Below are 135,816 nucleotides of genomic sequence, written 5' to 3'. Positions count from 1 at the left end.
CGACATGGAAGACGTGTTGGGTGAGTGGAACACTGCAAGGCTCAAACTGCAGATCGACGGAGTGCCTAAGAAGAAGGTATGTTCCTTCTTTCCTACTGCATCTTGCTTTGCCTGCAAACCACTTGTCTTACGTCGTGACATTGCTCTGAAGATAAAAGAAATCAACGAAACTCTTGATGATATTGCCAAACAGAAAGACATGTTTGGTTTTGTTGTGAATGTTACTAATGAGAGAGCGGATCAACGAGTACCAAGTATCTCCTCAATTGATGAGTCCGAGATATTTGGTAGAGAAAAAGAGAAGAACGAACTCGTTGATAGGTTGTTATGTGAGGGTAGTAAAGAACAGAAAGGCCCCTCTATCATCTCACTTGTTGGGATGGGGGGAATAGGCAAAACTACTCTTGCTCAATTTGCCTACAACAACGGTGATGTTGAAAGAAATTTTGAGAAAAGAACATGGGTCTGTGTGTCAGAGCCATTTGATGAGTTCAGGATCGCCAGAGCAATCATTGAGTCTCTGAAGCCAGGTTCTGCCAAAGACCTTGTAGAGTTTCAATCTCTCATGCAACATATTCAAGAATGTGTTGCCGGGAAGAAATTTCTTCTTGTCTTAGACGACGTGTGGAATGAAGATTACTATAAGTGGGAACCATTCTACAAATGTTTAAAGAATAGTCTCCATGGAAGTAAAATTTTAATTACCACACGTAAAGAAACAGTTGCCCGTATTATGGGATCAACTCATGTTATCTCTGTCAATGTATTGTCTGAAATGGAATGCTGGTCGGTGTTTCAGTCGTTGGCAATTTCTGGTAAGACCATAGGAAAACGTGAAAATTTAGAAAAAATTGGTAGAGAAATTGTAAAAAAGTGCAAGGGCTTACCTTTAGCTGCAAAGACAATTGCTAGTCTCTTGCGGTCTAAAAACACTGAAAAAGAATGGCAAAATATCTTAGAGAGTGAGATATGGGAACTAGAAGCAATTGAGAAAGGCCTTTTAGCCCCTCTATTGTTGAGTTACAAAGAATTACCCTCCAAGGTAAAGCGTTGTTTCTCATATTGTGCCGTCTTTCCGAAAGACTATGAAATACAGAAGCATAAGTTAATTGAACTATGGATGGCACAAGGTTATCTTAGTGAGAAAGGAGCCAAAGAGATGGAGGATATTGGTGAAGAGTATTTCAACATCTTAGCTAGCCATTCATTCTTTCAGGATTTTGACAAAGGTGATGATGGTGAAATCTCTAATTGCAAAATGCACGATATCGTGCACGACTTTGCCCAATATTTATGTAGTAATGAATGTTTAACAGTAGAAATTCATAGTGGTGAAGAGTTAGCTATTAGCTCTTTCGGGGAGAAAAAAATCCATTTACTGTTAACTCTACGTAGGGGGGCTTCGGTTCCGATCTCCATTTGGGGTAATGTTACAGGATTGCGAGGATTGCGTAGCCTCTTAGTTAAAAGTGATGAATATTCATGGTCTAGTGAAGTTTTACCTCAATTATTTGATAAATTAACTTGTTTAAGGACATTAAAATTAAAGGTATGTGAACCGTGGTTGTGTAAGAATTTCATCAAGGAAATTCCAACAAATATAGAAAAATTGTTACATTTGAAATACCTTAATTTGAAAGGTCAAAAGAAGATAGAAAAATTACCCGAGACGTTGTGTGAGTTATATAATTTAGAACGTTTAAACGTTGATGATTGTGAAAATCTTAGAGAATTACCTCGAGGGATTGGGAAGTTAAGAAAGCTGATGTATTTACACAATGAGGGGACTGATTCTTTAAGATACTTGCCGGCAGGGATTGGGGAATTAATCAGGCTTCGGAGGGTGAGAGAGTTTGTTGTGGGCGGAGGGTATGACAGAGCATGTAGCCTTGGGTCTCTTAAAAAGCTTAACTTCCTTCAACAATGTGGTATACGTGGGCTGGGTGGTGTGTCAGAAGCGGGTGAGGCTGCGAGGGCTGAACTTGAGAAAAAGAAATATCTCTTACATTTGGGACTTCATTTTGATCATTTAAGAGATGGGGATGAAGAACAAGCTGGTAGGAGGGAGAATGAGGAGGATGAAGATGAACGGCTTCTTGAAGCCTTGGGACCACCTCCTAATTTAAAGGAATTAGAGATTTCTGAATACAGAGGCAGGAGGAATGTTGTCCCCAAAAATTGGATCACGTCATTAACCAATTTAAGGGTCTTATATCTCTACAATTGCAGAAATTGTGAGCATTTGCCTCCTTTGGGAAAATTGCCATCCCTTGAATCTCTTCATATTGAAGGAATGAAAAGTGTGAAAAGAGTGGGTAATGAATTTCTGGGAGTAGAAAGTGATACGGATGGCTCCTCAGTTATTGCCTTTCCCAAATTGAAACATCTGGAATTTGAATATATGGAAGAACTGGAAGAGTGGGATTGCGGGACTGCAATAAAGGGAGAAATCATAATCATGCCACGTCTTTCTTACTTGGAAATTGTGTCATGCCCTAAATTAAAAGCACTGCCCGATCACCTGCTTCAGAAGACAACACTGCAGGAATTGTTGATTGGGGGATGTCATATTTTAGGAGAACGTTGCAGCGAGGAGACAGGAGAGGACTGGCCTAAGATACGCCACATTCCCAAAATCATCAATACCTACCGCGACGGGTAATTGCTTTCTAGATCTCCTGCATGCATTGCGTGTCTCACTCTATTTTAATTAAAATTAATTAGTGGTTATTTTTTTAATCCATTTTAGAAACGAATGGTGAACAGAGGAGGGGATTCAGCAGGGATATATATATATATATCTAATGGTGCTAATAACTCTGGTTAGTAATTATAATTTGCATACGCTTTCCTTCTCGTTTGCTCTCTGCTCTTCTTCATTAATTTAACAATGTCCATTAAAATTAGATATATTTGTGTAACTGATTCATTTGTCGCAGAGCAGGAATTGGGGGACGGGCGCGGCGCGTGCTTTTTTGATCTGTTATGTATGTTTTCAGTAATTCGTTTTGTTTGTTTTTTTTTTTTTGCAAGCCTTTGTATTTGTAAAGAGAATGAATGAGGGAAAGCACAACACAGAGAGAGCTCTTGTGAGGCCAAACTGCTGGGGATTGATTGATTTTGAGTGTTGAGATTGGTGTTTCTTTTTTTTTTCTTTCTTTTTTTTTTTGTGCTCATCTGAGAGCTTATTGTCATTTGTACACTTTTTCATTTTTTTGCCTTTGTATGTGTTTATTCCATTATTTGATTATCATAATCAAATCCTATAAAAGATGGTGAAATTTAAATTTTGATTTCACATGGAGTCATAATTAAAATATAACATGCCTAAATGATCATAACATAAAAAAAAAAAGGTGAATCGGTGGGTCTATAAATTTTACATAAAAATGAGTCAAATTTCAAATTATAGTCATAGCTAAACGTTTTTAATATGATGTCGTGAAGCTTAGAATACACATGCATCATGATAAGGTTCTGAGGACCGTACGTCGTATTGAGAAAATCACTGAAGTAAAACTCTGGTGGCTGATCAAATTATTTTCATTTTTTTTAATAAAATGACTGACGGTATACATAATTCCAAAACTAGCTAGTGTGCATCTTCTATCAAACTTTCCCTCCACAATTCCTTTCTCCATTAAAATTTTTTTTTTTTCAAAAATTGTTTCCAATGCCAAATTTTTATTATTTTGAATGGTAATATGTATTTGTATAAGTAACGTTTATAAATTTTATTTTATATGTTTAATTTTATGAATGAAGTGAACTTATATTACAAATGGATTTGATTTTACTTTGAATTTTCTGTTAAATATCAAATACAGAAAATACGTATTTTTATGTTAACAAAAAAAAAAACACTCAATTATTTTCTCATGTTTCATTTCCAGTACTTTATAACCAAACAATAAATGGAATCTCATCCCTCTCTCTAATTATTCCATTTGTGTCTCCTTTTATGTGTTAATGCGAAAATGGAATGCGAAATGCGTGAAAGAGAAGGCGAGAGGCGTGAAATTCGTTCCAAGCTTTCAATTACAGAATGTTTTTGGGTTAATTTTATTTCAGTGGTACATAAAAAAAATTTCCCTCTAAAATAAAAAAAAAAAAGGGATTGAAGAGATAAATTTTGAATAATTTTAATTTGCCGCACTTTTTGGGCGCTCATTTTGCCACTATTTGATATTTTAATTGTAAAACCTCATATTTATACTTTAATTTTTTAAAACATTTTTCTTTTTTTTTTTAAAACCTTTTTCATTGTATTTCATAAATTTATAATTTATAAACTTGCTTATTAGATTAGACCTGAAATACTCAAGCTCAGACTCAAGTCAGGCTTTTTGAAAGACCCATTAAACTTTTTAGATGGCAAATTCTTATTGGTTGAGCAGGCCTTTGTTTATCTGATAAGGTGATGAATTTAGCCTACATAAGTTTTTCTTTTTTGAGCGTATGAAATGTCATCATTTTAATTTATTGATGTGGCAACATAAAATAAATAAAATAGTAAATTTTATTTGATAGAATTTTGTCGTTGACTTATTAAAGATATATTCACATCAGTTAAGTCATTGAAATCTTTTAAAACTATGTCATTTTCAATGCCTAAGTGGAATTAAAAATTTAAAAAGAAAGTTCATTGATAGAATTATGTCAAAAAAATGAAAATATTTAAAACACATTTTTGTAAAATATTAAAATGTGAGATTTTATATAAATGTTTTGATAGTATTCTATCAAGAATCACTTAACTTACTATTAGTGACAGAATTTTGTAACTATTCTCTTATAGATAATCAAAATTTCAAGGCCTCTAAAGATTTTGAAAGGATTGTGTTTGCGACATCAGCAAAATAATATATTTGTCACAAAACTTTGACACATACATGATCATGTGAAAAAGCATTCTGTCAAAGAAATTCAGTTTTGTAGTAGTGGGATTGGCTTAATCTTCAGCGTAATACATAATGTTGGAATATTTATCGGTTGCCATTTATTTCTTTCCATATTAATTTTGTTGGATTAGAAAGCAACTAATCAATTGCGGGTGATGTGAAATGCCAACTAGAGTTGTGATTTAATGAAAATCATATGTAATCGAAAAAAAATTAGAAGAGGTCATAAACTAGAACAACAATATAATCATATCCAAGTAAACTTAATAGAGAAATCCTAAGTTCATGCACAAGAGTTGAACTCTATGAATTCTATGCATACAAAATACATACGAGTTTAATGAGTGACGTATGGATACTAAAAGAGTTAAGTAATAAGTAAATAAAGTAAACCAAGTGACATGACATTGATGCAATATTATTAATGTATCAATATTTATGAAAGAAATTGTATTAAAAATAAATTGTATGTTGAGTATTGATCTTGTCGTCTCATTATGTTTAGATATCTTAATATTAAATCGATATATGTTGTATCGTTGGTTGATTAAATGTCATATCATTTAAAGTATATCCTTAACTAACTGAATTAATAGCATAAATAATTTATGTCAAGAAGTCTTTGACCAGGTAATGTAAATGAGATTTGCAGCTTTGAGAAGAAACATAATATTTCAAACGTAGAATATTAAAACGTAACTATCATATTATCATTCTTGTTTTTTAAATCTGAATAATTGAGAATGCAATTTTAGAAGTCAACTTTAATGAGATCGCATACCAATTCCAATATTTAATCAAATCTTGACCGTCCCTCAATCAATCAACGGTGCGAAACAATTAGTGGATCCACATATGAGCCATGACTAAGTGCAATAATGGCAATAGTTTAATTAAATATTATATTAAAATAGAAAAATTGATATTATTCTTAGTTAGGTTACATTATAATTTTTAATAGACTTCTAAGCATTCCAATTAAAATTAAAAGTTGTGGCGTGGCTACATGTTATGTCTATTGATGAAGTCACAAAAGATTGACCAAGACAACAGAGATAATTTCCCTAATCTGATTTGGTTTCTACTGAGCAGGTTGCACATATTTTGATGATACCATGAGTTACGTTATATTTGTTAGACTGACCAAGTTCATGACAGTGACTCCCGAAGCCACACACTAACTCAACGATAATTTTAGAATATTATCAAAATACTTGGGGTATTTATTATATCTATTAAAAATCCACAATTCCAAATCGATTAATTCCATATGATAAAAAAGAAATTGATTTTGTATAGAAATATTTCATTTGATAGAACCATTGTACTGACTGTGATTACGGAACTTTAAGAACACCATTAGATGATCATATTTAATTGAAAACTTTTAACTATTTATCAGTGTCTAAATTATGCCCTCAATGATTTAGTCAAATAATTTTCAAGTACTTTTATTTAACTAGCTAATAGATTTTGAATTTTAAGGGAGGTAAAGGCTAAAAAAAATCGATTTATATTTAATCCACTCTCCAATTTTTAAAAAATGAACTTAAAAAAAATACCTAGATTGTAGAGGGGAAAGAGAGAGAGTAGTATATAAAAGGAACTTTTTATGTAGCGTTTAGTTTAGATAAGTATATTTTATTGCACTTTTTGTTATTATTCAAAAAATCTCATTCGTATGTACCACTTAGCTCACATGGGTAGGTGAAAATTAAGTTACCATTCAATTATACTATAATTAACTTTTTTTTAAAAAAATCTCATTATTGACTTATGTATGATACATAATTTTCTTATTGTTGGTCACGAATAATTTGCTTATATGATCATAATGTTGGTACGAATTTCTTTGCTTCACTAAGGAAAGACTTTGAGTTTGGACATAATTTTTTTTCGAACTGAAGATGGATCTCAAATTTCTTACCTTACCATATACAAAGAGTAAGAATTTATAAGAATTTATAAGTTTTAGATAGTTGCGTATAATTTATTTTACTTTGTTAATTTTTACAATTATATTATTTCATTTCCATCAAGTTATGTATATCTAATCTTATACAAATAACTTTTCTCTTACGTGCACTAAATAATTTTTTTGTGTAGCGTAAAAGATTTTATTCATAATTTGACGGGTTTTGTTACCTTGCAAAATAAGGTAACAAATATAAGTAAATAACAATTGTTTGATAAAAATCTAATGGCTACGGAAATATAAGATAAAAATAATAAAATTTGTGGAGGGTTGGAAATGGATAACAAGTGTATTATGTTTGTTGCCTTGTTATATAAGATAACAGAAGCCTAATTCAACAACTTAGAAGTACATTTTAATCTTAATAATAATAAAAAAGGAAATACATTTAGTAAACCTACCCACGCGCATCAAATGCGTGTGAAAATAAAATACCTACACATAAGAAGACAATTTGACAACGCTCAACGTGCTGCAATGCAATCTTTTCATTCCAATTCGATGCGTTGGATATAACTTAAAACACAATGTCGACTCAAAACAAATCTTTCAACTTTCAACAAAGACGTGAAGCAAAATTCAATCAAATGGCTGCAGCTTCATCATCATCTTCTTCTAACAAACCCACAAATTTCAGTCAAAAGCTCTTCATAATCTCTCTTCTTCTCCTCTCCTTCTCGCTTTTCCTTGTAGTTTTGTCGTTCAAACCTAAACAACAACCCCATTTGGCTTACGAGCCAAATGATAAATATAATACTAACCACTTATTACACAGACCCAAATGGCTCGATATTGTCGAAAAACACATCAACGGTCACAAAATTAAAGTTGGTTTAGTAAATATAAACGACGACGACGATGATGATTATAATAGCGTACGTGGTGACTTGCATGTTGAAACTGTTCACGTACGTTTCGACCATGTGGGTGAGGATAAAAAGTGGGAAGACTTTTTCCCGGAGTGGATTGATGAAGATCACAAGTGGGCCCCACCGGCGTGCCCGGAGATACCCATGCCGGCGCAGGATTACCCGTACCTCGACGTGATAGTGGCTAGGGTTCCCTGCCGAGGAGATGGAGATGCAGGTGGTGGGATGAGGGATGTGTTTAGGTTGCAAGTGAATCTCGTGGTGGCGAATCTAGCGGTGGAGAGTGGGTGGTTGAAACCTGATGTTGATCGGCCGGTGTACGTTGTCTTTGTGGGTTCTTGTGGGGCCATGGTGGAGATGTTCAGGTGTGATGATCTTGTGGAGCATGCAGGGGATTATTGGGTTTATAAGCCTGACTTGAGGAGATTGAAACATAAAGTATTGATGCCTGTTGGGTCATGCCAAATTGCTTCTGCTTTTGCTCAAACTGGTGAGTTTTGCTTCTTCTTCTTCTTTTTTCCCTGGTTTCTCGAAAACATTTTGGTTGTGTTTTAGATAGCGAGTAGTTTGGAAACTGAAGAAAATTTGGTCATCACTTGAAGAAGAAAATCCCCTGTACAATTTTCTAACCAAATGCTAACTTACTGTTTGTACTCAGTTCCAAGAATTTTACAATGTTATATGCATTAAAATGTGACTTAAAATTTCGTAAAAATCTTTATGAATTTGTAGTTGTTGTTCTTGTTGCTTGTCATATTTCTTGATTATTTACGAAGTAGTATTTAAGCTCTTATTGTTATTTTTTTTTCCTACTTTAATGGTCGCTTATATAGGCGAATCTATATTGAGAACGAAAATATTATGATTTTAATCGATATGTTTTGGAGTTTATTCTAGAGGATAGAGTCTTAAATTTTAATGAAAGCTTGTTGCATAAAAAAATATAAAATGTTCACAAGAAATGGATGCAGGAGATTTTATTTATTTTTTCTTCGGAAATTTGAGGTGTTCTGAGGAAAAAAAAAAAAAAAAAGGTTAGTGGGTGATTTATCTGGTCATGGTGGGTCATTAATTTACTGCTTTCTTTAGTTTCAAATTTTAGTAAATTATTCGTTGAGCATTAATAAATGAGACAAATCCAAATTAAATATGCACAACTCATGCACAGGTGTAATTGGTTTAAATCTGACCGGTTCTTCAATTTTGATATCCTTAAAGAGTTGTAATAATCTACAGACACAGAATGTATACAGGCAGCAGTCATGATTCTGATTGTGTGAAAATTTGCCAAGGCATCAAAATTTGGTAACTCAGCCAACATAAATCAATTTCCTAATTAAGACTTATGTGGCATTAGAGAATTGTACTTTCAATTTCCGTGAAAGTATAACCTAATCCGGACGCCACGACTTCTTCAAAACCTTCATATGTAATTCATTTTTCTTAATTTTGCAAAATTAACCTGAAATTAATATTTGAGTGTTTTTATTTTGATTTACAGGCAAAGAAATATGGAGATATTTTATGTCACAAGCGAGACTAGCAAAACTGAACTACACAACGTACCATCAAAGAGAAGCTTATGTAACAGTTCTACATTCATCAGAAGCTTATGTATGTGGTGCAATAGCTTTAGCGCAAAGCATAATCCAAAAAAACTCGACTAGAGATCTCGTTCTCCTTCATGATAAATCAATAAGTGGCAAGTCTCTCCGTGGCCTGAGAGCTGCCGGATGGAAAACCAAGTGGATTTCGCGCATACGTAGCCCATTTGCCAAGAAAGATTCATACAATGAGTGGAATTACAGCAAGCTTAGAGTATGGCAACTCATTGAATATGATAAAATTATCTTTATTGATTCTGATCTTTTAGTACTCAAAAACATCGATGAATTCTTCTTTTACCCTGAATTATCAGCAGCAGGTAATGACAAAGTGTTGTTCAATTCTGGGGTGATGGTGATTGAGCCATCATTGTGCAAGTTTGAAGATATGATGCTCAAAAGCTTTAAGGTTTCGTCATACAATGGAGGTGACCAGGGATTTCTTAACGAAGTGTTCACATGGTGGCATAGGTTGCCTAAGAAAATAAACCATTTGAAGGTGTTTTCAAAGCAAGACGATAAGGAACATCAAGTGGGTGATGGTCTTTATGCAATTCATTATCTGGGGTTAAAGCCATGGATGTGTTACAAGGACTATGATTGCAATTGGGACATGGTGAGTCGCCATATATTTGCCAGTGATTCAGCTCATAATGAATGGTGGCAAGTTTATGATGCAATGCCTAAGAAATTGCAACAGTACTGTGCATTAACAAAGCATATAGATAAAAGGATTAAGAAATGGAGAAGAATAGCTGAGAATGCAAATCTGGCTAATGGGCACTGGAAGATCAAGCCGAAAGATCCCAGGCAATATCATATTGTTGATAACAAATGAAGGGCGAGTGAAATTTTTAATTTTTTTTTTTAATATAGCATCATTTATTTATGCTGTTTGTTCTGATCAAGAAAACTGAAAGCAAAGAAGTACAACAACACAAGATTGAGTAGCAAAATTTCATAATTGTATGGTTAAGCAACAAATCCTGACACGTCATAACTTGAAAAGTTCAAGACGTGGACAACAAAATCAGGCTGTCAAATTTCTTGAAAATGCATTACACAATAATTTGAGGATCGGTTTCGTATTTGTTTCCACTAAATCTTTGATTTCACAAATCTAAAAGCTAGATCCCACTAGTTCTGCAACTGGTTTCTGGGGATTTAATAGATGAACTAAACTAAGCCTTGGATTTCTTCCCTTTGGCTTCAGGAGCTGGCTTGGCCTTGAAAGGCAGGAAAGTCTTTCCACCCATGAAAGGTTGTAGAACTTCTGGTACTTCGACACCATCTTCCTTCTGGTAGTTCTCAAGGATACAGCAAATGGTCCTCTCGGTTGCTGTGAGGGTTGAGTTCAACAAGTGAACATATTGTTTTGTCTGCTCATTGCTCTGCAACAGTGCAAAATACAGGAGACAAATCATGAATTTGATAACATAACAAATCTATTTCATACCAGCAGAGTTAAGTTTCCATCTTCTATAACATACAACATTCTAATTCACATCATTTGAAGAATGCTGTTTCATTAAAATTATATGTGTTATAGATAGTTTATTTTTGTTTCATACATTGTGTTATAGATAGTTTATTTTGTTTCATACATTAACCCTTTATTTCACAACTGATGGGCCATCGAAACTCATTGGCAATCACTTTGCTTGTATTGCATAGGAAGAAATAAAGAGAACCTACCTTTTTCTGCCCATATCGAATCTCTAATCTTCTTGACTGGTAATCCGTACAGTTTGAACATGACACCAGCTCTCTGTAGGTTTGCGATGCAGGAAACCAGGCTTCCAAATCTAACTTCTTCGCAGCTGCATCATTTAAAGCACCAGAGACAATAGCCACGACTTGATAGGGAATTTTTAGCTGCATTTGAGAAAATTCAATGAGAACCAAAACCTTAAACATGGTTCTCAATTACTTTATAATTGCTAAAAGGGAGAAAGTGAAAGAACATGCATACCATCTGATAAAATTCTTCAGAGTTTTTTATCATTTCTTCATGCATGTCCCATGAGTCATTGCCATTCGGGCTGGTGATGCAAAATTGCTCCACTTTCTCAAACTGATGGACGCGGAATATTCCAAGAGTATCTCGACCATGTGAGCCAGCTTCCTTACGGAAGCATGACGAATACCCAGCATATCTGGTTTATAAAAAAAATAAAAAAAAAATGCAATGTCTATGAAAAACACCAACAGGAACTCTTTTTATAGCAGCCATGACAGATCAACAAGATAATTACCTAATGGGTAGCTCAGACGGATGGATCCAATCATCTATATGATATGCACAAAGTGGCTGTTCAGCTGTAGCAATAAGATACTTGTCATCTCCCTCACCAGTGACCTATTAGAACAGCCAATTAGCCATACCCACATTAAAGGTAAAGGCATCCTTGCTAAGCATTAATATGTAACTTTCTACAAATTAGTAACGCTTAAGGAAACCAGCTTTATAGGAAGGACTTAATTACTCACTTAAAAGCTAAATCTAAAAGACAAAGTAGTAAGAAATTATCTACAAAAATATAATACAATGCTTTAACATAGAAATTCAAAAATGTTACCTTGTACAGTTCTTCATCAAATTGAGCTAATTGAGCACACTTGGCCATAACTTCTTTTCTCATGAAGAATGGAGTATGTAACAATGTATAACTCTTTTTCTCCAAAAAATCAAGACCAAAATTAATCAAAGCTTGATTAAGCCGTACACCATCTCCTTTCAGATAGAAACCTCTTCCTCCTGCTATATCAGCACCTAATTGAAAGCAAATTAAGGTCAGTAGGGAAGTGAAGATCAGCAGCCACAAAAAAAAAAAAAGACTAAAGTTTATGCATGAGCAATTGCCTACAAAAACTAGTCAGCTGTAATTAAAACACTGCAGTACCTTTCTTCAGATCCGCAATGCCAAGAAGCTCAACAAGCTCAACATGATTCTTCAGTTTTGGCTCCGTCCTTTTCTCACCCCATGTTCTAACTATAGCATTATTTGCCTACATAAATCACCCACATTATAACTCATCCTTGTCATCAGGAAACATCACAGAAATAAACTTACAGTGCCAAATTACATACTTCATCATTGCTGACTGGTACTGAATCATGCACAAGGTTTCCAACTACTTCCAGCTTTGCTTTTACTGCAGCCCAAGCCTCACGGACCTCAACTTCTTTATCTGCCGATTGTTGCTTGATCTCATTTGTCTTTGTAACCATCTCAGAGAAATCCTTACCCGACTACTCCCACCCCAGTACACACAAATCAGTTCACAACCAACAATGACCAAACAAGACAAGTTCATTCACACATAAATAGACAAAAGGATAATTATCATTCCAGTCCTTGTTTAATTAAAAGTTAAATAAACCATTAGTTTTCCAGATCAATTAATCAAATCCTACTGATTTAAAAGCCTCAGTAATGTCCCCTGACTGTCTAACAGTCAGCATATCAAAAGCAAAAATACAATGGATTTAATAAGACAAAAAATAAAAATAAAAATAAAATATTTAAAGAACTCACAAGTTTGAGCTGAGAGATTTGCTTATTGATTTTGTTCAACTCTTTGCGGTAATTTTCAACATCAAATTGAACTGCACACACAAAAAGCAGCAGATCAATAAAACTAACAAAACTTTCAAAAGAAACAATTTTAATTAAACAAACAGGAATGAAGTTGCCGCTAATTACGCTGGCGCCACTTCTTGTCGAGGCTGATGATTTCGTCGACGAGATCGACGCTGGCGAAACGGCGCCGTTGCGACTCGCGTATTTTCTCCGGGATTCCTCCCTTCTCTTCTCTGAACAGATTAATGTCCAACATTCTTTTATATTTTCTTTCTTTCTCTCACGAATCGAATGCGAATGAAAGAAAGAAAGAAAGAATCTAAAGATATATTATTGGAATTGCTCGCACAGTCGCAATTATGCCATAACCCTACTTAGCTTTTTGAAATCCGCGGTGAAGTAAAATTAAGAGTTATATGCTTGTTTGGTCACGGGGTTTGAACTTTCCTGGATGGGGGACTTGCATATGAAAGGGTTTGTTTGGTCATTTGGTGGTAAAATAAAAAATATTTTGGATTTAGAAAAATTTGCCTGCGTCATTTAAACCATTTTCCTTTTAACTTTGAGAAAAGCAATGCCCATTTACCGGTATTGGAGTTGTTTTAAAAAACTATTGACCTAAGAATCAGCTAAAACAAAAAAAATTATATGTTTCTTTCAATTTTCTTGGAGAGGAAGAAAAGACGGCTTGACTGCCTTCATGCACAAGTCATGACTAATTGAAACTTGAAAATATAGAGGAATCAAATTACATGTTTAGGAATGGATCCTTTGACTAGCATAAAAATTATGGATGACAAAAATTTCCACGGGAACATGTATTTTTGGAGATTTTTCCTATTCATGAATGGTATAAGGATAATTTTATATCTAATTTATTATTCAGGGAAGGGACATGAAAAATTTTTTACCCAATTTCTTATTCGAGGAAGAGACGCGGATGAGGTGAAATCCCGATCCCCTCCCCATTTGCCCCATTTTAATTTTTAATTTTTAAAATTATTGGTAAATAAATAATAAATTTTGAATTATATTATAAAATTATAAACATTGATAAAAATAATAAATATCAAAATATTTATATTATTAAATTTTTAGGTCTAATTAACTAATTAAAGTCTTAAATTTTTATTTAGAACATTAAAAAGGCCAGGTAGATTCTATTAGCCTAAAAATTTTATTTTATTAAAAATATTAATTAAGTATCTATATTTATTTCATTTATTTATTGTCGATATAAAAGTAAATTATTTTTTTTATTGTAGAATTATAAAGATTGACAAAGATAATTATTTTGATAATTTATATTTTGCATGTGACTTTTGTAATGGATTAATGTAAGATATATTTCAAACTTTACTTTTATTTAAATTTTTTATTTTAATATAATTAACTCAAAATCGAAAAAAAAAAAATTATCCAGGAATCCCCTATTATTATTCAGGGAGAAAATAAGAATTCTCTTAAGCAATTCTGACAGGGACATAGAGAGGACGGGGACATACACAAAATATCAGGGATGGGTACGGAGAGATTGGTCCCCTCCCCTCCCCTCCCCTCCCCTCCCCATTGCCATCCCTAATAAAAATACCAAAATTTCATTTGTTCACTTATCATGAGTCTCTCAACTCAGCAATACAGTATCGAAAAGGAAGATACATTATATTTCTTTGTATATGGGTGCGTGTTTATTGAAAGCACCCATTCACAACTAAATAACACAATAATACAGCTTTTCTTTTTCTACATTTGCTACATTTTCCACAAAAAGAATGGCAATCAATCCACTGATTGAGTGAAAAATAAATATGGAATTTGATACTTATCCTCATCAAACCAAGTACTCTTGTGTGCTCAACAGATTCTTGGAATCCAGACGTTTTTTACTTTTTCCAGCACAGTCCCTGGAGCAAAGGCCCTGTGGGTAATGCCCAAGAAGCAACACCTTCCCAGCTCCAGCAGTTTCAGCCATGGAGATTCTAACAAAACGTTCAAACTTCTCATATCCTCATGACCCAACATGAACGTGCGGTAAATTTGGAGGGTTGATGCTTATCAAATTCCCCCACAAGTTTGCAAGTGTAAGAAAATAGTGCTCTCCATTCCAGACCACCATTTTCATACCTGATACATGCAGACCAACAGAAACATGAGACAAGGAACTTGTAGGATATGGCAGCAGATTCTAAAACACATTTGATAATACATATGTGTGTGTGTGTGTTTGGGGGGGGTGTGTGGGGTGCTTGGTAATATGTTATACCTTGCACCGTTCCTGCAGGTAGGAGTGTCAGCCGACAAGTAGGCTCTTGCCCAGAGAAAACTTGGTTATGAAGTGCCAATACATCAATATCGTGAATATACTTCACAGATTCTAGTAACTCCTTGGGAGTTGCATTATATTCAAAACCTATTGGATCAGATATACTCAGGAATGCTTCTTCGAGCCCTGAACTTGACCATAAGTTAGAACACTCCCTTAGAAGAGAGAATATTCCTGTGGGGTCTGCATAACTTAACAGCCATGGCTTGTAAAATTTGGCTGAGGATCCAAGGACTTCAACTGATCTGTAAATTTCTCCAAGGGCAAGGACATACAGCTTGCCTGTTTTTGACAAAGTACAGCCTTTAGGATACAAACAGTAAAAAGATACTAAGATTTATATAGAACGCTTAATGCAGTACCTCGAGGGTCAGATATTGTTTGACTGTGGACGTTCTTTTCTAATGACTGCTTCCAAATTGAGGCACCATGTCTCAGCTCCTGAGCACAAGCGGACAACACTTTAAACCATGTGGAAACATAATTACACTGTTCCTCCTTTGATCCCAATGTTAGAATCTTTGATGTTGATGCCGCATGTTTTAGGAGTTCAACTGCTGACCTCCAATCCTTCTCTGCCTATTTAAGACAAGAAGTAGAAATGACACTTTTTATCACCAGAAATTTTAGAATTTATTTTGAAATATAGCTTCTATCTAACAAGAAAAACCAAGGCACTTACTAATGACAATCTCTTTGATAAGTGATATTCTGACTCAAGTGCATGAAACTTTGGTTCCTGCAGAACTTCAACGAATTCATTGAGGGAAATATTACTAGTCAGATGATTCTCTGATTGAGGTTCTTTGGCAATAATACAATCTTTGTGGAATTCATTGGACAAATCCTACAACGTGAAGAACAACACGATTAGTAAGCTGTAGTTTTCTATTCAATAGCAATAAAAGGCATTGTTGCTTAGGTAGATTAACATGAGAAGTAGACAACAAGACCAAATACAAACAGGACAACAATAACCCATAACAATGCAAAAGAAGCTAGATGCTCCAATAAAATAAGAACTAAAAAGATTTCTGATTAATAGCACCTAGAAAAATGTATTATGCACAGAAACTAGCAACAGCCACATTCCCGCATGGGAAGTTCCACCCTGATCTACTCAGGATATTGAGAAAGCAGAGAATTGAAAGACGAAATACATTTCATATTTTTTTGAAAAGATTTTGATAAAATGTATGTAACATATGAAGGCTATCACAAAAAGCTATTTATTGACCCAAGAACCAGACCAAATAAAGCCACCAACCTGAATTTCCTTATCAAGAGCTTTAGCATTGACATCTTCGCCACAAAGAGAAGCTTCACCTCGAGCTTTCTAGCACAACGCATATTTAAAAGTTCAACCCCTTAAACAACTTGACAAATTGAGGGGGAAAAATAAATATCTTAACAAATCTACCAACCTTTAGATTGTCAAGATGGCATCGTGCAACAACATACAACTCATCCTTCAGTCTGGAATAAAAATCTGCATATTCTTTTTGCTCCATATCAGTAGAATATTTTATATGTGAATCTCCATCAGCAGGAGTTGAGGTCTGACTTTCACCTATAGATCTAGAAAAGGAACCTTTAAATTCCCATGAATCATCATCAAAATCACCATCATCATCTACTAGCACAGCTTTTTGTGTGGAACCCAAATGATCCTCATTTGGACTTTGGATGGGGTTAACAAAAGTATTCTGCTCAGCTTGACTGTACAAACTTGATATGAGATCGTTGATAGAAATATTTGAACGAGGACTCTTCTTAGCACTATCACTAGCAGTAGGAGCAGGATTGGCAGTTAAAGCATCTTGAGAAATCAAGGAATTGTCAGTTTCATGTTCCCCATCACCAAAAAGGGACAATGGCAGGGCTCCCTTGTGGTTTTCCAGCTTCACCTCATTTCCCTGCGTTAGCAATGAAACATAACATGACTAGAAGAAAAATCTTGCCAGAAAAGAATGAATGAAGGTAACCTCCATTCATGAAAGAATTCAAAACCGAGCCAAAAGATAAGAGCCTAACCAATATGTAAGTATAAACCAAATTTAAGATAAGTTATGTATCTCCGTAATACTATAATTCCCTATACATTAGCTCTTCAACGCAAAAAATTTTGGATTCACAAAATGCAGAAAAACTAATAGTTAAATACAAAAAGTGGGATTTTTAATTCAATTTACCATCTTATCCTTAGATCCAGTTTCTGAAAACGCATCCTTGAATTCCCAGAGATTTGCTCCATTATCAACATTCCCATTAACCAGCATAGAAGTCAAACCATTTTTATTATCATCCTTCTGCTTGCTGTCTGAGAATGAATTGAAATTAATACCATTTGGAGTCGCGGAACTTTTGCTGAAATCTCCAAAATTCAATTCATCAGACTTCTCAGAGATCCCATCTGATGCAGCAAATAGATCAGTGGGAAGAACTACATCATTGCCAAACCCAAATGTGTTTTTGACTCCCTCAGGACTATGCGGCCCCTTGCTATCAACCTTAAAATTAAAGGAGGTCAGTCTTTCATAAACCAGATGAAATTATCTTCCACACTGGCACACACATGTTTAATGGTGTTTATCAAACTGAGAGTATAAATTCAATGGAAAATTATGTAAGCAAAAATTTAACAATGAAAATGAAGTCCTCTTCAAGTGCAGAGAAGAGTGAAGTAATGTCAAAGTTTTACCCAACAACTGAGATAAAATTCTTCAAGTCTATTTAATTCACAATGCCTTTGTTCTTAGACATTTTATTTCACCAGCATGGTAACTGGTGAGCAAAAGATAAAATGCAAAATAATGCCACATTAATGTAAACTAATTTTATTTTTTTGATGGGAGCAAGTATAGGCAGGGTAACTTAAAAATTCTACTTGCATGACTGAGAAACAAGAGGACTACACATATTTCCCTTGAGCACTCAACCAAAAAGTCCAACATCAAAGCACTAATGATTTGAAACTTAAATTTCTTATATTTCACAATTTCATAACAAATTTGACTTGCAGTAACAAAGATTTTTTAAAATCACTGTTAGATCAAAAGAATTATTGCGTTACCTTACTATTGCTTCCTGATTCAGCAACCTTGAACTCCCACCCATCATCCTCCTCAAAATCATCAGTTTCATCAACTAAAAAGCTCAACTTATTTGCATCTAGATTTCCATTTGAGTTTGAACTCAAGCCATTTAAATCGGAATTGAACAAATTCCAACTTGAATTAAACCCATTAAGATCTGATATTGCTCCATTTTCAGCTTTCAATATTGGTGGTCCATTTTCACTCTGCTTGAACAGGTTTGCAACCATATTATCATTAAACAGCGTCATGAAAGAAAGAAGGAAAGAAATATATTAAAAAATAGCTACACTCAACTGCTCATAATACAAATATTTAATTTTTTTTTTATGATTCAGAAGACAAATCCAAATTAAAGAATATCATGAAGATCATTAATTTCTCTCAATTTTCTCAGCAACCAACTAAATTAATTTAACATGCTACAATCAACTGCTGCTAAAAGGAAAAAAAAAAAAAAACCTCAATTTTATCAGGAATCTATCTAATTACCTTAATAGTCAAATCTCCAGCTGGTAGTTTCGGTTCTGCCTCCTTGAAGTCCCATTCATCATCCTCATCTAATCCCCAATTCAATCCTTTTGCATCCAAATTCGATACAGTCCTCTTAAAATCTAACCCATTTGAATCCAAATTCAATACACCGCCATTCAAATCTAATCCATTTGGATTCAAATTCGACACGCTTCTCTTCAAATCAAATCCATTTGATTCCGAATTCAATCCATGTGGACTCGAATTACCAAAATTTAAATCAAATTCTTTTGAATCCAGCTTTGGACTATTAGACCCCTTGCTCTGATCGCTCTGGTTATATAAATTCGAAATCAAATCACTGACATTCAAATGCGATCCTATTTTCTTATCATTTGTTTTTAACTCAGTTGCACCATTAAACAATAAGCCCGCAGCACTGGCTCCCTCCTCCTTGTCATCTTCATTTTCCACCACTCCAAATAACGATAACGGCAACGCGCCCTTCGGTTTCACGAATTGACTCCGAATCCGACTAGGCGCCGAGTCAGGCTCCGTGGCGGGAACCGAATTGTTATTTTGTGATGTCTGATTCTGTTGATCGGCGAAGAAACCGAACGGATCTGCTGGCTTATCACTGGCGAACGATATGGTGGGAAGCGATTCGCTGCGGGAGAGCGCAGCGGATTTGACGAAATCGCCCCAATCATCGTCGTTTTTGCCGTTGCTGTTGGTGAAGGAGAGATCTGAGCCGTTGGCTTTGGGAATTGAATTTACGACGGATGGCGCGAACGTAAAGTCGCCGAAACTTTCCTCGTCGTCCTCTTCTGTTGTTGCCATCATAGCTCAGCGCTGTTCGAGCTCGAAGAGCTGGCAATGACGAGCGAAATAATTTTCGCCTTTTGATAGTTGGTGCGCAGGTTAAGTTTGTGTACACCCTATTCATTTTAGCATGTAGAGCTCTGTGTTCAAAGCAATAATACGACGTAGTATCGGTTTAAGGTAAAGAATTGAAAGGAATCTCTCATGATTCAACGGCTCAACCTCTTGTAAAAATTATTTACATTATTTAAAATCTTTTAAAGATTGTTAGTATTTCCATTTTATTTTTTTTGTGATAAAGCAATAACAGAAATAAAAATCAATGTTAAATGATAAATTAATCGTTTCTCATATAAATTTTTTTCTCTATGACACTCTATAAATTAAAAATAATTCATTTATTTATTATTCACTATAATAATAAAAACAATTTGTAAACAAAATGACCTTAGGTGTTAACAAAATCCCTTCTCTGATATTCTTCTTTTTTTTTTCCTTTAATAGATCCGTTCTTTGAATTTGACTCTTGAATCTTTATGCAGATTCTTATGTTTCATTTCTCTGTTAAACTTGATGGTGAAACTAACCGTTCCTTTAACTAACTTTAGTGATCTCTTAGTTTTAACCATTTATATGAACTTATTTTGATAAACAAGCTCCCCTATGAAAAAACTTACATGGGATAGGCCATATTCGAAATTGTCATGAACCCCTATTATAACAAGCTACCCTTGATTTTAATTATATAAAGACTTGTATAAGACGTGATGTATTCAAATTATTTCTCTGTATTATAGTTAATTAATTTCGAAATTATATGTACCTACCAAAATACATTTGGGAAGCTTTTAGCATCTTCAATTTTGAATGAACATACAGATTAGGATTGGGGATACCCAATGTAAGTGATATATAATAAAAATAATCTCATTCTACCACACACATGATGAAATAAAATGAAGTAAAAGTGGATTTTCACTAGTACAAAGTGAATGAAGACACCCCCCATTTGGTCCATTAATTATTATACACCCCCCATTTGGTCCATTAATTATTATACACTACTAATTATCCACTAAAAGGTAGCCCAAATCTCCCAACACATGCTCACAAGAAATCCAAAACACTTGGTAAAGAACAGCACCATGCAAGATGAAGTGGTCAAAGCACTCCAATTTACACCAAATAAACAAGAGATCCTAACAACAAGCACACCACATAACGTTTCCACCCAATCTCGGAAACCACAGATTGATGAGCTCCGCTCGCAAAGATCCCAGCAGCCGTGTTCGTAGTCAGCACCACGACCATCCAATCATCCTCCGACCCGACGCCGGCTCCGGCGAACTTCGAGTTGTTCAAGTACTGTGCGTACGAAGAGTGCGTGTAGTTGGTCAGCACGAGGGTGGGTACCAAATCGTGCACGCAGACGGGTAAGACGACGCCGTCTCTGGTGGTGTTGATGTCAATGTCGCATTTCTTGACGAGCCTGTTGAAGTTGGAAAGCGGCGGGGACTTGACGCCGATGTTGATGCTGGTGCACGGCTGGTTCTCTAGGTCCTCGGCGACTTCGTCGGCGAGGCACGCTGCCTTTTTGTGCTTTGTGAGGACTGGAATGCCCAGCGATGTTCTGAAGCTGTTTATGCCCTGAAGAAGATTGTCCTCATCATCTGTGAGCATGAGAATATTTCGAAGAACTCAATCCAAAAAGTAAACAAGGTAAATAAGTTGGAAAGTTAACCAATATTGTGTTTAATGAATCTTGGGGTTGGCGTGCTTTCAATTAGTTAATACAATATAATGATACCCCAAAAATATCTTACATACACGAAGCTTAAATAAAATTTAAAAAATAATAAATTAAGTTACTGCTAAATATTTTTCTCGGATTTTAATTCCTTATCTCTTGTCTCTCAGAAGGAGGCTAAATTATTTCCCTTTTAGTCTTTGCTCTATTCTCCCCTACTTTGAGGACCAATTAACGAGTCATTTAGCTCAAACCAGAGACAAAAAAAGAAACTAAACCTCTAACAAAAACATGAAATTGTGTGTTGGAGGCTATTGAAATTAATTATCGAAAGCTTTTCCAATAACATTTAATTTTTTTTCCTTTTTGGAATTTAATTTTATGAAATGCTATAAGCTAGACAGAAAAATTCCACTCCATTTGCAAGCATTTCTGTTTTCCTACTTTCTAGCAACTTTTAGAAGTACAAAACACTAAAAAATATAAACTTGACTCCATGTTACTTTAATTACAAACTTCTAATAATCTTAATTGAAGGCTATTACTTTGAATGAACCCTAACAAAAATGTAAAAACAATTATGAACAAACAATAGATCCCAATTTCAACTATATACACATATTACAGTAAATATTATTAATTCTCACGCAGGCATAAAAAATTCAGCCCCATTAACTCTTTGTGAATCAGAGGGAGATGGAGGGAAGAACATACCATTTTTACAGTTCACCAAATGGGGAAGCAAAAAAGCTGCATGAAAGAAAACGGAGAGGAAAACGAAGCAAAGTTTGAGAGCTGCCATTGTTAGATACAAAGAGTTTGTTTGTTAGAAAGATCAAGAATATATGCACTAGAATGAATATGCTTTAAATGAGTTTTTGCAGGTGATTATTTAAACTAAAAACAGAGAAAGAGCATATTTTGATTTGAAATATCCTTTGAAAATCTTACAGGTGCCGCTTTGTGGATTCCTTGCAAATGGTGAAGCAGATTACATATCGACAGGTATAAGTCGATAAAACTTGCACGTGGCCGACATGCGAAGCATATCCATTTAACTCTGAGTCTCTCCTAATTATCTCTTTTATTTAACTCTTAACTCTAACAAATATTAAGCAAATTTGAAGTATAAAGTGAAAAATGTTATTTTCGAGTTTAATGAGGATGTGGAGTTAATATAAATAAATAAATATTATGTAAATTTAGATGATCTTTTTAAGACTTTGAATTATTTTATGTGATATTTGTGAGAAAAAAAATTAAAGAGACAAAGTAAAGTGCTGATAGATCGATTTACCTTTTTCTTAATTGAAGAATTAATATTAAAAATTATTTAAATTTATCAAATTTTTTAGATAGAATACTGATAAATATCTCAAATTTTTTTATTTTAAAGTTTACTCTAAATGATTGATAATTCTTAATATCCATAAAATAAACTACATTATTTTATGAATCAATTGATAAATATCATGTTATTAAAAAAAATTTAAAATAAAAAATTTGAAATATATAACACTGATTGTTAATAAAATAATAAAAAATAAATTTTATCTATTTATTACTACTAAAAAATATATAATAGAAAATCTTTCAAAGGTAGAATTAGGAGAGGTTAGTATTCCGTTAAGCACTACTCTTATGAGAAATCGTACATTATTTTTTTATTACGTAATAACATTAACTTCTGAAAATTTTTAAAGATAGACTGTACACTTTCGAGCAATATCAGAGGCAGAACTTGCTGGAAACCAATGATTTTGAACTCTCCCATATCTCACATGCGCCCCTATCTCATAAAATCCGGCCACCTCCACAGATGTGTCAGCAGCATGCCACCGGCACGACACATCTGCCCCTAGTTCTCATGCCACGTACTTCCACGGGTCGACGTCAAAATTCATATAAATTGCTCACCGATTTGATACAATCTTTATGCTTTACATGCTAAACATCAAAAGCCTACACTGTATATATAGATGTTTTCTCGCTTGTGTTCTTCCACAAAAGTATTAGCGAGTAGAGCTAGCTCTTGGTATATAGACGAAACCCACCAGAGATATCACCGGAGATTTAGAATTCCGGCGACATTAGCCGAGAGTCGGAGACCGACCAGAGTGATTATGAGAAATATGGCTTCTGGTAACCAGCAGTTTCCTCCGCAGAAGCAGGAGGCTCAGCCTGGAAAAGAGCATGTCATGGAACCCACCCCTCAGTTCACTAGCCACGATTACAAGCCCTCAAACAAGCTTCGAGTATGGTTTACTGTGCACATTTCTGTTTAATTCCTGACGTCTGGATTTTATACGATGGAGTAGAATAATTTCACGTACTCATAATTTTATAATTTCTAATTTATACTTTGATCAGTTTTTATGTGTACGATCATTCTTCTCAGCACAATACTAATAGTACGTGCTACAATCATGTGATTCTGTCCAATTAATGCACAATTTTTATCTTAATTTGCAGGGAAAGGTGGCACTAGTGACCGGTGGTGACTCCGGGATCGGGCGAGCGGTGGCCCACTGCTACGCTCTAGAGGGAGCAACCGTGGCCTTCACCTACGTGAAGTCTCAAGAGGAGAAAGATGCACAGGAGACTCTTGAGATCTTGAGGGAGGCCAAGACCTCGGATGCCAAGGACCCCATGGCGATATCAGCTGATTTAGGGTTCGATGAGAACTGCAAAAGGGTTGTTGATGAAGTGGTGAATGCGTATGGCAAGATCGATATTTTGGTGAACAATGCGGCTGTGCAATACAAGGCGGGCTCGGTTGAGGAGATTGATGAAGAAAGGCTCGAGAGGGTTTTTAGAACCAACATTTTCTCGCACTTCTTCATGACAAGGTAAGAAAAAAAATAAATAAATTGAGAGGTTGCAAATTATGTCGTCTTAACTTGTAAATTTGTCACGAATGTTTATAGTGATTTACAGGCATTCATTGAGGCATATGAATGAAGGGAGCGCCATAATCAACACAACATCAGTGGTTGCATACAAGGGAAACCCTAAGCTGCTTGACTACGCGGCAACAAAAGGAGCCATTGTGGCATTCACCAGAGGCCAGAGGGCTTGCATTGCAACTTGTTGAAAGAGGAATACGCGTTAACGGCGTGGCCCCAGGACCCATTTGGACTCCGTTGATTCCGTCATCATTCAGCGAAGAAGAGTCTGCTCAGTTCGGATCAGAAGTGCCCATGAAGAGAGCTGGCCAGCCCATTGAAGTAGCTCCTTGCTATGTGTTTCTTGCCTGTAACCATTGCTCCTCTTATATAACTGGCCAAGTGCTTCATCCTAACGGTAAGTTTTTGTTTTTTAATTAATTATCTGTGCATGTGCATTAATTTTTGCTCTTAAATTTGATTTTGATGATCAATTTCTTGCTTCGATATATATTTTTGGTTTTGCAGGTGGCGTTATTGTGAATTCTTAATGGTCCTATTTCTCAATACTATCTCGAGCACTGGTGGTTGATGGGTTTTGATCAAAGCTGTGGTGTCTTCTTGAGTTTAATTACCGTCCATGTGAATGTGGCATATGAACCCTTATGTGTGTAAGAGAGATCTTTTGTTGTAAGTGAAGATATCAAATGCTCCCCTGTCTCTGTGTATGTTTAAATATGTAGCCAAGCAAACGCGTACGACATGCTTGGGGTGTTAATGTACTGATGTAATATGAACTATGGTAATATATATATATATATATATATAGATTAATAGAAAGAATAAGTTGGGCAGAATTATATTTATTTATGTTTTATGCTTCTTCTTTTTTAATTCCCAATCTAAGTATAAAGCTTGACAAGACTTGTGTTAAACAACAAATAGTTATGGGTGCTATAGATTAATATCTCATTCGTACTGCTAGTGGAGGCGAGTTATGGATTATTGTGGTTGTGATTGGCAGAATCAGCTTGTCATTTGTGCATGGTTCAAAAATAAACATGTGGGTAATTAATTGGATATCAAACTGTAAAATGGCTTCAATAACCCCCTTTTTTTTTTCAGTTAAACGGAAAAATGAGGATTACTCCTCTTATTTAGAGAAATTAATTAAAATTTTTTCTGTTTTGTTAAAAAATCTCTTTTATAATTATAATGTTTTTTTTTAATAACTAGCTCTCATATTTTGTAGATAAGTCTAAATTTTTGTTATTTTTATAGTTATAAAGGTGTTATTTTTATATAGTATTTTACGATGTCATCTTGATGCTAGTCATTAGGCTTAAATATTTTGAGAATATCTTTAACTAAATTTAAGTAGTAGAAATATAGAAATGTTTGAGAATAATTTTTAACTAAATTTACAAATCGGAGAAATGTATAAATATGTCAATAAACCAGTTTAATCTATTAAAATGTGCGTGTATGAAATCCCTATATAAATGAGTAACATAATAAATTAAAGAGGGAAAAAATCCCATATAAAATGGATGAAGTAATTATTGTTAAAATAATAAATTACATATATTTACTACTATTCGATATTGAGAGATGATTAATTAAAAATTTTAGTTAGTATAAGAACATAAGCAAACAGCGGTGAACAATAAAATTCTAAAAAAATAAAAGATTGAGTGTTGAATTAAAAAAAAAAGTAGAATATAATAGATCCAATTTCTTATATTCGTTTAATCTTCTGCTTTTTGCATATCCTAAGATTTCTCTAAATTAATTTAATTATTGAGAATTATTCTGTTTAAAAAATATCTTAAATATTTAAAAAAAAAATTACTAATATAAGCTACTGGTAAAATAATAAATACATTCAGTAACTGTAAAAGAATTTGAATCTATTTTAAAACATAAAGAAAATTTTTCTCAGATTATGTTTGGTTTCAGAAAAATTAGAAAATGAGAAGAGAGGAAAATGGAGAAAAGGAGAGGAGAGTGAAATATTATTCTAATATTTGGGTTGTTATAAAATTACATAAAGAAAGGGAATTTTTAATTTTTAATCTAGATAATTTTAGTCTTAAGTGTTAACTTACAATATTTATTATAAATATAATTTAAAAAATTAAATAGTAAATTTGTTTAATATACTTACATGAATAACTGAAAGAATATTTTGAATAATATACTTTTATTTAAAATTAAAATTTATTTAAAAAATATATTAACATAATTTAATTTTATAAATAATTTAAGTAAATTGTAATTAATTTAATTTTTTTTAAAATTATAATATAATTTCTTAATTAGTATATTATAATTTTAAAGTTGCAGTTAGAAACAAAGAGCCAACGGCCGCCATGGCAAAGTCGTTGTTGGTTGCCATTGCGCCATTTCATAAAAGCTCGTGCATGATATGAAAATGATCAAAGATTGACGATCTCTTTAATGAATTAACTCATTTAGTCAAAAAAAATTATTTTTTTGTCTCTATAAGTTAAAAAGTTCTTAAACTTTTTGATTGAGATTTGAACAAACGTCATCTATTATTCTTTGATCTCAACAACGACGTAGTAATGTTGCTTTGGCCGGCGAGTCGAATGGTAGTGGCAGTGAGATAGCACGCGCCATTGACAATAGCGGCGACAACGGTCGTCCGATGGTCCAGTGACTATTAAGTTAATATTCTTATATTTCTAGATTAGTTAATTAACTAAATTTATTTTATTAAGCTCTTTAAATCATTACTTAAATTTAATTAATATAAAATTATCTATAACGTTAAATGGATAAAATAAAATTATAAATGATAATTATTTAATTAGATTAAACATGTTAAAAAATTGAATGGGTATTTTTAGAAGTTTTAGTTTCCAACAATAATGAAATTTGAATTATTCACTCCTCGGTGTGGAATTCAAATTCTACGTTATAATGAATATTAAATTATAATAGAAATTAAAATCTTATATATTATGTCAAACCAAACAAAGGAAATAAAAATGAAATTCAAATTACAACACAACCTTAGTTTCTTTAAACAACAAAAGGTAATTCTCATTTTCCTTTTCAATAACATAATATTCACTTTATTACGTATGTGTATGAATTACTCTATTCTAAAAACCTATTACGAGTAAACATCACTTTGATTGATATTCACTAAATTGGGTACTCGGTAACGAAAATGGTAGCAACTCTTTGCTTTCCCTTGTATATAAGCTCATTATTTACTCAAAACAAACGTTGAATAGTCGATGTCAAATTTACTCGTGTTATTCGCTCGGAACAAATAATATTCACATTCCATTTCTATTGTTCACAGAAACAGTAGAAGAAGCTGCTATTAGCATATTTTTATTTATGATCTCTTTTTAAAAAATAATTTTTTTTTAATTTTATGTTAATTAACTTAACTAATAACTATAACTTAACATCACATAATATATAAATAGTTCACGTTTTGAATAATCAGCAGCAGAGATCAGAAACGAGCGTTTCTACTGACGTCCCCGCTGCATGCGGCCAACACGACGCGTGGACATCCATCTTCCCGCCACGCACTCCTACGTGTCCGCATGCAAACTCATTAAATCAGCACTTTTGAATTTCATACAACGCAATACGTATATAGATGTTCGCTTGCTTCGTATTTTCCTCAACGGCATTAACACCACCGAGTGTTTCTTGGTATCAGAACAAACCCCACCTCAGAGCTTGTCAAACAAGTCATTTTCCAGTGAGTCCGAGACCCAGTAGAAGAGCGTTGAGTGTGACGAACATGGCTTCTAATAACCAGCCTCCTCAGAAGCAGGACACTCAGCCTGGCAAAGAGCATGTTATGAATCCCATTCCTCAATTCACCAGCCCTGATTACACCCCTTCTAATAAACTTCGTGTATGGCAGCTCTGGTTAATCCACATTTTTTTAATTAGTATCATTCACGATATATAGTAAACTAATTTGAGAGTGAAATTTTTCAGGGGATGGTAGCCCTGGTGACCGGAGGCGACTCCGGGATCGGGAGAGCAGTGTGCCACTGCTTTGCACAAGAAGGGGCGACCGTGGCTTTCACCTACGTGAAACCTCAAGAGGACAAAGATGCAAAGGAGACACTTGAGATGTTGAGGAAGGCTAAGACCCCGGATGCCAAAGACCCCATGGCAATATCAGCAGATTTAGGATTTGATGAGAATTGCAAGAGGGTTGTCGACGAAGTTGTGAATGCTTATGGCAAGATTGATATTCTTGTCAACAATGCAGCAGAGCAGTATGAATGTGGGTCGGTTGAGGATATTGATGAATCAAGACTTGAGAGAGTGTTTAGGACTAATATCTTCTCTTACTTCTTCATGGCTAGGTGAACCAAAAGAAAAAAAAAAAAAAAGAATTGAAAATTTTGTGTCATCAAAATTGATTTAAGATATTGTTTCTTGTTTGTAATGATTATTATGATTGTAATGGTTTGATTAGGCATGCGCTGAAGCATATGAAGGCAGGGAGTTCAATAATCAACACAACATCAGTGAATGCATACAAGGGGAACGCGAAGCTGCTTGATTACACATCAACAAAAGGAGCCATTGTGGCATTCACGAGAGGGCTTGCTCTGCAACAAGTTGAAAGAGGGATACGAGTCAATGGCGTGGCGCCTGGACCCATTTGGACTCCATTGATCCCTGCATCGTTCACTGAAGAAGAGACTGCCCAGTTTGGAAACCAAGTGCCTATGAAGAGAGCCGGCCAGCCTATTGAGGTTGCTCCTTGCTTTGTGTTCCTCGCTTGTAACCATTGCTCTTCTTACATAACCGGCCAAGTCCTCCACCCTAATGGTAATTTAATTAATCGCAATTTTATCCTGTTCAACAAATATTGTACTTTTGGAGGATTGATTCTGATGATTTTTTTAACGCTTGCAGGTGGCACTATTGTGAATGGTTAATGGGTTTTTTTGAAGGCAGCCGGTGTTTTCTTTTTTTTTTTCAACCCCCTCTTCCCTTTCGTATTTATTGGGGCATCTGTTTAGCCTTTTTGTATGTATAAGTAGCCGCTAAGCTAACTGAATGCTTGGTGTTAAAAATGTTATGCCATGTCATGTACTTGCAAGAAATAACATCACGGTTTATGTGAGCTGAAAAGAGTTGGGCATTGCCTCGTATTGTTCCGTAGGAATAGCGAATACACCAATAAAAACCAGTTAAGGAGCAATTCTTGGTAGTAATGATCACGATAGTAATTTGAAAGTCCAAGCACTCGACAGGTTTAACGAAATTTACAGGAACCTGATTAAGTACACTCTGCTCAAAGGGAGCCGAAGTATTCCAAGAGTTGTGACATCGTTTTCTCAATCTTCGGTCACAATCCATATAGGTGGAAGAAATCTGTTCTACCTATGAAGGAAATTGGTACTGAACATAAGACTTCTGAAATTCTTCGTCCGTAGTTAATATCCGATGTCTGTATATCAGAAGTCACTTACTATGCAAAAACTACCATTTCTGAATATAATGTAAATGAGTACACACGAATCAATAGACACAGCTCTTACGTTACGTGCTTGCCAGAGTAATTACTCGTGTGAGTTATAGCCAAGAGAAAATGATAAATAGAAAGCGTATCTTATAACACATAAGGAAACAATGGATCAGATAAAGCTTCGTTATTGAACCATGCCCGCAAAGCAGAAACTAAATACTACCCAGGAAATGGAATGCGATGAAACCCACGTTGGAAAAAAATAAGAAAGTAAGAAAATTAATATACAACAAGGATAGATAGAGAAATCAATAACATGAGATCGTACTTATGTTATTTGTCTGACAATGATGATTAGATGTCTCTACAATCCGTCGTTCTTGGAAAATCATGATAATCCTCCAAAGCAAACCTCAACACCTTCCCACCAATTCCTGCAATCAAACACTGGAATCCACACGTCTCCAACTCTGTAGTTACTTTTTCAACTACTGTTGCGGACAGCACTGATCAGCATGGTCAAGGTAACAAAATGAACACAGCAGTGGGGAGCAGAGGTAATGTAAACAAAGTGAATTCCAGTGCTAATTCTTGGCTTATGTCTTCTTGCTGGTAATTCAAATGCAAACTGAAAATGTATTAACCTATAATACATAATTCTTTTTTTTTTTTTAATATTCTGAGTTCTAATAGTTTTGTAGAATTGAAGCACAGGTAACCTGTTTCTGGAATCTTCAACAAGGTAAATGTGTTTTCCAGGCTACACATTGGAGCCCCCACTTTGGCCAAGTCCACACACCATTAGCCTTGGGCAGCACAACAAACAAAAGAGAAAAAGCTAGATCTTGCTAAATTGTCTCCTCTGTTCTCTCCATTCCCTTGACAATAACACTACAACAATCAAACATCATGCAGATGTGACCTGCATTTGTAGCAAGTTATATGATGAGACATTATTTTCCTTTCTAGTGTTGGACAACTTATCTAAATGCAGATGAAGAAAGCTTGTCGCAAGCACATCAACATTTTCTTAAAATGCATCCAAGCTGTAATATAATGGCAGGCATGGTAAAAGCAAGCAACAAGAGATCATAGAAAAAGAGAGAATAAATGCAAGACCATTGCAAGTAAATAGAACAGAAGGATACATGTTGGCAATAACGTGAGTGCACATCCACCGCCCCCAGCTCCTGTCAACTTGGAAGCTAGTTTGAACTTCAATGTTGTGCGAAGAACAGTTTCTATAGAGGAGTGGCTGACCCCCATACATTGAAGCAGACCTTGATTCATTTCCATCAACTCTTCTAATCTCTCTTCTTTTTCAGTAATGGAGAGGTCATCTGGAGTAGGTGACTCAATAATGGTAGATAATTCCTTGCTTATAGAATCAACAGCATTAAACACAGAACTCATGGCATCAGGATGCCTCATGCTCCTCTCTGAAACTCCAGCAACCAAAGCCCTTGTGTTTCTCCCGACTTTCGTATTAGTAATGAGCATTTTCAGTGGCATATTTGACTTGATACACGTCATATTACCTGACCTGAACTTGATAATGTTACCTGTCGTGTAAATCAAGTATTACAAACATGTCCAAACACCAATCTCTTGTACTAGCAAGATACGAAAGTCTATACATCATTGAATTCAAAATACATCTTCATGTAATGTTAAATGCTGATATTTTCTAATCTTATTCTGTTAAATGCATGAACCTGCATGTACTTTGTGGTAAAAATTGATGAAATTATTCTACTTTTGAAGAAATCCACTTTTCACAAGAATTGTATCTGTATATCTAAATTGTTTTCAAATCCATTCAGATAACCACCAACAAATTCCAAATAAATTAGACTTGCAGACTTAGTCATTCACTAAAAACAGGAAATCCATGCATACGTACTCTTGTTTTTTTCCAACTACTATTCCACAGGTAGCCACTTAAATTTATTTCTAAGGCTTGCCCATTGACATGGCATCATAAATATCAAGAAGAAATAATAGAATAAATAATGGGTACCAGAATAACTTATCAAGTCTCACATAAGGCTTGCAGAGTAGGAGCCTTTACCATTACCTTCGGAATTCTTTCATACTATTCTACAAAATCTAATAAATTATCAATTATTAGTTGGTTCCAAGACCTAAACGTCAAAATTTAAACAACGAATATGCAAAAGCTGAGTGCCAAAACCTAGAGGTCAACATAACCACAAACTTATTCAGAGAAGAATCACAAAGATTACATACCATATGTGCTAACTGTGTTGTCAAGTCCAGATGGCTTTCCATGAATTATCTTCTCACCTTCGAAAGCCCATTTATTCAACAAATCAAGATCGCTCTCCCCATATGTTAACCATCCTTGGTGGTTCTTATCCAAATGTACAGAATTTAAGGAACCAAGCAGAGCAGCTGTGAGTGAGACACAAAATGCAGCAGATGAACCAAGGCCTGCACCTAGTGGAAGGTCAGAAGTAACAACGACTGTGGCAGGCTTAAACCTGAAAGAGAAGAGAAGTACTATTGGAGACCAAATTATGAAGAGAATATAATCGATAATAAAGAATGATTATGGAGGCATACCCAATGATAGAGGTGTATAACCAGAGAAAAGCTGTCGCTCCGGAAGAAAGTCCAATTTTTGCCTCTGGAATATTTTGCTCGTCAACGAGAACTGCAATAGATTTGATGACTTCCATTGAGCATGTGGTGGGTGTTGAGGGAAATGGACTACCCAAGTGAGATAGTGTTGCTTTTATTCTTGTAACTGACCAGGAAAAATTTAGCTCCATATCCTTGAGGACGAGTTTCAATGTATCGTCATCATCTACGTACAGTTAAAAGGTAAGAAAAAAAAAAAAACCATTATAACCAGCTAAGAGAAGAAATGGATCTAACACAAATGTCATGGAATCAGTTGATATTTCTGCATTTGAGATAGAACTGATCATCTAATTCAAATTTTGGTATCCATGAACCTAATCAGGCTATTAGTAAAGGCATTTTGTCTTTTTACAAACTGCAAATCCATAAATCAAGCCGAAGGACAGAATAATTCTAATTAGTATCTCATCTTCTAAAGCATAGACTTGCAGTTAAATCAGTAGATTTGAAAGTACGAAGATGATTCTTTCAAGATTTTTCCCAAAATTGAAATCGAACTCTAAATTCGAAAGCGCATGCATAATACTCCAGGGAAAATTTTCAATGTAGATTAACACCATTCAAATCCATTTCATGTATACCAGATCTCCAAGTTATTGAAGATGAAACTTACTTTTGGGCAAATTTCACTTGTTCTAACTGATTTCATTTCCAGTTTAGATCTCAAAAGGAATTTACATCAATACCACAAAGGGAAAAAAGAACCACAAGAACAAGCTACAAATTGACTCCAAATATAGAAATCGGAAGAAAGTAATATAGAAAAAAGCTAACAGAGAAATCTTCGCCGATACAATGATGCAATCAATGATAAAAAAGGAAAACAAGCTCAGTGTCTCAATATTCCCCTCTAACCACTCATCAAAAGTCCAAAACTTTTGTATCCTTCGTCATATGACCAGTTCAGGAAAAACCATCAAAATCCAAAGTAAATATCTCTCTCTATGAAAATTTTGTTTCCAATAATGAAAATGTAGAAAAACTGCATGAACCAGTACAAAGAAAAAATTAGCATAATATCTCCCAAAGTTTCTTTGGATCAACATATAAAGCAGTTCCAAAACAATCCAATCTCATAAAGTTCATTCTTCCCACTGATTCCAGCTCCAATGTAAGCCAACACAAAATTACAAAAACAAAACAGTTAAAGCAATAAATCACAAAACATACCACATAGTCACAAAATAACAAAAGGGTATCTCCCAATCTGCACTTCAATGAATCCCAAATCAACCCAATGCTCATAAACCTCACATCTAAGCATTCAGCTAAGAAAAATCATTAAAAAAAAAAAAATCACCCAGATACATAACTAAATAAATAAATAATGTGCTTATACTCATGTACCAGAATCAGCGGGAAAACGTAGAGAGACATAAGTGTAAAGATCAATGCAGGCTGCCACCGCCGTTGATCCATGAACCACGGCGTGTTCTCCGGCGAGTATAATCTTCCCGGGAGCTCTGGCTTTAACCTCCATTTGTTTCTAAAAAAAATAGAGTTTAATTTTGCAAAAAAAAAAAAGAAATTGTAAAGAAAATCGCGGTTTGTCACTCACTGTTTCTGAAGCCTGAACTACTTAACGATCAGTATCAGTCCGCGCAACGGAAAGTTGGCGGAGATAAACAAACAACAAAGATTTTTTATTTTGTTTGTTGTTGGTGGCGCGTGGCGAGTGGGTGTTAATGTACTGCTTGTAAAGTTTAGACTACAATTTTTAAGTACGAAAAATATTGTTGGCCAAAGATGAATTTTCCGTCATCAACATGAGCGAATTTCGAATTTAAACCTCTGGCTTTTAATATTTATATATATTTCATATTTTTTTAAATTAAAAATAAATTTATCTACTACCTATAATAGTTTTTTTTTCTTTCTATAGGTTGTAAAGGGGATATTAAAACTTAAATTAACTTTAATTTCTATTTCATCAGCATTCAAACTCAAATGACCAACCAAAGAATATTGCTTGTAAATTATTAAATACAAAGATCAATTATATAATAAAAATTATGTTATAATAAACTTAATTGCTAGACAAAATCTCAATAAAGTATGTCGATTCAAAATTTCTAAATTGGTTTGTTATTAAAAAATAAAATTTTATATAAAAATATTGACTTGCTTTAATATTTAAGTAGTATTTTTACGGTAATAAGTGAGTTAAATAATAATTTTATACATTCTAAATTTTTTTTAAAAAATTATCTTAAATAATATAATATTTATCAATTAATTAATAAAATAATATATTTAATTTAATTAGATCTCGTAGAAAATTATTACCTATTTAATGAATGGCGCATCATTAAATAAATAAAAAAATTTAAGATGTCTTCAATTGTGTGATAGGGCTTGGGAACTTATGTTGCATTTGATTAGAGCGTGTTCAACAAGCTTTCAAGAAGCGCGTGCAGTCTGAAAGTCGCTTTATGAATACTTTCCTTTTACCATAATGTTTTTATTTGTTATTTAATGTCTTAACGCTCAACCACCCCCCTACATTTGTTCTCCCTCTTGGCCTTCAACTATTAAAGTGATTAATTTATATATATATATTTTTTTATTACACGAGATTAATGCTTAAATTACAACACATATTACATAAGAATATAACTGATATTTACAAATCAGATTATAACTGAGATCAACATATATCAATGCTAATGGAGCGCTGTCCAAATTTAAACCCTCTCAAATATTCGAGGGATGTCTACTCCTTGCACTGGGGCAAGGGAGCAAACTGCCTTCACTCAAATTTAATTGAGGAAGAAAATACCCCCACATACTTTGTGGGGGTTCGAACTGCTGCTCTCCAATTTAAGTGGCTGTGATTAATTTATATATGATCATCATATTTTAAATAATTTTCTCGTCTCATTCATGAAGTCAATCAACTAACACCCACTAATAATTAATAACAATAATATATGGAGTTCATTACAAAGAGTATAGTTCATTCTGAAGAATCAACTATTACCAATAATCCCATAATCTTTTCTAGTATATATCATATATTAGAATTGGAAACTAGTTTTTCAATTCTACATCATCAACAGGAGCACATACTGCTCATATGTTGCATTTTTCAACTATTTTTCTCATAGAAGAAGTAAATATATTTAATCATACACACCCCCCCCATATTTCATCATCAGAATTTCCAACAATGGCACCTGAAGAAGAAGAAGCAAGTGTTAGGGGGCATGAAGTGCATACACAATAGGCTTTTATGCTCAGTTTTTCTCTCTAATATTTTATTTTATTTACTTATTTTTTTGGTTAGGTTGGAGAATGACATAGAACTTACAGAGAGATTGTTGGAAATCCCAGTTTAGTAACTCCTTAACTCATTCTTTGAAGCTCTTCTTTAAGGGTGTTGTGAAGAGTCTCGACAAGGTTGAGCAAGAACCCATCTGAACCATGCTTAGCCAACAAGGAAATTGCCACAGGTAGATTATCATGCAGTCCTAGTGGTATGCTTACCTGTATATATATGTAGAAATTAGAACATGATTCGCAAGGGAAAAAAAATATTAGAAGAATTTTATTATAGAAACCAAAGAAGAAAGAGACCTGGCAGAATCCTGATACTCCAGCAATGGACAGCAAGCTAAAAGCCCGGGCACGAAAAACTTCCAATGCCGATGGATCCATCTGTAGCTTTGGTGGAGGACCAGGAACTGTAGGGATAACAAGGATACCGTGGTCCTGGAAGAATATAATTTGTAAATGAGCGATGCCTTTCTTTTGTAAATAGGATTACAACATTTCTTTTAGCTAGTAATAGCACATCCAATGAAGTTATTAAGAGATTTCTTGCAAAGGAAGTTATAAGCTTTGAAGAACAGATTTTTTGCTTCGAAAAATTGAGACAGGAAGAGAAAGAGAGGGTACCCCAAGAAGTGCACTGAGAGCAGCACGTAGTTCAGTCTTTACAGATTGACATACATCAATCTTTTGCGCAGAAGTTCTAACAGCTTCCCACACTCTTTCTGATATTCCTGGGCCTAAATCAGGTTTGACTGTAGTCACCCAATCGCCATGGTTATTCTTGAATTCATACCTATGCTCCAAATTATAACAAAATTCAACATTCAATGAACAATAAAACAAGATTTTGAGTTAGCAGAATATGTTAAGAAGTTTAAGTTCTGTTCACACAAGCACCTTTGTAGCAACCTCATGGCACTTGAAAGGGCTGCCAAGGATGGTATGCTATACTCCTGCTCTTTGTTTCCTTCGCTTAAGAAATGCTGCAAACTGGGAACTTTGTCCTTCACATAGTCTCCAAGAATCACATTCTCTATAATGTGACCTGCACACAACAAATCAAATATTACTACCATTCTGTGTCTGACGTGGTGAATGAATTCCAAATTTTCTACAGGACTTGACTGGTATTAGCTGGAAAATCTACCCACCACCAAATAATTTCTCCACTGATTTAACTAGACCTTGAGTTACTCGATCACTTGGAATGCTTGAAAGTTGCAAGCAATCTTCGGCAAAGATCACCTGACTTGGTCTGACCAGATTTACATCATCAGCGAGCTGGAGTAGAACACGTCCAACCCGATTCAAAATTTTAGGATCCCAAGCAAACCATCCTAGATGAGAATTCAGTGTAAAACAAGGAAACCATACTGAAGACATGCTGCAAATTATGAAGTTTCATATATAAAATAACCAGGGAATAATATGTGTGACTGAAGTGCGCATCAATAAAATAGCATCAGTTCCTTACCTACAGTGTCGAAACTCTGTGCCATAGGAATAACTCCAGCAGTAGAAACAGCACTGTGTGAAGGCCGAAACCCGAAAATCCCACAATACGAGGCAGGGACCCTTACACTTCCACCAGTATCAGTTCCTGAGATGGACAGAACATTTTCCTTGTAGTCTAGCTACCGAAGCAAAAATCACAACACATAGGAATTGTTAAAGAAAGAGATACTGACCCAAGGAAAAGTCCACAAGCTTAGCACCAACTGCGACAGCAGATCCACTAGAAGATCCTCCAGGTACCCGGTCTGGTGCACATGGATTTGTGGGTGTTCCATAATGCTTATTTTCTCCATTTATACTGAAATAATATGATCATCCAGAGTTTATGTAACGTAACAAATGAATTATGCATAAAAGAGCCGCAGAATTGACATCATCTATGTAACCAAGAATATAGAATAAACTAATCCAGTATTTTTTTCATCAAGCATAATGTCTTCACCAGAGTCAACTCAGAAGAGCAAGCGAACAATATTTCACTAAAATCACTAGAAAACATAGTTAAATTGAATTCCTATACAGCTGAAACAATGAATTGGTTTGAACTCTAACCTGTATGCCATTTCATCCATGATAGTTTTACCAATAGATGTGGCACCTCCACTTAACACAGCCAAAACAGCAGGCGCAGTTGATGTGGCAGCAGAATGAGTCCTTGCCCAATCAGGATTTCCAAATCCAGTAACATGTCCATCCACATCAAATCTGCTTCCAAAAATTCAAGATAAAATATCAACAGCCAACTGCACAGAGTATATGAGCTTGCAAAAACACACACATTGAGCATTAAGATAATATAAATACACTGCAATTGATGCAATAGTTAGCATAGACACTTCTCCAAGAGTTGAAATTGGTAAGTACATTACCAAAGACACAATCCTACAAGAAATTAAAAGGAATTTAAGAGCTTGTAAACAATTTTAGCATACCCAAAAGGTGAAACGATTACAATATTGTATGAAATTAAATGCACATGAGAACAAGAATGGTTCTACAAAATATTATGTACCCATCATGAAAAAGAGTGATTTAATGAGAAAGAATCAAAATAAATTCATTTATGTTATGTGTTCAAGTTATCTGAAGACTTACATGTCTTTAATTGCAAAAGTGAGGCCACTTAAAGGAAGTTGATGAGCCGAAGAGCTTGGTTGAAGAACAAATTTCTCCATGAAAGCTCCATAATCCGAGTCTCTTGAAGCCATTTTAGCTACTGTCAAAAGTGTCTACCAGGCTCTCAACGTTCATGGTTGGCAAATGGCTAAGGCAGAGACTTCTCCTAGTTACAAGGTAAAACAGCGTCGTTTCGTATCCGCGAGCAGTAAGAAACAGTTATTCTATTTGTCTTTTTGGCGGTATCTGAAGGGTCAAAGGTGGTATTTCAGCTGAGACTTTTTGCTTATTACAAATGTACCCTTTGACGCCTTTGCCATGTTTAGCTGTAAAAAGTATCTCTTTCAATTAAATAATTTGTGAAATTCATTTTAGCCAATATATACATGATTCCAACAAACACCAGCAAAAGAACAGCTTCGTAAATTGCAGCTTCATAATGTGTCTGCATTTGTTTCTATCTTGATTTTCTCTTTTTTTTTTTCCTTTTTCTCATTTCACATCACATCCTCTTGATTTCCCTTTCTTGTCGAATTATTACTATTATTAAAATTCCCTAAAATCAATATGTCTACCATCTATAATAGTTAATTTTTTTTCTTTCTCTAGGTTGTGAAGGGGTTATTAAAACTTTAATTAACTTTAATTGCTATTTCATCAACGTCCAAACTCAAATGACCAACTAAAAAATATTGCTTGAAAATCATTCCATACAAAAATTAATTACATTATAAAAGTTATGTTATAACAAATTTGATTGCTAGACAGAATCTCAATAAAGCACGTTGATTCAAAAATTCTAAATTGGTATGTTATATATAGTATTACTATTTTTTTAATTACTTAAAATATTAAATATTTTAAAAATAAAATTTTATATATAAACATTGACTTGCTTTAATGCTTAAGTGATACTTCCACTACAACGAGTGATTTAAATAATAGTATTACAAAATTTTTTTAATTTAAAAAAATTATCTCAAATAATGTAGTACTCATTAATTAATTAGTAAGATACCACATTTAATTCAGTTAGATCTCGTAGAGAATTATTAACTATTTAATTAATAACACATTATTATTCATTTGAGATAAAAAAAATTTGAGATGTTCATTGTTACTAATTATTACTACTTACTCAAAAAGTAAAGTCATTTTACACTTTAGTCCCTTCAAATTTCAAAACGGTTTCTTATACAGAATTCTCTTATTCGAAGGGCTTCTTCACACTACGGGTGTGTTTCAATCACTCAACAGGAGTGCTTTTCATTCTTCTTTTTCTCCATCCACACTTTTCAACCTCGTCTCTCCAACTTAGTGCTCTCTAATTACTCACTTCATTCACATGGATTCTAACGAATTAACTCGGTTCTGTGAAGCACTAACTCTCTGATGAGGACGGTGAGGTGATTACTATTGAGGGCGTGCAAACGATGCGGGAGTACAGAAACTAGAACAATGCTTGGTAGGGAAAGTTTTAACCAACGAGTCCATTTGCTGCGAAGGTTTCAAATCAGCCATTCAGCAATTTTGGCGTACCATTCACGAGGTGAAAACGAAAAGGCTTACAATACTTTTATTTTTCAGTTTCAATCAGCAGCAAAAAGGAAACGAGTCTTAACTGGTGGGCCGTGGCTTTTTGACAGAGCTCTCTTAATCTTAACAGAACCTCAAGGGACGGGAGAGCTCTCAAAGTTGAATTTTAGCAGAGCCCCTTTTTGGGTGCAAATTCACAACATTCCAATAGTTTGTATGACTGTAGAGACTGGAGAAATTTTGGGTAAAAGGATTGGGAAAGTTTTAGAAGTGGACTCAGGGTCGACTGGGACATGCCTTAGTAATTGTACACAAGTTAGAATATTGATGGATGTAAGTGTAACGAAACCGCTGAAACGAGGAATTAGAGCTAAATTGGGAGGATGTAATGAAGTTATGCAGTTTGCAATATTCTATGAACGCTTGCTTGATTTTTGCTTCAAGTGTGGCTACATATATAGGACATCTCTATCGAGAATGTCATATCCCTCCTACTAGTGGATCACCAGCTGATCAAGATCTCAAGTATAACCATTTGCTTAAGTTACGTAATTCATCAGTGAAGCCAAGAGATGCCCGGAGCAAAGAGAAGCGATCTGCTACAGTGTAGAACACGAGCACAACGGCGACCGCCTCACCGAATAATGTAGAAGGGATGACGTCAGCAATAACTAGTCGTGAAGATAAAAAAAAAACATATGTACTGCTAGCAGGATGCTCTAGAGATATGGACACGCGGCAGAAAAATCAAGCCGCGGATCCAGCTGCATTAATTTCAACATCATCACTCTCTGAACATTATCGGGATGCATCTCACGAATTCTTAGCCGCACACCCAACAATGGAGCCCTCACCAAACAAGCCTAACACTAGAGAGAAGCAAAATGAAAATACCTCACAGGCTTCTCAATCCAGCCGATCACACCTTACCAAAGAGCCTAGTACCAAGCCATCTAAAGAGACAAGCCCAGCAAGAAAGTGGAAGTGTATGGCCCAAAATTCTGGGTTCAAAGTAACCTCCTCATTCGGTCCAAATCCCAAATTTAAACGGCAAAGGGTCAGTGACAAATCAGTGGATTTGGAACTCGAGCTTAAGCGATTAATCGCAGATCACGTTTCTACCGGCATTGAGCAGGAGCCTAGTAATACTTTTATTGTCCATTCCTCACACTCATTATTTAAGCCCTCTTCAATTAAGCAGGAAACGGCAGGTGCTGGCCTCTAGCCCTCCAGCCCCGCCGAGAACAATGAATATCATATGTTGGAACGTTCGGGGACTAGGGAACCCTCGAACGGTCCGAGCACTCAAGGAAGTACTCCACATATATGAGCTTCATGTAGTATTTTTAAGCGAGACTAAGCTGATAGTGAAGCAATCGGACGTCCTAAAATATAAGTTTCACTTCTCTCACATTTTCTTAGTAAAATGGGTTCGGAGGTAATCTAACTGTTTTATAGAATGAAGATATTGATCTGAAGATCCTCTCATATTTCAAGCACCATATAGATACTGTTATTACTAATGGGGATGAATTATTACGGTTCACAGGCATATATGGCCATCCTGAGCATGTAGAAAAGCAACATACATGGACCTTGTTGCGTCGATTAGCCCAACTCTCCTCAGCTCCCTGGATATGTGGCGGGGTTTTTAATCAAATCTTGCATATGAACGAAAAATAGGGTGGTCCAATTCAGTACACTGACACAATGTTGGAGTTCAAAGAAACTCTTAGGGTGTGTGATCTCTCAGATTTGGGCTACATAGGATAATATAAGAGAAAACATGTTGGTACAACAACGACTTGATAGATTTGTGGGTTCATCTTCTTGGCAGGACACTTACAGAGCAGTATCAATGATAAACATTGACCATTGGGGCTCTGATCACTCTCCAATTCTAGTAGAGTTTTGGAAGCGCAACACCTCTCTTTCTACAAAAAGACGTCATTGTGGAAGAATGTTTATTTTCGAAGACTATTGGAACAATTATGATGAATGTCGCCATATAGTAGAGCGTGAATGGCTTTCTAGCCACAGTGAAGGCCATTGTAATTTAGTCTCTATGTTTCTACAGAATGCCAATGTTGTGTGAGCCAAACTACAAGAGTAGAGTCGAAAGAAATTCGAGGATAAAAAGTGTATATTGCAAGTTTTGACCACAAAGCTTACTTGCTTAAAATCTTATCCCTACTAGAATTATCATGGAATTCTAGCAGTGGAAACGCAACTTGATGATTTCCTAAGGGATGAGAAAATATATTGGAGGCAACGCTCTAAAGCCGTTTGGCTTAAGGAAGGGGATCGCAACACTAGATATTTTCATGCCAAAGCTTCTAGCAAGAAGCGAAAAAATACTATCGATAGCCTCTTGGACATTAATAATCAGTGGCGGGAAGACATATTAGACATAGAAAATGAGTTCTCCAATTATTTTACGACATTGTTTACATCATCTACTCCTTCCCAGTTGAACGTGGAATTGGCTCTTCAATCTCTTGAGCCTAAAGTTACTGCTGAGATGAATTCCGAGTTAGATAAGGAGTTTTCACCAGAGGAAATCAAATCAGCCCTATTTCAAATGCATCCGTCAAAGGCTCCAGGCCTTGATGGACTATCAGCAACATTCTTTCAGCGCCACTGGAATGTAATGTGCCATTTTGTAACTACAGCTTGCTTGGAGATTTTGAATGGAGATGAAGATTTATCTATAATAAACCATACATATGTGGTCTTGATTTCGAAAGTGAAAGAGCCAAAGAGAGTCCATGAATACATGCCAATAAGTTTGTGTAATATCATTTATAAAATCATATCTAAATGCATTGCAAATCGGCTAAAAGTTTTCTTAGAACACTTGATTTCCCCTTTCCAATCAGCCTTCATTCCACAACGACACATCACTGACAATGTTATAATTGGCTACGAGTGTCTCCACAAAATCAGATGCGAGAGACAAGGCAAAGAAGGATTGGTTGCTCTTAAATTATATATAAGTAAAGCATATGACAGAATAGAATGGTGTTTTTTGGAAGGCATCATGTTCAAGCTCGGGCTCTCAACAAGATAGGTTTGTCTCATGATGAAATGCATCACGTCCACTACATTCTCTTTCTTGATTAATAGTGAAGTTAGAGGCTTCGTCCAACCTCAGAGAGGACTAAGACAGGGATGTCCGCTTTCCCCTTACTTATTTTATCCTTTGTGCATAATCTTAATCTTCTTTATTAATTAAAGCTGAAAATACCAAGTTAATTCAGGGCATTAAGTTCGATCCTAAAGGCTCTACTATTTCCCACTTATTTTTTACAGATGATAGCTTGGTATTTTCCAAAGCTTCAGTTGCAGCATGTTATCATCTTAAAGAGTTGTTTGACACGTACAGTAAAGCCTCAGGACAGGTAATCAATTATGAAAAATCATCTGTATGTTTCTTTCCAAACACTCCAGAGAATATTAGGGAGGCAATTAACGGAATACTCAACCTCGAGGTTGTCTCTCATTATGAAAAGTATCTATTCCTTTTGTCAATGTTGGGTTGAAGTAAAAAGAGTTCTTTTAATACTTTGAAGGCTAGGATTCTGCACAAGATTACTGATTGGAAAGCCAAACTCTTCTCCAGTGGAGGTAAGGAAGTACTAATTAAAGCTGTTGCTTAGGCTATCCCCACCTATGCAATGAGTGTCTTCAAGCTCCCTCTTAGTTTTTGTGAAGAACTACAAAAAATAATTACACGATTCTGGTGGAGTCATAATTCATCCTCAAGGAGTCTTCATTGGTTGCCATGGTTGAAACTTTGCCTTTAAAAAACAAATGGGAGCCTTGGCTTTCGAGAGCTGAGCTTTTTCAATTGAGCCTTCATAGCGAAACAATGTTGGCGATTAATTTCCTTTCCCAATTCTCTAGTCTCTAAAATTCTTAAAGCACAATATCATTCAAAATGTGGGTTCATTGAGAGTAACCTGGGCAGTAACCCATCCTATATATGGAGAAGCATGTTGTGGGGACGCGAAGTTATTGAAGTTCGATCGCGATGGAGAATTGGAGATTACAAACAAGTATCTATTTATCATCACAGGTGGCTTCCATGTCCGACTACATTTAACCCATTATCCCTACAGCGTCTGCCTTCACAATCTTCAGTATCAACTTTAATTAAGGACGAAGGCTGCTGGAAAGAACAAATGATAAGGAATCATTTTCTTGATGAAGACGCAAACCGAGTTCTCACAATCCCGTTGCCTAGAAGACCATTGAAAGACCAGCTGGTGTGGACACACGACAAGCGGGGTCAGTATAAAGTCAACAGTGGTTATTATGTGGCATTTCATATGAAAGTTACAGATATGTCATCTGCTTCTAGTAATCATATAGGGTAGTAGAAGTATTTTTGGAAATTATCTCTCCCAACAAAGATCAAAATTTTTTATTGGCGAGCTTTTTCCAACATTCTGCCCACCAATTTAAATTTACATAACAGGAAGCTTCCAATTGCTCTTACATGCCCTTGTTGTGGTTTTGATTATGACGATACATATTATGCCTTGGTGGGGGTGTAAACAAGTGAAAAAAGTTTGGAAGTTGACGAGGTTCTATTCTAGCCTCAATAGTACAATGCCAATGGAATTTTCTAACCTTTCCATCATATTGCATCACTTTTAACAAAAGATGAATTTGAGGAATATGTGGTTTTTTGCTGGTCGATTTGGTTAGCGAGAAATTATCTAACCCATGGTAATATTGTTCGTGAGCCGCAAGACGTTATCACTCGAGTTGAGAATGTAGTGGCTTCACTTAGAGCAGGTATAACGCAAGGTCAAGTCGATACGAGGTCTAAGACAAATAACCCAAGTCAGACTTGGCAAAGTCCGCCCCAGCCATGGTATAAAGTGAACGTTGATGCAGGAGTCAGTTCCAAGGCTGACCATGCTGGAATTAGAGTCCTAGTTCGCAATTCAGCAGGTGACGTTATGGCAGCCTCCATTTACCAAGTACCTTTTTTGGGAGATGTAGTGTTTGAGGGAAATACATCGAGGCGATCAAACATGATGAGCAGGTGGTTGGTGGCAGGGTCCTGCGAGCAGGGGTATCCTGCAAGAGCCAAGTAGCAGGGGAATACGAGCAGGAGTATTCTGCTCGTCCACGAATATGCCATTCGTGAGGCCGAACTCCTGTTAGAGGCATAAGGTCATTCCTGCTAGGCATCGAGGCGAGGAGACCCAGCCAACGATAGTTGGCAGGACGTGCATTCCTATCCGAGAATTAAGGCACGAGGTCCATCTCCATTCGCCGACAATGGCGGTAATGGGGCGTCCACACCCGAGAGTGGGGAGAACGACGGGCGTGGACTGCGGAAGATCCGGATTCAGAGGAAGCCTATAAAAAGGTAGCCAACGAAGGTAAAAGGGTTAGCATTTTTTATTTTTGAACTAAGAAAAGAGAACTCTAAGAACTGAGATTATAGACAAGCCATAAGATCTGTGGCAAGCGTTCCCAGAGCCTTCACATCTGACTTGAGCGTCGGAGGGTTTACGCCGGGAAAACAACCGGCGTGCTCTGACTCGTTTCTGTGAACGCAGGGATACTTGGAGAAGAAAGCATACGAGGAGAGATCCTGATCGAGGTGAGGTTGATCGAGCAGATATCCTGGTCGTAGAACGAGCATAACCAGAATCTCGCATCAACATTTTGGCGCCGTCTGTGGGGAGCTGAGCAAAAAGCTTCTGTTGATAGCAAGAAGAGGAGTGAAGCAAGTGAAAAGCAATGGAGACAGGAGAAAGTAGTGCACAAGGGAGTGATATGAGGCTTAACGATTCCGTGACTCTGAGGGAGATAGCCAGTGAAGCACGGGAAAAAGCCATGTTCGACCGGATGGAACGGATGGAAAAGTAGATGGAGACCCTGACAACCATCCTGCATGAGTTGCAGAGTGAACGAAGGGTAACCCAGGAGGAAAGGATGAGAGTTGGGGGAGTGGCTCCAGGTCCCGATAGTACGAGGAGAAGTCAAACCACCGGGAGATTTGGTGGTGAGAGAGGTAACATACCTCTGCAGGGAGAATTCCGTAGAGAGGAAGAGCAATCCCCGGCAAGACAGATTTTTGACGAGGACGACGGGGTGGCAAATGCAGAGGAAACAGAGTTGAGGCAACACTTGCTTGATGTAGAGCAAGAGCGGGATCAAGCTGCAGCACGTGACCCTGGTCGCGCAGTGCAGCTGGAGGAGGAAGTGCGCAGACTAGCGCAGATAATTGACGACATGCAAGGAAGGAGCAGAGCTCCTGGTTGGAGGATAATGCTGGACGGAGAATCACCGCTCGCAGCAGAGATCATGAGGGCAGTTATTCCGAGAGATTTCCGCCTCCCAGACCTTAGGTATTCGGGACGAACGGATCCGCTGGTGCACATAGAGCGTTTCAACGACATAACTGGGGTACAAGGATTATCTCAATCCCAAAGGTGCAGGGTGTTCCCACTATCCCTTGAGGGACGTGCACGAGAGTGGTACATGAAACTTCCTCGGGGGAGCATTAAAACCTTCGAGCAGATGTGCCAGGAGTTTGCAGAGCAGTTTCGTGGGGCAATGGCACCAGAAGATGACATGATGGAGCTGAAAAGCATGAAGCAAGGGGAGCAAGAAACCCTTCGGGAATTCATCAAGAGGTTTCATCGTGCTGTCCTCGATTTGGGAGCCTTCGACCATCCTCAGGCACTAAGGGGATTGAAAGAGGGAGTGAAGATATGAAGGCTGTGGTACAACTTGAGAAGCCCAGCTATTCAGACGTATGCAGCCGCATACGAGCAGGCTAAAAGAGACATAGAGATCGAGGAAGAAAAGGCAGCTCGGATTAAGACAGACCAGCTGGAGGGGCTGGAAAAGAAAGAGAAGAGGGCATTACCGGGAAATGGGCCGATCAGGAGGAGGGACCTCCAGGCCTCAGGTAGTGGAACAGGAGGTCGGATAACAGCTCACCAGCCTCATCAGAGGCCACCACAGTATCAGCGCAGCAGGGCGCACCCTCCTCGTTCCCCAGCTAGGGAGCCTTGGAGAAGGCATGATTCGACATATGGTGGTCTTCATCAACACTCCCACAGTAGTAGAGGGAGCAGACCAGAAATGCTGCCATCGCCTCCAACTCAGAACGGAGCAAATAGAGAAAGGGATGTGCACCTGATTGACCAGAACCAGGAGTATGGGCGATACACCTCCTTGAAGATGTCCCTGGACGAAGTGTACGAGGCCATAAAGGACCGAGGATTGCTGTACCTCCCTGCCCCAATAACAAAGCTACCCGGCATGAGGGATAGGGGACGCCATTGTAAGTTCCATGGCACTCATGGCCATACCACCGCCGAATGCAAAGATCTCAAGACCCAGGTTGAAGATTTGGTGAGAAATCGGTACCTGGACGAGTTTGTAGATGGAACTTTCCCGATGGTGGCCTCGAGATGTGAAGGGGAGCAGAGTGGCAGAAATTTGAGGCACGAGTAGCCTACAGTAAGGGTGATTGCTGGGGGCCCGACATTGGCTGGAGATTCCAACAGATCTAGGAAGAACTATGCTAGATACGCCATGACTAGTAAAGAGGTATTCTTCAACACCCCAGCAGCCAAACGAGCAAGGGTCAGGCAAGTACCAATCATGTGGACGGATGAAGATGAGGAAGGAATTCTATACCCCCACGAGGATGCTTTAGTCATCAAGGCTACTGTCGCTAGCAAGAAGTGTGACCGGATACTGGTTGATACAGGGAGTTCAGTTGATGTGTTATTTAAGTCAACCTTGGAGGAGATGGGAATAGCAGACCGGAAGTTGGAATACACCAATACCTCCTTGAAGGGGTTTGGAGGAGGAAAGCTGGTTCCTCTGGGCGTGGTCGAGCTGCCTATCACGATTAGGAGCTCCCCGACAGAAACGACAATGATACTGGACTTTGTGGTAGTGGATGAGGAAGGTCCTTATCAGATGATCCTAGGCCGGCCATTTCTGAGGATGAGCAAAGCGGTGCTGTCCAACCATTATCTGGCTCTCAAGTACCGGGTGAATGGGGTAGTTGGAGTGGTACGAGGAGACCAGAGAATCGCACGACGCTGTTACTCCTCGGCAGCAAGGGAAGCAATGCAGATAACATACCTTGGTACCCGAGTGGAAGCCGGGAATGACAGCTAGTTGGACCCAGAGTCTACAAGTTGGTTCGCACGGAGGGCCACGAGGTGAAACGCCCCTGGAGCGCGGCACACCTCAGGAAATATTTCTAGTAAGACTCATTCATGTTTTAAAGTTTTTTTTCTGTTCGTGTCCGTTGCTTTCTATTTTTGATTTCTTATTTCAAAGCAACCTCATGTAAGCCGAACTCAGTAATAAATGAATCAATGAGGAATTTCATTCGCTTGAAACTGTGAAAATTTTCTAAGGCATGCAAAGGCTCATCAAAGTCTCAAAACCTGTTTTATGGCGAAACAGAAGCCAAGCGTGCCAGGATCTGCTCGACCACGAGAAGGCGAGCAGAATCCCAATCATTGAAGAATTGAAGGCATGCAAAAGCTCATCAAAGTCTCAAAGCCTGTTTTATGGCGAGACAGAAGCCAAGCGTGCCAGGATCTGCTCGACCACGAGAAGGCGAGCAGAATCCCAATCCTTGAAGAACCAAAGGCATGCAAAGGCTCATCAAAGTCTCAAAGCCTGTTTTATGGCGAGACAGAAGCCAAGCGTGCCAGGATCTGCTCGACCACGAGAAGGCGAGCAGAATCCCAATCATTGAAGAATTGAAGGCATGCAAAAGCTCATCAAAGTCTCAAAGCCTGTTTTATGGCGAGACAGAAGCCAAGCGTGCCAGGATCTGCACGACCACGAGAAGGCGAGCAGAATCCCAATCATTGAAGAATTGAAGGCATGCAAAGACTCATCAAAGTCTCAAAGCCTGTTTATGGCGAGACCAGAAGCCAAGCTTGCTAGGATCTGCTCGACCAAGCGAAGGCGAGCAGACTCCCAAACGTTGTAAAAATTCCTAAGGCATGCAAAGGCTCGTCAAGTCTCAAAGCCTGTTTATGGCAAGACAGAAGCCAAGCGTGCCAGGATCTGCTCGACCACGCGAAGGCGAGCAGAATCCCCAAGCATCGAAAAATTTTCCAAGGCATGCAAAGGCTCGTCAAGTCTCAAAGCCTGTTTATGGCGAGACAGAAGCCAAGCGTGACAGGATCTGCTCGACCACGCGAAGGCGAGCAGAATCCCCAAGCATCGAAAAATTTTCCAAGGCATGCAAAGACTCGTCAAGTCTCAAAGCCTGTTTATGGCGAGACAGAAGCCAAGCGTGCCAGGGTCTGCTCGACCGCGCGAAGGCGAGCAGAATCTCAAGCATCGAAGAATTTTCTAAGGCATGTGGCAAAACCATATGCCAAGCCAGAACCTGCTTGACCAGACAAAGACGAGCAGATTCCCAAACGGAAAATAACTGATGATTACAACACGAGAAAGTAATCAAAAACATCTTTATTAATTGTTAGTAATTAACAGAAGAGATAATCGTCACAAAAATTGTTCATTACAATACAAGAAATATATCAAGAAGATGGTGGATCAGTAAGCCGAGCAACATCTGTTGGCTGGACCTCCTCAGGTGCAGGGGGGGTATCACCAGTTGCGTCCGGAGGGGTACTCGCCTCGCCAACATCAGCAGGGACTGCACGAGGAGGAGAGTTTTCCTCCTCAATCACGATCGGCTCTACCCCTTCAGCATCATCCTTGGCCGCCTCCTCGTCCATATGTTGAGCAACATCAGCTGCAAGGTCATCCATCTTCAGATCAGGGTGTTGCTTCCCGAGGACAGCCATGATGCAACGATAGGAATGCCGAAGTCCCTGGTCGTACTGGTTCTCGGCCTCCCTCTCCAAGTTCTCGACCTGAGCTCGGTTGGAGTCGCGGAGAGATTCGAGCTGGGCGTCATACATAGCCTTCTGCCTTTGCAGATCCTCCTTGACCTTGGTAAGCTCCTCCTCGAGGGTAATGGCCTTTGCTTGAGCAAGTGATTCTTGCTCTATCAGCTTCAGATTCTCGAGATTCAGCTCCCCTGCTTTCTTCTCGGCAACGTCGGCTCTGGTCGTCGCCGATTGAATATCCTCCTTCATCTTCCGGTCGTTGCGGCTAACCTTAGCCTTGTAATAGGTGGTCATGCAGCTGAGGTGGAAGGCGCTATACTGCATGGCCCCCACTAGCTCACCCAAGGTGCAGCCGTCAAAGTCCTCCAGGTCTTTCTTGCTCACGAGTTTAGAGAACTTATTAAGGTAGGGGACCAAGTGTTCTGCTCGGCTGTCAGGTAAGCGAGATCGAGGCCCGACAAGAGGCGAAGAGGAAGCAGGATCCGTGGCTGCTCCACTAGTCTCCCCAATTTTGGCAGGAGCAGGAGGTAAAGTCTTCAAGGGAGAGACTTGCTGCACGATGTTGGCCCGCTTTGCAGAAGGGGCGTCCTTGTTCTGGTCCCTCTTCGTGGTTTGAGGTCGAGAACGTTTCCTGTTCAGAGCCCCAATCACAGCGTCCTCCATCTTATGGCCAGGTAGTATCAAGCGAGACTCGAGCAAGTTGTAAGTAGTTAACAGCTCTCAGCTCGGGCAGGAATTGACTAGCACAGCCTCAACCTGTTTGAGCTGGCCAGGTTGGAGCGGGAAATGAACACCCCAAAAAACTACAACACAAACAGACACTTGGTTAGAGACAAGCCAATAAAGCAAGAACAATTATGGATACAGGACATCTAAAGCGAGCAGGCAACTTGGGACCGTGAAACGGGGTGGGACCCGATAATCCTTCCCGTCCATTTGTGCAACCTGACCCCAAGGACCCCCAGCAAAAAATAACTTTCTCTTCCAATTCCCACCACCACCAGTAGGGAGGTCGGTTATAGGTTTCCTGGTCTTGGTACTAGATTGGAAGTAGTACCAGCCGGCATCTTTGGGGCTGCTCTTCAACTGGTACAGATGCTTCACCTCATCAATTGTGGGCTCGCTTTGGTAACATCTGTCCCACAAGGCAACATCTGTCCCACAATATGAACAGACCAGAGAGCATTCTCCAACCGTTTGGGTTCAACTGACCAGGAGATAGATTCAGCTCGTTAAGTATCCGGGCAAAGTAAGGTTGCAAGGGACACCTCAGCCCATACTTAAAGCTATCCAAATACAGGGTAACATATCCCCTAGGAGGCCGGCTAGGAGCATCCTTCTTTCCTGAGACCTTAAGAGGTATTTCACCAGGAATACTATACCTAAGCCGGAGGTCATCGAGCTCATCAAACGTGGTCGTGCACGTCATATAATCAATAGCGTAATCCCGCGATAGGGCTCTACCTCCTATTGTACTCCTCTCTTCTGGTCGCGACGCTCCTGATGGGGACACCTCACCAGAATCATCTCCTCGACCCTCACTCGGGGTGTTCTCCGATCCAGAAGACCCTTCTTCATCGTTATTTCCGCTCGAGGAGGTTGTTTGGGGAGACATCCTCCTAGCGCTAGTACCAACACTAGATCTGATGGGCTTTAAGGGGATCCCGGGGTCAAAAGCAGGATCAGTGAGTAGACTAGGCAGGAAGTCCAACTCATCGTCGTCAACCTCAACGACCTTCTCTTTACCTTTCGACATTCCCTAAGCGCTAACCACAACGCCACCACCAACTACTACCCGAACAAAAGAGAAGAGAAATTATCTACAACTATCCGAGACCAAGGAGATAGAAGAAGTACCTGAAGTAATGTTTCAGTCGGTGAAAGACAGAGATGGAGGCCCTTATGCCGGAACTTCTTTGCCGGAGAGACAGAGACGGAGACGGAGTGGATGATGAATTTTCTGTACGAAAGGAGGTGGGTTTCATAAAGGGGACGGACTCTTAGGTTGCCAGCATTTAACGGTACCAAACCCCAAGGGCCTCGTAACCATTGGTTTGAAATTCAAATAGAGGGGCAGATTTCTGCCACATCACCTCGTCTGCAATTAAATGCGACACGACTCTTGGCAGCCTTTTCCAGTCCCACGCGAGCAAGAACCGTTGAGTTTCTACTGCTGGTCCATTACATTACCCAACACCAGAAACTGGGGGACCGGTGTTTGAGGGAAATACATCGAGGCGATCAAACATGATGAGCGGGTGGTTGGTGGCAGGGTCCTGCGAGCAAGGGTATCCTGCAAGAGCCAAGTAGCAGGGGAATACGAGCAGGAGTATTCTGCTCGTCCACGAATATGCCATTCGTGAGGCCGAACTCCTGTTAGAGGCATAAGGTCATTCCTGCTAGGCATCGAGGCGAGGAGACCCAGTCAACGACAGTTGGCAGGACGTGCATTCCTATCCGAGAATTAAGGCACGAGGTCCATCTCCATTCGCCGACAATGGCGGTAATGGGGCGTCCACACCCGAGAGTGGGGAGAACGACGGGCGTGGACTGCGGAAGATCCGAATTCAGAGGAAGCCTATAAAAAGGTAGCCAACGAAGGTAAAAGGGTTAGCATTTTTGATTTTTGAACTAAGAAAATAGAACTCTAAGAACTGAGATTATAGACAAGCCATAAGATCTGTGGCAAGCGTTCCCAGAGCCTTCACATCTGACTTGAGCGTCGGAGGGTTTACGCCGGGAAAACAACCGGCGTGCTCTGACTCGTTTCTGTGAACGCAGGGATACTTGGAGAAGAAAGCATACGAGGAGAGATCCTGATCGAGGTGAGGTTGATCGAGCAGATATCCTGGTCGTAGAACGAGCATAACCAGAATCTCGCATCAACATGTAGAATTTGTGGAAGCCCTTACTGTGTAGAAAGGACTTAGGCTAACGAGCGACATTGGGTTGACTCCGGCCATAATCGAATCTGATTCTCTCAATGAAGTCAATCTCATAGGAAACAAAATTGCAAGCAGGTGCGAAGTGGGGTGGGTAATCTCCGAAATACAAGAAGCTCTGACTTCCTCGCATAGCACTGTACAAGTGCTCTTTGCTCCACGAACTTGTAATGAGGCGACGCTGGCGCATCATCTTGCGAAACTAGCTCTCTATCATCCTATAGAGCAAGTATGGATAGAGGAACCTCCAAGTGAGATTTCCACTTATGTATATAAGGATAAAAATATGTAGTTTTTCCAATTAATGAAATTCCAGTTTCAAAAAATAAATCATTACTAATTACTCCTGCGACCAATTGTGTGATAGGGCTTGGGAACTTGGATTGCAACTTAGTTTGCATTTGAATAGTGCGTGTTCAACAAGCGTTCAACAAGCGCGTGCAGTCTGAAGGTCGCTTTATGAATAGTTTCCTTTTACCACAATGTTTTTATTTGTTCTTTCACCTTTCCTCATTAAAGTGATTAATTTATAATGTCTCAACTCCCATTTTATCATTTTTCGTCACTTATTAAATTGTAAATATATAATCATCATATTTTAAATAATTTTCTTGTCTCATTCATAAAGTTAATCAACCAACACCCACTAACAATTAATAAATAATAGATGGAGTTCATTACAAAGTGTATTCATTCTGAAGAATTAAACATTAACAATAATCAGACGTCTCAATCAATTGCAACTCCCATAATCTTTCCTAGTATATATCATATATTAGAATTGCTTTTCAATTCTACATCAACAACAGGATTACATACTGCTCATATGTTGCATTTTTCAACTATTTTTCTCATAGGAGAAGTAACTACATTTAATCATACACAAACCCCCATATTTCATCATCTGAATTTCCAACAATGGCACCTGAAGAAGAACGAGATTTGAGAAGCAAGCATGAGGGAGCATGAAGTGCATACGCAATAGGCTTTTATGCTCAGTTTTTTTTTTTTGTTAGGCTGGAGAATGACATAAAACTTACAGAGAGATTGTTGGAAATCCCAGTTTAGTAACTTTTTAACTCATTCTTGAAGCTCTTCTTTAAGGGTGTCGTGAAGAGTCTCGACAAGGTTGAGCAAGAACCCATCTGAACCATGCTTAGCCAACAAGGAAATTGCCACAGGTAGATTATCATGCAGTCCTAGTGGTATGCTTACCTGTATATATATGTAGAAATTAGAACATGATTCGCAAGGGAAAAAAATATATTAGAAGAATTTTATTATAGAAGCCAAAGAAGAAAGAGACCTGGCAGAATCCTGATACTACAGCAATGGACAGCAAGCTAAAAGCCTGGGCATGAAAAACTTCCAATGCCGATGGATCCATCTGTAGCTTTGGTGGAGGACCAGGAACTGTAGGGATAACAAGGATGCCATAGTCCTGGAAGAATATAATTTGTAAATTAGCGATGCCTTTCTTTTGTAAATAGGATTACAACATTTCTTTTAGCTAGTAATAGCACATACAATAAAGTTATTAAGAGATTTCTTACAAAGGAAGTTATAAGCTTTGAAGAACAGATTTTTTGCTTCGAAAAATTGACACAGGGAGAGAAAGAAAGGGTACCCCAAGAAGTGCACTCAGAGCAGCACGTAGTTCAGTCTTTACAGATTGACATACATCAATGTTTTCCGCAGATGTTCTAACAGCTTCCCACACGTGTTCTGATATTCCTGGGCCTAAATCAGGTTTGACTGTAGTCACCCAATCGCCATGGTTATTCTTGAATTCATACCTATGCTCCAAATTGTAACAAAATTCAGCATTCAATGAATAATAAAACAAGTTTTTGAGTCACCTGAATAAGTTAAGAAGTTGAGTTCTCTTCACATAAGCACCTTAGTAGTAACCCCCTGGCACTTGAAAGGGCTGCCAAGGAGGGTATACTATACTCCTGTTCTCTGTTCCCTTCCCCTATGAAATGCTGCAAACTAGGAACTTTGTCCTTCACATAGTCTCCAAGAATCACATTCTCTACAATCTGACCTGCGCAAAATAACTTAAATATTACTACTATTCTGTGTCTGTTGTGGTGAATAAATTCCAAAATTTCTATGGAACTTGACTGGTATTAGAATTATTAGCTGGAATATCTACCCACCACCAAATAATTTCTCCACTGATTTAACTAGACCTTGAGTTATTCGATCACTTGGAATGCTTGAAAGTTGCAAGCAATCTTCGGCAAAGATCACCTGACTAGGTCTGACCAGACTTGCATCATCAGGCAACTGCAGTAGAACACGTCCAACTCGATTCAAAATTTTGGGATCCCAAGCAAACCATCCTAGATGAGAATTCAGTGCAAAACAATGAGACCATATAGAAGAAATGCTGCAAATTATAAAGTTCCGTATATAAAATAGCCCGGGAATAATATGTATGACTGAATTGTGCGTGAATAAAATAGCATCAGTTCCTTACCTACGGTGTCGAAACTCTGGGCCATCGGAATGACTCCAGCAGTAGAAACGGCACCATGTGAAGGCCGAAACCCGAAAATCCCACAATACGAGGCAGGGACCCTTACACTTCCACCAGTATCAGTTCCTGAGATGGACAGAACATTTTCCTTATACTCTGCCTACCAAAGCAAAAATCACAACACATAGGACCTGTTAAAGAAAGAGATACTGACCCAAGGAAAAGTCTACAAGCTTAGCACCAACTGCGACAGCAGATCCACTAGAAGATCCTCCAGGTACCCGGTCTGGTGCCCATGGATTTGTGGGTGTTCCATAATGCTTATTTTCTCCATTTATACTGAAATGATATGATCATCCAGAGTTTTTGAAACGCAACAAATGAATTATGCATAGAAGAGCCCCAGAATTGACATCATCTATGTAACCAAGAGTATAGAATAAACTACTTCAGTATTTTTTCATCAAGCATGATGTCTTCATTAGAGTCAACTCAGAAGAGAAAGCAAACAATGCTTCACTAAAATCGCTAGAAAACATAGTTAAATTGAATTCCTATACAGCTGAAACAATGAATTGGTTTAAACTCTAACCTGTATGCCATTTCATCCATGATAGTTTTACCAATAGATGTGGCACCTCCACTTAACACAGCCAAAACAGCAGGCGCAGTTGATGTGGCAGCAGAATGAGTCCTTGCCCAATCAGGATTTCCAAATCCAGTGACATGTCCATCCACATCAAATCTGCTTCCAAAAATTCAAGTTAAAATATCAACATCCAACCGCACAGAGTCTATGAGCTCGCAAAAACACACACAAAAAGCATTAAGATAATATAAATACACTGCAATTGATGCAATAGTTAGCATAGACACTTCTCCAAGAGTTGATTGGTAAGTATATTACCAAAGACACAATTCTACAAGAAATTAAACAGAATTTAAAAGCTTGCAAACAATTTTAGCATATCCAGAAGGTGAAACAACTACAATATTGCATGAAATTAAAGCCACATGAGAACAAGAATGGTTCTACAAAATATTATGTACCCATCATGAAAAAGAGTGATTTAATGAGAAAGAATCAAAATAAATTCATTTATGTTATGTGTTCAAGTTATCTGAAGACTTACATGTCTTTAATTGCAAAAGTGAGGCCACTTAAAGGAAGTTGATGAGCCGAAGAGCTTGGTTGAAGAACAAATTTCTCCATGAAAGCTCCATAATCCGAGTCTCTTGACGCCATTTTAGCTACTGTCAAAAGTGTCTACCAGGCTCTCAACGTTCATGGTTGGCAAATGGCTAAGGCAGAGACTTCTCCTAGTTACAAGGTAAAACAGCGTCGTTTCGTATCCGCGAGCAGTAAGAAACAGTTATTCCATTTGTCTTTTTGGCGGTCTCTGAAGGGTCAAAGGTGGTATTTCAGCTGAGACTTTGTAGCTTATTACAAATGTACCCTTTGACGCCTTTGCCATGTTTAGCTGTAATTAGTATCTCTTTCAATTAAATAATTTGTGAAATTCATTTTAGCCAATATATACATGATTCCAACAAACACCAGCAAAAGAACAGCTTCGTAAATTGCAGCTTCCTATCTTGATTTTCTTTTTTTTTTTTTTCTCATTTCACATCACAACCTATTAATTATCTCAAACGCAATCATGGGTTCCTCCGGAGACTATCAAACAATAAATACAACGGATGGTCTTGAGGCTTGTTATTATGCAAATTCAAGCGGCACAATCAGGATATGGCGGAATCACGATCAATTCAATTTCCCCTCATATGCTCCTCTGTTCCTTATTCAACTTGCATATGTTCTTTTTATCAATCACCTTCTTGTCGCCATCCTCAAACCTTTACGGCAACCTCCAATAGTCGGCCAAATCCTCGTAAGTACTTCATTATACGAGAAATATTTTTGTGGTGTTGGCGTACCACCTCAGCGTGCTGAGCTAATGCATTAGAACCTGTCATTTTAGGAGTCTGGTGGGTAATATTGGGGGACCATCCACTTTAAAGGATCCATCAAACGTGCAAAAATGATGAGTTTTGAGGTGGTACACCCGCCCAACATACCATTTATCTCCATTCACATATCATTGATCTTAGTCGTAGTTTTATTCAATACATGCAGGCGGGAGTACTACTGGGTCAAAGATCAATATTTTTTCAACAGGAAATGTTTCCTTATAAGAGCGTGATGTTGTTAGAGACATATGCTTACATCGCTTTGTTGTTCTACCTGTTCTTGATTGGATTAGACATGGATATAAACCTAATCTCAGCAACTGGGATGACTAATAAAGTCGTCAGCATTGCCTTGGCTGGAACTTTAGTCCCAATGGCTGTTGGGCTTGGTGCATTTTTCCTGGTGATAGGTGAATCGCAAGAGTTTATCACCCAGGGGGGTTACATGTTTTGTGCTGTGGCTCTAACCGCCACAAACTTCCAAGAACTCACCCAAATCCTCACAGACCTCAGGATTCTACACTTGGATATTGGAAGGATTGCACTGTCTTCAGCACTTTTAAGTGACCTTTTCACCTGGATGCTTCTTCTTGCCTGCATCTTAGTATCTAATCCTAGCCAATACTATGAGGTGCTCTCAACCGTTGGCTTCATACTAATATGTGTAGTTGTGGTTCGTCCAGCTCTCTCGTGGGTGTTTTGCAGCGCAATCAGAGGAGATAATAATCTCTCAGACACCCATATCTCGTTTGTGCTTGCTGGAGTTTTGTTATGTGGGTTCATCACTGACGGATGTGGAGCACACTCTGCTATTGGTGCTTTCACTCTCGGAGTTATTATGCCAAAGAAGCAACCGATCACCAACACATTCAAGGACAAGCTTGATGACTTTCTTGTGTCATCTGGGTTGCCTGGCTTCTTTTTACTCACTGGATTCCGATCAAATCTTGTCGTATTTTCTTCTCATAAACCTTGGATGTTTGTGTTGGTAGTTTTATTTGGGTTTGGAATGAGCAAGATTTTGATCACTTTCCTTGTCTCACTGCTCCACAAGATCCCACCTAAGGAAGGGCTGGCCCTTGGTGTACTTATGAACACCAAAGGTCTTTTAGCTTTGATTGTCCTCAACACCGCCTGCAATAGAAAGGTTAACTACTTGCTCTTCTAAATTTTCAATTCAATATCTGCGTACTTACAAAATTAAGGATGCAAAGTTATGACATTGAATTTGTTGTTCAGGATTTGGTTGACGAAGCATTTCCTCCAACAATCTTTGCACTTTTTGTGATGACATGTGCGATCGAGCCCATCCTCGCTGCAACCTACAAGGCAACAAAGCAATTCGTGAACTACAAGTGCAGAACCATACAAAGAACAAAGGAAAAAGCAGAATTTCGAATCATGGCATGCATCCATTCAACGCGCAGCATAGCTGGTATGATCAACCTCCTACAAGTTTCAAACGCCACCAACCAATCTGCGATCCATGTCTTCGCAGTCCATCTTGTGGAGCATTTAGGACATTCTACTGCCATGTTATTGACGAATGATGGAAGCAACTCCACTGGGTTTAACGATTCTTGTCCCACGCAAGCTACAGAGGCAGAGCAATTTAAGAAAGCCTTTGAAAATTATGAGAGGACGAGTAATAATGCAGTCAATGTTCACACACTCACATCTGTATCGCCTCATGAAAGCATGCATGAAGACATTTGCTGTCTTGCGGAGGACAAGCGTGTTGCCTTTATTATCATACCATATATAAGACCATTAACAACTAATGACAAAATTCGAAATGCCAACACCAACAGAACTGTGAACCTAAACCTGTTGCAAAACACGCCATGTTCAGTGTGTATATTTGTTGATCGTGGACTGGGTTCAGATGAAGATAAAGAGTCCCAGCTCAAGGATCATCATGGAATACAACACTTGCTCATGCTCTTCTTAGGAGGGCCAGATGACAGAGAGGCCTTAGCCTATGCGTGGAGAATGGCTGCCCATCCTAATGTCAAACTGACGGTTGTAAGATTTCTTCCAGGCAAGGATCCAAGAACAGTTCTTCATCAGAAGCACAACAGTGAAGTAGCAAGATGTACGGAAAAGCAAGCGGATGATGAAGATATATATGAGTTCAAGTTCAAGACTATGAATGATGAGTCCATAAGTTACATAGAAAATGTGGTGAATAATGGTGAAGAAATTGTAGCAGCCATAAAAGATCTGAGTGATAACTGTGATCTATACATAATTGGTAGAAGGGAAGGAGCAGAATCGCGCCTCACCTATGACTTATCCTTAGACAACTTGACAAATTTTCCAGAACTGGGTGTAATTGGATCCGTACTGGCGATGTCTAACTTTTCTTTGCATGCATCGGTTCTTGTTATTCAGCAATACATTAGTAGAAAGACAGCAAACAAAAGTGAATCTAGGAAGCATGACCGTATGAGCATTGACCATTATTGTGAAACCATTGCTAGTCAAATAATTGACGACGATTATGATGATGATGAAGAAGATGACAACTGAACCTAAACCACCTCTGCAATTAATCTATGCAAACTCTCTTTTTCTTTTCCTTTTTTCGTTTGTCCTCCCCTTTCTTTTTGGTTGAGAGGAGTGGAGTCGAATGCTAGAAGTGGTTGGTCTTTTTGTAATACGGAAAGCAGAATGCAACACGCTCATAATTACAAGAAACAAAGATTAAAAATATAGGGTATGCTTTGACAGAGGTGCTGTCGTTTTGGAGCTACAATTGCTGTGGAATGGAATCATTAGGTATCAAATTTGAATGAGTGGTGAACATCAACTCCCAAGTGAAAATAGAATTAATTTGGTTTTAAAAGAATTAACCATACCATTTGTCTGACTCGTGAAAATGAGCACGAAGAAAGAACAGCACACCCTACCAGTTCAAAATAAATGCATTTTCACATGTATATGATATAAGATGTAGAATTAAATATATTTTAGCAAAATAATATTTGTATACAAGGAGACCTGGCTCCTTTAACTCATGGCAAAACTCATGAATGTACACCCTTAACTTTCACATCCGGCAAGAAAACATTCAGTCTGTTCCATCAGAATCTTCATCAAAGATATGCAGGTATGGAATTACAGGCGTCTGTCCACTAGTTTCCCCTTCCCCAGACTCCATAGTCACTCTAGGCGTGTTCCAACCCAGCCTTTGCATGTAGACTGCATCATAGGCTTCAATGTTCAACGCTGAAGCAAGAAAGAGTTGCATCTCATTCACAAATCGATCTGTCCTTGCCATGAGAAAAGGTCTTGCTGCATCAGAGACTAGAGCCTTGAAGTCTTCTTCTTTCGTTTCAGGAGTTCCCATCTGGCACCGTTGCTTATTTCTGCTATTTGGTGGCAGATTTAGGTAGAACGAAAAATAATTAAAAGTTCGTATACAACTTTTATCAGACTTATTGAACAACTTTAATCACACTACATTGACAAACTCGAAAAGAATACGGGATTCTACTGTTAAGAGTCATATAAGGTTTCTATGGCAACTTGTATTTCAACTAATTTAATATCAATGCAAGCCTAGAGCATGTTACCTCTTCAAGAATGAATCAACCACACCAAGTATGTGATGCACAACAATTTCAACATCTTCCTCCTACACAAAAAAGATCTCAGTCATTAATAATCAACCCATTCTATTAGCATTACAGTCAGGATATATCGTCATTGTATGTATTGGCTGGAAAAAAAAAATAATCAAATTGCATAGTATTAAACATAATGAACAATGCTCAGAAACACAACAGAAATATCTAACAGTTAATAGAATGTTAAGCAAGCTCCAAACCAAGGAGGAAGAAATTGAAAAAGAAGGAAGAGTAGACTGATGAATTTATATACCTGCATTACAGCTTGAATTTCTCTTCTCAACCAGCTTTGGAGCCATTGATTTGATTGAAGATACTTACGGGACTTCCAATACCGTGAAACATTGAATACATCGTTTAAGATACCTGGTTGAACACATAATTGACTGAAAAACATGTGTATGTATAGCAGGGTTTTGTTAGAAAATAAGACAGCCAACTGACAACAAGAGATCAGAAGCCAAAGGATCAAATGAAGAGCTGATTAAGACCTGGTTCTGTATAATAGCTCTGTAATCTGTATCTGTGGGCTTTCGAAAAGAAGAAACTGCGGGGAGACACATAGTAATGTAAACAAAGACATCTAACAAACATGAACAGAAAATTTGAAGAGAAAAGTAAACAATTGAAGTTACCTATCTCCAAAAATTTGACTAATGTAATTCCGTTGAAAATAAGTTCCATCATATCCATGAATGATTGAAACATTTTCTGTCTGCATATCCATCAAACATTACAACCATCAATGACACTTTTTACGCAGACAATTCATCTACAAAAATCTAAAATGTAATGCTTGCAGGCCTACTAGTATGCAATATTATCAGAAGTACAGATGATTATGAACAAAGACTAACCTTGCATAAAGGACACTTTACAGAAGAAAGCAGGCTTGAATGCTTGCTAGCAACCACTTTAGTCCAATGTACAATGCAATTGTAACAAAACTTATCTGCATCACAGTAATGCAAATCCTGAGGCTTCACAAATAATTACAAATGTATATCAAAGTTCTAATTTACAATAAATTTAATGAGCAGGTGAACCAATTAAGTTCACATCATTATTTTTTTCATTTTAATTAGAATCATTAAAATTTAAATCTGTGAATTAACACACAACATAGGTCAAAATTCATTAATCTAACAGAAAGATCTTCTTTCTTACAGTTTTAAAGAAACCCAACTCATGAAACTGAACAAAAAATCATTGTAAAAGTAAGAAACCAATAATAAACCCAATTTTTTTTCCTACTTTCTAGGCAACCAAACAAAAGGGTTAGCAAGTGAAAGTGAAAGAGACGTACGGAAACATTTGTCGAGATATGAGTCTTCAACGACGGGTCCGAGGCAGATGGGGCACGGGTTCGGATTCTCCGAGGAACATGAAGAAGATCCGCCGCTTTGATCTTTATTTTCCATTGCCTTCTACTATTTCTTTAATCCAGTATTTTCTCATTTTACTTGGTCAGGGACTTATTTTATATGAACGAACAAATGAAGGCTTCATTTGGAAAATAAAATTAAAAATAGAGGCACCCTCCGTTAGAATTCCCAAAGTGTACAAAACGTCATTTGACTCAATTATGTACATTATGTGATTAAATGTTCTAAATTTTTATCACAAATAATTTAGTCCATATGAATTTTTAGATGTTTACTTGGTTTAGTCACAATTCATAACAGTATAACATAATTTGAGTAGTAATCCAAATTTTAGCTTGTAATTAGCGAAGTGTTGAAGTCACTTGTTCCATATTAATTTTCTTTATTATTATTATTTGTTTTTTAATTTTTCTATCCAAGTGATTAACATCGATTAGAGAGACCAATTGGGTGATGAAATTCAAAAGATGGCTGTGTAATAGTGGTGATTTATTTTTGTAAGATAGCCAAAACTCAAAATTCTAAAATCACTTTTTGTTCCCAGCATACTCTGTTGGTAAGTAAACAACATAACCAAAGTCCAAACGGTTATTTACATCAAAGTTCAGACATGCTGCTAGAGTTCCCTTCAATCAAAGTTTCAACTTTGGACCAATAAAGTGTTGGCTCCACTGGTAATGGAGTCCCCTTAAGTGGCTTGACTGGGTTTGCTCCCCAATTCGAGTCGCAGGGAAGTCGCCTTTGTTGGGAGAATCTGTGCCTCCCGGTTCGAGCGGAGACTTCTAGTCTGGGTTGTGGTACGGACTTAAAGGTGCCTCCCACAGATGGGGCCCTCCCCAGGATACCTCGTGGATAAGACCAAAAAAAAAAAAGTTTCAACTTTGGAAAAATGAGAACATTATTCTACCAAATACTCAACTTTATTTGGAGTAAAGAACACTAGGCCTTACCTGCACCAACCCAAACCAAACGACTAAAACTCGAATTTCTCAAAAGCCAAGGAATGAACAGGAAGGCTTTTCTGATTTGTTGTGTTTTTGTCTTTTTTGTGTGATTTTGGAAGGTTGAAAATGAGAAACTCGTGGCAGCCCATTTTCAAAGTTTGAAACAAAGAACATAGACAGTGGGTCTCCTTCAAAAGGTTCTCTCTGTCCTAGAGAGAACTTTGAATGGAAGAGTAAAAGGGTCCTCATGACTCGAGCAGTCACTCACAGGTGGGTGAAGTATTTCATTTCGTTACTTTACATTCTTGTTCAAGTAGATATTCAGGTTCTTTATTAGGGTGAGCAGAGTTGGTGAGGGGTACAGAACACGGGGTTTTAACAACCAGGTTTGTTCATCAATTTCTCAATCTGTTAAAAGAGCATTCCCATAAATATGGATACTGAGGAATTGATTAGAAAATGCAAAGCTATAAGTATAGGGGAGGACAAAGAAAAGATAGTGAATTTTGAGGGAAGCATGAGGAGCAAAGGAAGACAAGTAGTAGTTGGCTGTTTGGTGGGTAAAATCCTACACAACAGGAGTGTTAATCAAGAAGGATTGAAGAGTGCGTTACAAATGGTGTGGCGGACAACCAAAGAAGTTCGGATTGAAAGCTTGGGAAACAATGTTTTTTTGTTCAAATTTGCGCTAGAAGCAGACAAGAAAAGAATCCTAGCAGGAGGTCCTTGGCATTTTGATAGAGCTTTGATTATCCTCACAGAGCCAAAAGGAATTGGGGAGGTTACCAGACAAGCCTTTACACATACTTCATTTTGGGTACAACTTCGGAATGTTCCAATCATGTGTATGGAAAAGGACATCCTAAAAGTATTGGGGGAGCAAATCGGGACTGTGGAAGAAGTAGAGACGCACGGATATGGAGAATGTATTGGTGAAATTGCCAGAATACGAATCTCTGTAGATATAACACAACCACTGCCCAAAATGATTTTTCTCAAACTAGAAGGGGAAGAAAAAATCCCAATGCCAGTTGGCTATGAGCATTTACCAGACTTTTGTTTTTGTTGTGGTCACATTGGTCATAGCTTCGAAGAGTGTGCTCAGTACAAGGGGCAAGCCAAAGAGCAGCTACCATATGGGGTCTGGATGAAAGCGATCAAGATAAGTGAAAGAGCAAGACTGAACCGCAGTAGAGGAAACTAGAGTAGAAACCATGGGCAAACCGATGGTAGTCAAACAAGTTCCGAGCAAACCGATAATGGGAGATCACAACAAAGGCGGATTGAAGCAAACCCGGATATGGTGCACGGGTCGAAACCAGCAAATGAGGAAACGGGTCAAATCATTGAACAGACTCGAGATGCTGAGGTGGAGTGGAAAGCTGATGAGCATTTAATACAAGATATCGGAGGATCGAAAAAGAAGCAAATCGGGGACAGTAACCACGAGGTAGCAGCTGACAATGGAAAATCTCCTGGAAAGTCGGGATTTCAAGCGGGAAAGGAAAAGGCAAAAGAGAGGGAAAATGAAGGCGTTGTCTCAATTGAATTAGATATGGGTGCAGCAGGCTTAGAACACCAAATCCAAAAAACCAGAAATCAAGCAGAAGAGGGAACAAAAAAAGATGGTTTGGATAAAGGGCCACGCATGAACTACTCGAGGCCCAATAGAAGGAAATGGAAGCTGCAGGCTCGAACAACATGTAACAAGAGTGGATGCAAGGCTAGCCCAAAGGTTTCAAAAAGGTCAAGCTGTCACCTAATTGAACCGAGCCCAAAACACAAAAAAATAAAGCTTGGTAGCCCAATTAAGTCAGCAATGAAGCAAAAACAAGAAGGCTCCCCAGCAGCAAAGCTCAAACTTACTTGGGAGTCGTTGGCAATTGAAGAAATGGAGAAGGCATTTCCAAGCTTAGAAGAGATATCGGCGGAGGCTGGTTGCCAGCCCCGCCGGAAGCCATGAGGATCCTTAGTTGGAACGTTCGGGGTTTGGGGAATACCCGAACGTTTCTAGCATTGCAAAAGATTCTCCAGTTGCATAGGCCGCAGCTTTTATTCTTATGTGAAACGAAGTTGTTGCCTGCGCAAATGAACGGGATTAGTAGGAAGTTGAACTTTGAAAATTGCTTTGAGGTGGATAGAAGAGGTAGAGGAGGAGGTTTGGCGATGTTGTGGAGCTCTGAAATTGAAGTGCAAATCAAATCTTTCAGCAACCACCATATTGATGCTGAGGTTCAAACTGAAAATGGGAAGCTCTTTCGATGCAGCGGCGTTTATGGCCATCCTGAGGTTGGGCAAAAGAAACATACTTGGACACTTCTGAGGCGGTTGGCAGGATTATCCCATTTGCCTTGGTTATGTTTCGGCGACTTTAACGAAGTATTGCACCTTTATGAAAAAACAGGAGGTAATGAACGAGAGTTAAGCTTGATCAGAAACTATAGAGAAGCTCTGCGAGATTGTAACTTAGTGGACGTGGGATATAAAGGATACCCATTTACCTGGAATAATGGGAGATATGGGCCTCATTACATTGAAGAACGGCTTGACAGGTTCTTGTGTAATAGGAGCTGGAGTGACATTTTCTACGATTGTGCAGCAGCCCATTTAACTACCTGGACTTCTGATCATTGTCCGTTGTTGATGGAAGTTCAAGAAAGGGGGATGGGATTATGCTGAAAGAGAAAAAAGTCCACTCGAATTCATTATGAGGACTTATGGAGTCCATATGAAGCTTGCAAAGAAATAATCAAGACGGAATGGAGTAGTTACGGAAGCTGGAATGATGCACATCCCATACCTCTGTTTCAAAAGGTGGTTAAAGAATCAATGGCTAGGCTGCTTTTGTGGAGAAATGAAGAGTTTGGTGAAAGAGAGAAGAAGCTGAAGCAGATTATGAATCAGCTGGAGAGGCTGAAACAAAGCTGCGTGCAATATAATTCTGGGGAGGAGATTAAGAAATTAGAGGGGCAGATTCACGATATTCTAATTGATGAAGAAATATTTTGGAAGCAGCGATCGAGGGCGGAGTGGTTGAAAGTAGGGGACAAAAACACCAAATACTTTCACTACAAAGCATCATCGAGGAAGAAAAAGAACCGGATTTGGGGAATTGAAAATGGGTCAGGTAGCTGGACTGATAAGGCAGAAGAGGTGGAGTATGAGTTTTGCGAATATTTCGCAAAACTCTTCACTACATCACAGCCAAGTCAAGAAGAAATTTCGGCAGCTTTAGAAGGAATCACGCCAAGGGTCTCAGAAGCCATGAATGAGCAGCTGGAGCAACCTTTTACACTGGAGGATATTACGGAAGCCTTAGCTCAAATGTCTCCGACAAAGGCTCCGGGACCAGATGGGCTTCCAGCAGCCTTCTATCAGAAACACTGGAACGTGGTAAAAAAAGGGGTCATCACAACCTGCCTCCACATTCTAAATGAGCAAGGTACCATGGCTCCTCTTAACCATACCTATATTGCCTTAGTCCCAAAGGTTAGAAAGCCTAGGAAAGTAACAGATTACAGACCAATTAGCTTGTGCAATGTGATCTATAGGATTGTGGCTAAAACGATTGCAAATAGGCTGAAACAGATCTTCCATCAAGTTATCTCCCCAACACAAAGCGCTTTTATTCCTGATAGGCTTATAACAGACAACATCATAGTAGGATATGAGTGTTTACACAAAATTAGGCATAGTAAAGGAAAAAGAAATGGGCTGGTGGCTTTGAAACTTGATATTAGTAAGGCTTACGATAGAGTTGAGTGGAGCTTCTTAGAACAAACCATGACTAGGTTGGGTTTTTCTCCAAAATGGGTGAATCTAATTATGAGATGTATAACTACAGTGTCCTTCGCTGTAATTATTAATGGAGTGCCACGTGGAGTTATCCAACCACAGAGGGGCCTGAGGCAAGGGTGTCCGCTTTCTCCATATTTATTTATCATGTGTGCAGAAGCTTTTTCTTCTCTGATGTTACAGGCGGAAAGGCAGAAACTCATTCATGGATTATGTTTTGGCAAAGACATAAATATTTCACACCTCCTCTTCGCTGATGACAGCCTAATTTTTATCCGAGCTTCGCCTACGGATTGTGGGAATCTGAAAAGAATTTTTGACTGCTACACCACTGCATCAGGCCAACTGTTTAATCTCGAGAAGTCATCAATGTTTTTTAGCAAAAATACCAAAGTTGAGCAAATTTCAGCCATACAGAATATTTTTCAGCTCAATGTGGTTTCAAGGCATGAGAAATACTTAGGTCTACCTTCAATGATAGGGAGGAAGAGAAGTAGTTTTTTCCAAGATGTCAAACTCAAGGTGATGGAGAAGATATCCAATTGGCAGCATAAATTTTTCTCCAGTGGGGGCAAGGAAGTGTTGATTAAGGCTGTGGCTCAGGTTGTTCCAGCATATGCCATGAGCGTGTTCAAAGTTCCTCTAGGAGTGTGTGATGATATTCAGAGAGCTATTGCCAATTTCTGGTGGGGATCCAAAAAAGAGAAGAGATGTATTCACTGGGCGAAATGGGAACGACTAAGCCAAGCGAAGAGTAGAGGAGGGCTGGGCTTTAAAGACTTCTCAAGTTTTAACCAAGCATTAGTGGCTAAACAGGGGTGGAGATTACTGCAACATCCAGATTCGTTAGCAGCAAGGGTGCTGGAGGCTAAATATTTCAAGAAAGCTGATTTTTTAAATGCAAAGCTTGGATCTAACCCGAGCTTTATATGGAGAAGCATCATCTGGGGAAGACAAGTTATTTTGGCTGGTTCAAGATGGAGAATTGGGAAGGGGGACAAGGTGCAGATCTACAAGGCTAGCTGGATTCCAAGGCCCTCGACATTTAGACCCACCTCTCGGCCAACCTTGCCAGAAAATTCCTATGTCTCAATGTTAATTGATGATGACAACCAGTGGGACGAAATGAAGATCTACTGCCATTTTGATAAGCTAGATGCCGACAGAATTGTAAGCATGCCTCTTCCTAGGCAGCCGAAGGATGATCAAATCCTTTGGCATTATGACAAAAAAGGGAGGTACAGTGTTAAGAGTGGCTACCAGGTAGCTTTGAGATTGAAATTTCCAGCACTCCCCTCAAGCTCTAGAAATACAACAAACCAATGGGAGACAATATGGGCTCTGGATTTACCTGAAAAGCTGAGGATATTCATGTGGAGGGCAGCCACAAACCTCCTTCCGTCTACGGAAAATCTCTGGAAAAGAAAGGTAGCTCAAGAGCCGATTTGTCAGATCTGCAAAAATGGTGTGGAGAGCATCTTTCATGCTCTGGTCAATTGTAAAACAGCGAGGAAAGTCTGGAGGCTAACTCAATTTGCAGAGGAACTTCAAGAAGAGGCTGGGGAAGATTTATTGAGTTTGTTGAAGGGAAGATTATGCTCAAGGAGAAAGGCTGATATTGAATTGCTAGTGGCCATCTGTTGGGGGATTTGGAGTGCACGGAACCAATTTATTTTCAAGCTGAAGAAGGAAGATCCCCAGATTGTGCTGGCCAAAGCTGAAGCTATCCTAAAGGCTTATAAACGAACCCATGTGCCAGCACCAATTCACATGGATCAGCAAGCTTGGAAGGCACAGCAGGATTGGTCCCCTCCTCTAGCTGGTTGGTTTAAGCTAAATGTGGATGCAGCCACAAACCGAGACAAGCAAACATCAGGCTTGGGAGTTGTTATTAGAAATGCCGAGGGAATTGTAGTGGCTGCAGCAATTAATTGTTCAAAGTTTTGTGGAGATGTGGCCTATGTAGAGGCAGAGGCTATGGAATTCGGCCTGCAGGTTGCTGGGAATGCTAAGCTACCCTCCTTAATTGTTGAGACAGATTCTCAAGAGGTAGTAGATTTCGTAAACAACAAACAGAGCAGCATGAAAGAGATCTTCTGGGTAGTGGCAGCTATTCAAAATTTAATGAGGAATTTTAATCAGATTAAGGTTCAACATATACCTAGATCTTGTATGCTTTTGCTCACTCTCTAGCTAAGTAGCACTAGAGAAATGTGAAAAAATTGTTTGGATGGGTTCAGACCCCTCAGAAATAATGTTTGTTTTTCTTTCTTCATTTTAATGAAAGTTTAATTCCATTTCAAAAAAAGAACACTAGGCCTTATTTGTCTGCAAATTAAGCTTCACCCTGCACATTCAATAATAAAAAAGTTAGATAACATGTTGATTGGATAATTGCTTTATCCAAAAGACAAATATGCTCAGATATTTATAGAAGAATGAGTATATACGGCAATGCTTTTGTATTTGTAATGAATTTACCTCTCAAATTGTGAAAGCTGTTAAGAGTCCCACCAGGGTGCATACAAAACTGAGAAGTCAAATTTGATGACACCTTTGCTGCCAGACCAGCGAAAACCAATCTCTTGATTATAACTGAGATTTCGTTTCTTCATAATGTGCCTGAAAGGTTCAACAGAATAAGCAAATTCCTCCCTGGCCTTTACAGTATCATTGGAAGTCTCCTCTTCCTGGGTTAACTTGTGACACCAGGAGATTTTCTTTTTCTGTCCCACATCAGGCAGTGGCTCAAACCAAAATGAGTCTTTCTTGACCAACTTCACTTTGTAAGTCTCGCAAGCATCAGCATCAGCAATGTGTAGCTCAATAGGAATGTATGCATCCAAAAGTTTACGGCTAGCTTCATCAATATTTGCTAAAATGTGCTCTTCAAATGCCTGTGAAGGTGGAATCTTTAGGCTGTCCCAACGAATGTGATCTGTCGTAAGTTTCAGGCTGAATGGCCATAACTTATCAGCTTCTATGATGCCACTGCTGCATTGCCCGATCATATTCTCTCCACAGCTGCCTTCTGCTTCTGCAATGATGATCCTTTGTGTTTTCATTGTGTTGCTCATCATGTAAGTGAATTAGAGGTAGGCCAACAGAATGAGCAGTGTTCAAGGACCAACACAACACTTCACCTTGTATGAGAAACATTGAGTTCTGCCATTTGGGTTCCGCAAAATGCAGTTTTGCTAACTGCAGTTCAACACGTATAATCTCTTCATCATTTCCTTTTCTAGATATGTCATTTTAATATTTTGCTATTTGTGTTACGTGTATTCGTCGTGATTACCATATATTTGTGTAATTATACATATTTGTTGTTTAAATGCTTCACTCAAAGCACTGGCATTGCTTGCAGAAGTACAACAATGATTTTTGGTGTTACCTCTATAAAAACAGATATTTGATTATCCGTTACTTGTATATACATAAAAGGTCAGTTATTTTTCATTATGTGAATTGATATTGACTGCATCTGCCACTTGGCAGGGAAACAGAGACAGAATATGATGAAATGTAAGCAAAATGAAGTAATGACAGCGATGAAAGATATATGACATTGATACAATTGATGAAAACAATTAAACATGTAGATGTAATAACACTGACGCAATATGCCACATCTTGCATTAGTCCTAAACCAATACTCGGAACAAATAGAGAACCCAGTTGTATTGAATTCCAACTTCTTTATTTATTTACTTTATTTGGCAGGTATCTCCGATCTGATATTTCTTTTCAAAACGGTTCATTTCACAGAATTTAATTTGATAGCTAATTTGCTTTGGGATATAACCTGTCATGAACATCGTTGAGGTCAAAGATTAATGAAACTATTACTGCCAGAATTCAAAATTCGCAGAGCACCATCACTGAGGATTTCATAGAAAACATGTCTTAGGCGGCAAGTTTTAAACACAAACATGAAATTGTCTATCTTCAAACTAGCGCCATGACTTGACTTGATTCTGAAGCTGTGTTTTGCACATTTGCAATTGATTCAGTTGCATCTTCATCGTCTCAACTTCTTTTTTCATCACCTTGATCTCCTTATGTGAAGACATCCGTCCTTTCTCCAAACCTTTACTCACTCTGATAATTGCCTGTCCCTTTGTTCTGCAGAAATTTGATCCTCCAGCTGTCATTACCTTTGTTATGTTCACTTGTTCAAGAAGGATATACCGTGCTCTCATTTTTAAGGGCAGCCGTTCATTTTTCATCATGTGCTGGCGAGCTTCTTGAGATAGTTTATGAAATTCCATGGCTCTACTGACACTAGTCCTTTCCTCTTCTGTTAGGTCAGGGTGTGCCTGCAATCAAGTTACAAAAACAAATACATGAACTTAAAAGCGCGGCATGTGGAAATGGCCTATGGCAAATGACTGAAATAACTACCTTACCTTGAGATAGATGTCCATGGCTCTGTAAAGATTATCATCACAAACTCTAGCACTTTTCGGAAGTGCTTCAGCTAGTAGTTGAAATCTCTTGGCTGCAAGGTTCTTGTCTCTTGCAATTAGTGTGAGATAGCCATCTACCAACCTTCCAACTACAAATATTCTTGGAGCTGGATTTCTTAGAACAAAAGAAACATAACATTCGACCACTCTAACAACAATGCCTACATGGTAAACAGTATCATTTTCTCCATAATTCCTAACCAAGAGATCCGAAACGCGGCAGTGCTCTAACATGAACGCTATTCTTCTTTCTAGCTTATTCAATAATTCAGCATTAATTTTCATCATCAGCCCCAACTTGAGAAGGTGAAGTAGAAAGTTGCAAGAAACTGCATTTTCCTCCTCAGGCAAGATCCTAATCAAACTTTCAGTTGTGACTCGGCGTAATTGGTGAGTCAACTGCTTGGGGGTAACATTGTTGAGACCAGAAGTGATTTGGGAAAGCCATTTTGAAGTCCACTTAGCTATGCATGATCCTACAAGCTCTGATGTGATTCCTTTTCTTTTAATGGAATTGATTACTTCAATAAAATGATCTATTCGAAGGGATGAAACATCTTCAAACCACCAACTGTCAGCTCTGCCTTCCTTTTCCCAGTCTTCTACATTGTTTGCTAGAGCGCCCTGTGCATCACCATCATGAAAAGTAAATCCCTTTTTGTTTATGCTGGCCTTCAATGCAATGGCTTCAGAGCAACGTTTCAAGATATGCAACTCTTTGGCCCATGACTGTATGGATTCGCAGCTTTTCAGGATCTGAAATGTATCCTTCCATGATGAAAGTATAGAAAAACTCAAAAAGGCTTCTGTTTTGGTTATTAGATTTCCTTGGTCAAGATCATCGTTCATTTCCAAGAAATTTGCAGCCGAATACAGTGCAGCAATGTTTGTTGCTGTAACATCAACTTTCCATCCATAACAGAATTTCACCACTAATTCGAAAATTTCTATTCCACCTGGAAAATTGCTGATGAAGATCATTGGATTGTTTTCTTTCTCTCCATTGCTTCGCCTTTTGAATACAATTCTGTTTAAGTATTCACTTTTCGAGACCATTGCAAGCTGCATGCCAAAAATTGGTGAGTTATAAGCTTTGACTTTGAGAATATAGTTCTCAAATGATGAGGCTTTGTCTCAAAAGACCGTATGATTCACCAGGACATTGCAAGTTAAAACATCTCAATTTTGCAAAATCAATACTACCAATGTTGCAGAGCAATGTATTTGATCCCTATGCATCACTTCAATGATGAGACAATAGAAAAAAAAAAACAGTACAAGACATAGAGATGCATCAATTTATTCAGCAAACCTTGTGTAAGTGAAAGCAAGAATCAGCAATTTGCACAATCAAATCACTAGCAACTTTTGCCCGCACAATCCTGCAAAGGACGGTCAGTGGTTATTGCCACATAACGAACTTTACCATAGGACAGAATTCAAACATATGCAAGTATTAAGAAGTCTCACCGGTCCTTGTTTCTTCTTTCTAGAGCTTCAGCAACCATACTAACATTTGCCGGAAAAATTATACACCGGTTTGGCTTCCCCTCAGATACCGAACAACGGGTGGGATTTTCTTTATCTAAACTTCTTCCCATGCTAGCCTTATCATTTCCACAAGTGGCAAAACTGTACTTCATGATTCTTCCTGCAAAAGTTAACTGGCTTGTAACTTTGTTGATCCCGAGAGACAACACAAACAGAAACTCACTTAACTTTGCAGAAAGATGGAAGAATCTGTCTTGACATTTACTTCTGGGCTCGGATCAATGAGTGTATATGTGGCCTGCTCATTGAGATTGTGCAATACTTGGTGGATAGAAGCTATGCCATTAAGAGGGTTTGTTACCTATTGCCATCAGCTGTCACTAAAAGCACAATTGTTGCCAATAGAATAATAGTCTGTGCATTGCATTCTCATCCACTTACAACGGGAATTGAGCTGCCTTTCTCAATCAATGTCTCCACATTCCATTACCATCATAAATGCAGCTAGCAAAAATACTAAAACAACGTGTCTTCCTCTTTTATTGGTTGATAGTAAGGGGTATACTATCATTGATGACCCCCAAGAAAGTCTGGAAAACTTGGTAAACAGAAATAAAAAAAAAAAAAAAGTTTTGGTCCCGGTTTGAAACCCACAAATATGCAAAATTCGTTCAATTGAAGCTTGTGGCCCATGTTAGAAATTTGAAGTTGGTAATACTCTCCTTTTGCATTCTTGGCTCAATAAAATGCCTAACTTGGACATTAAAGCCATTTAATGACCAGTTAATTAACTACTAACAAGTCAAAAAATAATATAAAAAAAAACTATTAAGAAAGTAGTTTATCTTTAATGCCTTTTATTTGTAGACAGTTTTTAGTAGCCAAACCATGGAACTTGAAAATATTATTACTTTCAAGGATTAAACCATTCCCTCTTAAGGATTTCAGGGGGAAAAATTTTTGTTTGTATCATTACCAATTACTTTCTGTTTTTATCATTGTAATTAGAAAGTTCGTTAATTTCACTTTATCAATTCTTTTTTTTTTTTTGGGGTGTTAACAAAAAATTCACTTGCAAAACCAATTTTTTTCCCAGTTTATCAAATTTAGGGCCCATATTAAAGGTGGGGCAAACTTTTCAAAATCCAATGAACCATAAACAGTTTCAAGCCACTAATTCGTTAACACGAAGCTCCTCCCCAGATTTTCAAATTCGTAACGGTCACTAGTTCTTCTTCTTCGCATGAGCAATAGAAACTAAAAAATGCCTCAAACCCTTCAATTCAAATCCCATTTTCTTCTCTCAAATCACTCTCTTTTCTTGAACCCAGTTGTTGAAACATACACTTTTGTTCAAAACCCTGGCTTCGCTACAAAGTTGCCATTTTTCCGGTGTTCTTTTTCGCAGTCACACAAAACCCATATCCAAAAAGCAATCGTATGTGCAAAAAGGACCAAAAGGCGATCTGGTTATCAAAGATCAACAAGGTTGGTGCTTCAATTGGTCTCAATTTTGGCTTCTAATCTCAAGATTTTACCACAACCTTTGGATCTTTTTATTGAAGAATTTAATGGTGGAGACGGTGGGGGACCAGGGTTCTGGAAGGGTTTTGGAGGAGGAGGGTTTAGTTGGTGGAAAAGAAGAAGAAAGGGAAATTTAGGGTTTCTGGTGTCTTTGGTGATTTTGGGTTCTTTGTTTTTGTATTCTGGGAGAGGATTTAGAAGTGACATTTTTGTTGGTTTGTTTGGGATTATGTTGATCAAAGGGTTTAAGAAAAATGTTCAAAATTGGATCTTTGGGTTGTGTTGTTTTGGTGCTTTGATGAGTTTGAGGTTAAGGAGAGAGGAGGCAATGAAATTGATTCATGAATTTAGGGTTTGTGCTCCAAAGGTTATGGGAGAGTTTCTTACAAAGAGTAAAAGAAGAGGTAGATGAAGATCATTGTGATTGTGAGAGAAGAGAGACTATGAAACAATTCTTTTCTATTATGATGTTATTTCATTTCTTATTTGTTAAATTTTTGGTTGAAGAGCTACAAGCAAATTTTGTTTTCTTTTATACGCTATTCTATGTTTTTTTTTTTTTTTTTTTTATACACTATTCTATGTTGGCAATTCTGGATTGATCTTTTACGTTTAGGTGTTCAATTAGGCACGGAACTGTAATGCCAAATTCTTAATATGGAGACTAACCTAGAATATGATTGCTGAAATTTTTAGTTTCTGATAAATGATTATCAATTGAATATGAGCTAATTGCTACATGCTAGTATCTTGAAATGTCAATGGCGCTTGAATTGGATCAATTTTTGGGTTGTTAATAAGCCCACTGAGTCTTGAAGGCGCTCACCCATACACAACCCATCTGTTTATTGTATGTGGCGAGTGCACCATTTTTATGTGGAAAAGAAAATTTAAAAAACCTACAGAGAGTGGCTGATGGGGAAATCTTGCAATTCGTGATTGCTTGATGAAGGATACATTTGGATTACTGGATTTTAAAATCATGATCATACACTTTTGTACCTATCAAGTTGATTTTCCCATGATTAAAGTTTATCAATGAGCGTGAGTGTAATTAAGTGGATATAAGAAGAACAATCTCACAATTGAGGCACAAAATTTTCATAAGAGAAACACTCAGATATTATTAAACAACTGAAAAGGAAGACACAAAGATTAGAAGTTGAAAACAGAGGATGCAGAACAAAGATAAAACGCTTCTGTATTCCTAAACACAGGTATTAAACTCAAAGTCTTAAGCTGCAACTACTAGGGATAGATTTCACCATCCCGAACTCAAACTAGTCCTACTTTGTAACAAAGCAGACTTTTCCAAGCTGGATACTTCTAAGCAACACTCTTTTTCACAAGGCCTTCAAGCATTCCATCCGTACCGAATTTACCGGTAAAGTCTTCGGTGTTCACAGGACCTGGTAGCTTGAATGAGATAGAGAAATGCCCGGGTGGGGAAAGATTCTGTGTTAGCATCTTAAAGACTTGATTTTGCTTGCACACAGTCTTTTCACCAGTTGTGGTTACTCCCTTAATTGTTACCTTTCCATCAGGATCGATGTCACAAGTGAAATCCTCTGCACCCAAAAAGTTAATTATCAAATCAAATAACAAAGCAAATTCAACAGTATAAAGCAGGGACAAGTGGGAAAAGATAACAATGAGAATTTACAGCAATAAGTGAACAAAAGCTAATCACAAAGAACATAAAGATTTGAAGATGTTTGTGCTTATCGTAACAAGCTACTCCCAGTACCACATGATTGATTATAATCCTTTCTTCTTTTCCTTTTTTTTTTCAATTATCATTTCTTGAAGATTATAAAATACTAAATAGATGAGTATGGCTTCTTCAGTGCAAGAAAAAATGAACTTTTCTTGCACAGATAACATTTTTTAGTAAGCAATCATGAACTCTTAAATCAAATTGATTGAATGCCTAACAGCAATAGAACTTACTTTCATCCCTTGCTACACCAGGGAGGGCTACCCGAAATGCATATGAGTCATCTGATTCTGCAATGTCAACTGCTCCAATTCCTGTCCCCACCTTCCCCAAAGCGGCAACACCAGTCAGTGCTACACCAGTTTTGGTTACAGCTATGATGTTATCCAACTCCTCACGAGTTGAGTAGGAAGGAAGAAATACCATTGCTGGACCAACATTTTCTGCAGCTTCAGTCTCTTGCTTCCTCGACGTTGAACCAAAATCGCTAGGGGGTGTAGGTGGACCAATATATGGCATGCTATTGAGAGGAGCCACATCAAGGACATGTTGCTGAGGATTATCATGTTCTGGTTCATCAATTTCCGTTGTTTTCCCAAACCTGCCAAAAGACCTTAAATTTATCATAGTTTGTAGACGCAGTAAAGAAAAGAAAACGGGAAAAACGAAAAAATATACTGGAATATTAATACTTGAACGCATGATATTGCCAACTGAAAATAAGAACTCGATAACATAAAATCAACACATTTGAAGAAAAGAGCTTGTCAAACCTCAGAACCTTCCATTGACAACTGAGGGTCCCAAGTACTTACGGGATGATCCTGATCTGATCTTCGAATTGCACCGTGATCCCATCCATTTCATCTTCATTTTCTTCTACTATTCTAATTTTAACCGGAGGCATTTCTAACAGAGAGATGTTTCTAATCACTTGTGTATGGTTAGCTTTAATATATCGATGTCTTCAAGGACTAAAACTCGACTTAAATAGTGCTCAACAGGTCACTAAGAGGAAATTTTGTAACCGCCTCACTTTGGATTCCTTTCTCAAATTACTTTCCCATCCCTTATTTGTTTTCCATTTTTAAACTTACGGTGCAGGATTGAATAGACTTTCCGGGAATACATGCGCTGGCAACTTAAATGTTATAATCCTATTAGATTTTTTATTTAATAGCACAACTTAGTTTTCAAATTGAGAAAGTATCCGAAACTAGAAGTGAGTTTTCAAATTGAGAAAGTATCCGAAACTAGAAGTGCACACGGTACACGCCCGTGGTTTCACACACAACCAAGATTTTTAAGGTTTGTTTGCTTCTGCGTGAAATTCACGCAAACTTCATGCACATGTATGCACGTGTGCTGCTGTCCGTGCATGTATAGCATGAGCATAAGTTTATGTATGTGTGAGTTATGCACACACGTACGTGCGTGAACTCTCAAGGTATACAAATGTGATAGGACTTTTCTAAAACACAAATGCTGAAAACATTGATGCATGTAATCCAAGGCAGTAACTCATTTAATTGTACAAGTTAGCTTACAACTATAAACAACCATCAAAATCTAAACTAAAACCCTAAACCCTAACATCATCGTCTGAAAGCTTTCAAGTAGCTAAAAATCAAAACTTTTTCGTACCCGCAACTAAAATATTAAAAAAGCTTTAATGTTTCTGAAATGGTAGAAACAAATATGCTTTAAAAGCACAATTCCGGTGCTTCCATTGAATAATCATCAACTAAGATTTCAATATCACAAACATTATAAGTTATAATACAACGAATAGAGAGAATAATCAAAATCACAAATTACACGAATAAAATGTCTAATGTAAAGTAAACACTTACATGCGATCCTGCGTTGTACCTGAACGGAGACGTCATGGCCGAGTTGAAAGAGAGATTGAGCTGAGTTGAAACGGCGAGTCTATGAATTCATAAGTCTGAGCCTACGAGAGTGACCGAGGTCAGAGAGAGCAGAAGAGTTTGCTTATTTTTCTGTTTTAATTTTGTGGTTTGTCCATTGGGCCCCTCGATTTTTAACATTTTTCCATTAAGGAAGCGAAGTTACATATATTTTCATGGAAATCCTTATCTTCAGCTTTAGAATGAATTAGCTATTCTACCCTTTTATTCTTAAAAGAAAACTCAATTTTTTCATGTTATATTTTCTCAAGTATGTTTGTTGTCTTGTATTACAAATTATTCCTTAATTAAGTAGTGGACACTTATAAATCATTACTTAATTAAGTAGTAGATATTTCCTCGCTTGATTTTTTAGATCGATGATTTGAATTTTTCATGTGTATGGGAGGATACCTTTTGGATACCTTTTTTTTTTCTTTCGGAGTAATTTTCAAGTTAGACTTCAATTTTAATGCATTATTCTTATCTTGACAAAGTTTTAAGTGCATTTATCAATAAAATTCTACCACGGTATTAAAAAAAAAAAAGAGACAATTCACTTTATTGTTTCTTATAAAATTATAAAAAGAAAAATTACATTTAAGTAATAAAAAATAGTATTTTATCCAACTTATCATATTTACTTAGCAAATCTGCAATGGCAGATTTTTTATTTTTTTTTTCATTTAAGGATCAATAGTTTAAAATATAGGTGAATTATGCAGTTGCCTATAATCTCATATGTTATGAGAGCCCATTGTGGTCATTTAGGGTATACGTTGAGAGGATCCTAATTTTTTTTTGGTATTTCTATGATATACTCAAATTAATAAATATTTTAATTTACTTATGTAGGAAAGCCTATTTTTTAGCCCTCTCTTCAATTAATAATTGTCTTACAATTAAGAATTTTTATACAAATTCTACATTTGATGACCTTAATGCCAAAGAGTTATAACTAATAATATTGTCTAACTGTTAATTTATTATTAGTTTTCTAAGAAAATGATTAAATTTCTTATCTATTTAAAGAGAACTTAATTATTTAACTTCATAAAATTTCTTGCTCTCTCTCTCTCTCTCTCTCTCTCTCTATATATATATATATATATATTCTTGAAATAATAGTTCTAAAGAGAGCACAAAAGATATCTTATTGATACTTTTCTTTTTTAAAGTTTCTTACTATTCTGTTGATTGTTGATATTCATATAGTTAAAAATTAATTAAATTCTGAATTCTCTTTTTTTTTTTGTTAAAGCTATTTAACGTAAGGACGTCTCATAAAAAAAAAATCATTTAAGCTTCTATTATTCTAGAGCCGACCTTAGTGCATGTTTGGTATGACTTATCTAATGGTCATGAGTGCTTATTTTATTTCATAAGTTTTTATCATAATTTTTATCGTTGTTTGGTTTTTTTTTTAGCAGAGTTTTGAGAGCTTAAATAAGATATTTTGTCTCTACTAGAAAAAAACTCAAATTTGGGACTTTTGGGAGTAGAGGTTGAATTTTTTTTTAAACGTTAAAATATCCAAAATATCTTCTACTTGTTTGACAATCTTATTTTATTCTTTTCATGACATAACTTAAAAATCTTGCATATTAAGGTAATTTCATAGATTTTTAATAAAAATTCTTATTGATAATCAAACAACTAAAATTTTTTAGGTAAAAGCTCTACTTAAATAAGTTCTACTTGAAAAATTGTACCAAACGGAGCCTTATTCCCCAAAAGAAGTAAGTAAAAGAATTAATTCAATTTAGGAAAAAACACCTCTATTTTGTCATATGTGCATTAACCATCATAAAATTTTGACATGTTTTTTATAACACATTTGTTTTTAAACTTATATCAATCAACTACTTTGACACTAACAAATAACTATTTTACCCTTAAATGTATTAAAAGATTATTTTACTCTACAAAATTTTAAAAAATTAAATTATTATAATTATAAGAATACCTATAAAATATTTAATAAAACAAATAAATCTCAAAATATAATTATAATTTCAATTTTTTTATAATTATAATTTCATTTAATTTTTGTAATTAAATTAAGTATTGGGAAGTTTACAAAAATTATCATGAAGAGAAAAGCTCTCTATAATTATTATAAACTTCACTATAATTAAAATTAAGAAAAATACAAATAGAAGTATGGAAAAATATAAATAGAAGAATTCATTAAATTTAACTGAAATTTTGATGACAGTAAGGGTATTAGGGAAAAACGTAAGACTTAATGGATAGATTGGATATTATAATATAATTTAAGGATTGTGATGAAAATATATTACCATATTGGAGGGAGAATTTATATATATTTTTAAGGGTGGTGTGCGAGTCTGTCCCATGAAGAGCAGTAAAAAGTCCAAATTGTCCTCAGAAACAAAATTGAGAAATTGTTAAGTGACCAGCTGCCAGTAAGTCAGTAACCACTCACTAGCCCCATCAAATTTCGCAAATATTTCTCAGAATCTGTCCCACGACCAAAAGTTTCAGAATTCATGTGTAGCCATTTACATTTCTTCCTCACTTCCAGTCCTTCAGTCCAAACTCCCCTTGTTTTTCTCATCATCTGGTTAAGTCCTTCTGATCTTCTAGCTCTTGTTTCTGTAATGTACATATTTTATGTGCATGCATGACGCAAATTTTTAATTTTATCTTCAGCTAATTTACTTGTGCTTTATGTATTTCTGTTAGCTTTATTCTTTTTTAAATTTTTTCCTCATAAATGGGGTTTTTTTTATGTCCATGAGTATTTTTTTTTTTAACCATTAATTGCTTGCTTTTGATTTTGCAGAAAGATATCAACTTGGTACACGTTGCTTGAAGGCGAGTTCTGGGTATGAATCTTTTGTGATTGTCTTTAAAATTTGTTGGAATTTATAATCTTTTGATCAAGAACTCAACTTTGGTTTCATTATGATGGTTTGCATGTTTAGATTATTCAAGTATTAGACCTCTAAAGCAAGCTGCCATGCTGCTACTTGTAAAAAATAGCTAAATAGGTACACAGAATGATAGATGGATGAATGGTTATGGATGGCTTGAATTGATCCTCTCATTATATGAAGTTTGCTTCCTCTGCGTCAATTTTAATCATAGCACCGGTTTTAACATGCAAGTTGATGGTTGATTTCTCACTTCTAATCGTTTCGGAAGAAAAAACAAAAATTATTGCAATTGTGGCTAACCTTTTAGCAACGGTCACTAATTTTTTCTGGAATTTTACCATTTTGGGTTATCTTTAGAGTAATGTTAAGAAGAGAACTGATAACTTATGAAATGTTCTTGACCAAAATTTTAGTGCCTGCTGCTAAGTTTTATCTTTGAAATCAACATTTCTTATGTCAAATTAATCAGTATTGGAAGCTGGGAGGCGGTTTACATAGTGAATGATTATGAGTACTGGCAACTTTAACTTGCCTGCTGCAGGGCTACATATAGATAAATAAATATGTTTCTATGAATATGCCGTTATAGTTAATTTTCTTAGTTACTTTTTTGTTCATACAGATTGGCATTTGTTGTGTGAGCAACTGCCATGGATAGCCCATCCAAGTTTATGGTTGCCCCTGATACACCAATGTTAGAATCCGGTGAAGCTGCTGGGTTCCTCATTTTGGAAGAAGGTAGTTTACATGATGTGCCTGTCAAAGAAGCCGAATCCAATGGAGAGTCACCTCTTGTTCTGCCATCTCAAACTTCTCAAAGAAAAAGACATCTAGATGACGCTGAGGCATCCGAGGAACATAACCTCCACAAGGTGATGCCTTCAAATAGTAGGCTGCCACCTTTGGATAGTATTCCATCCGAGAGTGCACCTGTGAGTAATTACACCAGATATCTAGAGGGTCATGAGCCAGCATTGCTATTTCTTCCTTCTCGCCCAACCAAACAAGTGTGGGCTGAAATAACAGCTGCAACTAAAACTGGATTTTCGGTGACTGGGAGTGCAGCCACGGGAAAGGTGGGACCAGTCGTAGGACTTGTCGATATTGGGGAATGTGAAGACTCTTATATGTTTCGAGTAGCTCTTCCAGGGGTGAAAAGAGATGATGGTAAGTTGCTTAATGACTTTGAATCCATAACTTTTTTTTGTGTTTGGTCAAGAATTCTCACTATTTTTCCATCTTCATCTATTTATTTTATGATAACTACTAGGCGATAGCCAAGCATATTACATTTTAATAGCAGTATCACTTCAGGACAAACTGATGTGATGACCTGAACTTAAAAGCAAGAGACTGCTAGCTATAGCTTTTCTACCAATCTCTCTGTTTAAATGCGATGTTCCAATGCTCTATTGATAACAAATGCTTTTCCTGGCTGCAGGTGATTTTAGTTGTGAAGTCGATCCCATGGGAAAGGTATTGATAAAGGGAGTGACAACTACAGGCGAGAAATCAGTGTATAAGTACTCCCAAGTGTTTGAAATGCAGACCCAGAACCTTTGCCCTCCTGGACACTTCTCAATATCATTTCAGCTTCCTGGTCCAGTCAATCCTGAACAGTTTTCAGGAAATTTTGGCATCGATGGGATTCTTGAGGGAATTGTGATGAAACAAAAACATACTAGTTGAAATATAATTTTGCTCCCTGCAAAATCCTGACCTCTCTGGGCTTGAACTGGTTCCTCTACGTTTTTAGTTTCAAATCATAGTTAATAGTGGATCTCAAATTATCAAATTTCCACTATAGGAAATAGGAAATATAATTCCACCCTTTCTTTATTTTGCCTTGGATTGACAAGATGATTGTTTAGTTGAAAATGTTCAATGGTAATCTCTTTTTAGCTGAATTTGACATCGCCATGCAAGAAAAGCTACCGTTGTATTAAAATGTTTCTAGTTTGAGTATATTTACTGACAATTAGGGTCTTGACCCCTTTGTAAGTTATGTTTTTAGGGACTCTTACTAGAGTAAATAGATAAAAATGTTATTATTATAATAAACTTTTCATTTCAATCTTCTAACATCCTGAGCAGAGGAACTAGATTGCCACCGCCATCATCCTATCAACAAAGCCTCTCTTGTGGATAAGCAATGACGGATCCAAAATTTTAATTCCATAAAAGGACATAATGGTGAAAACATAAACTAAAATCTTTTACTTTATCATGCGTATAAAATTTTTCCTTACACTCTTGTATCGCAAGACCTTGGTGTGAAAATATAGTCGTTAAGAGTAAATTTGGCACTTTTTTTTATTTATAATTTCTTATAGAGTAATAAAAAGAACTAGTCTCATACACTATTTAATTGTGACAACTTTTCATTCACTTGGCACAACTCATGAACTACAAGAATATGGTCACCACAGATGGAGTTGTCAAGATATAGTTACCATAGATAGATAAAAATTATCAATTTGAAAAGAATTCAGTGATAGGATCTAAGTTGGATATGTCCAAATTGATTCAAGTGACATCCAATTTCCCTAAACGGGTTGTTTAGAATTAAAGTGTACAGTGTGGGTGTGAGATTTCATTCATTAATGATGAAATCAGCTAATAATTACTTTTTAAGTTTTTTGCCATATGTTGACCTTATCAGGAACTTTATTCTTCCTTTTAAAAAAAAAGATTTTAAAACCAATTGTGTTATTAGGAAAAAAAAAGCAATAAAATGATTGTAAATATATTAACCACCACATTATTATTCCTAACTTTTTAAATCATCGTAAATTTTTAACATTTAACAGAACTTGTGATTTTTAATTCGGTATAATTGGTATTTACTGTTTAAAGAGAGGTTTGCCTGTTTGGAATTTAATTCTCGCTTAGTGTAAATTTTGAAAGAATTCTTTGAATAAATGAGGTAATAATAATATTAATTTATGGTTTTGATATTACTACTTGTCACATAATACTTGAAAGATAATTAAATAAATTAGTAAAAAAATAAAATATTATCTTTTTTTAGCCTAAATAAAATTTAATTTCCCCCCACTCATTTGAGCAAAATTACAACCTGATCTCTATTTTTCAAGATAAAAAATTTTACCAATTTAACTAACTATGTTTACAAATATTATAGAGTTTTTGATATAATATGAAAATACATATTCCTTGTCAAAAAAAAAAAATCAGATAATAATAATAATAATTAAAAAAATTTACAATAGTGATGTGGGTCGCACACAGAGGTGTCCATTACCAGTGCGGGAAAGTCTGTGCATACACTGTGAACTTTTATATATACGTTACCATTAACATTTTGTCCCTCACTTCTCTTGCTGACAAAACTTAAACCCATTTGTTTTTTTTTCTTTCCTCCATTGCCTGGCCCTTTTACTGTTTCTATTCGACTGGTTAGCTTTTCTTATAGCTAGCTTGATTCTCTAATGCATGTATTTTATTTGCATGTTAATTTCTGAGTACACGTTTTATGTACATGCATGTGTTTAATTTCATCAGCAGCTTATTTATATGTTCTTAATTTTGTTGGCTTTAGAGTTTTTTTTTTTTTTTTCCCCCATAAATGGGGTTGTATCTAACATGATTGCATGCTTTTGTTTTCGCAGAAAGTTATCAACTTTGTACACTTTGCTTGAAGGTGAATTTGGGTTTTATTCATTTATTTATTTAGTGATTTGTGTTCAAATCTTGTTGATCTTTTAATTTTCTGAACAACTCAAATTTGGTTAAGTTTTGATGGTTTGCATGTATGTTTTTTATTTCTTGTAACAACAGTCCATCTAATTTTCTCGCAATATCATCTGAAAATTCTTTGTTCTTAAATTGATCTATGTGGGATTGATCTTTTAGTTGATTCATGCAATAGTAATATACCTTTACACTAAGGAAGCTGTAATGCAGCTGCTTATGGAAATTCATGAATAGATTACACTGCTATAAAGATGGATGGATTGGTAGATTATCTGGTCCTTTAATATGCAAAGTGTGCTTCCTTTGTGTTAATTGTAATCGTATCTCCTGTTTTCAAATGCAAAAATATGGTTGATACCTCACTGCTGTTTGTTTCGTGTGGAAAAAAACTAATTTTCTTGATTTCGCGCCCGCGCCAAAATTTGAATTATGCTGAATATTCTCTCTTATTTCCAACTGTCAGCTATAACCAATTATGTTGGTAAAAATTTGAACCTGTGGTTTATTACTCTGAAAAATGATAAATTTGTCGGGTTGCGTAGTAAATGTACTTCACTGGCAAATATCAAGACATCGCCAATGTTGCCAAGACATTTATTTCATACATGTGTATAAGCCACGATTTTGATGTCATGTATGTGATTACATGTTTCGGGATAAATTTATGTGAAATTGACAGTTCATTTTCTTAACTCATGTTGCATTGTCATACAGGTTTGCATTTACTGTATCTGCAACTGCAATGGACAGCCCATCTCAGTATATAGTTACCCCAGAGTCTTCAATGTTAGAATCCAATGATGAACCGAGTGGATCCCATGGAGAGTCAACTCCTACTTTGGCATCTCCAACTTCTCAAGCAAAAAGACATATAGATGACATAGAGGAATCTACAGATTATGTTGTCCATGACATAGAGGAATCTGAGGATTATGTTGTCCATGACATAGAGGAATCTGAGGATTATGTTGTCCATGACGTGCTGCCACCATCGGAGAGTATACCATCAGTTAGTGAACCTAGGGTTCATGGCTTTGAATTTATAGATGCTTCTGGTCCAGCATCTATATTTATTCCATCACGCCCGACCAAAACAGAGTGGGCGAAATTGAGAGCTGCAACAAAAAGTGGATTTGCATTGACAGGAGTAGCAACATTAGGCCAGGTGGGAACACATGTGGGAAAAGCTGATGTGGGCGAAAGCGAAGACGACTACATGTTCCGGATAGCTCTTCCAGGGGTGAAGAGAGATGATGGTAAGTTGCTTGTAATGATTCAGAACCTGTTGGGTCCTTTATATTCAAGAATTCTCTCTAATTTATTTATTCAAAGTTGTAAAGGGAGTTAATGGTCGATCTCTATGTTGGCATGCGAGGTTCTCATAGTCATTGATAATAATTGGTTTTCCTGGCTGCAGATGAATTTAGCTGCACAGTTGATCCTACTGGCAAAATATTGATCAAGGGAGTAACAACAACAGGTGAGAAATCAGTGAACAAGTTCTCCCAAGTTTTTGAAATGCAGACCCAGAACCTAACCCCCGCGGGACCTTTTTCAATCACAATAAATCTTCCTGGTCCAGTTGATCCTCAGCAGTTTTCGGCAAATTTTGGTTTTGATGGGATACTGGAAGGAACTGTGAAGAAACAAAAACATCTCTAGTCAGAAATGTAATTCTTTTTTGTCTGAAATTGACAAGATGATGGCTCATATTAATAATTTGGTTTGTGATAAAACTTTGTTGTCTCTGCTTCAAATTGCCATGGCACAAGAACGGCCCATTCTGAGAAAAAATTTCCAGCAAGTGATGCTGATATTTGTTGGATTCACAGTGAACTTATTTAGTCTTCTGTGTTTACCTCATAAAAATTATGGCTGTTGATTAGAGTGTGTGTTCAGTTTGCATCGTTCTTGATTTGGTTCCTCATTTATATAATGGCCGCTTGACTCTAGTCAAAAGTATGTTATTTTCAGGAAGTCAAATGATACAACTGAAAAGGGATACACAAAACAAAGATGAAAAAGTGCAAAAAAACAGATGCTGCAGAACTAGGACAAGTCCGAAGTTGCCATTACTAGAGATCAACCAAGTGACAAAGATTTCACATCTAGCACTCAAAATTGGTCCTATTCTCTAACAAAGGCATATTTGTCGGAGCTGAATGCTTCTAGTCACCTTTTTTTTCACTACGCCTATGAATATCCCATCAGTGAAGTCACCATTAAACTGTTGGTCATCTAGACAGCCTGGTAGCTGGAATGTGATGGAGAAATCTCCAGGTGGACAAAGATTTCGGGTATCTCTTCCAGGGGTGAAGAGCAATGATAATAAGTTGCTGAGAAATGATCATCTACTAATTGAAATGCAATGTTGCTTCTTGTAAAAGCATGACATCTCAGCTTGAACTGGTCGCTATATGTATGGTTTCAAAAGCATAGCCATGGGGAAGGTGGGACTAGTAGTAGGACTTGTCAATGTTGGGGAATATGAAGACTCATTTAATATTCTTCAGAAACCTCCATGTCCATTGATCCAAAATGTCCCACTACCCCAAAGCTCCACCACCTGTCAGTGCTTGCAGATGTCATCGGACTCCCAAGCTGAGGAAGAAATATCATTGCATGATCAACTTGTGTTACATCCCTCAGTCTCTTGCTAGGACGGTGATGAACCAATATTGCCAGGTACGGTTGGTCAAACAGTACATAGCATGCCAATAAAGAGAAGCCAAATCAAGGTGCCAGGCTCTGGCTCATTACTTCCATTTGTTTTCTTGAACCTGTCAGCAGAGTTTAAGTTGGTCATAGTTTGAAGATACAGTAAAGTTGCATTCACGTGCAAATGATACATCCATTAGAATAGAGAATTAAGAGCCAACTTCTTTCTTAATCACGACCGCCCTTGAAAAGCATAAAAAAATTTTAATTTCGACAAAGCAAAAGTCAGACATTCAAAAGTTTTGATTGAAAATTTCCTCCCCTCAACAATTGCTCTCAATATGAGAATTTATTAACAATCATCTAAACGATTAATGAGGGAATTTCATCCTACAATTCTGAGAATTAACTGGGTCACACATGAAAGAATTAAAAAGGAAAATAGAAGGAAAAATAAAAAATCTAATGCAACCCACTAACAATCAGACACATGATATTACCAAATGAAAATAAGAACTCAATAACAAAATTAAACCCATCTGAAGAAAACAATTTCTTGTCAAACAGCAGAACCCTGCACTTAAAATTGAGGGATGTAAGTTCTTACAGTAAATTCCTGATCTGATCTCTGAATTTCAGCAAGATCTCAGTGGTTTCATCATCTTCATCTCCATCTTCAGGCACCATTGATGGCAATTTCAAGCAGAGAGATGTTTCCAATCACATGTATATGGTTAGGTTTGATATTATGATTGTTCAAGTACTAATACGCGACTTATATACTGCTCAAACGTCACTAAGAGCAGATTTTGTAACCGCCTCACCTTGGATTCCTTTCTCAAATTACTTTCCTATCCCTTATTTGTTTTCTGTTTATAAACTTACAGTGCAGGACTGAAATGACTTTCCCGGAATACATGTGCTGGAAATTTTAATGGTATAATAATAATGAGATTTTTTTATTTAATAGCACAGATAAGTTTCCAAACTGATAATGTAACCTAGAAGTACTTATGGAGCACGAGCGTGTAATCCACATTCGATGCAAGTACACATGGAACATGTGCATGTAATCCACATTCGATGTTCAAGCTTGCATATATGCATGCAGAAGCATATTTGGATATGAAAATCTGCGGGTGGGTAGTTGGGTGGCAGAGTGTGTAAAAAAAGATAGAGAGAAATAATGAAGTAGCCAAAAACATTGTTTATACAATTCAAGGATAACTTTATTCAATAGTATACATATAATTCAGCTAAGAAAGTTACCAGGGTTAGAAGTGCAGGTCAAGAAAATCCATTTAATCCAAATCCGTGAAGTACAAGTTCTGTCACGGTGTGCAAAGTGCATGAACACACATCAACTTATGTTATGAGTCCAAGAAATAGTATTGTAAACTAAAAGTGCTGAAAACATTGACATATATCCATGTGTGTGTTTTGAGTCTAATGTAATAGGTTTCTAAACTAGAAATGCTTAGAACATTGCTTGTGTGATTGAAGGGGACTCTTATTTAACAGCTAATGTTCTAATGTTACATAATCCAAAGTAGATTCCTCACTCAACAGCACATAAGATTTCAACAAGGAAAGTTATCGAAACTAGAAGGAATACACAGATGGTTTCACCACAGCCAACATGTTTAAGATCTGTTCTCTTCTGCGTGAACTTCACACACACATAGACAATGTGTGCGAAACTGTCCATACACCCATAGCCTGAACATGAGAGTTTTTACGAGCGACTTATGCACAGATTTTTCCAAATAGAAAAATGCCCGAATGCTAAAGACTTTAATGTGTGTAATAGAAGCTACTAATTTAATTAGTTGTTCAAGTTAGATTACATCTATGAACAATCATCAATATCTAAACTAGAACCCTAGATCCCAAACTTATTTGTCAACAAGCCTTCAACTTCAAGAAACTAAAAATCAAATCTTTTTCACACCCACAACTAAAATAATTTAAAAAAAAAAGCTCTAATATTTCTAAAAGGGCAATAAAAAATATGCTTTAAAAGCACAATTCTTATGCTTCCTTTGAACAATCACGGAATCACCCACTAACATTTCAATATCAGAAACATTATAAAAGTTATAACAAAACAAGCAGATAAAATAATCAAAATCACAAATTACACAATGTCGCATATGAAGAAAATATTAACGTGCATGCTTGATTTGTACCTTAACGGAGAATTTCGGCCGAGTCGAAACGGTGAGTTCAAAGCGTTTCGTAAGGTTAAAGGACATGGGAGAGAGAGGTGAGTATTGGAGTAGTTTTGTCATTTACCCTCTTTTCTTTTCTTGTTTACGTTTTGAGGTTTTAATTTTGCATTTTCTTTATTCAGGTACCTTGAGTTTAGGGATGGGAATGAGGTGGGAAGGGGCGACATCCTTGTACCCATTCCCAATATGTTATATATGTCCTCGTTTTCTCTTTGTCATTGTTAGAATTACTTAAGAAAATTATTTTCCCTTTCTTGAATAATAAGGGAGATTCCCAAAATTTCCAATCTCAAATAACTTATATATTTTTAAATTTCTAATTTTATAACTCGTTTGGGAGTGTGATGTGGTAGCCCAGCTATTACGGTGTTTGGTAACACTTATAGCTGGACTTTGGCAGCTTAACAAATTTTTTTTTCCAACTTCTAATCTACAGCTACAACTTTTACTCCATAACAGCTACAGTTAAAAAGTTACAGCACCTTACTCCCAAACACATCCTTAATCTAATTATATTAAAATAAAACTAACATTTGATAGTATATCTTACATTAATATTAGTATAGTACAAGAGTCATACTATAAAATACAAATCATCAGAATAATTATCTTAGTTAATTTTCATAATCTTACAATAAAACAAAAGGAAATAACTTCTATATCAATAAAGAAATAAATGAAATAGATATAGATACTAAATTAATATTTTTTAATTAAATTATTTACCACTTGTGTTCTTACTCCTATTCTTCTTTGAGAAACGTGACAAATTGAGAGATAGCCTTGTGGTTTCAAATCTAAAACAAGAAAAATGATATAAGCAATTTAAATATTAAATATCTTAAATATAAATTTAAGATTACAACTAGTCAACTAAGCCTAAAGGTTTAATAATTTAAATATTTTGAAATTTGATATTTATACCAATATTTTACAATTTAAATTTATTATTTATTAATAATTTTTTTAAAAATAAAATAAAAACTAAAAATTAAAATGGAGAAACATGAAGGGAATGAGAATTTCACCTCATCCCCGTATCTTTCTCAAATAAGAAATTAGGTAAAAAAATCATTCTCATCCCTTTTCCAAATAAGAAATTAAGTATAAAATCATTTTTGTATCCGCTCCAAATTGGAAAAAAAATCTCAAAGGTCCCTGCTCCCAGGGGATTTTCTACCATCTCTCCTTAAGTTGAGTTGAGACTAGTACTCAGATAGTAAAATTTTGCGTTGTTCTCATATAAATCCATATTTAGTACTTTAATTAAAATACAAATTTAGTAAATTAGTAGGGAACTCAAAATTGAGTGAAATATACTCTCATGTAAGAGTGATGCCCCAGAGGCTCAAACCCTAAATTATTCCGCGGGCGCAAAATAATAGATTCTGATATAAAATTTTCAGATAATTTCAACACACACACAAATTAAAAACCAAATTAGTTGGCAACTTGGCATAACCAATAATTGTTTTTAGAAACCACGTTTGAGAAGTATTTGTTATCTAACATAACATAATTTAGAAATTAAAAAAGAAAACAAAAGTGAGATGTGAGATGCTTATTTGAAAAAAAATTAATAATATATTAAAAAAACCGAGATGTGGGCCCCATATAGTCATGTGCAGCCTTCTGTTTTGCTCAAATAATTCCAGAAAGAAGTTGGGCCAATACCTGTAGGGCTGCAACTCTGTAATTCTTCTAACAGCATGACGGTACAACGAAGATAATGTGAAGATAGGAGTTGGGAAACATTCGTTTTAACTTAAATTTCTATTTATACATCTTTCTAAAGTAACCATCACTAAATCTATAAATGAAAAAGTTAGCAACCAGGATACAAAAAGGGTTCGATCGAGATCAGCTACTCTTTCAAAATATATAAATTGTACATGAACTTTTAAGTAATGGTTACTGACTAGTAATCCGGAAATAGGATCACCCGAGAGGGTCCAATAAAAGTTTAGCTACTCTTTCGAAAACATATATTATTTACAAAAGGTCTGCTTCTCTTTGCCTGAAACTCAACAGCGGGCTTTTGGTTTCTAGGGGCCTCCCTACTCCCTCTCTGTTCACATTCAAAAGACTTAATTAGAAACCCTTACGCAAACCAATTAAATGCTGAAACAAGTTTAATGACTCACAAAATTAGATACCTAGACTGTCCCTATCAGAATATCAGACAAAGGAGAGGCTATTAGCAAAAGAGTAATACCATCTAAGAATAAGAGACTACCTACTCCAACAATAGCTCACAACATTCAATCAGAAACAGTTGAGAAATGAAGCAAATTGAAACTCACTATTTCTTCGCTAACTGGATGCTACAGCACCTAATGGTCTGAAGGAGACTGCTGTTGGTCTGCTCCCTGGGGCCACATCTGTTGACCCATATAGGGATGAGATTGTTGGGCGTAAATTGCAGGGTCCATAACAGGCTTACCCATGATCATCCCAGCAGATCCAACCTGGGAAGCATGCTGAGTTGGCATATAGCAATATGGCGGCATATCAGGAGGTCCCCCAACAGGCAGGGTTCCTCTCGGGATTGATGCAAGTACTTCATCTTTCAGGTCCTCCCTAGGCACAATGTCAACCAAGAAATCAAATATATCAGTCCTAGTTATTGCTGCCGCAATGTCATTCTTTTGGAGTGTCCTCCTCTTGTTCTCTTCAGTGTGGTTCCAGGAACGCAGCGTCAATTCCAAGATGAACATTTCACATGCCCTTGCAAATATAACAGGTGCCTCAGCTGATATCATTCTCACATCCTCATCGGCCTTCATGATTTTCTTGATCCTTGCTAAAGGAAGGCTATGATTCTTGAAATCATTAACCTTTTCAATTTCTTGGTACTGATTGGCCCAAAAAGACTGGAGTTGTTGCTGAAGCTGCTGTTGCTGCTGGTGATGAATTTGTTGATAGGCAAGTTGGTGTTGTGCAAGCTGAGCACCTCCTGGCTGACTAGTAGATTGAATTGCCCCAACTGATGTGACAGCTGGGCCAGGGTTGGGACCGCCAGCCATTTGATTCTGTTGATACGGGTTTGTGCCGTATGGCACTTGAGCTCCACTACCAACCAACCCCATAGACGTGGGTTGTCCACCATGTCCTTGCCGATCCATACTAATCCAACTAGAATAATATACACAAGAACTTTTCCGTTTTAGATGCAAACAAGACGACAAACATTAAAATGAAATAGGTTCAATTAATGCTGGAAGTAATTACATCAGCACGCATAAAGTTAATCAAACTACAAGTGAGAACACGGAAAAGCTAAAAATCAGTTGTATTCCAAATAAAATATCCAGTTAATTACAACCGCTCCATTGACACAGGAGCCACCAAAAACTATTCAAATTAAATGAAAAACAAAAAAAAAAATTCAACTTCATTCCCATAAGCACTCCATCATAGTATTTAACAACTCCGAGCTTCAGAACATTAGATGGAAAGCAAGAATAAACATTGATATAGATAAACCTCTTACAATCAATTTTGGTGGGACTGAAATTCACCAAGCCAAAAACTTCACTAAAACAGACTAATTATAGCTCAATTTACCAACAATTAATAACAACAAAGTCCCTACAACCCTAATAAAGGGTTCTTATTTTAATTCGGAAAAAAGGCAGAAACAGAACAAGAAAATTAGATATCTATGAATCTATTGACGTCATGTTTAAGAATTAAGTTGCAAACAGCTAGCCGACGATTTAAGGTAACATAAACGTAGCTATTCTGCTTCCTACAAGTGCCCGTTTTACCTAAACTCTGATTGAAAATCTTAGATCACTACTGCAATTCAGTAAATCCTCCAACTTAAAAATAATTAGGACTCATACTTCCTGAATCTATCCCAAAGAAAAACGAAGAACAAAGAACCAACATAAAATACTTATTATAATGGTTTAACCAAACAAAATAAATATCAAAACTCATAACAAATATGATTAACACTGACCTCTTACAACATCAGAAAGATAAAACAGAAAATGATCGGACCGAGAGAAAATATTTTTCTTTTGTAATACATAAGACCCAGAAAAACAAAATCATTTAACAATCATATGAACAAGTACTTACATAAGTTCACATACATGCATACACACAAAATATGCATACATACGTATAAGAAGAAGAAGCAGCAGAGAGATAAAAAGCTAGTACCTTTTCTGATTCTTTTGCTTTTTCCTCCTTCACCCAGATTGAAACCCTGAAAAGAAAGAAAAAGAATATATTTTTAGAGAATTTTTTTTTCTTTTATTTGGTAAGAGATCTAATAGGCACTGATGAATAAAAAGCTTTTTATTTTTTTCTCTTTTTCTGGGTTATTATTAATACCGTACAGTGAAAGAATGAAATAAAAAGATCCGATTTTGGAAAATATAACCTTCCCCTTTTAGGGTTTTGAGAGAATCAAGGGATTTTTATTTTTTTTTCTCTTTCTTTTTAGTTTTTGTTTTTCGGAACGATTAATGATTTTTTTCCTTTTCTAAAATTTTCTTAGGAACGAACCTGAACTTGGGACACGAAACAACAAAAGCTGAGTGTGTTTTCTTCGAATTCTGACGTTGCTGTTCCCCTTTTATTGTTGCTGTTGGTGGGTGTTCTTCTGTTCGGTATTTGACTGTTTTGCCCTTCAGTTTAATTACCATTTTGGGTCAAGTATCTTAAAGAAATCACCTTCATAACCAGCTGCCTTTTTGTCTGGAAGTCGGAAGTGCTTTCTTTTTTAATAAAGAAAGGTTTTATCCTATTCCTACGTTGCTTTTCAACCGCCTTTATTGAAAGTGCTTTTTTTCCCACTCAAACAGATCTTTTGCAGACGTATTGACGAACTCATCCTGATGCAAGTAAAGAGTGTCAATATAAAGTCTAAACTTCAACGGCAGTTGAAGTTGATTTGAAAATGCTTTTCTGACTGTGCCGTTCTAGAATCAAAAGCACTCTTTGAAATTTCACCTTATTTAGATCTTAGTCAACTGTTTTTTGCCTTACATATTCAAAATATGCTTCTTACTTGTGTAACTCTTTCCTTTCTTACCAACAATAATTGCACTAAAAATCATTATTTGTGTAGCTAAAAATTTGCTTTTTATATGTTACAATTGAATACAAAAGTAAAATCATGACCATGCAACCACCAACACATGAAAGAATATGAGATATCTCATTAGCTGCAGCAAATGGAAAATTGAGACAAAATACAGATTAAGAACCCTGCAATATGTCATTGCTCCTTCAACCTCTGCCGACACAGCTTATTGCTGACGCAGCTTAACATCAGTCTTTCTCAGTCTTTCTCCATCTTGTACTGCTCCGACAGCCAATATGCTGTAACTACAAAGTTCTGCTGTTGGTGGGCATAACAAAATTTAGCAATAGCTGCATGTCTTAAATGTATTCTGTTTTTCTGTGCATGTCACCAATCACCCCGAAAACTTGGCAATAATTAAGCTGACTGCTATGAAAACAGCATAGAGGGCGACAAGGCAAAATCCCCAGAACCTTGGTACTCGGAATCTAGACCAAATTATGACTAAGAGAGAACCCATCAAGCTCATGAGCAAGAACACAAAGGCAGTGATAATACCAAAGTGGAAATGCAGCTCATAAGCTTTTGGATAAGAATTGGTTGTTTGCATCACCAAAGCTGATCCGAGCCCAACAAGCATGTTAAACATTGGCCCAGCAAAGCACCCAGCCATTGCCATTGCTGGATGACCTGCTTTGGCCACTGCGACATCAGCAACAAGATCTCCCACAGAGTTGCCCCATGCAAGTACCGTGAGCCCCAGTATAGCAGAAGGCAATTCAAGAATTGTTCCAATTGCAGCTAAACAATTCAGCAGCTCCCCAGCAACAGTTGATATCCAAAATACACTCATCACAAATGCAATGATCACCACGGGCATTTGCTCAGTCTTTGGGGCTTCTGTTTCCACTATGAAGTGAAGAAGTGCAAGAGAAAAGCTAGCCAAGAGTACTATGAACCACAGAGGAAAATGTGTGTTTGGAAGGAGGAAAGCTATTGGATGATCAAAAGGCAAGAATGAGCTGCAAGCATATAAAAGCAATAAAGGGCACAAAATGATATTTGCAGATGAGTAGAACCGGTTCCATTCCAAAGGATCAGTTTCAGGAATTGTGAGCTTCAAAATAGTAGTAACAGGAAACTCCCATGCCTTTGATATCTGCATACATGTCAAAAACAGAAGTAAGCTATTATCACTAGAGCAAACCTACTTTGACTGCGTTCCTACAGAGATACAATGACCTCAACATGAAGGACCATGAGAACCTGATCCATACAAGTCAAAAACTTAAGTGAGCAATTGTAACCAAATGAAAGCCAATTTAATCCAAAAGAGATCAAATAAGTTTAGCACAGTGAAGACACCAATTCAAAAACATTCATAGAGAAGCTGTTGAAAGATAGCTAACTCAATTGGACAGTCTCATTTGAGTTTAAAATTAACCTACTAGGATCCACATCTGAAAACTAGTTTGACAGGCATGTAAAGGCAACGTGTTGTACCTTCTTGTAAAAAACAGAAGCCTAGTTAAATTTATCAAATTGAAGAATCTGAAACAATAAGCAGCAAATCTCAAATCAAATTTAACCAGTGGCAATTCTGAGCTCAAGAAAAACAGCCCACTGAAAAAACAGGAAATCGATGAGAATAGTAAAACATGGCATTCCACATTTGACAATGCTGAAATTAAATAGTGAAGATGAAAAGCTCATTTCTTCTAACGATCAAATAACAAGCATATCTGTCTAAAACGACAACTTGACAAGGTGGAAACCAGTTTGACAAAATCACACGACCACGCAATTAACATTTGCTAGGCAAGGATCAACATCCAAACTCACTTATGTCCGTACCTCAGGAACTATTCTGATGAATACAAGAAAACATGGAAAATCGTGTTCCTAAGGAAAGTAGCATGGCCTACGTCAAGATGCGTTAAGCACTATAACAACAGAAACACATGACAGGCTCATTACCAGACATAACAAATGTCACAGAACCTTCCCTGGCTAGATTCCATTCCAAATGCTACACCTTACCCAATTATAGACTCTTAAACACTAACCAAGTAATTAATGTTTAAACACACAGAAAAGGATACAATTTGACCACCAAGGAATAAAATTTAGTTTCAGAGTTAGAACTTCGTGATTGACGCACGACAACTAAAGTTTGACTGACCCTTCATATCATGAACCACAGCATTCAAAGAGCAAAAGAACTCTAATAAAACATCATCACAATCTCAAACAAAACATACCACAAAACTATATCAGCAAATTCACTTCACAATTGATCCAATCTAACTAAATCCAACTTAACTTTCATACCACTGACTACAGCACCCAATAAAATCTTAGATACAAGAAGCAGAGAACTTTCCAATAATAATAATAATAATAATAAAAGCATAGCTTGTCCATACAGTTTGATGCTTATTATTTCACAATTGACACGAGTTAACTAAAATTAGTCTTGGATTTCATAAATACAAATCAACCAAAAAACATCTCAATCTCAAAGAAAACGTAACATTCATATCATCAAATAAATCTAACTCAACCTCCACATCATCAACTACAACATTCAAAGAAAACAGTAGAAACAAAAGCACACCTTCCCATAAACTTGAGCAAATCCAGAGGCATCATTTTTCTCCAATTGCTCCAAACCTTTGACTTGTCCAATCTCACAATCTTCGGTCATCTCCATCTCACTTCTCTTCTCATTTCTACTCAATCCCAAATCAGTCCAAAACACAATCCCAACAAAGAACAAATAAAACCCAACAAACCCAACAGCTTGCCAAACAAAAATCTCCCCACTCAAGTACACATAAAACAACAACAAAGCAGCCACCAAGTAAAACCCCACATCCCTCACAAAACACCCAGCATCAACACTAAATGGCGCCGCATAGATAGCCACAAAGCCAACAACGAAAGCAGATACAAAAGCCCCGGCGGACAAAATGGCGCCAAACCCAGTTCGGTAGTGGCCCGAACGGAGCGCCTGGACGGATGAGAAGACGTCCGGGGACCCGTTGCCGAGAGCTAGGAGAGTGACGGCGGCCATGCTGGGGGAGAGATTTAACATGGAGGAGAGCTTAGTGGTGACTAAAGAGAAGTGGGATTGGGCGGTTTTGATGAGAATGTAGAAGAAGAGGAGGGAGGTGAGTGAGAGGAAGGAGAGTGAGATGAATGGGTGGTTATTGAAATGGCAAAAGTGGAGAGAAAGGTAGTTGAAAAGGGCGCCATCAGATGGCTGAGCTTCGAGTGAAGAGCAAGTTGGGGTGTTTGTTTTTGAGTCCAAAAGTGATCTACGTGGGATTTGTTGTGATCGTGAAGAAGAAGGAGTTTTGAGGATGAAGAACAGGAGAATGCAGATGAGGGTTAGGGTTATAGAGGTGGATTTGAGGAATGAAAAGGCCATGCCATTGAAACAATTTTTCTTTTTTCTTTTTTTCTTCAGATTTTTTTGCTTTTTCTGTTTCTGGGTTTGCTAAAATTTCAGATCTTTGTTTGTTTTTCTTGTTTGATTGAAGAGTAAGAGGGTGAGTGTCTACTTTCTTGTTATTGGATCGATTCTTGGCTTCAGCTTCTGTAATCTCTTACGCGTTTTTGCCAAACAACACTACAACAGAATAATTTAATTCAAGTTTAGTCGGTGGTTTTTTTTTGTTTTTGTTTAAATTATTATTTTTTGCATAAGTAAATACAAGTAATCACCCAACTCTTTTCTGGTTTAAAAAAAAAAAAAGAACCTTACTTTATAAAAATTTATTAATTTGTTAAATCACTTACTATCATATATGAGTAGAGAGAGAGAGATTACGGTTGTAAAAACTCAAATAAAAGTTTACCCTTCCAAACACTTCAGCTGTACTATTAAACCAATGCAGAAATTTAGGAGATACTGTGTGATCGAACTAGAAATTTAATTTTAAAAGTTGTGAACTCAAAGAATTAAACAAAAAATAGTAAGTGTGTACTTAACTTCTCTAAAATACAAGGAAAAAAAAAGCATAAACACAACGAAATAAAATTGATGAGAGTGAAAAAGAAGTTATAACCAAGAGTTTTGCTTTTGTATTTCATCAATTTTGAAAAATTAGAAGGGGATGTTATGCTCATTGAGATGGCTGGGCTCATTTCAAAATTTAGGAGGCCGAGGGCCTTCAGCCTTAGCCCATCAGACATTATCTTAGTCATTTCAGTAATTAAGGAGAAAAATAAGATTCTGGTACTTGGACTGAAACTGCTCTTCATTAACAGGGCCACAAATGTTCCAGGCTGGTATCTTGCAAGATTGAGTGCAGTAACTGCTTTGTATTAACATCTCTGCTGGTTTTATATATGGACACAGGTCTCAAGTGTGAATCGAAGTTATATTACATAATTTGAAGGCTAAATTGATGCTACCGGCGGTGAAGCTTTCTTAACAACCACTTCCTCCGCTGATTCACATCCATTTCAATGAAGATCTTGGCGTTTTTATCATCTTCTAGGAGTTGAATAGCTTGCAGAAAGAGCTCGTCGTTGTCCATGCCTGGTACAGTTTGAAGTGCGTCGACAATGCTTTCAACAGAGTTGTAGTCTCTTTGCTCTTTGTCACCTGTCCGTGTCCCCATCAAATATGGCTTCTCATCAAGGGTTTCAAGTATCTCTTCTTTGATGGGCCTTCGAACCTTTCTGGAAAAATAAGCCGATGCTGATGAAGTTGCAGATTTTCGCTTTTTCTTTTTATCAGATAAATCAAACTCTGCGGCTGGAGTATGCAAGTCAGTAAAGATATTATCGTCATTCTCAACTTTCGCACCCACCCCACTTAATCTTCCATTAAAACTTCTGTAACCAAATATCACGCGCAAATCATCATAAATACGAAGACTGCTCTCCCTAAATGCAAATGCATCAGCATACTCCTGCAAAACATTGCAGTATGAACATTTATCAGCACAGAAAGCAAGCACTTGTTGTGGATCTGCTCAGCATCTGGATATATATATTCATGTACTTGCCATCAGGAATTATTTCATCATAAAGCAGTATCATGGATTATTTCTTTTTGAAATGTCTTTTGGTGAATGGTAATGCCGCCCACCATGGCATGCAAGTGATACGACTAAAACAGAGAATAAAAAAGACCCGTATTAGCCAGCTACCATGGATTGAGAAAGAAATGAACCTGGATATACGATTCCCAAACATCATCATCAGCAACTACTGTTTGCTGAATGTCGTCCCAGACAAAGCCGTTCCTACTGAGAAAGTCTGTGATGTTGTTATATTCTTCCATCAAGCTAAAATACAGTTCTTCCAATACGCCTTTGTCACATTGAAGTCCAAATTTTTCATTGAATGATGCAATCATCCAGGACCAAGCTCGATCATTAAATTTATGACCAATCTTATTCCCCATATGCACCTGCTCTAACAGAAGGTCAAGAAAATATCTTTCCATTGGATATGTCCAATGCAAACTTGCAGAATTACCATTATTAGGGGATTGGTCATCCTCTTCACCTACAAATTCAACACAACTATTAATACAATATTGTATCTTGGGTTCAAATGACGCAAAGCAAAATAAAAATTCCAAAACTATATTACCTAACATTCAACAAAATATATTTTTCTGCTATATGGAATATTCTAGTTCCATTTCGTACAATACTTTAAGACTAATTTGTTTCTTATTTTTGATAGACATGTATAGAACTTTCAGTTGCAAGAACAGGCTTGCTAACCCCCAGACCAAGCAACAATATTTTTCAAAACAGACACACCAAATCAATTATATAACTGCACCAATGAAACACTTGTAATAAAAGCAAACTAACCGATTGGTTCAAGTTCAATTTTATTCTCTCTATCTTTCTCGTTCAAAACTTCCATCAGTTCATTTTCAGGGTTGAAGTTACAAATCTTTTATGTCATCTTTTATTGGCAACAATCTTGTCCATGCATAGAAGGGAGAGGAACATACCCAAATCTACTCCAAAGGGATAGTCCCCATTGTCCATAGAGTAACTCAAACAGTTAGGCCCCGTGTCAGTGCTTTTACTTCCATAAATCAAGAACAAATCGTTGAAATTTGGAAGAGTTCTATGGCGATATGGCCGTGCTTCAGGGTATTCCTGCATAGACCATAGTGAGTTCCTTGGGACTCAAAATTTTTATTCAACAGAAAATTTAAGAAAGGCACCTTGACACAAGCATCCCAGAGATCACGATGAGCAGTTATCATCTGTTTCATTTCATCCCAAATGAACCCACTCTGGTCAAGTAAATTTTTCATGTCATTGAATCGCTTCTTCAAGTTCATAAAACGACTTTTTAAGACATCTTTATTATGTTGAGACCCAAATTCTGCTCTAAAATTTGCAACCATCTCAGCCCAGGCATGTTTGCTGAACTTCTGATCAATCATACCCCCCTGACGAACTTGCTCTAGCATTAGATCAATGAAAAAACGGTCCATTGGTGGTGTCCAATCCGTTGTTGAACAGCAGTCGTTTTTAGGTTTGGTTCCTTCAACAAATTTGAAAGACAGTACACATTGGAAAAAGTTCTCCGTTGAAGAAAAATGAAACATTGTTGCAAGCTCATTCAATCTGGGTACAGCCATCTTTCAAAATTTTCACTGGCTGAAACCAAATTGCTAATTTAGGTAGCTGGCTAAAAGTGTTTTGAATAATGAAATGTTCCAATAACAAGAAAACAATGAAAACTCACCAAGACCATTACAAGAATGATTTTGAATTGATCGGTTGTGAATTCCATCAGAAGTTGCAGTTCCATAAATCAAGCATAAGTCATTATAATTTGGCGTGGGTTTGTTTTTGTATGATTCTGCATCTGGGTGTTCCTATAATTACAGGAAATGTTATCCCTCTGAAATAGATAAGACTTGTAGGGCTCAAATAATAACCAGTTTACCTTGATATAAGCTGCCCAAACACCACCATATGCTGTCACCATCTGTTTTCGTTCATCCCAAGAAAACCCTCTCTGTGCAAGCAGATTTTTCAAATCATTGTATACCTTCCCTAAACTGTTATGTTGAATCTTCAAAAGATCTTTGTCATACTGTAATCCAAATCTGTCAACAAAGGACAAAGCCATGTCTATCCATGCTTCGTTGCTGAACGTGTAACCAGTCTTATGCCCTTCACGCACTTGATCTAACATAAGGTCAATAAAATAGCGGTCCATCAATGGCGTCCAATTGGTCCTTAAACAATCTCTATTCCCATCGACTTGGCGTTCCTCTCCTACAAATTAAAGAAACTCTTAATGTTGGCATATATATATGATTTATGATAAAAATGGTCTATCAATGGCGTCCAATATCCAAACTTTTGGAACGCATAATTCCTAACTAGGTGATAGAAATGAAACTCCGCCACCTTTGGATTATGAGATACTATCCTTTGTAACTTTTACCTTGCCGCATACCAACTGAGAGTCCTCTATTGCTTTCATTTGCATATATCAAGTCTAAATCTCGATAATTCAGCAACACCGTCTTTCTAAATGAATGTGCAAGCGGATGTGCCTAAACAGCAAGGAAAAAGTATTATAAACAATGAACTTTCTTTTAAAATGGAAATAGTAACACACCTTGTTATAGTTGTCCCAAATATCATCATCAGCCACTACCATCTGTTGTTTTTCATCCCATGAAAATCCTCTTTGATCAAGTAGAGTCTTGGTGTCAGTATAATACTTGAAAAGTTTTTTATATCGGCGTTTTAAAAGCCTTTTACGTTGTTGCATACAAAATCGAGCATTGAACAAGAAGAGCATATCTTTCCATGCTCGTTTAGTGAATGTATTTTTTCTCTTATTGCCCTTTCTTAGTTGATCCAGCATTAGCTCAATGAAATATTGGTCCATGTCCGGCGTCCAGTCTGATTTTGCAGGCTCGAGACTTTCTGGAGCAACGCTGCCTATTTCAACACCTGAAATAAAAATAAAAATAAAAAAAAGAATCAAAACAGCTATTGAAACTCGCAACCATTAGTTGACGGAGAGTAAACAAAATTCACTGCACTTCATCCGTAGCTACTTTATGTTGCAAGAATTAATTTCTAAAATAAAAAATATAAATATCCCATGCATCTGGATGCATAAGATAAGTTTAAGAGTGTCTTGCTTAGCTCAAAATAAAGGTTGTTAAGGTTACACAGGCAGTACACAAATGTTCTTCATAATTTACAAAAATCCGTTGAGAGGATAAAGTTACACCATTTTCTCAACTCATAAACTGTGGCCTCAATGCAATCACATAAGCAACCTTATTTTAGTTCATAAAAACAGAAACTAAACACACCAGTAATCACCACTTGAACTTCATCATCAAAGTCTACATCATGACTCGAACGACTGTATCTTCCATCAGCTTGGGTATATCCATATATCAGGCACATGTCATCGAAGTACGTCAATGCTCTATTTCTAAAGGCCTGTGCATCCGGATTAGCCTGCATATGCAAATTATCAGAATTATCATCAGACAATAAAATACAGTAACCTGGGGGTATACAAAATAACAACAAACCTTGATATAAGCATCCCAAGTGCTTCCTTCAGCCACAACCATTTTACGGGAATCGTCCCAATAAAATCCATTCTGTTCAAGAAGAATCTTCACGTCATTGTATTGCTTCCACAGAACCGAGTAATGAGTTTTCAAAGCATCTCTATCAAATTTGGTCCCAAATTTCAAATTAAACAGCGTCATCATATCAGTCCAAGCTTGCTTGTTAAACGTATGGCCCAATCTATTCCCCCTATGCAGCTGGTCCAACATCAGATCAATAAAGTACCGTTCCATTGCCGCCGTCCAGCTAACCCTCGTCCGGTCACTAGTCGTAGGGTTATGGCTTCCCATTTCTTCTCTTACAAATAAAAAAAAATTCAAATTCAGTTGAAATTTTCACTATTAGCCCAATTGGGCTGGCGAGAGACTAGGTTTTCGGGGCTGGATTAGAAGAAGAACGATGATGGTGATGAGACTGAGAGGGTGAATGTCGAAAGACGAAACGTCGTCGGATTCGGTTGTAGCGTCTGTTTGGTTCCTAGGCTTAATGTATGCCAAGCCTGTTCGGGGATTACACGTATATATTTTAATGGACTTTTTTTTTCATTTAAAGGAAAAAAAAATTGACACACGTTAATTACTTAATTTGCAATTAACAAGTATGAAATGGGGTTAGTGAATGAAAGCAAAAAGATTGATTAGATGTAATTTCAGTACTCATTTTTTAATAGATGATTATTAAAAATGATCATATTTTTAAATAATAGATGCTACATGAGTCGAAAATGTAACTAAAATAATTAAAGAATTCTAAACCACTCTGTGCTTCATTCCCTTTCAACATGAATAAGACAATTCAAAGACATACTTCCAAAGCTTTCTTAATTTCTTCATTGATTATCATGGTTTTAGAACTTGTTCACCAATCAATCTTTAATAAAAGCAGTATTTACAAGTAATCGTTGTAAAACACAGAGACTTGTGGCATTAGGGGTTTGGTTATACACCGCCCCCAAGAAAAAAAAAAATGGATTATGTGACTGGTAGTCTGCCGTCGCATAAGATCTTTTGTGACCTCGATATGACGGCAAACAGCGGTTACATCCGCAGGCGTCCCAGAGCTCATGTGACGCACGACAAAAGGTCTTTTGTAACTGCAAAAAAGCCATCACAAAAAGTAAAACTGGGTCACAAAAAAAAAAATGATGGGCGTAGCCGTCACAAATCCACGAATTTCATTTGCCCTGCATCTCTGAATATTTTTTTTTGGTTATCAAGAGTACACATCCAGACATGCCAAATACCAAAAATTATATAATTCCAAGAATTTAGTAATAAAAGTTTCATAAAAGAGAATATGACCAAAAATAATTTGTTAGTAACCTTTTATGTATAAAGTCTAGATCAAATAGAAATAACATAGACAAGACAAAAACATACTCTTGATATCAATCACATGTATAGAGAAAAAATATATCTTCAATCCTGTAAAATCCATAGAAAATGAATAGACACAAGATTGAATCCATTAAGGTAGCGTTTACTTTTTGGATTGAAGTGGGAAACCTGAAGAGTGAGAATCCTAAGATTGGGAGTGTGGAGTAGGTTGTTTACATGCATTAAAATGGAAGCATGGAATGAGGATCAGAATCTAATTTATGTGTTTATTTTGTCTTAGATTGAGAGTAAATAATTTTAAATTACAATTTTATCCTTATTTAAAGAATTATAGTTTTTAATTACAAAGTTAATAAAAAATATATTTAGTGAATAAACATTTATTTTATTATATTTGTAAATTTATAATAATTATTAATATTCTCAATTATGAACATCACAATTTTTATTAATTTTAATTTTAATTATATAAATTAAAAATTGTTGATAAGGGCAATATAAATGAAATATTTTTACTATTAACATAGGATGAAATTAATATTTTCTTAGAATAAACTATTTATTAGTATTAATTATTAATATTAAATAAATATAATACTATTATTTTTAAATAAATATAATAATATTATATTTTCAAATAAAGATGGTATATAGTAATATTATTAGTTCTCTATTAATATAATATTATTATTTTTAAGTAAATTAAACTTAGAATCAAACTCAATTATTATTTAGTTAAATATAATAATATTATTTAAATATTTATTAAATATAATTATATTAAATATAATTATATTAAATTTATTATTTATTAATATAATATTATTGAGTACAAAATTAATATTTTCTTAGAATAAACTATTTATTATTATTAATTATTAACATTAAAAAAATATAGTACTATTATTTTTAAAATAAATATAATAATATTATATTATTAAATAAATATAGCATATAGTAATTTTTATTAATTCTCTATTAATATAATAATATTATTTTCAAGTAATTTTAACTTATAATCAATGTAAATTATTATTTATTTAAATATAATAATATTATTTAAATAAAGATAATATTATTTATTTTATTTTATTAAGTATAAAATATTAAATTAAATTTAAAAAGGGTAGAAAATGAAGAGGTAGGAGTGGATTCTCACTCCCACCTCTTCCCATGGGAGTCTCACTCTCACTCCCTACTCCAAAAATGAGTGGAGCCCATAGAGTGAGATTCTCAATCCTTCCCCAATTTGTTGAAGTAAACACTGGAGTGGGAGGAATCCACACTCTTCACTCCCACTCCACAAAGTAAACACAAAAATTACCCAAAATAATGAAAGTCATCTGATGTATAGTGAATAGTAAAAATAATGAAAAAACACCAAATTGCCCAAAATAATGAAAGTCATCTGATGTATAGTGAAGGGATTTATGTACCTGTTTCTTGGATAGCTTGGCAGATCAATCATATCAAAAAATCATCAGGTTGTTTCGAGTAATTAAATATCAGACACGAGCGACATAAAACCTTAAAAAGCACTTAAAAATGAAATGAAACGATCATTCATAATCTAGATTGAAGAGAGAAATTAAAAATGAAATGAAACGATCATTCATAATCTAGATTGAAGAGAGAAATTAACTACCACGTCCGTTGAGAAAAGCCTGCTTGATTGATGAGCTCTTGAATTAACTTTAATCTTTAAGTTGACTGCCAGCAAATGATAACCTAATTTTTAGTAAATTAAACTTTTTGGATTTTAGATGTTCCTAAGAAATTGTAAATACCATGAAGAAAAAGATACTTGTACGAACATTGCTACTTGCAATCGTTTAGCAGAAAGTCGAAAAATAGCACCAAACCTGAAAAAGAGCAACAATGCCAATAATAACGTTGATTTCATATACTATCCCTATGGATTAAGATTGTGAGCAGTAAAACCACTAAACTTATATATATGTGTATATATATATTAGAAATATTTCAATCTGGAATTTTAAAATGCGAAAATGTCCAGAAAAACGTATAAATCATACAGTTTAAGCGCTTTAAGTTTTAAATTTTTAAAATACCACGGTTTTAAAATTTTTCCGGACATTTTTACACTTTATGATCCCAAAACTATTTTATATATATTATAATAAGAAACTAAAAAATGTACTAATGAAGAAGATTAAAAAAGATAGTGGACCGGCTGTCGGCTAAACTTTTAAACTTCTACTTACGATCACTCAAAACAACAGAAATGTAAAGAAGAAGAAAACTTGCCAGTAAGAGAAGATTGGTGATGGGGTTTCAATCTCGAGACCAAATCGCAAAAGTATTACTGTGAAATTAAACTGAGTTGAGAACATAAAGCAAATAATTTGTAAATGTCGGGTCAGCAAATAATTTAAGTGGCTAATGGTCTTGTAATGCGTTACTTACAAGGCTATAAATTTTTTGACATCATAAGAACTGCACATCAATTACAAATCTCAAGCAAAAAAAATTTAAAAAAATCTTTTCTCTTAAGCCAATTTTATAAATTAAATTAAGATGTCTTTAGTAACATTTCTTTAGAGAAATACAAGTTTACACATGAAGATTGGATGGATTGCCTTAGCATTTAAAGTAATATTTGCTAACGTTAAGCTTAAAACAAAGTCTGTAACAATTTTTAATTAATTAGATACATTTAGCCTCATTTGATGCATTTTCTTCAACTCCTCAAATAAAATACGTTAGGAGTATATGAAATAATAAATGGCTATAAGAAGATTATGCATACATAGGTTTAGAGAAAGATGTCTTAAGAGATTAATTTCATTATTCATGCATTGTATGCGTGTAAATATTATAAAATTTTACTAACAAGTACGTAGATCAGCTGGAATATGGTTGTTTTATCTTAACCAAGGTCCTTGGTTCGAAACTTGGGAATGCAGCTGCGTTAAATACTTGTTGGGAGAGAGCTTTGCAGCCCTGATGGTCCTACCCGGCTCGAATCTGGATTAGTCGAGATCTAATATGGTTTTCGGATACCAAATGTTTAATACAAAAAAAAAATATTACACAATTTGAGCCTCACATTATATTATAAAATTAAAAACATGTGACTATGATTAAGTCAAAATTTCATGAAAAATAATATAAATTATTTGTGTTGATATTTATCATAACTATAAATAAATGTAGATAAATAATAATAATAATAATTTTAAGTTTACAAGCTTCCTTTCTTTCACATGTTCATATTCAAATAATAATATGACATTGCGGGTGTGGGTATCTACCTTATATCCGACCCAATAATGATGATAATATAACACATCATGACCCCTTAACTAATCATTTAGTCTCTCATCAAATATGTTTTAACATGCCTTAAACATATTTTCTAAGATTTAAGTTTTAATTTCTTCTCATAGTCAGTCATCAATTGTGTCAAGAAAAGTAAATCAGAAATATCAATCGATGGTGTCTCTGTTGGTCTTCATCGATGCACATGCAGTTTTTTCCGTTTTTGAAGGAATTGTGTTGATTTCAATAATACTCTTTTAGTCTTTCAGGTGCATTCGGCATTGTTTTTAAATTCTATTTTTTATTTTTTTCTGAATATATTCTATTTTCTGAATTTAAGAAACACTAAATCCGTGTTCAGTAGATCGTTTCCGAAAGTATTTGTAAAAATATAAAATCCATTTTACACTTTTAACAAAGAAAATAAAAAAATAACTTTTTCTTATTTTCCTTGTTTTTCAATACAGTATTAAGCTTCAATATGAACAATTTTCTTCCACCATTTCTCAAAATAATAGTAATATCAACAACATTATTATTATTATTATTATTATTATTATACCTAAAAAATCAATTTCCATCACAATAATCTTTTCTTTATATATGTATTATAATATTTATGTTTTTACATATTAATTAAATCAAATATGTAGAGTTTATAAATTTTCTTATAATAAAAAATTTAACAAGATCACCTAATTTATTCTTCAAATTAAAATAATCAAACTAATTTAGTAATAAAAATGATTATACATTACTTGGTATTAAGTTTATGAAAATTATTCAAATAATAACTCTTTAAAATATTCCTACCGAACATATTTTATTTTTTCTCATTTTCAAAATTATTTTTAAAAATGATATCAAAAACATTTTTAAATTTTAAAAATAAATTCAAAACTAACATTTTCGGGCCCTATTTGGCTCTCAGTCATAAGTTAGTATCAGCCATACACTGCTTCTGCTTGTTGGATCACTAGCATGAATCTTATTAAAGGAATATCACTCACATAGCCACATATGTATCTCTATTTTTCACTGATACTCGTAACTTAACCATAAGTAACTTAACCATAAGTAACTTAACCATAAGTCAAGGCTCAGAGGAGATTCTGAGTAAATACCGTTAAAGAAGAGGGCGGTGCGCCCAAAGATCATAATCCAATATTTTGCAACAAAGAAGTAAGTTTTCAAAATCCAAGCAACATTCTTGTTCTCAATTTATGGAACAAGAAAATTTTTCTAATTCTAATTTCTAGTTCAGCTGACATTCAACAGTCCCTTAAAGAAAGCTAAGTTACAGCAAAGACACACAGTCAACAGATTCACTATCTGTAATCCTCAGGCAAGCGATACCCAGACATGACTATTTTGTTGGCAAACATCTTGCCGGTCTTTGGCATGACGTGCCAGTGCAAAGTCAAGTTGAATTCTTTACCTCGAAGACTGTGTCCCTGGATAGGAAAATAAAGGAAGCTGAATGTTCAATTTTCCATACAAAAAGAAAATCGCTTAAGTTGGCTGATGAATGTTTGTACAGAATGAGAAAAATCAATCGAAGAGGATGTCATACCTGATCAATGAAACGATATTTGTTTGAGGTATGAATGGAAAACTTTGCAAACTCTTTTGCAGGTATTATAGCATCCCAAAGAGACACCTGCAACACAACATGCAAGATCAATCAAGCGGTGGGCATAATTTGAGCATACATAACCCGTGATATGGAAAATACTTCAGAAATTAGCATGCCAGAGGATATTGTCAAAAGTGGATGTCATGAACAGGAAACATATAAAGGCTGCTCATTCTAGCAACCATTAATTAACTCAAGAGTTCATAATCTAGATAGAATTTTACAATATTAAAGAAAGCACAAAATCTGAAACAATGATACTTCAGAAAATACATGCACTCAGATGCCAGGAGCTTACTTGGTTTAAGGCATTCTTTGGGGTTTCATACTCAGCTGCCACAAAAATGAAAAGCTGCAAGAGCGGTAAGGAGATGAATAAATGTCAAAAAGCAGCTTTAAGATTACACACAAGCACCGTAAAAGTAGCATATTTCTAAAATCAGATAAATCAATAACAATATCTTGAATAGTCAACCTGTTTTGTGTTCCATGTAAATAGTGATTGCAAATCAGCTGTTATATTCAATGTCAGGCTGACCTACATACAATGAAAAGCACTCCCTTATAATGAAGTCAAGAATATTGTAGAATCCAGCAAACTTGTACCACAAAAGCACGCATAGAGGAAGAAATCATGAATACATCAGGATGATATTATATAGATCAATAACAACTAATATTCATAAGTCAAAATCATTAATAGTCTTATTTATCAATTTTTGCTTCTTTGTACAGAAAAGTAATAAACTCAAAGTTACCAGCCTACCACTACATCCTACAAAAATAAAATCAAAGCTGCTAATCCACCACTGATCAAAAGAGGCAAACTATTGGATTGTGAGCCCCTCTACATAAAACTCAACTGACCTCAGAACTATCAACAATTACACTAATTACTCACATAATTTCGTAATTGCAATCAATAATGCAACAATAAAAAAATTGAAGCACACAACTTTCCCATCAAATTGAAAATATCACACGGCCCCTGATTAATTTCATAAACTAAGCATTAAAAAAAAAAAATTACCTCGTCGTTTCCATGTGGCTGCTTCTGAAACCAATTGATATTCAATATCTACAATCACCAAAACAAAAACCGAGAAGCCAAATCAATCAAAAACGCAAAAATTCAGAACCTTTTAAAAGATCTAACACAAAATGCAACAGCGATCATGAAAAAGTCAAAGGAAAGTTTACCTCAATTTGAGCAGAAGGAGAAGGAGTGTTGAGGTTATCGGAAAGAGAACCAATGGTGCACATTAGCGCCAGAATTGTCACGGCGAACGTTAGCAGAGCATTGGCTCTGTACCCAAACGAATGCATTTTTTATTTTTTCCTGTTTTTGTTTGTACACCAAATCAACATGATTTAAAAATAAAAGATTTAAAATTTAACACCAAATCAACATGCAAGCCAGCAATCAAAATAAAAACTGGCCCAGTCCATCAAAGCACATTGTGCAACCCAAGTTATTTTCATTTAAGGTGGATTATTTTTTAACGGTGAAGTTGAACTCTTAAAAGTTAGTATATGCACTATTGTCGATTTGATGCTCACATGCACTATTTCTCCTCTTCATCTCTATGTAAAAATACAACAAACAATAAGCCCAAATTCTGACTATAGTTTCATTACGTAGTCTTTTATCACATGGTTCTGTCTTTCAACTAAGATTTAAGTAACCTTTACTGCCTCTTTGATTAGGGACATGCATAAGACATCTAATGTTGTGTACATGCTCACAGATCATGATGGTCCGGCATAAGAAAGGTATATGTTTCAATCATATTCACGAAATCAACAGCCAAAAGTAAAGGCAAGGCATGCAACCATCGGTAGAACTTAAGCAAAACAGAACAAGAATAATTTTACTTCAATCACTAAATCAAAATTCTCTTAAGGCTTTGATTCAAAATTTTGACGGTAAACAGTTCTCTAATGCATGACAACGGAACACAACAGTAACATAAAAGTTCATAGTTGTTCTACGTAGACATACCCATAAGCAAAAAGGAATCTATCTATCTATCTATATATATATATATATATATATGAAAATTTGCAGCCAAGATTGCAGATTTTGGAAACCATTGATTTTCAGAAAAGGCAGCGCAAGATCATCCGTGTTTGTGAATACCTTGGAAGTTTAAATTTTTGAAGCCTAAACACTGCCCTTCAAAAGTTTTTTTTTTTCACTAGATAAATATGCCTTCATAAGCATTGCACCAATTACTTAAGCAAAGCCGACTCTCAAGGGCAGCAGCAGCAAAGCATTGATGAGGATTCTGTTACGAGCGAGGCTTTTACATTTACTGCTAACTGACACAAAAAAACCCTATGCATTGACTCGCACGCACATTTAATAGAAAAGAAAAAAAGGAGAACATGGGATCAAGCATAAAGATGAGGGAAGCAAGTCCAGAATTACACAGAATGATTGATGACTAGGACTAGGAGGGATAAAAGTACTCACAATTTCTTCGTACTTATAGTTAGGGGTGGGCATTTCGGTTTTCAGTTCGGTTTACAATCCGTTCGGGTTTGAGAATTCAACCTAAACGGTTTGAAAAGCTATTATGGTTTGGTAAGGTTCGGTTTTAAATTCGGTTCAGGTTCGGTTTCAGATTCGGGATTGGGTTTTCGGTTTCAATCACGGTTTAGATTGTAATTTGAGGTCGAATTGTATTCATTCTACAGAAACACAGAATATAACACCCACAACAGCTTTAATCACACTACAAAAATGAATACAAATATATTCAATCCAACAAGCTTGCAAAGTATATGTCCAAAATATGAGGTTTTCAAGCCTGTTTTATTCATAATCCTCAATCCCAATCTCAAATTTGAGAGCAACAAGAACATGCAAAATTTAGAAAGCCAAATCTCAAAAAGAAGGAAAAATAAATAAAAAGTGATTAGCCAAAAACACCACCATCACAAGAATTACATAAGCACAAAACAAGAAAACCCCATAAATTTTTCTTTTTTACCGGCAAGATCAACTCAACAATATATCTTAAGCCCAAAATGCTACAATATCAAAATTCTCAACCAACAAAGGTACAAATTTTACACACCCAAAATATTCTACAGCAAACTAAGAATCAGGAATCAAAAGAAAAAGAAACAAACCCAGAAGAAAGAAAGCCAAGAGAAGCAAGAACGAAAGAAATAAAAAAGGACAAACCGTTAAATATAACCCGAAGAAGACGAGAGTGAAGGTCGACTGCAACTGTGCTGCGAGAAAGTGACCACCGACAAGACCCGATTGACGGCCGAGAATTACGACCGGTGGCAGCGTGGCGCGGTTGAGTGGCTGACGGCGGTTGAGAATTGAGAGTAAAGAGAGATGAGGGGATGCAGAGAGTTGATTTTGTTTAAAATGAGAGGGGTAATTTTGGAATTAAAATAGTTTAAGAGGATATTTTAGATATTTTATCTTAAATAATCAAATTAAAAAAAAAATCATATTTTAGAAAACTGGTTCTAGCATTTTTTAGGATCAGTTCAAAAATAGATTATTTCATAATCAGATTTTCTAATAATCTCTTTTAACAAGAATTTACCAAGCATGTTTGGGGTATTAGATTGTCAAATAAGTGATTATTTGACAATCTAAAACCATCCCAAACATCTCTAAATAATAGGCAGTTAGGTAAATATTATAGAAATTAAATAAGTGTTTAATTTGTATATGTGTGTGATTTGCTTCTTTTGGTAATTCACTTTTTACTTCAATTCAATATTGATACAAGAATAATAAAATGTAAACTAAAACATTTCGTATGGTTTTATTATATCACACTATTTTAGGGATGGCAATGGGGAGGGGAGGGGAAGGGACCAATCTCCCCGTACCCATCTCCGATATTTTGCGTATGTCCACGTCCCCTCCCCATCTCCGTCAAAATTATTTAAGAGAATCTTCATCCCCTCCCCGAATAATAACAGGGGATCCCCGAGGGTCCCCGATCCCCGAGAGTCCCCGATCCCCGAATAACTAATACATTTTTTTGTTTTCGATTTTGAGTTAATCATATTAACATAAAAAATTCAAATAAAAGTAAAGTTCGAAATATATCTTACATTAATATCCATTACAAAAGTCACATACATTAAATTAAATTAGTAAGTAACGCAGCATACAAGGGATACAAACTATCATGAACAAATTAATAGCCTAATACAAAATTGTTACAAATAAAATCAAATTTAGATTCAAAATTAACTTTTCAATGGTGGCGTGGACACTTTATAAATGTGGACTATTCCCTTTACATCACAATAGTTAAGTCGAAGCAAATCAAGAGCAAATATTAAATTAGATTAGATATTAAAATTGTGATTTGCTGTGGGCAATTATAACATCTAAAAATAAATAAAAAATAGATTTAAGATAAATAAAAAATAGATTTAAGTTTAAAATATTCAATGAATATTAAAATTAAAACAAAAGTTTTGGGCTAATAGAATCTGTCCGGTCTTTTTAATGTCATAAATAAAAATTTAGGACTTTAATTAGTTAATTAGGCCTAAAAGTTTAATAATATAAATATTTTGATATTTTTTATTTTTACCAATACTTATAATTTTATAATTCAAATTTTATTATTTATTTACTAGTAATTTTAAAAAATAAAAATTAAATTAAAAATTAAAATGGGGAAATGGGTAGGGGATGGGGATTCCACCTCATCCCCGTCCTCTCCCCGAATAAGAAATTGGGTAAAAAAATTTCTCCGTCCTCTTCCCTGAATAAGAAATTGGGTATGAAATTATCCTCATACCCTCCCCGAATGGGGAAAATCCCCGAGGGTACCCGTCCCCGTGGGGATTTTTGCCATCCCTACTATTTTAGTTATTTTAAAATGTAATTATAAATAAGACAAATATTTTTTTTAATTAATGAACAACAAATCATTTACGTTATTACATCAAACATGAGAAAGTTATGTCCACTAAAAAATTCTTATTTAACTAAAACGTATTAATAAAGCGTAATTATGTTGCTTAAACACGAGGGAAATAAAACGTCATTCTCAACGTAATCTAAAAAAAAAACAAATGGTTAACCTGAGAAATCCTCTACAAATGGGTTTGAAGATTTTGTTTCAAAACTTTTTAAGTTTCAAATGATATTTTGATAACAAATTGGAAAATTTAGTAACATTTTGTATTTCTAATGGAGTTGTGACGAGAAACAAAACTTCATTTTTCATGGTATGTAAGACAAAATCACCGATGACGTAAATTTTGGTTCGTAAGTGCATTTGATTATAAAATTCTATATTTAGTTTCCTCTAATATTTAATACTATTGTATATACTATTTAATCTATTATTAAATATTATTAAACTAAAAATACGTTAGGAGTATATGAAATAAGAAATGGCTATAAGAAGATTATGCATAAATAGGTTGAGAGGAAGAAGTCTTAGAGATTAATTTCATTATTCATGCATTGTACATAATCACACAAAAATTTTATAAAGGTGGAGTTATTTGCACTCTAAAAATTACTCGAAACACTTTAATTTTAATAAAAATAAGTATTACAAAAATATTATTATGGACAATTTATTATAAGTCAATATTATATAATATACTCATTATTCAATTTATAGTTATCATATTTTAAACCCTCAAACTTTTATTTCCAACATTTTAATTAAATGAGGAAATCATTTTTGATAAAATTTTGACTACAAATTATATTAGATATGTTTATTTTTAAGAAATAAAACGAAACAAAAGTACTATAAAAGATTTTTTTTTTTAATTTGACTTGGTCCCTCTTCTTCATCTTCTTTTTCTCCTTCTTTATCTTTTTGTTTTAGTATTATTTCTGCAATACTATCATGCTATCATTGTTAGTTATTTTTGGGTGCAAAATTCAACAAAGAACATAAATAAATAAAAAATTGATAACTAAAATATTTGTTTACAACTTGATTTAATTATATTATTGTAAGTATATGTTAGATCTCTTAAAATTAGTAGCTAGATAGTTTTTAATAGTGCTTTAAGTAAATAAAGTTTAAGTAACTTAAATAGATTAAGTAAGGATATTTTAAAATTTTTAAAGAGTATACAAAGTAAAACTTAATTTTTTATAAGTGGTATGTCAATGTGTAGAGTAATAGAGTGTGCAAAGTGAATGTGTAGAGCAATAGAGTGTTCAAAGTAATAATACAATAATTTTTTTTAACTCTCTCTATGGAAACCAATTTCTTATTACCACCATATGTCTTTTTCTTTTAATTGTGTTTTTCATTTTTTCAATGTTGCATATGTGAATGTTAGTTAGTTTAACTATAATTTTTTAACCAGTAACATGTAAATGATCTAATTTTCATTCATCTAAAACTTTTATTATGAATACTTTCTTAGGTCAATATATATTTATCTATATATATAGAGAGAGAATATGTTATACATACAAATTTGAAATATAAAGTACTGCCTCAATAGGCGAACCCAAAAAGATGTGAACGTAACAAAAGACGCTAATAGGTGAGTGCTATAAAATTACACATTAATGAAGCCATTGTAAAATCTACTACTTAACATCACAATCAATAATCTGCTACTTAACATCACAATCAATATTAACCGTCACACTAATTTTTGTAGCATATTATTGATATTCCACCTGATTTTGGAGAACATTTAGTTCTGAAAGGAACTAAAACCAAAGAGTACAATTTTTATTCCATTATTCACACCTTACATAATATAAACAACGCACTCTTCAACTTTAAGTACTCGTTCATTCATGGAGTCGCAGTAAAATTGAAGTTGCTGCAACTTGTCCTCCGAAACAGCAGCGAAGAGCTAAAGCCAAGCCTTGAACCAGCAAGATCAAACTGCACAAGATTATCCTGCAATTGATGCGACCCAATGATGATCGAAGCTCTAGGCCTTACCCCTCCATCAACAAATGCTAAACAAGTAACCCCGCGTCGTGCCTCCACCATTGAATTTGCCCCAGTAATTGTCCACTTAACGTTCTGATTCTGCAGCACAAAGTCTATATTCGGAACTCCAGGGCCTGCTCTTGTGCTTTTCAGCTTTCTTGAATCATAACATACTGAAAATGGTGCCACAGGTTTTGCTAATTGTGGGATTCCAGGGAGCTGGCTGGTCAAAAACCTAGTGAAAGATTGATATATTGAGTGTTCAAGGACTGTGTAAGGTTTTATTGTGCTGATTTTTGTGCCTCCAGTGCCTGCATTGACGTTGAATTTTAACAAGGATGCGTTGATGGGGACTTGCTTGTTGTTGATTCTGATTGATGTTAGGGTGATATAGTACTGTCCTTCTGGGCTAATTGTTAAGGGTGTGAAGCGTAATTGGCTTGAAATATCAATGCCTGGTAGCATCAAGTAAGGGCCATCGCCGAAGAAAATGGCACCATTGGGAACATTACTTGCAGAAGAAGGAAGACATAGGGCAAATTTTGGGGGGAATCCGAAGTGGGAAGCTAGTTGATTTGGAAGCGAAATTGGAGCATGTCCTAAACCAGCTATGCCTTGAACGTTTTTGGGAAAGCCTTTTTGTAAAAGAAAGGAGGTTGCACAAGCAAACAGAAATCTAGGGACTCTAACTAGAGGTCCAGGTTTTGAGCCTTTTGTGGATTGAATTGAGAGCACATCTTGAGCAGCTCAGCCATGGCGGCTTGGTGAGTCATGGGGTTGGTTGCCATGAGCCCACATGTGTTATTATGGCAGCCGGGTCGCGGTGTTGAATTGCATGTGTGGCAGTAAGGCGTGTTGGCTCTGGCGCATTGAGTTGAGTGGCAAAGAGGGGCATGATATGTTGACGATAAGTAGCTTTGCTCGCAAGCAACCCAAAGGAATTGCCCATTCAAGTGGACAACAAAGGGGACTTGCTTTAGAGGATTTCTCTTGTGAATGTTTGTGATGAAAAGATGTGTGGCTTGGTCTTTTTGTATCGGGAGAACAAGCTTGTTTGGGTTGAAAGCTGTGCGTGGGTTGAAAGCTGTGCGTTGAGGGGGTTTTGATTGTGTTACGAGGAAGAAAGAAGTAGAGATTAAGAAGAAAATGTGAAAGAGGTGGAGGAAAGAAGCCATTCTGTAACCAAGACAGCTTGCTAGGGGAAACGGATGGGTTAACACTTGGGAATTTATGGAGAATTTTTGGGCTAGTGTTGTCAAATATCGACATTTTTGGTGTGCTCATAGGATTTGTAGCTTTTTGAGTGGGATAAGCAAAGTTCACATGCAAATTTGGCTAAGGCAGGCGAAAGATTAACATCTAAATAAGAGAGCAAAAATGAGTAGGCTTCTGAAAGCCACATGGCAGTAGGAAGGGCTTCGCTAGTAGGCTAGTGGCCAAGTTGCCATGCATAATTGATATTTTTTGCAGCATTAGCAAGAAACAAGACCATAACTTAGCTTGGGTCCGAGGGTCTGCCTAACAAACATTAATGGGATCATCAGTTTTGAGGCTGTGGACAGCCCAATTAAATTAAAAGCCAGCCAGCCCCCTAAGTGGGAATTGGAAGCATCACTTTCAAAATTCAAATCCCAAAAAAGCATGAAAAATCCGTGATTGAAATGAAAACCCTTCCTTTTAAGGTGAGTGCATCATTGAAGAGTTCGAACGATCTAAAGTCAAAAAGATGGAGCCAAATGGCGCTTTTTATTGCAATGAATGGGGATTGACGCTTAGATGCTTTCATGCATGAAACCAAACCAACATATGATAAAGCATTTGGGTACATCTCTTCTTTTAAGAAAGCTTCTTGTCTACAAACCCACTATGTGACCATTCAGTCATATTTTACTAAATGATATTATAAAGCCACAATGCTCTAATTATATTAAAAACAACTTAAGATCAAGATCCAAAGTAAGAAGAGAAGTTTCAAGAGATCAAAGAGGAAAGAAATTTGAAACAAAACTTACCCATTAGGGGAAATGCTATTCTATACTTCATATCTTGCACCATTGTTTGTATAAGCAAATACTACAAAAGGACAAGCTCTAGGAAAAACGAAAATAAACAAAGACGGGATTAACTTATCTAAAACCATTTTACATGATACTACAACTATTAGCATTCTCATCACTGAAGTAGTGAGTGTAATGATCACCAGCAGCTGGCCCCAGCATCGGCGGCGGTGCTCCATAGTTGAACGGTGGAGGCTGCCTAGCATACATCATAGGATGATACATCTCATTCCCTCCATTCATCTGCTGTTGATTCATCATCATACCCATATATTGTTGTTGGTTGTAAGGATTAGTGCCTGGGCCCATTGCTTGGTAATATCCTCCGTTCATTGGTGGCGACGCTGGTAATCCTTGCACCGCCGGAAAACCACCCATCTGGCCTGTTGGGTAATTTCCCATCTGGCCCATTGGATAGTTACCCATCTGGCCCATCGACCGCATTGGTCCCATCTGGCTCATTGGACCCATCTGGCTCATTGGACCCATCGGGCCCATATTCTTGGCCCCACCACCATGACCATTAGCCTTGCCACCTTTACCTCCATGATTGGCTTTAGGCACATCGAAATCAAATACATCATCTTTCATTTTCTTCATATCAAGGACCCCATCATATTCATTCTTGCCTCCACCTTTCTTGGGCCCATTGCCTTTATTTTTCCCACCAGCTCCGCTGCCATTCTTGCCATTCTTGTTACCACTATCCCCACTACCTTTATCCTTTTTACCAAAACCTAAAAACCCACCACTACTCTTACCATTTTTTTTATCTTCACCCCCTTTCTTTTTACCAAATCCAAAAAACCCACCACCTCCGCTTTTGCCACCATTTTTGTCCTTCTTGCTACCTTCATCCTTCTTCTTCCCTCCTTTGTTATTCTCCTTGCTTCCTTTCTTTCCATCCTTGCCATTCTTGCCGTCTTTTGATTCCTTTCCTCCCATCATTTCAAATGGCATATCAATAGCACCACCCTTCTTAGAATTACCGCCACCTCCTTTCTTAAAATCCATCATAGGCCCGTTCATCATCATCATACCATGAGGCCCATGTGGCCCTTTGCCATTATTCTTGTTAGGCAAATGATGCCCATGACCGAACTCCTCATCATCCTCTTCATCATAATCATCAAAATCATCATCATCATCAAAGTCATCATCAAACTCCTCATCATCAAAATCATCCTCAATCGTGTTGAACTTACCATGTTTCTGATCCTTATTGTGCTGAGCCATCTTCATCATATTCATATCCTTAGACCCCCCTTTGAATTGCTGCTGCATCATTTGCTGAGCTTGTAGTTGTTGTAGTTGTTGCAGTTGTTGTAGCTGCTGCTGCTGTTGTTGGCCGCCTTTTGGAAATTGGTGACTCTGGTTGTTATTATTGTTTCCTCCACCTTTTTGAGATTTGTTGTTGTCTTTGCCACCACCACCTTTACCACCATGCTCAAAATTCATCATGTTCTTGAACTGGTTATTGAGAAGGTTTTGGTAATTGCTATTTGAGCTCCCCTTTTGAGGCCCCCATAACTCTGCATGCTTTCCTAATTTCTCAAGCTTCTTTATCAGAATGGCTGGATCTACATTTCCTGTTACTGTCACCTTCCCTTGCTCTACATCAACATTTGTCGAATAGACCCCTGCACCAAAGATATAAAAAAAAAAATAGATCAAAAAATTAAACCCAGAAAAAAAAAAACTAAAAACGTAAATTAATCAACAAAGAGAGATTAATTATCATACCATCAATTTTCCGCAGTACTTTCTTTACTTTTTGTTTGCAGCCATCGCAGTCTACATTAACTCTGAGAACACAAGACTGCTACAAAAGCAACCATTAAGAAGACAAAGTTGTGTTAATTGATGTAACTTAAAAAAAAAATCCAAGAAAGAATTGAACAAACATATAGCTTCTAAATTACATGAGAACGATATAATCTCAAAGAAAATAAACCTTGTTAGGGATAAAACTAACTCAAAACTTAAAGTTGCAAAGAGCGAGGGAAATTTTCAAAATAAGTACAAAAAAACAACTCCTACTCGAGTAAGTCAAGAACAGAAATAAACAAGACCATATTATACCAAAAATAAAAAAAAACTTCAAAAGAAGATGAAAAAATGAAAAGGGTACTACAGAGACGTGATGTTACAGCATGTAGATGGACAGACAGATAGAGAGGGTGAGATGGGGGGAGTTACCTGTAATTTCATGAAATCTTGCTTGTTCATTGCTTAAGATTTAACTACTAAATGGCACCAAAATGAAAAAAAGAGAGTAGCTATGCGTGTTAACTAGAGAAAGTGAAAAGCAAATGAGGGTTTTTGTTGTGAGCTGAGAGAATATATAGTGCTCTGAAAGAGAGTTAAAGGCGGTGGGTGGTGAGCATTTAAACTACACTTATCTCTTGGGTGGCTAGCTGGTAGCTAAGATAAGCTAAGCTACCGAAGCTAGAGCTTTTTGTTTGCTCTGTTTTTTAATTCAAGATTGGGCAAATGCTTGTGTCTGTTGCTTGCTTGTGAGCTGTTTCTAATGAAACTTTAATTTTTATAATAGTACAGAGAGAGAGAGAGTGACTGTGTCTGTGTGAGTGTGATAGTTTGTAGGCGGTGGTTGCACAAGCAGCAAGGAATCACCATGGGGAGGTAATAAATAAAAAAATTACTATAAATTATTAAACACAACACCAAGTAGTAGATGTAGATATTTTTCTGTCGGTAGTAAGAAACGAGGCAGTAGATATATGCACTTGACTTTGCAGACTGTACTAGCTGCTGTACTTGGCTTCTTCTTCACTTTTTTTAAGCAAACGCCAAAAACTCTGAAATTTTGAATGATATTCAAAATCCACATTTGAAGAAAAAAAAAATTGAGTTTTTCATATTTTGAATTTTACATTTTTTAATGGATTATAAGGATTCAGATGAGTTGAAGAAAAATCCAGTGCAATACCAAATCTTAATCTGTTATTATTTGAATTATTACGAAATGATGATAAGTAGGTACAATAAATATTTCAAGATTATATCAGTTGACTGAACGTTTTTATGCATTAAAATGAGTCCAATAATAATATTGCGCTCTTAAAGCACGAAGAAAAAAGTTTCATTACAGACAAAAGTTAAAACGACAAAAAACAAACATTACAACGAAAATCAAGCAAGAGAATGAGATACTTGAAGTCTCTTTTTTCTAAAGATTTGTAATTCTTTTTCAAGAGGGTGGGCAGGATTTGGTAGTTTACCAACAAACGAAAAAAATAACTAATAAATCAACCAACAGTAGTTTTTCAAATTGATTTTCATGCGGCGCCCATCATTATTTGCGCGAATTAAAGCTTGTCCCTACAGTATTTACGTTGTAGTATCAGCAAATTTGTAAATGGAATATTTGGTGGGGCAAAAAAAAAATCACATCCTTGTAATACGGCGATCAATCATTATTGTCGTAAATTTATTGTTCGACGCCACTGGTTGAGCGTCCTAAATGACTGAGTATATAATTATATTACAAATTTGACGTTTAAAATATGAAAAGAGTAATGTTATAGTCACAAATTTTTGTATAAATTTATTTTATATAAACTGATGTGGCATGATAAGATTGGTTGAATTAAATATCAATTGACTTACATGATTTATTTTTATTATTTTATATTTTCATTCAACCAATGAATTAATGCCACGTCAGTTTGTACAAAATAAATTTATATAAGAGTTTATAGTTGTATCATTACTCATATGAAAATATGTCATTCTACCTATCTTTCAATAAGTTTGCTTGTATTATAGGAAAGTATTTAGTCAAATAGGATATAGATATATACCCAAAAAAAAACGTAAACTAATAAAAAAATATATCTCTTAAACTTTGGTTTAATATCTTTTTTTAAAAAATAAAAATGATATATTATTGACTTATGATCAAATAAAGTATTAGCTATCTTTCCGAGTATAACTTGGACAATCCTGAACACATATTTTGCCCACAATCACTTGAGATCAATTTATGATTTGAACAATTATTGGTGGTGGTCAATGGATGAGATTTCTCATCCCATTCAAACTATTAAACAAGAGAAAAAAAAATCAAATATTAGTTGAAAAGTTAAAGAAAAGAAACTAGACAATATGTTGACATTATTCAAGAGTGGAACACATACAAATTTAGAAGATGAGTTGAAAAAATATATTTTTGAACTGAATATTGAACTAGATAAGAGATTTACGATTTGTTACTGCCTACGAGAAAAGAAAAATTTTAATAAATTTGTAAGATTTTAGATGTAATATGAATAATTTGATCATTTACAATAGATTTTTTTTTTTTTTTTGAGAAGGACAATAGAAGTTAAGATACAAGAGACTAAAGATATTGGGAATACAAATTAATCTAGAGATATACCTTCATATATTAATTTTCTTTTTAAAATTTCTTATCCCATTTCTTAATAATTCCACCCCTGCAAATACTATTAAATGGGTCGATTATGTATATAGTTTAGTGGCCGTGTATGAGAATATAATCATCAAATTTTCTTTATCACAAAAAAAAAAAACATAAAATTCTCGTTACACGTCTCAAATTCTTTTTTAAAAAAATAAATGTCAATTGTACGTTGAAAAGTTTGAAATAAAATCAATTTAAAAAATAAGACAAAAAAAAAAAAAAAACTCGATAAAGATTTCAATCTGTGGATCCTTGATATCCTTTGTATTAACTTTTTTTCTATCGAGATCATGATGAAGCCAACAATAATCATCACATCGTTTGATTTTTGTAGCGTGTAACAGCCCATGACAAGTAATCAAAGGTATCGTTTGTGTACAAGGAACACCTAGAGTATCATCATTTTGATTATAAAGTATCATCATTCTGATTGAGATTAAATTCTGAATAAACAATAGAACCAAAATTTAAAAAAAAAATTCAATGAGTGTGGAGCTTTACCATCGTCAATTTGAAATCGTAGGGTCCATCCACGAACCGCCAGCCGGTCCCCAAGTCACAATCTTAATTGAACTCCATGCTTGAATATTAACTTCGTTCATCTCATCATCGGTCACCACATGGGTTCATTTGGACGTGCCCAATTTCCTCCTTCTAGTGAGCTTCGAAAATGCTTTTAAAAAATGATATTAGAAAGAAAAAAACAAGAATATTTCAACTTCGATGTATAATATACATATGTACTTTATTGAATTATTGGTAAACAAGATTCGATCTTAAGCTAATCTTGTCTTAATTACTTAATTATAACATCATTGTCTGGGCACATGGACATCTAAATCATTCACGTGCGCGTTTGAATTCTTCATCATAATATTTAGTTAAAGATTTGCAATTTTCATCGTAATTGATTAAAAAACATAAATTTCCAGCACTCAATCTTTATATATTTATATATACGAAAAATTTTCCAATCCACAATTAAATTTTAACATGAATTTATAACATTGCATATAGATTTTTATAATATTGTAAACCAGTTTATCAGTTTACATAATCGGAAACAGATTTCGAATTTTAGTTTTTGACCCGAAACTTACTATATATATGTCTGGAGTGAGAGAAAGAGAGAGAGTTATATAATGAATAACTTTACTGATCTCAATATTAGTTCTTTACTTTTGCATACGATCTTATTCTTATCTTATGTAAATAAATAAATAAATCAGTGCGATGGTGTTCTATAATTAGAATAAAAAATAATACAATATTTTTTTTGCTTCAATCCGTGTGTGTATATATATATGGGTTTGATTATGTTAGAGTTGCTTTAAGGTACAATACTCTTTCATAACCAAACGATCACAGTTATAATAATTTTTTTACTATTTATTACTTTGCACGTGTGGTTGAGATTCGTGCTCCACTGTAAATCTACTCCATCATAGTCATAGCATATATATATATATATATATATATATATATATCACTTTGATAGAGTTTTAATGTGATGCTTTGAATTGATTCATTAAGGGGTAACATGATAATGTCCTACTTTTTTTTTTTTAAATTACATGAGATTAATGCTCATATTATAACTCATATTATATGAGATTACAATTGATATTTATAATTAGACAAATATTAGGATTAGTTTACATTAATTCTTATATAACACTGTTCAAATTTTACCCCCTCTAATATTTCAAGAATGTCTAGTTCACTGACATTTCGAAAGAGAAAAAATTACCTTCATTTAATTATATATCATAATAAAAATAAATAAATTCCTACATGTGCCACAGGCTCGAACATGATAATGGCCTACTTATTGTATGTGAATATATTTATTTTTTGGATGTACTATTATTATTATTATTGGCAGAGGAAAATTATTTTAGCATTTCGAAAAATGAAAACAAACAATTTGTCCCAAAAAGTCAAGGCTCAAATATTTAGACATGAATGCTGCTAGGTCAAGCGGTGTGGAAACTCTTTTTGAATTCATTTTCTTTTCTTGTAGAGGATATAAATAAATAAATAAAATAAACCTATTTGATGGTTTGACCGTCTGAAATGGGAGACCAAATAGATAGCTAGGGAAATGTGATGTTGGAAATAGAAGATAACGAGATGAATTTTGGCATAAACTAATCTGCGGGCGATTATAATAAAATTTACTCAGAATCTTGTATTAGTTTATCATTGCAATTGTTGGTAGCCAAAATTGTTATGCTAATCTTTATGAAACCAAAAAAAAAATGTTGATGACAAAAAAATTTCTTTGTCAGAGAAAAACCTAGCCAAAAAAGAAAAAGAAAAAAAAAACCATTTTGGAAAAGAAAAAGAACAAAGTAGTTGGATTTCACTTTGATATCAAAAATCAAATGAGAAAAATTCTATAAAAAGAACAATTTATTGAGTTCATGCTTGAGGCCTTCTTTGGGTGGGTCCAGCTAGAAGGTACCCCTCTTTTGTCTTCTTGTGGTGTCACCAAATTCACCGTTAGATCAAATGTCAAGAGTAGTTTCAATCGTAAGATGCTATAGTTTGATAATTAACACCACACTCCTTACTGTATACTGAAATTCTAAAAAATTAAATGTCTCAAAATTGGACACATAAATCCAGATTGTTTTAAATTTATAAATAATTCAAATAATTAAAAAGGTTGTCTCAACTTTAAAAATCAACTTAAAAATGAACATCAACATCTAGTCCTGTATTTTCTTTAATCTAAGGAGTGAAATAAGCGATGACTTGACATTAAAATTCAATTAATAAATTAACTTGAAAATAAAGCTAGCATGACATTACTAAAAAGAAAAGTAAATAAGTAATTATAAAAACTACCTATTTTATCATCTTTTCTTACGCTTTGATTTTTTATTTTAATAGATGTGCGGATTGGACTTTAAATAAACAATAAATAGCATACAATTTAATTTAAAGTTATTAGTTATTCGAAAACAAAAAAACTTAAACTTTATCCATAAATCTAAACTAATATGACATCAGTCATTTATAGTTAATGGATTTGATTTGTTACTTTAATTCATTCAATTGTGGTATTCTCATACTCGCCATTTATATATTCAGTTAAAGTTATTACATTTTGTCTTGGTTGTGATGTGAAAAATAATTAAGGTAATTGTTGATTAATAATACTTTTATTTGAAAGGGACTACTGACTAATGGTTGATTAATTGTTTAAGTAAAAAAAAAAGCAGTAGAATATCTGAATATAGAGGAAAGGAAAAGAGAATAAGAAAATAAAATTATTGTAATATTTATAAATAAATTATAAATTAAAAAAGAAATAAGGATTCAAAAAAATAAAAGACAATACCGTGGAACTGTGCAGTTTTGTCCCTTTGATAAATCAATAAAGAATAGGGAGCCAAAAGCAATTCAAACTATCACAACTTGCTTGTGCATATAATACAAGCACTAGAGTCAAAATACACGGATTAAAAGCAGATTCAACAATAATTTTCTCAGAATTTGGGCCCTTCTTTGGCAACAAAATTATTATTTGTTCTTCTCAAAAGCCTAACCCGCAATAACCCATTTAGACAATACAGCCCTTTAATCTTCTTTATATTTCCATTAGCCCTAAAAGATGGTTCCATGGTGACAAAAAAGACCCCCACTGAAGGGCACAAACCCACAAAACTCTCTTTCACAAATTGCTTTTTTAATTAATGCTTGTGCTTGTGGGGTTGGCACTTGGCGCACACACAGAATGGCTTTTTGCACCAGCAACTCTGACTGATCAGCTTTGGATTTTATAATGTTTGATCATATCGTTGATGAGCTTTGTGGGTTTAATTGGATTTCTGAGGCAAGCCATGATACAATTTTTATGGGAGTTTAACTAGTAATCTTTTGCAACAATATTGGAGAGTCTCTCTTGGTTGGCTGGAGTTATAATGGAAGATATATAACAAACTTCATTACCATCTCATCATGCAAAAGATAAAGCTGTTGATTTTGAACCTAACTTTTGAACACTCCTTGTATTATAATATTTTTTCAGTAACTTGGCATACTTATAATCACAAGGAGTTTTTAGTTACTAGTGTCCAACAGTCCAAGGACTTCTCTGAGCATCAAGGAGAATGGAAAAGATTGAAGAAAAATCATAAATTTTATCCATAATTACCCTCTGCAATCTGCATGCCTCGTATAAATTCTGCGGCCTGGAATTTATTACTTCACTGACAGTCCATCTGATGCCTTGTGGCAGTTCATCTGACGAGAGTAAAAGCGTTAAAATTTCCACTCTTATGAGACAAGCAAGAGGCAACACAACAGTAGGCTGAAATTTATCCTCTTAGTAATTCTCTCTCATTTAAGCATGCTTAACTGATAAGTTCTGATTAAAAACAACTAAAACGTATTCGTAAGATACTCTCATTTATGTGGACTCAGAATCCCAAATTTTATCAGAGCCAACTAAAAGTCTAGTCACTGACTCATTGGGGTAACCACTTGTGGGATATTAAAACTGTTAACAAAGAATTAGGGATATATTTTAGAAGAGGTGGTGACACTGGTGAAGTGGACTTGCCAAGCCATTAAGGGTCAGGTTTGTCTCTGGTTGAGGAACAATCACAGAAAGCCAAGGCCAAGGTCTCGTAATTGAACTTGGCAAGGTTGGGGTCCCTTTCCAGAGTCCCCATGTTCTGTAAGACAGCTAGCAAGCCGCCACCTTATTTCGCGGACACGGGCTTCTCCCTTTATGTTATTATTTCAGTCATCAGATAAGATAGTGATCTCTGCTTTGTGGTTTGGTTGGTGACAATCAAATCTTGAGCGTTATTATTGACCTGAACTGACAAGTCCTATCGCATACCCTGCCCTTGGCCTACCCATACGACCATGCCAGTGCCATGAACCAAACTCTATTATGAGATCTGCTTAACCGTGAAATCAAAGCAGCAGGTTCACTTAATCCACTACCGAGTTTCTCAATCGGAGAAGAATAACAAATTTTGTTTCTTTGCTTTTGGTTTCGCACTGCTGCTGACAAGGTTTATTAATCAGTCCTTAGCTCAAAAATGCAATATGTCATTTTGTCACCTACTTTTTAAATTCTATTGAGCTGTAGTGCTTAGGGGTGGGCACGGTTCGGTTCGGTTCGAAATTAAGTAGAACCGATTTAAATCGGTTATTTTATAAAAAGAACCGAATAAGAACTGAACTAAAAAAGAACCGAACTCAAACGGTTCTTTTCGGTTCGGTTCGGTTCGGTTCGGTTTTTTCGGTTCTGGACCTATTTTGAATTTTCAAATTTTTAGCTCATTGGGCTTCATAAATGTAATAATTTTTTTCAACAAGTTCATCCTAATTTCATTACAAATATTAACAATAAATACAAAGTATTCAAAACACATTTTATCAATAATATCTTACTAACTATTAATAAATAATTAAATAAACAATCTATATAATAAGATGCTAGTTTCAAAAAAAAATAAAGAAAACTTACTGGTAAGCAACATCAATCAACTATCATTTACTCCTCAGCTACTTGTTGTTGTTCTTAAGATTGCATTAGCCTAAAAAATTCTTCAAGAAATTGAAATTTACGAAATTTACGAAATTTTTTTATATTTGATTTTAGGGTTTATTTTGGGAAATAAAAATTTACGAAATTGTAACACTAACATATATATATATATATACTCTGATTGTGTGTATGCAAGTTTATGTTAGCTATCTTACACAATCAGTTAAAAATTAACACATATTTAATTTAATAAAATTTAAAAATAATTCGGTTTTTCGGTTCAGTTAAATGAACCGAATACCGAACCGACATTTCGGTTTTTTTATAAATTGTACCGTTCGTTTTTTTTTTTTTTTAAAAAACCATACCAAATTAGAAAAAACTATCGGTTCGATTCGGTTTTTTTTAAACTACGGTTTTTTTGCCCACCCCTAGTAGTGCTAGTTATTAACCTTTATACAAAGCAACCTGCAACTCATCCATGGAGAAGCATGGTCTCTCTTCTGAGCAAGTTCAGTGGCAAATGAACAGAGAACAAAATGATTATTATTTACTCTGGAAAGAAGGGGAATCCCAATGCTAGCTAGCGATGATTCAAGCAGAGCAGCAGCTGACACGAAGACTGTTGAGGCCAATATTTTGACCCTGTAAAAAGTACAAATTTAAACCCAATCTGGGATTAATTATAATAAGAAAATCTAGAAGCAGATTCCTTTTTCACTTTTAGATACTGTTCATAACCGGAGATTTTACTTTTGTCTCCTGTGTCTCATAATACAAACAATTTTTAACCCCTCACTTTAGACATTATTAGCTTTTACTTTTTCACTTTTATGCTTGCTTGTTCAGCAAATATTCTCTTCCCTTTGAGGCAACGAGCGAGCTTCACTAGGTGAAAGTGAAAATAAAGAATTCCTTGGCTTCATCAATCAGACAATGCATCAATGACGATCATCTGTTTTATGGATTCTCTGCAAAAGAAGAGGAGGACAAGAAAATTAACCGTGATTATTATTGTTATTTTACCAAGATATGTTAAATAGTATCCTTAATTACCTTGCCTTTGAATGATATTTTTGATGCATGTATATGACTAAGATACAAGGGGCAAAAGTTTTCATGTTAGCGAAGTTCTTCAATACCGAAGCAAAGAACTTTAACTAGCCATCAATGATTAATTCATGTGGTGGGAATAAAATTTGCTTTACTTACCGTGCAGGAAAAAAAATGCTTTGCAATGAAAAAGCAAAAATGAAGAGAACATTTGATGACTATGAGCAGGATCCGAGCAACTATACTAAAGCCGTGTTTGGAGTGAAAAATTTATAATATTTTTGTCAAAATTATTATTTAAAAGTTATTTTTATAAAAATTATCAGTTTTTATTTCACACTATTTTTTTCCCAACAGTAATTACAGTATAAAAGTAATAGTATCTTAAATACCAAACAAGACCTAAAAACATTGACATGTACAAGAGATTAACTTTAGTTGAATTGCTAAACTAGAATAATATAAAGAATGATGAACAAATAACTTATTATTTTTGTTTTATACTCTAAACATCTAGAATATAACTTCTTTGATCATTATTGGTACTGGTTTATGCTTGAGAAGATGTTTCAGTTAAAATGTATTTTAGCCTTTCAAATAAATGATGTAAAGAAATTTTAACTTTATGGGTTTATGTGGATTGATGGAACGCAAAGCAATCTTCATTATGTTCTATAGATGGTTTTTTTTTTTTTCCCAAATTGTGTTTGGATGCTAAGAAAATAAAGTAGAGTCGTTTCGGAAAATTCTTCTTCGCCTCTATAGTTGGGTTGTATACCTGCATTGCAACCTTTATATGGACTTCTTGACATTTTATGGACCTCGGGCCTGCCTCTATTTTACAGACGCATTGACCCTTTAGAAGTATATTTACAAAAATACCCTATTTAGGATCCGCATGGATCCGTGTTTCGAACTTCAAGTGAACCCGTTTAGGGATTTTCCGGGTATCCGGATTCCGGACATAAATTGTTTCATTTTTCATGTTTTTAAATTGAAAAAAAGGACTTCTCAAAAAAAAGAAAAAGAAAAAAAGGAAGAAAATGAAAATAAAGTAAGCAAATGCAAAAGAAAACTTTTATTTACAAAACAAAACACAAGCTGCCGGAGCAAATGGACTTATACTTAGTTTGCAATTGAGGTTGATTAAGGTTAAAACTTAATAAGTTATTTATTTAATAATTTTTAATAAAAATTAAATTTATTAAAATTTTGTAATTTTTTTTTTAATTTTAACAGTAGTTTTTTTAAAATAAATAACTTATTAAATAAGGTACCACACTTTTTAAAGATACATATTATAACTTTAAGATTTTAATAAAAAGATAATCATATCATATTTTCCTATACACCTTTACTATAAGTCATTATTTATTATATTACTACCACATAATGACTATATGTTCTATCCAGTATTAAAGTTTTGATCTAATAGTTCATAATTTTTATATTTTACTTTTATTTTTTATTACAAGATTTAATAAAACTTGCATATGATTGCGTATATTTTCTTTGAATTATGAACAATTTCACATTCAAGTTAACCGTGACTTTTAAAATAAAATTCATAACCATGGTTTTTAACATTCAATCTACTTATATATTTTTAATAATCATGGTGTATGGCAACAAGTTTAATGTGAATATAATGTACATTATTTTATTTTATTTTATTTAGATTATACATTATATGAATTTTTAACATATTTTACGTAATAGATCTTGAACTTCATTAGATTTTATTTAATTGATTTTTTTCACATTATAATTTTAATAAAAATTAAATTTAATAAATTTTATTTAATGTGAATATAATGTATATTATTTTTTATTTTATTTAGATTTTATATTAGTATGAATTTTTTAACATATTTTATATAACATATCATGAAATTCATTAGATTTTATTTAATTGATTTGTTTCACATTATATAATTTGAATTGTTTTTTTTTAAAAGACATGTATAAACATTATTAGACATATTCTAAAAAATTAAAAAAATTTAAATTTATGTGTATTTTAATTATGATATAATAAAATAATTCTTTTATAATAAAGTTAACTAATAACATGTATGCTATTTTTAAACTCACAGCGGTAACAATTCGATTTATTGAATACCAAGCGGGTTTTTATTCAGCAACTTCGTCACTGCTGTACCAAACTGGCGCTTAAATGGATAATGACCTCCCCTTGACACCGATGTTTTCTGTTACTGCTGGCGCGTGACGTGTGCTGTTTGTTGGTTTGCTCATGCGGTCGTTGGCGCTCACTCGCCAACGATGCTTGCTGTTTTGCCAAGCTGCGGCTTCGCGGGTGTATCAAAAGGTACTCACCTTCAGTCCCTCGCTTTAACTGCCGTATAGATTGAAACGATGATGGACTTTTTATGATGATGAAATTGATAAAACTTGAGCTAATTATTTTTCTTACAGGACTTGTAGATTTGTCTTTGGCTTTGAATGTTTCAAATTTCAAACTGTAACACTTTACGCGGTACAAAAATTACACACTGGTTTAAAAAAAAAAAGAATTTTTCAGAAATCCCAAATGAATCAGATACAATTATCACATCATATGTATTTAAATTTGGACGCTTCAATGTAAAGTTTGGAATTCTGTTTGATTTATCTCGATTATTTTGTTGCACTGTAAATCTTGTCACTTCTTTTGGATATGATATATGTATAAATTTTAATTTATTACAAATGTGAATGATTTAAGTTACTTATGAGCGATTTTTGTTGTTTTTTTAATGGGTGTAAAGCTTAGTGGTAGTGCACATTTTGGACAAAACCAAGTCAGAGATAACGAAATTCTAGATGGGAGATACCGCGGATAATGTGAAGTTGAAGAGAATTGTGTTTGTATGGGTGGGAACAGCATGTTTTATGCTCTTGTGAATGCATGTTTGGAGGTAAAACAAAAGAAGACAAGAAGAGGATATACCCATCTTCTCATTCAAATGGGCCGAGGAACATATATACCAACTAAGGTATTTCCCTGCTTTAGTTGAATGGAACTGTATTTCATTTTTGACTGGCACTTACCTCACGCAACCATGGATCTCATGCATGAATTACATGCGTGAGGGAAACGAACAGTCTCAACCTCATGCATGCAAGCACACCTGCACCGAAAAGAAATTATAATAGTAATTTTATAATTTGGTTTAGATTTTACCATCTCAATCTAAAATGGGATCACAGTGTAACCCGATATGCAATTTCTAATACTATTAGTGTTAATGTGCAAGTGTACACAACAAGTAATATATTAATTAGTATTCAAATCGTCTCCACAGATTAGATTTGTTACAGCAACCTTAACAGTGCAGTTTATTCTAAATTAAAATAAGACAATTTATGAAACTAATAAATTAATAAAAATAAAAATGCAATAAAGAAAATTCTCACGTCAAACATAAGGATGTAACTAATGGGAATAAAATAGTTGAGTGAATAAACTCACTTAATGGTATTGACTATTTTTCAATTATATTACCATTGCTATAGAATCTACTATTGCACAAGGCGGAATCCCTCATACATCCTCATCTGTCGCCTGTTGGATATTTTATATCTAATGTAATCTAACAGCGACCAATTGTTATGCCAACATTAAATATAGCATTAAACGATTTAGGTTCCATTTGTTCTACAAGGTGAATCTCTATGTCTAGTTCATCACTAATTTTAGATCAAGTATGGTCCTATTTAAATTGTGATTCACTCTACTTGAGAAACTCAATTTAAAACCAAGTATTGTCTTAATGAAATCTACTAAGTCATACATTTTTTAGGCTATTTCTTTTATAGTATCTACTAAATGGGTGGTCAGCCGAAATAGAGAATTAAAATAAGTACAATTAAGACAAAATGTTATAGCAAACACAGAGTAACGCACGTATATCAGTCAAACATCCATTAAAATCGTTTATCACTCAACCACAATCAATTCAGTTCATGATTTGCGATAGAACAGTAAATAAAAGAATTTCAACCATCAAATACATCCTCATAAATAAACGGAAAACAAGAAAACAAGATAAAGAGTTGAAGTCCGCTTAATCTTGTGATCTCTCCTTCTTGTTCACTTTGATTCCTCTGTTGCAGCCCTCAAGTCTCTCATATTTTATGTTTTTCTTTTGTTTTTCACTGTGATTTTTCCTTGAGTGACGGTCTCCCTTTTTCTTTCATGCGTGCTCCTTTTGTAACTCATAATTAGAGCAACCAAAAATGTGTGACACGTATCCTCCATTTTTGGAAAATTTAGATCGCAATCTTTTAGTTATCTCGCGTGAAATTTTCTTTGTCAATGCTCTGGGATTGCTACAGCATCTGGACTGTTCCAGATTTGTTTCAATTCCTCCGTAGCAAAGTTCTTTCACTATTTTTGCAGGCATGTTGCAGCAGCATTCCTTCCTAAAACTTGCGCTTTCGGTCACCTACAATTATGTATATAATCTAAGCACAAAATATCTTAAAATAATTTAATTTATTAGAAAAAAGCTAAAATGAATGTTCATACAAAATATATAACTAAAATGTATTGAAAACTTATCATTTACTCTATAAATAATCTTGATTTAAGTCTAAAAGTGTCATAATAACTCTATGAAACATTCCACCAAATAGAACACAACAATATTGGTTTATTGTCTAACCATGTATTATCTCCATCATCACAAAAGACAACATGAGTTTCACTTATACATGTAAAAATATTTGCTTACTATAAATACTGCCACCTATTGCATTGTATGTATAAACATTAAGAAGTACATACTTGGACTAGGATTTCTTCGTAATGATAGCTGTAATGTCGTTGCCAAACTTAGACCGTAGCTAACTCCTTCAAACAAACTAAAGTATATCACAAACAACTCACACCAACCTCATCATTTCAAGTCATAAAAGTTAATGAATAAACATATGGGTGGCTGATAACTCTATGAAATAAGAGTTATCATTACATTTTTAGACTTAAATCATGATTACTTAGAGTGTAAATGACATATTTTTATTGCATTTTGGTAATTTTTACATAAACATCCATTTTATTTTACTTTTAATAAGTTTTGTTTGATTTAGAATAAATTGTGTGCGTAGATCACATGCATGATTGTATGTGACCGGAAGCTCAAATTTCAAAGAAGGAATGCGGCTACAATAGGCTTGTCAAGATAAGGAAAGAACTTGGTTAGAGAAGAATTGAAACAAGTCTAGAACAGTGCAGATGCTGAAGTTGTGGTTGTAGCCTTATTGCTGTAGCACTGTTACTGTAGCAATCCTCAAGCATTGACTAAAAAGATTTCGCACAAGATACTTTGAAGTTTGTGATCTGGAGTTTCCTAAACTAGAAGATGCGCACCCTAGACTTTCGGTTGCCCTAATTCTATGATATAAAAGGAACACAAACACAAAGAAAAGAAGAGGTCATCATTAGAGAAAAAGAAGAGAGAAACAAAACAAGAGAAAACAAAGATCAAGAGAGAGAATTAAGGACGTCAACAATTGATTCTAGAAGAACATCAAGCAGATCTCACTCTTATTTCTTGTTCTCTTGTTTTTATCTCGTTATGATAAATTGTTGATGGCTGAAACTATTTTGCTTCTTATTTTATTGCAAATTATGAACTAAATTTACTTGTAATTGATTGATAAACAAACTTGATGGTTAATTGACTGATATTCTATGTTGCTGCATGTTTGCTATAGGACGTTGTTTTGATGATAATACTTATTTTAATTCACTATTTTGGCTGACCACCCATTTAGTGATACTAGTTAAGAAAGAGCCTAAAAAAAGGTCCGTCTTAGTGAAATATATCAGAGTAATACTTGGCTTTAAATTGGATTTCCTAAGTTGGGTTTAGCTTGATTAAAAAAGGATCATGCTTAATTTAAAATTAGTGATTAACTAGATATAATAATTTACCTTGTAGGGTAATTAGAATCTAAATGTGTAATGCTATATATAATGTTAGCATAACAATTGGTCACTGTTAAGTTGTATTTAGTTATAAGATATCAACATGCGACAACTAATGATATGTAAGGATTCTGCCCAGTGCTGTAGTAGCTGTTGTAACAACCGATCCAAAAACTAGAAAAATAGTCACAAACCATTAAATGAGTTTAATCACTCAACTACTTCATTTCTCTTGGTTATATCTTTGTATTTGTCGTGATATTTTACTTTATATTGCATTTTTCTTATTTTGTTTTTATTTTAATTAGTCTATTATTTTAATAATTTATTTTAATTCGAATTTAGAATAAAAATTGCACTGATAAAATTATTGTAGCAATTCCCATAACAACAATTCATGTGGAAACGATCTTGAATACTTATCATTATATTACTTGTTGTGTACACTTGCATATTGA

General features: G+C 35.6%; 24 protein-coding genes and 1 long non-coding RNA gene across 37 annotated transcripts in view; 7 read left to right on the top strand and 18 right to left on the bottom strand.

The window, feature by feature from the left end:
* LOC112098173 (putative disease resistance protein RGA3) overlaps positions 1-2,195 on the top strand; it is a 2,371-nt gene extending 176 nt beyond the window's left edge. Inside the window, exons 1-3 of the mRNA XM_024183815.1 lie at positions 1-1,229; positions 1,641-2,057; positions 2,152-2,195. The exon at positions 1-1,229 is cut by the window's left edge and continues 176 nt beyond it. Of these exons, the coding sequence (XP_024039583.1) occupies positions 1-1,229; positions 1,641-2,057; positions 2,152-2,195 (1,690 nt within the window). The remainder of the gene's footprint in view (positions 1,230-1,640; positions 2,058-2,151) is intronic.
* Positions 2,196-7,354: 5,159 nt separating this feature from the next.
* Positions 7,355-10,209, top strand: LOC18042105 (putative UDP-glucuronate:xylan alpha-glucuronosyltransferase 4). The gene is made up of 2 exons (XM_006433243.2): positions 7,355-8,235; positions 9,247-10,209. The coding sequence occupies exons 1-2, from the start codon at positions 7,404-7,406 to the stop codon at positions 10,185-10,187; spliced, it is 1,773 nt and encodes a 590-aa protein (XP_006433306.1). The 5' UTR covers positions 7,355-7,403; the 3' UTR covers positions 10,188-10,209.
* An 83-nt stretch (positions 10,210-10,292) lies between these two features.
* LOC18042189 (serine--tRNA ligase) lies at positions 10,293-13,340 on the bottom strand. Its single transcript, XM_006433242.2, has 9 exons — positions 13,057-13,340; positions 12,889-12,959; positions 12,441-12,602; positions 12,253-12,358; positions 11,929-12,122; positions 11,605-11,708; positions 11,322-11,505; positions 11,045-11,224; positions 10,293-10,740 (listed from the first exon to the last, which is right to left on the bottom strand). Exons 1-9 carry the CDS (start codon positions 13,187-13,189, stop codon positions 10,531-10,533), a joined length of 1,344 nt encoding a protein of 447 aa, XP_006433305.1. The 5' UTR covers positions 13,190-13,340; the 3' UTR covers positions 10,293-10,530.
* Positions 13,341-14,573: 1,233 nt separating this feature from the next.
* Positions 14,574-19,744, bottom strand: LOC18042188. Its single transcript, XM_006433241.2, has 9 exons — positions 18,844-19,744; positions 18,330-18,557; positions 17,449-17,766; positions 16,681-17,172; positions 16,524-16,592; positions 15,939-16,103; positions 15,619-15,835; positions 15,197-15,538; positions 14,574-15,057 (listed from the first exon to the last, which is right to left on the bottom strand). The coding sequence occupies exons 1-9, from the start codon at positions 19,666-19,668 to the stop codon at positions 14,942-14,944; spliced, it is 2,772 nt and encodes a 923-aa protein (XP_006433304.1). The 5' UTR covers positions 19,669-19,744; the 3' UTR covers positions 14,574-14,941.
* Positions 19,745-20,823: 1,079 nt separating this feature from the next.
* Positions 20,824-22,196, bottom strand: LOC18040491 (uncharacterized GPI-anchored protein At3g06035). Its single transcript, XM_006433239.1, has 2 exons — positions 22,109-22,196; positions 20,824-21,317 (listed from the first exon to the last, which is right to left on the bottom strand). Exons 1-2 carry the CDS (start codon positions 22,194-22,196, stop codon positions 20,824-20,826), a joined length of 582 nt encoding a protein of 193 aa, XP_006433302.1.
* Positions 22,197-23,526: 1,330 nt separating this feature from the next.
* On the top strand, positions 23,527-24,830 carry LOC18040490 (NADPH-dependent aldehyde reductase 1, chloroplastic). Its single transcript, XM_024184770.1, is given in 5 exon segments — positions 23,527-23,649; positions 23,867-24,243; positions 24,332-24,461; positions 24,463-24,697; positions 24,808-24,830. Coding segments are annotated over 5 exon segments (888 nt in total).
* A 3,136-nt stretch (positions 24,831-27,966) lies between these two features.
* Positions 27,967-29,269, top strand: LOC18041903 (NADPH-dependent aldehyde reductase 1, chloroplastic). The gene is made up of 4 exons (XM_006433237.2): positions 27,967-28,189; positions 28,276-28,652; positions 28,766-29,124; positions 29,212-29,269. Exons 1-4 carry the CDS (start codon positions 28,073-28,075, stop codon positions 29,232-29,234), a joined length of 876 nt encoding a protein of 291 aa, XP_006433300.1. The 5' UTR covers positions 27,967-28,072; the 3' UTR covers positions 29,235-29,269.
* Positions 29,270-29,859: 590 nt separating this feature from the next.
* LOC18042386 (mevalonate kinase) lies at positions 29,860-34,179 on the bottom strand. Its single transcript, XM_006433236.2, has 6 exons — positions 33,993-34,179; positions 33,782-33,920; positions 32,354-32,597; positions 32,018-32,271; positions 30,916-31,329; positions 29,860-30,273 (listed from the first exon to the last, which is right to left on the bottom strand). Exons 2-6 carry the CDS (start codon positions 33,912-33,914, stop codon positions 30,122-30,124), a joined length of 1,197 nt encoding a protein of 398 aa, XP_006433299.1. The 5' UTR covers positions 33,915-33,920; positions 33,993-34,179; the 3' UTR covers positions 29,860-30,121.
* A 1,163-nt stretch (positions 34,180-35,342) lies between these two features.
* Positions 35,343-38,533, bottom strand: LOC18042132 (amidase 1). 2 transcript variants are annotated; one of them, XM_006433232.2, is made up of 10 exons: positions 38,318-38,533; positions 37,775-37,927; positions 37,396-37,520; positions 37,182-37,307; positions 36,859-37,044; positions 36,605-36,752; positions 36,332-36,500; positions 36,011-36,145; positions 35,745-35,920; positions 35,343-35,610 (listed from the first exon to the last, which is right to left on the bottom strand). In XM_006433232.2, the coding sequence occupies exons 1-9, from the start codon at positions 38,428-38,430 to the stop codon at positions 35,780-35,782; spliced, it is 1,296 nt and encodes a 431-aa protein (XP_006433295.1). In that variant the 5' UTR covers positions 38,431-38,533; the 3' UTR covers positions 35,343-35,610; positions 35,745-35,779. The 2 variants fall into 2 exon arrangements, with proteins under 2 accessions (XP_006433295.1, XP_024038737.1); XM_024182969.1 differs by lacking the exon at positions 36,859-37,044.
* Positions 38,534-49,434: 10,901 nt separating this feature from the next.
* On the bottom strand, positions 49,435-50,412 carry LOC112098172. Its single transcript, XM_024183814.1, has one exon. The coding sequence runs from the start codon at positions 50,410-50,412 to the stop codon at positions 49,435-49,437; it is 978 nt and encodes a 325-aa protein (XP_024039582.1).
* Positions 50,413-50,604: 192 nt separating this feature from the next.
* Positions 50,605-51,505, bottom strand: LOC112098171. The gene is made up of 2 exons (XM_024183813.1): positions 50,962-51,505; positions 50,605-50,903 (listed from the first exon to the last, which is right to left on the bottom strand). The coding sequence occupies exons 1-2, from the start codon at positions 51,503-51,505 to the stop codon at positions 50,605-50,607; spliced, it is 843 nt and encodes a 280-aa protein (XP_024039581.1).
* Positions 51,506-53,356: 1,851 nt separating this feature from the next.
* LOC18042139 (amidase 1) lies at positions 53,357-56,525 on the bottom strand. Of its 3 annotated transcripts, none has more exons than XM_024182854.1 (10): positions 56,310-56,525; positions 55,769-55,921; positions 55,391-55,515; positions 55,177-55,302; positions 54,887-55,039; positions 54,591-54,738; positions 54,319-54,487; positions 53,998-54,132; positions 53,732-53,906; positions 53,357-53,616 (listed from the first exon to the last, which is right to left on the bottom strand). In XM_024182854.1, exons 1-9 carry the CDS (start codon positions 56,420-56,422, stop codon positions 53,772-53,774), a joined length of 1,257 nt encoding a protein of 418 aa, XP_024038622.1. In that variant the 5' UTR covers positions 56,423-56,525; the 3' UTR covers positions 53,357-53,616; positions 53,732-53,771. The 3 variants fall into 3 exon arrangements, with proteins under 3 accessions (XP_024038622.1, XP_006433292.1, XP_006433291.1); XM_006433229.2 differs by having other exon boundaries at positions 53,358-53,616; positions 54,854-55,039; XM_006433228.2 differs by lacking the exon at positions 53,357-53,616 and having other exon boundaries at positions 53,703-53,906; positions 54,854-55,039.
* Positions 56,526-56,743: 218 nt separating this feature from the next.
* LOC18042138 (cation/H(+) antiporter 23, chloroplastic) lies at positions 56,744-59,825 on the top strand. 2 transcript variants are annotated; one of them, XM_024182918.1, is made up of 3 exons: positions 56,744-57,068; positions 57,314-58,294; positions 58,387-59,825. In XM_024182918.1, exons 1-3 carry the CDS (start codon positions 56,838-56,840, stop codon positions 59,677-59,679), a joined length of 2,505 nt encoding a protein of 834 aa, XP_024038686.1. In that variant the 5' UTR covers positions 56,744-56,837; the 3' UTR covers positions 59,680-59,825. The 2 variants fall into 2 exon arrangements, with proteins under 2 accessions (XP_024038686.1, XP_024038687.1); XM_024182919.1 differs by lacking the exon at positions 56,744-57,068 and adding an exon at positions 57,179-57,233.
* Positions 59,826-60,091: 266 nt separating this feature from the next.
* Positions 60,092-62,257, bottom strand: LOC18042292. Of its 3 annotated transcripts, none has more exons than XM_024184487.1 (7): positions 62,086-62,257; positions 61,637-61,731; positions 61,415-61,494; positions 61,271-61,326; positions 61,033-61,145; positions 60,726-60,787; positions 60,092-60,521 (listed from the first exon to the last, which is right to left on the bottom strand). In XM_024184487.1, the coding sequence occupies exons 1-7, from the start codon at positions 62,198-62,200 to the stop codon at positions 60,221-60,223; spliced, it is 822 nt and encodes a 273-aa protein (XP_024040255.1). In that variant the 5' UTR covers positions 62,201-62,257; the 3' UTR covers positions 60,092-60,220. The 3 variants fall into 3 exon arrangements, 2 of the variants coding, with proteins under 2 accessions (XP_024040255.1, XP_006433289.1); XM_006433226.2 differs by having other exon boundaries at positions 60,092-60,518; XR_002905479.1 differs by having other exon boundaries at positions 60,346-60,518; positions 61,033-61,165.
* An 8,515-nt stretch (positions 62,258-70,772) lies between these two features.
* On the bottom strand, positions 70,773-73,134 carry LOC18042291 (root phototropism protein 3). The gene is made up of 4 exons (XM_006433225.2): positions 72,843-73,134; positions 72,685-72,754; positions 71,313-72,434; positions 70,773-71,222 (listed from the first exon to the last, which is right to left on the bottom strand). The coding sequence occupies exons 1-4, from the start codon at positions 73,013-73,015 to the stop codon at positions 70,857-70,859; spliced, it is 1,731 nt and encodes a 576-aa protein (XP_006433288.2). The 5' UTR covers positions 73,016-73,134; the 3' UTR covers positions 70,773-70,856.
* Positions 73,135-73,965: 831 nt separating this feature from the next.
* LOC18042290 lies at positions 73,966-74,881 on the top strand. The gene has a single exon (XM_006433224.2). It carries the CDS (start codon positions 74,128-74,130, stop codon positions 74,797-74,799), a length of 672 nt encoding a protein of 223 aa, XP_006433287.1. The 5' UTR covers positions 73,966-74,127; the 3' UTR covers positions 74,800-74,881.
* Positions 74,882-75,491: 610 nt separating this feature from the next.
* On the bottom strand, positions 75,492-78,067 carry LOC18042289 (alpha-crystallin domain-containing protein 22.3). 4 transcript variants are annotated; one of them, XM_024184428.1, is made up of 3 exons: positions 77,958-78,067; positions 76,338-76,705; positions 75,492-75,955 (listed from the first exon to the last, which is right to left on the bottom strand). In XM_024184428.1, coding segments are annotated over exons 1-3 (612 nt in total). In that variant the 5' UTR covers positions 77,960-78,067; the 3' UTR covers positions 75,492-75,713. The 4 variants fall into 4 exon arrangements, with proteins under 4 accessions (XP_024040196.1, XP_024040195.1, XP_024040194.1 ...); XM_024184427.1 differs by having other exon boundaries at positions 77,977-78,067; XM_024184426.1 differs by lacking the exon at positions 77,958-78,067 and adding an exon at positions 76,920-77,688.
* A 3,500-nt stretch (positions 78,068-81,567) lies between these two features.
* LOC18041856 (alpha-crystallin domain-containing protein 22.3) lies at positions 81,568-82,606 on the top strand. Its single transcript, XM_006433222.2, has 2 exons — positions 81,568-82,084; positions 82,359-82,606. The coding sequence occupies exons 1-2, from the start codon at positions 81,568-81,570 to the stop codon at positions 82,604-82,606; spliced, it is 765 nt and encodes a 254-aa protein (XP_006433285.1).
* A 3,913-nt stretch (positions 82,607-86,519) lies between these two features.
* LOC18042177 lies at positions 86,520-89,667 on the bottom strand. Its single transcript, XR_002905618.1, has 3 exons — positions 89,482-89,667; positions 87,900-88,620; positions 86,520-87,414 (listed from the first exon to the last, which is right to left on the bottom strand). It is a non-coding gene; the product is annotated as an uncharacterized LOC18042177 (long non-coding RNA).
* Positions 89,668-91,255: 1,588 nt separating this feature from the next.
* Positions 91,256-94,226, bottom strand: LOC18042176 (nuclear transcription factor Y subunit C-9). 2 transcript variants are annotated; one of them, XM_006433217.2, is made up of 4 exons: positions 94,045-94,226; positions 93,697-93,742; positions 91,827-92,658; positions 91,256-91,591 (listed from the first exon to the last, which is right to left on the bottom strand). In XM_006433217.2, exon 3 carries the CDS (start codon positions 92,646-92,648, stop codon positions 91,857-91,859), a length of 792 nt encoding a protein of 263 aa, XP_006433280.1. In that variant the 5' UTR covers positions 92,649-92,658; positions 93,697-93,742; positions 94,045-94,226; the 3' UTR covers positions 91,256-91,591; positions 91,827-91,856. The 2 variants fall into 2 exon arrangements, with proteins under 2 accessions (XP_006433280.1, XP_024039063.1); XM_024183295.1 differs by having other exon boundaries at positions 91,827-92,677; positions 94,041-94,208.
* LOC18041387 (cation/calcium exchanger 5) lies at positions 94,109-98,219 on the bottom strand. 2 transcript variants are annotated; one of them, XR_002905248.1, is made up of 3 exons: positions 97,182-98,219; positions 94,492-95,723; positions 94,109-94,373 (listed from the first exon to the last, which is right to left on the bottom strand). XR_002905248.1 is itself a non-coding variant. In XM_006433216.2 (2 exons), the coding sequence occupies exons 1-2, from the start codon at positions 97,995-97,997 to the stop codon at positions 94,959-94,961; spliced, it is 1,581 nt and encodes a 526-aa protein (XP_006433279.1). In that variant the 5' UTR covers positions 97,998-98,219; the 3' UTR covers positions 94,479-94,958. The 2 variants fall into 2 exon arrangements, 1 of the variants encoding a protein (XP_006433279.1); XM_006433216.2 differs by lacking the exon at positions 94,109-94,373 and having other exon boundaries at positions 94,479-95,723.
* Positions 98,220-98,863: 644 nt separating this feature from the next.
* Positions 98,864-103,647, bottom strand: LOC18041386. The gene is made up of 10 exons (XM_006433215.2): positions 103,131-103,647; positions 102,903-103,053; positions 102,191-102,531; positions 102,014-102,125; positions 101,507-101,841; positions 101,303-101,435; positions 100,773-101,098; positions 100,554-100,704; positions 99,753-100,090; positions 98,864-99,489 (listed from the first exon to the last, which is right to left on the bottom strand). The coding sequence occupies exons 1-10, from the start codon at positions 103,461-103,463 to the stop codon at positions 98,983-98,985; spliced, it is 2,727 nt and encodes a 908-aa protein (XP_006433278.1). The 5' UTR covers positions 103,464-103,647; the 3' UTR covers positions 98,864-98,982.
* A 5,234-nt stretch (positions 103,648-108,881) lies between these two features.
* On the bottom strand, positions 108,882-112,811 carry LOC18041385 (signal peptidase complex subunit 3B). The gene is made up of 7 exons (XM_006433214.2): positions 112,622-112,811; positions 110,629-110,767; positions 110,459-110,506; positions 109,904-109,966; positions 109,727-109,780; positions 109,366-109,452; positions 108,882-109,246 (listed from the first exon to the last, which is right to left on the bottom strand). The coding sequence occupies exons 2-7, from the start codon at positions 110,752-110,754 to the stop codon at positions 109,121-109,123; spliced, it is 504 nt and encodes a 167-aa protein (XP_006433277.1). The 5' UTR covers positions 110,755-110,767; positions 112,622-112,811; the 3' UTR covers positions 108,882-109,120.
* A 3,396-nt stretch (positions 112,812-116,207) lies between these two features.
* On the bottom strand, positions 116,208-118,406 carry LOC18041654 (basic 7S globulin). The gene is made up of 2 exons (XM_024183812.1): positions 118,364-118,406; positions 116,208-117,088 (listed from the first exon to the last, which is right to left on the bottom strand). The coding sequence occupies exons 1-2, from the start codon at positions 118,404-118,406 to the stop codon at positions 116,208-116,210; spliced, it is 924 nt and encodes a 307-aa protein (XP_024039580.1).
* Positions 118,347-120,982, bottom strand: LOC18041653 (heavy metal-associated isoprenylated plant protein 34). Of its 2 annotated transcripts, none has more exons than XM_006433211.2 (3): positions 120,608-120,982; positions 120,152-120,227; positions 118,347-120,048 (listed from the first exon to the last, which is right to left on the bottom strand). In XM_006433211.2, exons 1-3 carry the CDS (start codon positions 120,635-120,637, stop codon positions 118,493-118,495), a joined length of 1,662 nt encoding a protein of 553 aa, XP_006433274.1. In that variant the 5' UTR covers positions 120,638-120,982; the 3' UTR covers positions 118,347-118,492. The 2 variants fall into 2 exon arrangements, with proteins under 2 accessions (XP_006433274.1, XP_006433275.1); XM_006433212.2 differs by having other exon boundaries at positions 120,152-120,230; positions 120,608-120,956.
* Between the last annotated feature and the right edge of the window lie 14,834 nt (positions 120,983-135,816).

This window comes from Citrus clementina, unplaced genomic scaffold (assembly GCF_000493195.1).
Source record: "Citrus clementina cultivar Clemenules unplaced genomic scaffold, Citrus_clementina_v1.0 scaffold_5, whole genome shotgun sequence".
Classification (NCBI taxonomy): domain Eukaryota; kingdom Viridiplantae; phylum Streptophyta; class Magnoliopsida; order Sapindales; family Rutaceae; genus Citrus; species Citrus x clementina.
Note: the sequence above shows the minus strand (reverse complement) of the source record. Positions and strands in the feature narration are given on the sequence as shown.

What these genes read in the sequence shown, in the direction of transcription:
- LOC18042292 (XM_024184487.1), bottom strand. Translation starts at nt 62,200, where the DNA reads ATGGAAAATAAAGATCAAAGCGGCGGATCTTCTTCATGTTCCTCGGAG. An exon ending in TAAAGTGTCCTTTATGCAAG is followed by an intron (nt 61,495 to 61,636) that starts GTTAGTCTTTGT and finishes ATGGATATGCAG; the next exon opens with ACAGAAAATGTTTCAATCAT. An exon ending in GTTGATTCATTCTTGAAGAG is followed by an intron (nt 60,522 to 60,725) that starts GTAACATGCTCT and finishes GCCACCAAATAG; the next exon opens with CAGAAATAAGCAACGGTGCC.
- LOC18042105 (XM_006433243.2), top strand. Translation starts at nt 7,404, where the DNA reads ATGTCGACTCAAAACAAATCTTTCAACTTTCAACAAAGACGTGAAGCA. An exon ending in TTCTGCTTTTGCTCAAACTG is followed by an intron (nt 8,236 to 9,246) that starts GTGAGTTTTGCT and finishes TTTGATTTACAG; the next exon opens with GCAAAGAAATATGGAGATAT.
- LOC18041385 (XM_006433214.2), bottom strand. Translation starts at nt 110,754, where the DNA reads ATGCATTCGTTTGGGTACAGAGCCAATGCTCTGCTAACGTTCGCCGTG. An exon ending in CTCCTTCTGCTCAAATTGAG is followed by an intron (nt 110,507 to 110,628) that starts GTAAACTTTCCT and finishes TGGTGATTGTAG; the next exon opens with ATATTGAATATCAATTGGTT. An exon ending in CAAAGAATGCCTTAAACCAA is followed by an intron (nt 109,453 to 109,726) that starts GTAAGCTCCTGG and finishes GTTGTGTTGCAG; the next exon opens with GTGTCTCTTTGGGATGCTAT.
- LOC112098172 (XM_024183814.1), bottom strand. Translation starts at nt 50,412, where the DNA reads ATGGAGGACGCTGTGATTGGGGCTCTGAACAGGAAACGTTCTCGACCT.
- LOC18042189 (XM_006433242.2), bottom strand. Translation starts at nt 13,189, where the DNA reads ATGTTGGACATTAATCTGTTCAGAGAAGAGAAGGGAGGAATCCCGGAG. An exon ending in TTGATGAAGAACTGTACAAG is followed by an intron (nt 11,709 to 11,928) that starts GTAACATTTTTG and finishes CTGTTCTAATAG; the next exon opens with GTCACTGGTGAGGGAGATGA. An exon ending in CCGTCTGAGCTACCCATTAG is followed by an intron (nt 11,506 to 11,604) that starts GTAATTATCTTG and finishes TTTATAAACCAG; the next exon opens with ATATGCTGGGTATTCGTCAT.
- LOC18042138 (XM_024182918.1), top strand. Translation starts at nt 56,838, where the DNA reads ATGGGTTCCTCCGGAGACTATCAAACAATAAATACAACGGATGGTCTT. An exon ending in CAATAGTCGGCCAAATCCTC is followed by an intron (nt 57,069 to 57,313) that starts GTAAGTACTTCA and finishes CAATACATGCAG; the next exon opens with GCGGGAGTACTACTGGGTCA. An exon ending in ACACCGCCTGCAATAGAAAG is followed by an intron (nt 58,295 to 58,386) that starts GTTAACTACTTG and finishes TTTGTTGTTCAG; the next exon opens with GATTTGGTTGACGAAGCATT.
- LOC18042176 (XM_024183295.1), bottom strand. Translation starts at nt 94,184, where the DNA reads ATGGTAATTAAACTGAAGGGCAAAACAGTCAAATACCGAACAGAAGAA. An exon ending in CGTGTCCCAAGTTCAGGTTC is followed by an intron (nt 93,743 to 94,040) that starts GTTCCTAAGAAA and finishes CTTTCTTTTCAG; the next exon opens with GGTTTCAATCTGGGTGAAGG. An exon ending in AAGCAAAAGAATCAGAAAAG is followed by an intron (nt 92,678 to 93,696) that starts GTACTAGCTTTT and finishes AACGGAAAAGTT; the next exon opens with CTTGTGTATATTATTCTAGT.
- LOC18042386 (XM_006433236.2), bottom strand. Translation starts at nt 33,914, where the DNA reads ATGGAGGTTAAAGCCAGAGCTCCCGGGAAGATTATACTCGCCGGAGAA. An exon ending in TTATACACCTCTATCATTGG is followed by an intron (nt 32,272 to 32,353) that starts GTATGCCTCCAT and finishes CTTCTCTTTCAG; the next exon opens with GTTTAAGCCTGCCACAGTCG. An exon ending in CAACACAGTTAGCACATATG is followed by an intron (nt 31,330 to 32,017) that starts GTATGTAATCTT and finishes TTTACACGACAG; the next exon opens with GTAACATTATCAAGTTCAGG.
- LOC18042132 (XM_006433232.2), bottom strand. Translation starts at nt 38,430, where the DNA reads ATGGCTTCAAGAGACTCGGATTATGGAGCTTTCATGGAGAAATTTGTT. An exon ending in ACAGAGTTTCGACACTGTAG is followed by an intron (nt 37,045 to 37,181) that starts GTAAGGAACTGA and finishes ATTCTCATCTAG; the next exon opens with GATGGTTTGCTTGGGATCCT. An exon ending in GAGTATCAGGATTCTGCCAG is followed by an intron (nt 35,921 to 36,010) that starts GTCTCTTTCTTC and finishes ATATATATACAG; the next exon opens with GTAAGCATACCACTAGGACT.
- LOC18041654 (XM_024183812.1), bottom strand. Translation starts at nt 118,406, where the DNA reads ATGGTGCAAGATATGAAGTATAGAATAGCATTTCCCCTAATGG. An exon ending in AATAGCATTTCCCCTAATGG is followed by an intron (nt 117,089 to 118,363) that starts GTAAGTTTTGTT and finishes GAGCTGCTCAAG; the next exon opens with ATGTGCTCTCAATTCAATCC.
- LOC18042289 (XM_024184426.1), bottom strand. Translation starts at nt 77,011, where the DNA reads ATGCCTCCGGTTAAAATTAGAATAGTAGAAGAAAATGAAGATGAAATG. An exon ending in GATCAGATCAGGATCATCCC is followed by an intron (nt 76,706 to 76,919) that starts GTAAGTACTTGG and finishes GTCTTTTGGCAG; the next exon opens with GTTTGGGAAAACAACGGAAA. An exon ending in TGGTGTAGCAAGGGATGAAA is followed by an intron (nt 75,956 to 76,337) that starts GTAAGTTCTATT and finishes TTTTGGGTGCAG; the next exon opens with AGGATTTCACTTGTGACATC.
- LOC112098171 (XM_024183813.1), bottom strand. Translation starts at nt 51,505, where the DNA reads ATGTCGAAAGGTAAAGAGAAGGTCGTTGAGGTTGACGACGATGAGTTG. An exon ending in CGAGCTGAATCTATCTCCTG is followed by an intron (nt 50,904 to 50,961) that starts GTCAGTTGAACC and finishes ATTGTGGGACAG; the next exon opens with ATGTTGCCTTGTGGGACAGA.
- LOC18042291 (XM_006433225.2), bottom strand. Translation starts at nt 73,015, where the DNA reads ATGAAGTACAGTTTTGCCACTTGTGGAAATGATAAGGCTAGCATGGGA. An exon ending in CTTGCTTTCACTTACACAAG is followed by an intron (nt 72,435 to 72,684) that starts GTTTGCTGAATA and finishes TTTGGCATGCAG; the next exon opens with CTTGCAATGGTCTCGAAAAG. An exon ending in CCATGGACATCTATCTCAAG is followed by an intron (nt 71,223 to 71,312) that starts GTAAGGTAGTTA and finishes ACTTGATTGCAG; the next exon opens with GCACACCCTGACCTAACAGA.
- LOC18041856 (XM_006433222.2), top strand. Translation starts at nt 81,568, where the DNA reads ATGGATAGCCCATCCAAGTTTATGGTTGCCCCTGATACACCAATGTTA. An exon ending in AGGGGTGAAAAGAGATGATG is followed by an intron (nt 82,085 to 82,358) that starts GTAAGTTGCTTA and finishes TCCTGGCTGCAG; the next exon opens with GTGATTTTAGTTGTGAAGTC.
- LOC18041386 (XM_006433215.2), bottom strand. Translation starts at nt 103,463, where the DNA reads ATGGGAAGCCATAACCCTACGACTAGTGACCGGACGAGGGTTAGCTGG. An exon ending in TCCCTTTGGAGTAGATTTGG is followed by an intron (nt 100,091 to 100,553) that starts GTATGTTCCTCT and finishes TTGAATTTGTAG; the next exon opens with GTGAAGAGGATGACCAATCC. An exon ending in TTTGGGAATCGTATATCCAG is followed by an intron (nt 99,490 to 99,752) that starts GTTCATTTCTTT and finishes AATGTTTTGCAG; the next exon opens with GAGTATGCTGATGCATTTGC.
- LOC18041903 (XM_006433237.2), top strand. Translation starts at nt 28,073, where the DNA reads ATGGCTTCTAATAACCAGCCTCCTCAGAAGCAGGACACTCAGCCTGGC. An exon ending in CCCCTTCTAATAAACTTCGT is followed by an intron (nt 28,190 to 28,275) that starts GTATGGCAGCTC and finishes GAAATTTTTCAG; the next exon opens with GGGATGGTAGCCCTGGTGAC. An exon ending in CCAAGTCCTCCACCCTAATG is followed by an intron (nt 29,125 to 29,211) that starts GTAATTTAATTA and finishes TAACGCTTGCAG; the next exon opens with GTGGCACTATTGTGAATGGT.
- LOC18042290 (XM_006433224.2), top strand. Translation starts at nt 74,128, where the DNA reads ATGCCTCAAACCCTTCAATTCAAATCCCATTTTCTTCTCTCAAATCAC.
- LOC18041387 (XM_006433216.2), bottom strand. Translation starts at nt 97,997, where the DNA reads ATGGCCTTTTCATTCCTCAAATCCACCTCTATAACCCTAACCCTCATC. An exon ending in TTGCTCAAGTTTATGGGAAG is followed by an intron (nt 95,724 to 97,181) that starts GTGTGCTTTTGT and finishes ACATGTATGCAG; the next exon opens with ATATCAAAGGCATGGGAGTT.
- LOC18040491 (XM_006433239.1), bottom strand. Translation starts at nt 22,196, where the DNA reads ATGGCAGCTCTCAAACTTTGCTTCGTTTTCCTCTCCGTTTTCTTTCAT. An exon ending in TTTGGTGAACTGTAAAAATG is followed by an intron (nt 21,318 to 22,108) that starts GTATGTTCTTCC and finishes TCATGCTCACAG; the next exon opens with ATGATGAGGACAATCTTCTT.
- LOC18041653 (XM_006433212.2), bottom strand. Translation starts at nt 120,637, where the DNA reads ATGAACAAGCAAGATTTCATGAAATTACAG. An exon ending in AAGATTTCATGAAATTACAG is followed by an intron (nt 120,231 to 120,607) that starts GTAACTCCCCCC and finishes TTGCTTTTGTAG; the next exon opens with CAGTCTTGTGTTCTCAGAGT. An exon ending in AGTACTGCGGAAAATTGATG is followed by an intron (nt 120,049 to 120,151) that starts GTATGATAATTA and finishes TCTTTGGTGCAG; the next exon opens with GGGTCTATTCGACAAATGTT.
- LOC18042139 (XM_006433229.2), bottom strand. Translation starts at nt 56,422, where the DNA reads ATGGCGTCAAGAGACTCGGATTATGGAGCTTTCATGGAGAAATTTGTT. An exon ending in GCTTGTAGACTTTTCCTTGG is followed by an intron (nt 55,303 to 55,390) that starts GTCAGTATCTCT and finishes TGTCCATCTCAG; the next exon opens with GAACTGATACTGGTGGAAGT. An exon ending in TAGTATCAGGATTCTGCCAG is followed by an intron (nt 53,907 to 53,997) that starts GTCTCTTTCTTC and finishes ATATATATACAG; the next exon opens with GTAAGCATACCACTAGGACT.
- LOC18042188 (XM_006433241.2), bottom strand. Translation starts at nt 19,668, where the DNA reads ATGATGGCAACAACAGAAGAGGACGACGAGGAAAGTTTCGGCGACTTT. An exon ending in CTGGAGATTTGACTATTAAG is followed by an intron (nt 18,558 to 18,843) that starts GTAATTAGATAG and finishes CTGTTCAAGCAG; the next exon opens with AGTGAAAATGGACCACCAAT. An exon ending in CTCTTGATAAGGAAATTCAG is followed by an intron (nt 16,104 to 16,523) that starts GTTGGTGGCTTT and finishes TTCACGTTGTAG; the next exon opens with GATTTGTCCAATGAATTCCA.